This window comes from Pyrgilauda ruficollis, unplaced genomic scaffold (assembly GCF_017590135.1).
Source record: "Pyrgilauda ruficollis isolate IOZ18807 unplaced genomic scaffold, ASM1759013v1 scaffold15, whole genome shotgun sequence".
NCBI classification, from domain to species: domain Eukaryota; kingdom Metazoa; phylum Chordata; class Aves; order Passeriformes; family Passeridae; genus Pyrgilauda; species Pyrgilauda ruficollis.
The window spans coordinates 15487170-15609065 of record NW_024513654.1 but is presented as its reverse complement, the minus strand read 5'-3'; the positions used below and the strand labels follow the sequence as shown (position 1 = coordinate 15609065).

Genomic DNA, 121896 nt, shown 5'->3' with positions numbered 1-121896 from the left:
CTTTTTGCTCCAGGACCAAAGCACAGCACCTTCTAAGTTGTGTGTGATTTTTCGAAGAGAGACCTGGTCAAACATTTTCCTTTTAAATAACAGGCTAACCAAGAGAAGGAATATGAAATACCCTTCCTTCTGTCTCGGTGCAGCACCCCAGCACAAACCATGCTCATGTGGGGAGCTGGAATGAGGACCCGGTCTGCCCAAAAAGCAATCAGTTTTTTGATAGGTAATTTTTCAATAAAATCAGTTTCTGGACCCAGCATAACAAGAGAGGTGGGAGCAGGGGGTGCAGCACCTAACCAGCGACCACGGCCTCAGCATGTGCCCACCCCAGGCTCTGCTGAGCAGGCAAAGCTGCGCTCACAGCAGAGCTCACCTGAACCTGGTCTGCAGCCAGCACCCAAGCTGTCAAAATACAGCTGCAACAGGAGATTAGCAGGGGTTGTAAAACCTGCTCAAGAAGCTGGGCAAATATTTTAGCAATTAACCCACACTGAGCTCCGTTTTACTGTAGCTGCGCTGCTACCATTTCTCAGGTTGGCTTGTTTAAAGCTGGCTCCAGGATGCCTAAACTGCACAGCAGTGACAGACTGCTTAGCTACAGAGATAAATTATTACAGGGGCAGTACCTAACATAGGTTATGTTGTCATGATTTACAGCAGCTGAGGATGTGCCCCCAGATGTCCAGACAAAATCAAATTAAGTATATGATATTTTTTCTTCTTCTCACGTAAAAGCCATGCAAACTTGACTCAAAACCAAAATGAAAGACTTGCATGTATGACCTTAGACTTACACTGTGAAAGTGTTTGCATTCTCCAGACAGCACTTAGGTTCCCATTCTTTATAAAAATAAAATATAAACTAAAATAATATGAAGACGATGCAAAAAGTTCCCACATATAAAAGATTTTAATTAAAACCAAATAAAACATTTAAAGAATATCAACATCTATTTGGATTTGGAGAATCCAGAAGAAAATGTTAGTAAAGAATACCAAGACAAGAGTCCTGCTGCACCTCCAAATCAGGATCAAGGTTTGCAATTTTCCACTACTGTAGTGGTAATAAAGAGTTCTTAAACTGAGGTTATTCGTCAAGTCCCTGAGAAACATAACAGTACAAGAAGTTTGCACAGGAAAAAATATTTAAGATTTTAAACATTGTCAAGAAGACTCAGGTACAATTTAAAATTAATGTATTTTGGGGCTACAAAAAATTGAATACAGAAAATTTTTGATAGTTATGCTCATATGTAGGCTGTATCTAAAGCCTTATGTTAGAAGCTCCTGTGTTTAAAATGCTAGCTGGAAACATATCAAATGTGTTATAGAAACACCCCTTTAAAAAATTCCAAACCTCATAGATGCTATTAAGCACCTGTAGCTATTTTGGGCAACTTAGCTTTGTCCTTAATTTTGATCTTGGAAGAACATAATAAAAAAGTGACGGTTTCCCAGAAGTAAACAAAAAAATGTAATTATTCTATATGGTGCTACAAGTGCTCATGACACTGAATTACATTGGTTTACTTTGTAGATGTTTATAGAGCCAGCCTATGTTGTTTGACTTTTGAGGGAAGACTAATAGGTGTAGTAAGCTGGGGTGGCCACAAAACCCCTTATGGTTTAGCCAAAATAGGGGTCATGCCTAGGGCATTTTATCTGCCCTGCTTACACACCCCCGGGGAATTGCATCTCAGCAGTTGATTCTCTGTTAATCAATTCACATTAGTGCCTGCCTTTTAGTTTTCACTTTGCTGAATTCCAGGAAAGAAGTTCTTAAACCAAATGCATGCGCTATCTCTCACCTAGTCAGAGCTGTTGCATTTCAAGGAGAAATAAGCAGATTTTATTTGCTCTACCAGCTGATAAGAGACACCTTCCTAAGTAAAGATTCATAGCCAGCAAGCTCAACACAGAACAAGATTCAGTGGTGTGTTTACACAGGTCAGCACTAATATGGGAGGAGAGGACATTTATGGATTTTTTTCCTCAACTAGCTCCAGAGAAAGACTTATGTGACATGATTCTGCTTTTCTTTTCTTTCTTATTTACTGTGGCTCAACATGATGTGCTTGATAAGGAGACCTGTGGCACTTGCCATCACTCCATGCAGTTTTCGAGCATGTAGTTTTGTACTGTTCTTGCATTTACAAACTAAAATTTGTAACAATTAACTACTCACCAGCAACTACACATGAAGGAGGGAAGAGTTACGAACACAAAAATAGCAAATGCCTCATTCACAGAAGCAGATCTGGCTTTACATCCAAACCCTAGAGCCACATACATTAAGTTACTCTCTAGCATACACACAGATCTTCATACAGAGGATCATCAAAAATAAACTTTATTATCAAACTTAAAATTCACACATTAAACATACAATCTAGACACAAGTAATACTGAAAACATTCTCAGACAATAACCACTTCAGGTAATTTGGATGAGTAGCTAGTTACCATTGTTTTGAATGCTTTTCGGATATTTCTTATACATACACCATCCTGAAATGTCTTCAAATGCTTAGCTGGCCAGCTCGCAATGATATTTTTAAATAGGGGAAAACTTATTTCTATAGAAATAACATTATCTAATTATGAATCAGAGACCCATAATTGTAGTGCTTGGGGGGAAAAATATCATAGCCTCTTGAAATACTTAGAAGACATAAATAACTATTGTACATTTACAAGTTTTAAATATTTAAAGGCCTTTGTTACTATAAAAAGTTACTATGTACATATTAAATGCTATATAGAAATCCATTTGGAGGCAAGTGTTGAGCTCTCAGATTTGACCGCTGAAACCTATGAATTTGGCAGGCAGATTGTCCACAGGGTACACTATGGGGCCTGTTTTCATTGTAGGAGGTCCATTCAGCAGCTGCCAGTCACAGCTCCGAGCCAACTCCACTGTAAATATTTTTAGAAGGACTTTTGCAAACTCTTTGCCCACGCAGCTCCTCAAGCCCCCACCAAAAGGAATGAAACTGAACCTAGAGGAATCCTCTGGAGATGGAGACATGAAGCGATCTGGGTTAAATTCTTCCTTGTTGGTAAAGAGATCTGCCACATCATGTGTATCACAGATGCTGTAAATAACATTCCAGCCTTTAGGGATTTGGTAACCCTATAAAAAAGAACAGAAAGGAGATGTGGAACACCTTGCTGTGTTAAATAATGTGAAGTGACAGAACAGGACACATCAGTGCACCCCACCTCCCCTCCTGGCTTCCTGCGGGTCACCCTAAGGCAGACAGGCTGCATGAACACAAAATACTTTGCAGCTGCTCTGAGGAGTTGTACCCAAACCTTGCTTACATTTAGCTCAAGGGTCTTGAGTGCAATCCGAAATCCTCCAGGAACAGGCGGACTCAGCCTGAGGGTCTCTTTGATGACACAGCCTGTGTACTTCAGCTGCTCCAAGACCTCCATGTCCAGCTGCTTCTCTTGGTTGGAACTGCAAAGTAACCCCTAGAAAGGAAAATGCTGCCATGACATTCTGAACCATGCAGCCAGAGCTCCTGGCACTGCAAAGCAGCTGCCCCTCAGCTATAAGCAGTATTTTCCTGCCACCCCTAAAAGTAGGGCACCACTGGGTCAAAGGGAGCCCTGTCTGGGATACCTGTCCTGGAGGTGCCTTCCTCCCACCGCCCCCTCCTGTGAAATGCCTCTGGGGAGGACACACCTTGACCTGCAGCTCTTTCCTCACTTTCTGCAGGACTTCATGGTGGAGCCCTAGGAAGGCGATCAGCGATGTGGCAGCACTAGCAGTGGTTTCATGGCCCCCAAACAGCAGCTCTGTGGCAGATTCCTTCAGCTCCTTACACAAGGGATAGAAGAGGCATAAACCAGGCCTTGAACACAGTATCTCTACCAGGCCCACTCAACCACTGCTATGCTGTACATCATTCCCAAACTGGAACAGACACTCAGGGGCCTAGATGGCAGTGGCTGGTGGTGCTTATGCTCCCTGTGGACGTCTCCCCATCCAACAGCCTGACTGTAGCCTCTGCACTCTAGTGCTCAACAGCAGCTGGTTTATTTCATGGGGAGAGAGAGCATCTCCTGCTCTTCCCTCTTGTCCCCACAAGGCAAGTGTGATGTTCTTAGAGGGCCTGAGGGAAAGAGATTGATCTGGTCCTGAGGACCCTTACCTGCATGTTGAGCTGCTCGCCGTTCCCCTGTGTGTGTTCAATCAGCAGCTGCAGCGCATCCTTGTAGCCCCCCTCAGTCTCCTTGCGGGCCATCTTGGCACGGATGTTCTCCTCAATCTTGGCATGGATGATGTTGCGTGCCCGCAAGCCCTGACCAAGCAGGAGGGAGAGCAGTTTGGGTCTTGGACAGTACTGCCATCCCTCCCCCCTGATCCCCCCGTGCCCCGGCTGCAGGGGCACCTCTTTCCTCCTGGCCCGCCGAGAGCCTTACCCGGTAGAGCCCACTGAACGGCACATCGATGGGCAGGGAGAAGAGGTTGCGGATCATCTCCTCGAAGGCCTCGACCAGCTGCTGCTCGCCGTCGGGGCTGGCCTGGCGGGGCTGGAAGCCCAGCAGGATTCTCATGGCAATGCGAAACATGAGGCGCTTCACCTCGGGGTACACGAGCAGGCAGGGCCCGGCGGCGCCCAGCCACCGTGCCAGGCAGGCGCTCACCTCCTCCTGGATGACGGGCACGTAGTGCTGCAGGGCGTCCCGGGAGAAGGCACGCATGATCACCTGCCCGGGGGGACGAGGAGGAACGGGACAGAGGCTCAGCCGCCGCGCCCGAGGCGACCCCGCCCGCTCCCCGCCCGCCGTCGGCCCGTACCTTTTTGCGGTGCTTGTGCTGCCCGTTGTGGAGGTTGGAGAGGCAGCCCGAGCCCAGGATGGTCCGCACCGAGGCGGGCCACTGCACGGAGACGAGCCGGTGCTCGCCCAGCAGGATGTGCCGCACGTTCTCGGCGCCCATCACCCGTACCGTGGGCCGCCCAAAGAGGTGAGTCTTGTAGATGAAGCCGTATTTCCTGCGTTTCATCTGCAGGAATTTCCGCCTCTAGACAGGGGATGAGAGGGAGGAAATGATAAAATAAATTTTAGAAAGCATAAGAGGAAGAGGCAGGGAGAGCAGCTCTTTCCCACCTGGGCGCGCTGGGCAGGGGAGCCTGTCAAAGTTGCCGCTCATCTCCCTCCCCTGCAGCCCGAGGAGCTCTGGCTCCAGAGGGGCGCCTCTCCGCTCCCCGCGCCATCGCCTGGCCTTACCTGCAGCACCAGCTGCAGCGTCTCCCCGAAGAAGGGGAGCCCCATGGTGCCCGGGGGCAGCGGGAGCGGGCAGCTGGGGTCGCGGCTGCTCACGCAGTACAGGTCCCAGAGCTTGACGGCAGCCAGAAAGAGTAGCAGGGGCAGCAGAAAGGTGCACAGGGCGCTGGCGATTAGGGCGGAGAAGCCCATGACTGGGGAGCGACTCCCGCCCAGCCCCCCGGGAGCTCTGAGTGCGCGGGCTGGGCTCGCCGCGGGCCGCCTTTTATACCCTTCCCAGGTTGCTGCCCACCCCTACCTTGGTCCGATAAATTAGTTCACCCAAAGTTCATCTTTAATTGCGGATTGCTGCCTGGCTCCTCCCCTCGAAATCTTTAACTATTTGCTTTGCGTAGTGCATCCTACGCTCCGCAGACCGCTGCCGGGGAAGGAAAGGTGCTCTCGGGGGCGGCGGCAGCGGCTCTGGGCTCGCTGACCCTGCACCGCTCTCGGCGAGTGAGCTGCGGGACGCCGCCGACAGCTGACAGCCGGTGATCGGCCACCAGCGCCTCTTCGTCCTCGGATTTATCGCCGATGCTCGTTCGAGAAGAGCGGCTGCACCCAGAAATTCCCGCGCCGGTACCCGGCGGCCCGGCTGTCCGGAGTCACCTACCCCCGCGGCGCTGCCGCCCGGCGCCGATGCGCTCTGCGGAGCTTCTTCGTCCGCCACCGTTGTCGGCTGGGAACGGCGAGGTAGCGGCCGGACACGGGAGACACCGGGCCGGGACCGTGGGGCGGCCGGAGCGGACGGTCCCCCGTGCTGGGGCAGCCCGGAGACCCCCATGAGCAGAGCCGCAGCTGTGCCGGCGCATCGGCGGAGGAGCCTCCGCTGGCCCCTGGTTCACCTCGAAAGACACGGCTTGTATTTCTGCCGGCCGTGGAGGAAGGAGCCGCCGGCAGCAGTCCGTCTCACCTCCCGAAGCAGGTTCAAGCGCGGGTCACCGAGGGAAGAGAAGGTGAGCGCGGAAAGGAAACACCAAACTCGCCATTCCCAGCTCCTCTCCCCCGGATCCACTGCCCACCCTCGCCTGAGGCTCTCCGGCATTCCGTCGGGGCTGCCGCGGCCGGGAAGAGGCGCTCGGCACGGCCGGGCACCCCGCCTGCAGCCGCGGCGCGGAGGGACCGGCGCTGGCGGGCGGGCACCGGCGCTGCTCTCCGGACGGGAGCGGCGGCTCCGGGCAGGAGGAGCGCGGCGGGAGCGGGGCTGCGGGAGGGCTGCGCTGGCTGTGGGTGCTGCTGGTGCCGGCGCAGGAGCCGCCGGCCGCTGGGGAAGGGGCGCCCGGCGCGGACCGCGGCTGCGGGGCGCGGAGCTCTCCGCCGACCACGGCTGCTGCCAACTTTTTTTTTCCTTTGCGGTTTTTATCTTTTCCCTCCCTGCTGCTTTTGCTTTCTTGTTCCCAGACAAGCTCAATAAACGCTGGAAGTTTTGTGTGTGTGTCTGTGTAGGGGAGAGGGAGATGTCACTTTTAATTATTATTTTTCTAACAATCAACTCATCACACGAGACCCGCCCTCCTCTTACGATGCCTTGTCGGAGCGGGGCTGCCCGCCTCCGCAGCCCCTTGCCCAGGAGGGAACCCCCCGGAGGGTGCTCCCCCGGCCCCGGGCCGGTAGCCCCTCGGGGTTCGCCTCGGCTCCGCGGGGCCCGGCCGGCGCTGGCCGGGAGCGGCGGCCGCGCCCTGACCCGGCGCTCTCCCCTTGCCGGGCGCTGACCTGCTTGTGACCTACAACACGGACCGTGACATCTGCGTGAACCCGGCCGGCAACCGCGCCAAGTTCACTGTCTATCAAAATAACGAGATACGGTGGCCTGAGCACCGATAATTGCCACAGGAAGGCTTTATTATCTTCCCAGCTGTGTATTCCCCAGCCATCGGCTTGAAAAGAATCAAATGGTAAAGAGTGAAAGGGATAATTAAAAACATCTTGGAAGGGGGTCAAGAAATTAACAGCCTAATATGAACAAACTTTGATTACAAGTAACAATTATTACACTTCATTTGTAAATGCTTGTGTTTATCCGCAAACAAAATCAGTTTATCAGTTTCTTTTTGTTTCTTTTTTTTTTTTTTTCTTTTAAACTGGATTTATGTTACATTTTTCAGCGGGTTTGTTGGCGCACAGGGTAATTTTTAAGTGCACTACTGGAGGAGCCCTGACCTTCCTGCACAGGGTGCTGGACGCTGCAGGCCCAGCCCTGCCCGAGCCCTGCCCACGGTGAGACCCTGAATCGCCTGTGGTCTCAGCCAGCCAGTAGCTCCTGCTAATTAAAGTTAGTCATTGCCACTTGCAGCCACCATCTACTGATTTCACCTCTGATAGGCAAAAAAATTCACCTTTCAGGACAAGGTCAGGAGGGCCAGAGGCTCTGGTTCACTACAGGGTCGACTTGCCAATAGCACTTAACTCAGCCCTGCAGTTCAACCTCTTCCAGATTTGACCTGTCACGTTTGGGAGCCAGGTTTCTGCCCGGGGTAGCGTGGTGGTCGCTGCACAGCCCTCCGACAGTTAATGCCAGCACACACCCTGCTGCAGTCCCCCAGCAAGGGGGATTGGCCAGGGCAAGGCCATCTCTAGCACCGAAGCAGGATGATGATAAGAGTTTCAGGAGACTGGAGACAGGGACACTGTCTTCGTGCCATGTTTTGGCCCTCACAGGTCAAGCTGGTTCTTCCCACAGAGCACACGACACCACCAGGCATGGGATGCTCTGGAGGGACAAGGAGGATTATTTTCCCACTGCATTCACACAGAATCCATGACAGTGGGGAGTAGAAGTGAAGCTGAAAGAAACATATAAACACGTTGTGGATCAAGGACCTGAGCCCAGCTCTGTTCTCAGTACACAAACAACAGGACTCAATTTTATTTTACATGGGAGAGAAATACCCTGTAGGGGTACTCAAAAGCCATCAAAAAGGGTGCGCTCAGCACCCACATTTAGCCTCAGGTACCACCCCCTGGATGGACGCATGGAACTGCTGTCCTGACACTTTCCCTGGCAGAACTGAGCTGACAGAGGTGACAGTCAGTCTGGCCAGCCAGCCAGCTACCACAGGGCCTGTGTCACCTTGCAAATGTCCCCTCTGCTATGTGAACAGCATAATCAGGAATAAGGGACTTTCTACCACAAATCAGACATATTCAGAAATGTCTGTTTTCTAAACATTTGCTCCCCAAAGCCCCCCCTCCCTGCTTCAGTCCAGTCTCATGGGCAGGCTGTGACTGGGGAGAATATCCTTGCGGGACTTCAGAGATGGCTTCATGGCAGACTCCAAGCAGCATCACAGTGCAAAAGCACAACATACACAGCTACTACTAGTGGGTGAATATATCCTCTTTGTGCCAGCTCTAATGGGAAGTGCATTAAGGAGATTAAATATTTACAATAAAAACCACTTTACACCCTATTATTCTAGCTAGAGTTGATGCTGGGATTGGGCAACTCTGGCTTGTGTTTTCCTGCAGAGCCCCTACCTTCCTTCTTTTTCCATCTAAAAAGCTACAGTGTGCAGGATGTTTGTCCTGCCTCTCCTATAACACACCTACAGGAGATAACCCTGGGAGTCTTAGCTGTGGGTCTGGGAGTTTTGCTCCCCATCCCTGGTAGCTGGGGGCCTGTATAGGGCAGGGGCTGACTGAGCCCCCATGGCATATGCAGCCTGCCAGCAGCTTCAGCAGGTTTTGTCCCAGTGCTCAGGAGTGCTCTGTAGGACACCGTACTGCAGCAGCCTGCACACCCTACCAGCCTGTACACCAGGAGAGGAAAAGCAGAAAGACCTTTAAGGTTTTGTTCGGCAGTGAGCCAGTAGCATTCCCAGCCTGGGGAGCAGAGACCTGCTCTGGCAGCTGTGGAGGGGCATCGGCCCCAGGGCAGAGGGGAGCAGTGCACCCCTCACTGGCTCAGGCCTCATGGCCCTGGCTGGGCTGCAAGGGGTGGAAGTAGAGCCGCAGCCCATCATCGACAGGGTGCACGATGGGCACGGTCTGCATGCTGGGGTAGCCAGGGGTGGCCAGCTCCCAGCGGGCCGTGCTGACCAGCTCAATGGCCAGCAGCTTGAGGATGGCCTGTGCCAGCTCCTTCCCGAGGCAGCTCCGTGCCCCTCCACCGAAGGGGATGTAGTGGAAGCGGCCTGCAGCCTCTGGCCGGCCGGCACCAAAGCGCTCTGGGTCAAAGCTGCTGGGGGGGCTCTGGTAGACAGCAGCTGTCTCATGAGTGTCACGGATGCTGTACATGACGCTCCAGCCTTTGGGGATCTGGTAGCCCTGGAGAAGGGAGAGAAGAGGGAGGAGAGGACTGTTACATACCTGTGCTACTGGAGAGTGAGCAGAGGGTGCCCGCAGACAGCCCCACTGCGCTGCCCACTGGCTCTACAGTTCCTTTTCTCCCCAGCCCAGCTGGGACCCACAGAGGTTGCTGGGTGACACTTCCCCTTGAGCCACACTGCCAAGCACCACCACTGTGTGGGACACGGGGTGCTTGCTCACAATGGCAGGCAGCAGCTCTTTAGCAGCCTGCCAGAGTGTGAGGCACTTACATCGAGCTCAAAAGTCTGCAGTGCCGTCCTGTAGCCTCCTGAGACTGGGGGCAGCACTCGCAGCACCTCCTTAATCACGCAGTCCAGGTAGCGCAGGCGGCTCAGCTTCTCCAGGCTGATGTCTGCGGTGCAGTGACAGCTTTGCCCTGGTGGTGCCGGGAGCTGGGGGCCAGGGCACGGGTTGCTCCTGGGGACAGTGGCCTCCATCAGGGCACTGGGCTGGAGGGAATCTTCCTCCACTGGGGCTGGGGACTGGCTCTGGTCCTTGTGAATGTCTTGGGCCATGGGGTGGGAAAGTGTTTTCTCTCTGTCCCTGTTCTGAATGGTCAGAGTGTCCAGGCAGGGTCCTGCAGTGCAGCACTCACTCTGCTGGTACAACTCATGGGACATCAGCTCCTGCCTTATTTTTTCAATCACTGACGGGTGTTTCAATAGCAGGAGGATCAGAGAGGTGCTAGCACTAGCCGTGGTGAAAAAAGCAGCAAATATGAGCTCAATTGCTGATTCCTGGGAGAGGAATGAAAATGACAAGTTTGAATAACATTTCAAAGTGATTGTGTCTCAGACTGTTCTCACCTTTTGCGGGTTTTGCTCCTGTGCAGGGGGCCCTGGCCCCCACTCTGCTCTCCCCAAGCCTGCACCCATCCTGAGTTGGCAGGGACCAAAGCATTTTTGTATGAGCTGGACTTGCCAATGACTGTTCCAGAACCACGACTGGAATGAGTACACATTACCTCCAATCCAGCTCTTCTGAGCTTTCCTCACAAGATTTACCAGTTTTAAGGCAGCACTTTAGTATGCATTATAGCACCTTGAGTGAAGTCCATTTCAAGTATTATGCTCTTTATCATCATCTGCCAATTTGCCTCTGCACCCAGCTTTTACTTTTCTGTCCAGGCAGTGGATATGGGCAGTGGTTTATGCACAAATTCTAGATGTGCTGGCAGCTAAAATGGGTTGCATTTGAGCCATCTCCGGTTGTGATTGATCTTACCTGGGAGGGGACTCAAGGCAAGAGTCAAAAGCATGAAGGCCTCTCTGCTAGAGCAGGTCAGCCTGGGAAGTGCTATAGCCAGCAGGGAGCACACACCAGGCAAAGGACTTGCTTGCTTTTCAAGCTGTACAGTCTGAAGCACAGCAGAGTTCCCAATAGCTCCACAGCAGATGTATCCATAAGAAGTTAGGAAGTTAATCAGCTCAGATACACGGAGCACAGCACAGTCAAATCTGTAATATGTGCCTTGTCCAAGGTCCCCTCACAGCCTCCCAGCCTTTGTGGGACTGTCTGCAGGGTCTACATGGAACAGCACATGTCAGGTTGCTGGGGGCTGTTTGCAGCACCCTCTGACCAACTTTTGCAAATGGTTTCCCAAAAGTTAAGGGTTGCCCATGGCATGACACATCTCTGACAGCAAACACAATGCTCAAACCTACAGCACCACCTGAAGATGCCAGTGGCTCCACAGGACAGGGCTGGGAGGGCTGAGGCCAGAGGCCAGAGACAAAAATCCCAGGAGAAGCCAAAGGGAGGAGTACCAGGAACTGCCCCCCTCGAAGGCCTGGGACCTGACTGGTATTACAGAGCACTAATTGCTCCAGCACAGAGGCAAAGAGGAGCAAAATCCCACAGGGACACAGAGCGGTTTCCTTTCACATGACTGTGTCTGGACTTTAAATTGTTCTGACACAACCGGTTCTAGAGAGGTGAAGCCACAAACACAGAGAAGAACACTTGAAGAATGAAGGTACTTGGATTCAAATCTGATAAAGTTAAGGATAATGTAAAATTTAAGGATAATGTAACAAAGATGACTCTTTGCTACCATCCCTAGTGCCATATATTGGCTGGTCTAGATGCTTTTGCCAAAGTGCAGCTCTCAAGGGCATCTTTCAGCTGAAATAAAACCCCTGGAACAACAGATCCCTGTCAGCCCCTATCACACCTCCTGCAGGCATTAGCAGGAATTTTTACATTCACAAGGTAGCAGACACAGATGAAAAGAAACCTCTCAGTTCCACCACATGCAATTAAATCCCAAGACATTTCAATAGCATGCAAGGAATTTAGGGCAAGCTCTTGGGTTTGAAATAACAGCCCTTATGCTCTTTGCATCAACCTCTGACAGTGCTGCTGCAGAACTTGTGTCACAGCTGCTATCACAACTTTCCCTCCCTGCTTCTACAAGACCAGCAGAACCAGTGACTGGAAGGCAGGATATTCCCAAGCTTCTTCATCAGTACTGCCCCTGTTCTGGGAGGCAGAATGGGCAGCATTACACCGAGCCAGTGACAGCATTATTATGCAAGATGGGTTTTTTAAATCTTCCCAAGGTTTAAAATATTTTAAAACAGTATTGTTGGCAAAGCAACATCTTTTCAATGACCTTTACATTTCAAGGGCCGTGGTGAGTTCATGGCAGCAGTACAAATCACAGTGTATTTAGGAAAATTTCTGGGAAAACTGTCTTTCCAGATCATTTGAACAAGAAACAAATTAGTGATTAGTTTATGCCACTGTCTGGAGTGTCTCTCAAAGACAGATATATCCACAACTCTGAGACAGCTTTGGGCTTTTTATCCAATTGCACTGTTCCATTAAATGAGACCTCTACTACTGTTTTATTAGAGTGAAGAATATTGCCATAATTGCAAGCATGGGCAGTTCAGTTTGAAAGTAATTTTGTTAAATACAGAAATTTTCTAACCATAAAGGTACCGAACAACATATTATAATTTGGATCAGCTGGCCCAAGGTTGCTGCCATGTCACTCAATCTATGTTACATTTAATATCTCCTTATTCCATTTGCAGTCAGAGCCAGGGATATGATGAGAGATTGTGCAATTATTCTTGCATAATATTCATGTGAATACTAACAGAGACTAATTAATCTTAATCAATCCCATTTGGAATCTGTCAATTATTTTCAAAAATCACATTATAATAAAATAACTAAATAATATAATAAATTAAATAATGTAATAATTATAATAAAATTTATTTAGTAATATATACTGGTTCTAGTTATATCTAATAGTTGCTCAAAGTTTTTCAAATATTTTAGATTTAGAGATTGCATTTTTACAAAATATTTATAAAACATTAGTCTTTGGATAGTTATCCTGAAATACTTAAATAAATAGTAAAACTACCTTTAAACTATATTCAAATACTTTAAAACCATATCCAGCTGCTGTACCCATGCAAAACTGCTTTGAAACTTGTTATATAAATACAATGTCATCTATCATTCACTGATACCAAGTGACCTGGAACTATGAATGATGCAGTCCTAATAACAATTTTCTTCCCAAGATCTTTGGCAAAATACTCGTCACATTCACTTGGTGGTTTTGGCTCAGTAAGGACTACAGAGTTCATCCCTATGTCACAGCCATACATCACATTTCATCAAAGCAATCCACAAGCTACATAATCTGATGAATGAGGAGGTGATAGGGAATGACCTGGAATCCACCGCTGCATCCCTGGACCCATTCTGGTTTATAATCTCAGAAATTTCTGGGCTCACAGCCCCTGAGGAGTCCAGTGATGTGATCTACACCCTGCCCTAGGCTGGGTGCTGGGCTGTGTTTGAGAAGCACACAAGTAGCTCTGAATATTTCCAAGAGAGCATCCTGGAGGTTACTGAGTGCACAGATGGGCCAAGCCTTAACACAGCCACATAACCCTACCAGCATGCTACATCAGGCTGAAGGCTGGTGGCCATGAAGAGGAAAGGTAGAAGGGACATTCATTCCCTTTTAAAAGGGTCCCTTCTGTGGCAAAGAGACACAAGACTACAAAGGCAGTGCAGGAGCTGGTGTCCTCACGGCAGGTAGGAGGGGGGCAGGAGCCAGCAGCTGGGAGTGGTCCCCAGCTCCCCACAAGCCTCCTCCTGGCCCTCAGCCCACGTGTCTCAAACAGCCACTGAGTCAGGAGTGGCACTGCAAGGCAGAGGCTCTCCTTACCTTTAGCTCCTGCATGGTGAATTCTTTGCCATGCTCCTTGGCACTGTTCATTAGGAAATCCAGAGCATCGCTGTGGTCTTCTGGGCTGTTTCTCTGCAGTTTTTCCTGTATAGCCTTCTCCATAAACTTATGTAGCATGTCCCGTGCTTTGATTCCCTATGAGAGGCACACACAGTTCAGGAGAACCTTAGGAACTGTCCCCCTCTCTAGAGAGACCAGAGGAACCCAAGTGTAGCAATCCTTAATCCCAGGACCTGTAACAGCAAGAACTGTTTAGTCTCCTGCCCAGCTCCAGAGCCTTGGAGGGAGCAGTCTGGGGGAAATGCTGCACCTTCTGTTGCCTTGCTGTTGTGAATCAAACGCAACAAGTCCCAAGAAACACCCTGGGAGGAAAATATAACAGTAAACCCATGCTACCAAGTTCAGAGGCATGTGCACTGAGCAAATCTACAGTTATGTCAGGTCCAAAATAAGCTTATTCCAAGGCACAAGAAAAGGTAACAAGAAAACTGAGTCCAGACAGCAAGGCACAAATGGTTTTACAAGGGAATAGTGGATAAAGACACATTAATCATAGCTCATCTTCAGGTGTGTTGCACTCCAGTGCAGCAAAACATTCAGATAAGATCTCAGCAAGTCAAGTGATCAGCATTGCCTTTGCAAAGTGGGATGGAGTCACAGAGTGTACGAATCTCTATAAAAATGTCTCCTGCAAAAGCCAAAAAGACCAGAAATTTGAAATTAAAAATGGTCATGGCCAGATATTGGGAAGATACAAAGGCTTAGATTTGAGGTGAGAAGGATTGGACAAAGTAAACCGGGCAGGGAGCAAGAAGAAAGACAAGGGGACCTAAAGGCAAGTTGAAGATGTTGGTCTGAGGCCAGACAGGCCTTTGGTTGACCTGAAAGAGGGCAGGGGGGATGAAAACTCATACTGGTGACAACCTGTAAAAGGAAACTGGACAGGGAAAACAAGAGCTTTGATGAAGAGTAGCAGGGATGCTGGGGGAGAACTGGGACTGGCTGGGTAAGGTGATCCAACAGGGCAGAGCTCACAGTGGAAATACAAGATGAGGGAAGACCTGGCTAAAGTGGACATGAGACTTCAGCTGTGGTAAGGGTGGAGAGCCCAAAGCCAGAGGAGGGAGGAATATGGGAGGAAGAATGGTACACAGGACCTATACCTAGAGCAGGAGTGTGGAGAGGCAGGCAAAGAGGGGCAGAGCAGAAGGGAAGAAACTGCAGACTGAAAGAGGCAGAAGAGACTGTCCCTCTCCCTGGGTTGTATCTGGGCTGATGGACTACAAGGGACCGAGGACCATAAGAGGGTCCGTAAGTTCTCAGCCTGCCTGAGTTTCAGAGGAAGTGCTAAGGTGAGGTGTGCTGTGCCCACCTGTCTTTATGCTTATGGCCACAGATGCCTCTGCTATGGGCTGACATGAGTTCAGATGGGATAGGGTCAGACATGATGGACTCACCAGAGGCAACATATGGGATGAGGGAGAAGAGGAGCCCTATGCTGTACAATGAGCTGCAGCCAGTGCCCAGAGATGTTGGAAGCCAGCCAGAAGCAGGTGAGAAGTGCAGAGAGAAGGGGAAATGGCTGGGGTAGGTAAGACACTAAGCCCTCAGACCTAGAATGGGGTGTTGCAGATGTCCTGGCCCATCAGAAACGTCCTTTGGTGGGCCTAGGGACAGGGGGTCTGTGCTGCCAGGGCCCAGGCCCTGCCCCCGGGCAGAGGGAGCAGTGCAGGCGGCAGTACCTTGCGCAGCCCACTGAAGGGTATGTTGAGGGGCAGGGAGAAGAGGTTCTCCACCAGCTGTTCAAAAGTTTTGGCCAGATCCTTGAACTGCTTTTCCTCCAGGCGGAGCCCCAGCAGAATCCGAGCTGCAATGCGGAAAGTTAAGGTTTTAGCGGAGGAATAAACTGCGATAGAGCCTGGCTCCGTGCACCAGCCCCGCAGCTCCCAGCTCACAACCTTCTGGATCCGCGGCAGGTAGCTCTCCAGGGCAGCACGGCTGAAGACTCTGGCCAGGATCTAGGAGGAGAAGGGGGAAGAGAGGCAGGTAGTTAAAGCAGGGGGAGCACACATGCCACCGAGGCCCAGGCCTGGGTGCCCCCTGGGCTGTGTGCCCTGTCGGGGTGGCTGTGAGGCTCACCTTGCGGCGCTGGCGGTGCAGGTCACCAGTGGAGCTGAGCAGAGTATGGGAGCCCAGGATGATCTGGGTGCTTTGGGGCCACTGTGTGCTGACCAGCGTGTGCTCACCCAGCAGGATCTTGCGGATGTTCTCAGCGCCTGTCACCCGCACGACAGGCCGGCCCAGGAGATGGGTCTTGAAGACATTTCCGTACCTCTCCCGCCGAGAACTGTGGAAGCGGGAGCCCTGGGGACGAGCTGCGGGTCAGCTCGTGGCTCCCGCCAGCCCCTTCCCACCCCGCCCCGTCCCCCGGCGCCTCACCTGGAGCAGCCAGTGCAGAGTCTCCCCGAAGAAGGGCCAGCCCATGGAGCCCTTGGGCAGGGGCAAGGGGCTGGCGCGGTCCCGGCTGAGGCTCCAGCGCAGCGCCCACAGGTGCCGGCACAGGGTGACCAGCAGAACCAGGGCCAGCAGCACCAGCGCCGCCGCCTCGGGCCAAGAGGGCCCGGCCGGCATCCTCCTCCGGCGGCGGGGACGGGGCGGGCGGTGCGGCTGTCAGGCACGGCGGGCTGGCGTCCCGCGACTCGGCTCCGGGCGCTGCGCGACGGGCCCCACCGGCTGCTGCCCGCCCGGCCCCGCTCGCCTCCTGCTGCCGGTTCGCCCCTCGGCCACATTTATATAGATATTGGCCACTTACGCCCGATCCACCTTCGGAGATGACGTATCCGCTGCATATTTAAGCAGCGCGGCCAAGTGCGGTGATTGGCGCGGGAGGGCCGGGGACAGCGGCCGAGGGGCGCGGGGCAGCCCCCGGGGCTGGGGGCCCGGCGCCCCCTCCCGCCCCCGCCCAGCCCCGAGGGGCGCCCCAAGCCGGAGGCGGGATGGCCGCTCCTGGGAGCGGGGTACCCTCTCCGCCCCGCCGGCAGCTCCCGGCGTCCCCTCGGGCCAGCTTGCCCAGGTAGCGAGTCCCGTCCCGGGCTCCCCCGACCAGGGAGCGTCCCAGCCCTGCTCCGCAGGTCCCACCGCCCCGGCTGCCCGGCGGTCCTGCAGCGCTCCCGGCCCGCACCCCGCCGTCGGGGCCGCGCGGATCCCCGGCCGCCTTCCCCGCGGGTAAATCACCAATGAGCCGGGACCTGCACAGGTCCCGCGAAACCAGCTCCGAGGTGTGTTCCGGTGTGTGAAATTAAACAGGAATACGGGTGAGGTTTATATTACTGTATTTAGACCGTCAATAACTTAAAAATACAGCGAAAATGTACATTATTTTTACACGTTCCATTTGGTTTGTATTTGTTAGACATTCTCTTACTGTCTGAAATAGCCAGGAGGGGACAGTGCAAAGAGACCGGTAGTGGGACAAAATGCCAATCGCTGGGATGGGGCTGGCAGGAGAAAGCGCAAACTAACAAACAGATGCAGCACAAAACCAACAGCGGCAAACCTATTCCTTACTGCAACCTGGGATAAAGACCCCGAGATCTTACAAAAGTACAGTTAGAAATAGTAACCCTGAGGAAAAAAACCAAACCGAAACAACATGTCACATTATAAAGAAATCAAATGGTTATTTACACTCACAACCTCAAGATTAAACCCTTTTGGAGAACAAAGCCTGTAAATCCTAATGCTAAACAGATATCAAGTCTAGTTCTCGGGTAGTTTTTAAAGGTAGTAAAAATCAGAACACCTTTTCATACCTTCAGACTACAAAACCTGGTATACAAAATTATGTCCAATCACTTTAGGGCTAATATACATTTAATGCAGGAAAACAATAAGCGGTATCTGAAACACAAGTATCTCAAGCTTAAAAGCTTTAAATTAGGATTCAACCAGAAAACAGCAACTAAGGGATCATTTCTCAAATAATTCCTACTCAGAGCAAAATTTTGGACACCATATCTGCAGATATTTAAATAACATATTTACAGTTCAGCAGTTCCATGTACAATATGACTGCGCTGGTTTTTATTGTACAACCTCATTTTTCACCATTTGTTTACAATATACAAAATAGTATTTAACCCATTAAAAATACGTACAAAGAATTGTTTGTTGAAGACTACAGGTACAATCTATCTACTGCATTTTTCCTTTTCTCTGTCAAACAAAAGTCCTAACTGGTATCACCATTTGCTTAGCAGAAATAGCGGATAAGAAACACCTCTTGGTGTGATGAGATACTGTTGATTTAAGAGGCCTATGTGTGCTGGGACATACCATTCACTAAACTCCTAAGTTGCTTTACTACAGTCTCTATTAGCTTCTGTTTGTCACGGTCATTCTTCCTGAACTGAGCAAAAATGTTGTTCTTTTTGCTGGAGTCTTTCATTCTAGAGAAATAAAAAAGCAAATGACAAACACATTAGAAACATAAATTGAAAAGGAAAAATCTGACTATTTAGATCGGTTTACTACTGTTCTTCTTTTGATCTTTCTGCTAATAAGAACTGAAAGATTACAAAACCTGTTCACTATGCATTCTTAAATTAAACTAATTAAACTTCTGCAATGCAGAAGTGCAGAATGTGTTCGTTTCAACAAATACGACTTCACAAATAACCTGTAAGTATTAAGCAAATACCCCTTCAGCAGAACCCTGATCCTACCAATTGCCTTAGGAGAGAAGCAAGTCAAAAAACCCATTAGTATCATCTGCTTCCATGGTAAACTGAGACTCAGTGAATGGGTGAATTTTGTTCACCATCAATAACGGGCATCTATATTGCTGATTTCCCGTACCAACGGATATAAAAACGAAATTCGGGAAATTAAGTAAATTATATAAACAATATTTTTAACAATATAGGCCATACATACCCTCTGTGAACTCTGCAAAAGACATTTTCATCGCAGACAGGAGAGGAGAGAAAACACTGTTAGAAAGCGTATTTAAACGGCAACGTGTTTTGTTTGATGCGGTTTTTACAAGCAGGTTGGTACCGGGCTGCCGGTAACGTGCCCTGCTCACCCTGCCCTCCCGAAACGCTCGCACCGGCTTCACCGCGGCCAAAGCTCAGCGTGTCCCTTCCCTGGAGCGGCAATTCGGGCAGCCGCCGGCTGCTCCCGCGGCCCGGCCCCGCCGCTCCCGGCAGGGCGGCTCCGGCGCCGCTTCGCATCCCCGCGCCCGCAGCTCCGGCCCCCGCACTTACTTCTCCAGGAGCGTGAGGGCCGTGCTGGGGTTGACCCGCAGGTACTTGGAGGTGGCCTGCCCGTAGTCAGCCAGGTAGGTGGACCAGTCCCACACCATGAAGAGGTCCAGGAGCTGCGGGGGGAGAGGAGGGTGAGGGAGTGCGGAAGGCTCTGCGGAGAGAGGCCGGGCGCAGCCTCCTGCCGAGCCCAGCCACCACCCCCCTTCACCTGCCCATTTCTTTCTTTATGTCTCTCACCTCCCTCAACGTGCAGGGAGGTGGCTGTGCAGGTTTGGCCCCAGGAGGGGATGCTGACGGCTTCACGCTTTAGTATTTAGGAACTTGCTTTACCGTGGGGAGCAAGACAGGGATGCTCGTGTCTGCTGCTTCTCACACTAATTTAAACGCGGTTCAGGTAGTCGAATTAAAGTGAATTAAACACCTCCTGGCTGCAGTCTCCATTATGTCTGATCCCTGAAACTCAGAACCAAGCCCTGGGCACACTTCTGGCCCAAACAAACCCAAACAATTCAGTGGAGGAACAAAAAGTCTCCAAGCACAGTACTACGCTTGGCTGCAGTTTCAAATCAGGTCTTGGACTCATGATCTGAGAGCCGCTGTTCAACAATAAACCAGCCTGCTTTTACAATCAGACACGATGCTGAACCTCCAGCACCCTGACGGCCCTCAAAGCCTAATTCCCCCTCCACCATCACGGGGTGCAGGCCAGGCACCGCTGGGCACCCTGCCCAGGCTGCCAGGGCACAGGCAGCCCCGCTCGGGGATGCCTTTCCCACGGCTACCTGCGGGCCAGTGGGCCCCACTGCCATTGACGTCAATGGTGGGGCGCCCCAGCTTCCCCCTGCGTCTGGTGCCTGGCCTTGTCCTGCTGCTGAGGGCTAACAAGGGCTTGTTCTCAGGCTGTCCCATGTTAGCCAAACCTACTGTTAAAAAAAGCCTTGGGAACTATTAACAACACTTCACTCCAGCACGCAGTGCCCGTGGCTGCTCTGCTGAGCTGGGTCCTCAGCGTAACCTAGAGCCCCGCTTGCCTGGAGACCTGCTGAATCAGTAATGCTGGAAAGGTGGGCTGGAATAGGATTTTGTGCAACAAAATCACTTGAAAAAATGTAACAGACTACAGCAAGTCACATCATTTTGCTATTTCAAGGAAGAACCGTTAACTTCAAACATTTGCTTCTGCTAAGCCTGACCAGAGCTAGCAGACCTGGGACACAACAGTAGCAGCCTCTGCTCCCACAGGCAGAGGTGCAGCAGGAGCCCACTCCTCTGACTTCTCAGGCTACACTAAGAGGAAGGCTGCACCCCAGAGAACTTTGCCTTACTCAAACTTCTCAGCCTGACAAACTGTCAGAGGAGTCCAGTAATGCTCATGCCCAAAATCATAACACCAATTCATTTACAGAATAAAAGCATACATCCAGTCTTCCCAGCTTAAAATTTCTATGCCTCTCTTCTGCAAATTTTTCCACTTCCAAACCACTTTCTTATGTTACTTTCAAATATAGTGTCTAATTTAAACATATAATTTTCTAATTAATTAGTCCTTCCTCATTTGCAGTGTAATCTTTCAGGACTAGGTAGCAACATTTCCTAGCATCATAATGGACCTCCAACACACCTACTGCTCTGTCATACCAAAGACCTTTAGGGACCCTTATAAACCTCAGCGACACTTACATTTTACATTTAACTATCTCACAGGGGTGAAAGGATCTAAAACCCAAGGAGACAATTTCACTCTCTGCTGACTAGATATCCATGATAACCACCAAGGTCAAATTCAAACAGTTCTTTCCCACAAAGCTCTTTCTCAAGATGGACCCCACCAATTTTACTGAGTTCCTGAGAACATGCCTTCAGTCACCACGCAAACAGACTTGGGAAGGCTTGATAACTCAGTTGGGAAACTCACAGCCTCAGTTGCTACTGCATGTTACTCATCACTTGTTATTACCTGTATTACACAGTTCATGGTGCCCAGTCCTCACAGAGGTGTTTTAAAGCACAACCAAAAGAGTGGAAAGATAGGACAGGCAGATGCACAAGACAAGAGGTGAGGATAAAGCTGACAGGAACACAAAGTATATAATCTGGTGATTAATAACTTACTGCTACTTACAGTGCTACTTGTCATGGGCTCCACATGGGACATGGTCCTTAAGGATAGACCAATGTTCCTGCAGTTGTATTCAGTGAGTAAGAAGTGCAAGATTTCATTTCTTATCCCTATTGTACCATTGAAATCGAGGATTCTGGATAAATCTTAAACAACCCTGAAGCTCATCTGGGTGAAAGGTATCTCAAGGTATCCTGCTAGCAATGTGCAGCCCAAAGCCATTGATGACTGACACAATTACAGTGCTGACACGTTCAAATAAACTTCCTTGACAATGCTGCATGAGTGAGTTTCATATTTCAATGGTTGACTCAACTGATTGTGCCATGGCTCTGGGAAATCTCAGTGATAGTGATGACTGGAAGATTACACCTCATTTGTCACCTGGCCAAATACAGGTAAGCATGTAGGGCTCTAAACTGACCATGAAGTCTGTTGTTTTTCAACACGATGTAAAAAAATGTCACACAGAACACGAAACATTCTGTGCACTCCAAGGCAGTCCTGGCACTAAAGAATGAACACCCAAAGAGACACTATCGACACGGGTGATGTACCCAGCACTCGTTCCCTGCTCCATGCATGGTTAAGGAGCTGCATGCAACCAACCTCATGCTAATACATCTCTTAAATTCAAGCAGCTGTCATGACATGTGGCATGTTGCTCAAAGGCCCAAACATGCAATCAAATGACACATGCCACTCAGTCACAGCCCCCTTCCCTCCTTCTGTGAACCTGTTCAGGGGCTGCAGTATAACAATCATGCCTTGGATCTGGATTAAATGTGGCAGGGAGCTGCAGACACTGCTGGAGACCAGACTGCTGCTGTGCACGATTATGCATTGTGCATTTTGTCCCACTCACGGCCACAGTTCTGCACCGTGGCATAGTGCTGTATGCAGTGGGCTTGGACAGCAAGTACTGCATGCTGTGGGGTGGGGAAGAGCTGCCTGGTGTGCAGCTCTTGGGATCTGTGTCCTGGTCATTCCTATCACCTGCATCTGCCCTGGCACCCAGGCTCAGTGGCTGCACAGCCCAGTGCAGGCGCTCTGTGAGGGGAGCAGGTTGGCCAGCAGCCAGTGGCAGAGAGGACAGTCTAGCAGAAATGACACACTGGCTCCAGGACCACCACATGGGTGGTGGGAAGTAACTTCAATCCATTCATGCAAAGTTTCACTTGAGCACAACACAACACCGAATTCACCTTCACTCCAGCAACAATGTAGAGGTGTTAGTTTCCCAATCTGTTTTCATTTCTGCTGCTCTGTTCCTTTCTGATTTACACCATCTTTTGCTACACAAATGTGTGCCCTATTTAAATTAATAATTTTAATTTTTCTTCCTGATATAGAAAAAGTGGGACTGTCTTGACCACAGACATAGGATGCACATGAAGCACAGGACAGCTTGCTGGTTCTGTGACAGTGGTTTTTACTGCAGCATCAAGGATCAAATCAAGGCCAAGTTAAAGCAACATTTCCCTACGACTATTTTATTTATTAAAGCTTTCACTATTACTGAGACAGTAATTGAAAATGAGAAGTATTGTCTAACAAGGAATGCCCCGCATTGGGGGCATACACTGTCAAAAGATAAATATGGGCAAACAGTAGGTCCTGGCAATAAGCATTTCCCAGCCTCAAAAATCAGTCAAAGGCCACAGAGTTTATCACATCATATCACACCAGTGATACTGGCTGCAACTCCTTTAAGGTTAGACTGTGCACAACTTGCCTGGAAATTACAATAGGAAACATGTTTATTTTACACATCCATCTTTCCTAAGTTAACATGTGTGGAAAAAACCTCAGAACTAAGAAACTCAGAAAGGCAGTCTCAGCCCCACATAAGGAGGCACCCAAGGCAGTCAGTGTCCAGTCAGAACCAGCTTATCTTGCAGCCAAAACACTGTGAAGCACTGAATAAACTAAATATATGTACTCTGCTACCCAAGAACAATGGCACTGCTGTGCTCTTCATCCCATAATAACCATGAAAAATAAGAATAAGCTCAGACAGGCAATACTATACCCGAGTATTTTATAATGAAGCAGAATATGCTTCCCGAGGAGCAAGGAGCAATTATTCCCTTCTGACTAGGAACAATTTGCAGAGATGTATGTGTGTCTGAGTCATTGTGAAAAAAAAATAAAAAAAATAAAAAAAAAAAAGGAACAAGGAAAAAAAAAGGAACAAGCTTTAGCTTTTCCTATACACCACACAGAATATATATTATATCCTATATATTGTCCACTTACTTACATTTACAAGATACAGTCTACACTTCCACCTTATTTAGAGCATTTTGCTTCTTCTAAAGGTGTGATATAAGGGGAACCTTCATCCAACATCTTGGAACCATCAGGACTGATGATCGGAGAGCAGCACGTTTGTTCTATTATACGTGCAACAGCGTTGCTTTCCCAAACCATTACATTATTAGTCACATATATACTTCTAACATTATAGGTAACTTAAGCCTCTGGTTGCTGTACTGCACTTTTATTTTGAACTATGCTCTACAATGCTTTGATTTTGTAATTTTCCCTTCATGTGTAGGTATTTTCTAGATGCCTTTTATGTCTAACATTAAGTCTCTTTGTAGAAATAAACATCACTTGGAAAAGAAAAGGTGTTTATGTGTACTTACGTAAAAGTTTATAGTAATTTCTCACATTATACAGGTAACACTGCTATTTTTAATTGGAAGACTTATTTTAAAAAATACTAAACTATGTTTTGGTTAAAAGAGCTCCTACTGTAAGACCTTGTTAGCTAACAGGATCAGTTATGACAAACATATTGATGCTATGAGAGGAAAAGATCTTAAACTTTTAGGGACAGAATTCTGATTTCAAATAGGGTACTTGCACCTATTCTTCAAAGTTAGTACTCTAGCATTTTCCCAGTATCTAGGTGATATGGCCATGTTTGAATAGAAATTACTCTTTATCATTGCTCACTAAAGCTTTGTATTGTATTACCTAAAGTTCAGAGCAGCTCAGCCATAGTCCTGTATTTAGGCCATCTTGTAATTACGTGAGAATTCTGTGCACTGGGAACTGCTGGAATCGACCATCCGGCCTTTCAATGACATTTGAGCCTCTTGTCACATCCTCAGATATCATACAGATGCCCTTTCCTTTTTACTTTTGGGCAACTGTCAGGAATAATCTTGGAAGAGAACGCAACTTTGGGAAATAGCTATGCACAGAGTGAGCACAGCAACAGACAGAAGGAGGAGACGTGAGCTTTGCAGATGGAAATGGGGGCAGTGTCCATTAGACCCTGTGCTAGTTATACTACAAAAATCCTAATTGCAAATTATAAAGGTAGCTTAATGCAAGTTGGAATGGGGCAAGCTGCAATATCTTCTGAAGCAGCATGAGCATCAGCAAACAGCTTTGGTTGTACAAATGGCACCAGTGATTCAGGAGCTGGAGATAAAACTTGAGTTGTACACTTAATTTCCTACTTACCTTTCAGTAAAGTCAAATATTCTATCCAATGAAAAGTAATTCTTTTAATATATCACTGTCAGTTATGTCAGTTCTGGCCTACTCTCCTTGCTCACAAGTTGAATATTTCTTATGCTAAACAGTTTATTAACCCCTAATCACCCAGTTACTTCTGGACTTGATTGCATGTGTAATTACCTTTTGTCAGGTACAATTTGCCTGATAAACATGTCAGAACACTTGCTGCTTAGTCTGTTGAAACAGATAAATGCTGTCTTTCCACAGCCTTGGGGCATAATTAACAGGGAAAAAAAAGGCAGTTATAAAAACACACAGAAGCTGATTCAGTGAGGCAGGAGTTCACAGCGTGCAGCCCGCCAAGGCCCATTGCCCGGCCCGCTACGCTTGCCTGAGCTCTTATTGAGTTCCAGCCTGCTGTGACAGGGCAAAGGGGGCAGCCCTCAAAAACTGAGATTTAAAGTAGGTTTCCACGTGAACTTCAAAAAAGAGTGGGATGATGCCTGTTTGGGAAAAAAAAAAAAAAAGGAAAAACCAACACAGTGAAGCAGCAGATAATGAAATTGGTAGAGTCCCTGTCATCATTATGTGTTATATGCTCAAACCGACTCTCTGGGATAGGACCGAGAACGTAAAAACTAAAAGAAGGCAGAAGGGAAAAAAAAAAATCAGGAAAAGCAAACAGGTCCGGATTAACTAAAAATGCTTTGTGGCATCCTTGGGTTCAATTGCTTCTGATTTCTGCCCTGTAGTGTTTGCAGGTTATGTACCCATGCGCTACAGGGAGTGCGAAAAAAGAAATCCTTACCTGACCTCTGGATAACCCAAACAGGAGATTAGCCCATTTCCAAGCAAAGCAGGTTGTCACACTGTTAGGCCAATTGCTTCTATTGACACTTTGCATAAACATCTTACACAGGGTGATCAGAAAGGACTGTTACGCCATTAATGCTCTTTTTATTTTTTTATACCTAAGTCTTACAGAATAAAGGCCTTTCTGAGTAAGGGATAACAAAAGGGTCAAAAGGTCACAAACATTCTTTTAAGTAGGCAAAAATCGGGGAAGTTTAGATTCATTGAAAAGTGCAAATTGGAATTTTTTTGCATCTTAAACATTCCAGCACACTCAGCTTTTTCTAATTTCACTTCTAGTAAATTAATTATCTACTTAATTGTGCAGTCTTACTTTTCCTTTCAAATAAGAAAAACGCTAAAGTCTTCATTTTAGGAAATAGCAAGCTGTCTGACCTTCTCAGCTAATCAGTAAACTAAACAGACTTAGACATTACAATTGAAATCCTCGTGAGGACCAGCGTGAAAATATACAGAACCTTTTCTTGAAGTGGGATGACTGAACAGTCTCTCATGTACAGTTTTCACATAATTTACACAGCATGTGGTTTGCACTGTGTACAGAAAAATATTCTATATTTTCTTTTGTTTTGCTTTCGCTTTGATCAGAGATGGAAACAATCTCCCTTTAATAGTATAAAAGCCACCTGCTGGGCATCACAGACTACAGCTAATTGGCAAATTCTTTGAAATTTTGATATAATGGATTTTGACCTCTTTAATTAAAAAAACCCAAAGCCTAGAATACGTGAACTCTTCTGGGAAATGAATAGTGCCAAGCATATACAACTGCAAGCTACACCAAATCTTTTCTTAGGAAAGAATACAGAAGAAACATTACATTTTTTTCCTTGAGGATGCATGGCTTTTGGCCTAGGGAAAAAAAAAAAAGACTATTGCTATCTATGTATCATTTCAGTCCCTAAGATAAAGACAGAATAAACACATTAATATTTCAATTATTTCTATGTTTATTGGGCTTTGGAGCTAACAAGCACCAAACATGAAGGCGAGTTTTTCATTTTAAACACAGTAAACTCACAAAAGCCACTCGCAAATGTTCCAGCTCTCAACATTTCCTACTCCAAGGAGCTCACACTGTACAATCCACCCCGCCTTGTTTTAAGAAGGACAAATGGGTTTCAGGACCCAAAAGGAAGCCTGTCAACCAGAATTGCTGCTGTTTCATAATCTCTGACATAACGTTAACCTTTCAGTGGAGCTATAATCTCATTGCTTTGGGAACTCTGAGGCAGCACTGTCTTTCTTTTGTTAAAACACTTATTTATATTCTGCCCAGCATAATGGGGCCATGGTCCATGACTGGGACTCGTAGGCACTGCAGTAACACAGCTACACAACAACAACACTTTTTTAATCTTTGCTTAGGTTTCATGCACAAGTATACATGAACATATTTTACACAGGTATACGCTTATTTCCAACAAAAACTGTCAGCATGACCATGGGGATAATATCATAATTATTCACCAAGTTATGCTCCTGTTAATTAAAGCATGCACACCATGAGAGCACTTACTAAACTGGAAAACAAAACATAAAGGACCAGGATCAGAATCAAAACTGGACAAAGACAAGTCTTGTTTACTCTGAACATTTCTCAGTTGCAAAGGAACAACAGAGCTATTTAAAACGTAGATACCTAAGTCCAGCTTGAAAGAAAAAAAAGAGAGTTTGCTAACTGTAGAATAACACCATACCAACCAAACACAATTATCACTTAATCAGTAGGTGTTCATTACTGATGACAAACATCTTGTTAGCCTGGTTAGCAAGTCTGCCTGCCACATGCCAAAATATTTTGTTTTATTTAGACCTGGTGACTTATTTTGTGAATGTGGTGAATTTCAGAATCCCCTCTACTGATCACATAACTGGAATAACGCACATCCGTCTTGTATTTCAAAGTGTACATTGCTCTCTTGATCTGTGAATGTCTCCCTGTAGTTTATGCTATTTTTCTGAATTGGTACAACAAATGGATTTTCAAAGTGATGTTATGGGGGCTTAGCTATGCAATTCCCATTAGTGTCAATGGGGGTCGCAGGCTAAATTCCTAGACAATGCTTTGAAAACTGAGCCCTGGATTTTCAAAGGAAGGATAGACTGTGTTAGAAAGGCAGGGTCTTTCAGTTTTTAAGCCACTGCATTAAAACCTGCCTTTTTCTTTTAAGCACCATACATTTAGAAATTGTGTCTAAATTTGGGACATTTAAATGTTCACAAGAATGAAATAATTTTGTATTTAAATGCTACCATCTGTTTCAAATTTTTAAGTGAAATTGTATCTGTCACTGTCTTGAATGTTGGGATACAATCTTCAACACATTCATAAATGTACAATGTATAATGTTATGACAGCTGAACCATTGGGATTTGTTGCTATGCTAAGAGAAAACAGAAGTTATTTGTGTTCATATATCTTTTATTTAAAAAAAAAATCCTTGCAAAGGACAGAATTCTTTCCTAAAAATCTGGACCTTGTGGTATACTTTGAGAAATGCCTGGTCTTGTTATAGTCATGATTTTTTTTTATTCTTTGGCACTTCAAATGAACTTAGGCCTGCCTACAAAATAGAATACTTGCTGTTGAAGCCACGTGAACAAGCTTGTTGCTGTTACCATAACCAGAAAAACACTCATAACGTATAATTTTTACAAATCCCATTAAAACTTCAAGCAGCCCAAGATGTAACATCTGAAGACACAGAAAAGTAGTTTCTGAGACATATACAAATAGCTGGGCCCTATGAAACACCCAGTACAGTAACAAGTAATACCTCTTCAAAGAAGATTTGTTTAATTACAGAGAAAATGTTTATTATAAAGTGTGTTGTTCTTCATCATTAAAGAATAAGCTGGACTAGTAGCAAAAGAACCATCTTGTGAGTCTAGAAGCAGAGGAGAGTTTGAAAAGCAGGAGCCTGGCAGACAGTCAGGCTCCAGAGGGCACGGGCTCTGGCCAAATTGCTCCTGTCAAGCGTGTTAGTCCGTACACAAAGTCCCTTCAGACAAAGCATAAAACTATGTCAATGGCAAAATTTGTGTGGATTAAAAATTTTGTATTATGCAATGGTCAGGTCATTCACCATTTCTTCTGGTTTTGAGCTCCTGACGCAGAGGTGTACACGCCCAAACAGCACACAGGGGTGACAAGTGCAGCCCCCCAAAACAGGCCATCTGCCTCTCACCTGAACGAGACTTTGAAAACACAATTTCAACTGTTCAAATTATGAAACATTTAATACAGCAGAGACAAATCTCAGCTGGCATTTTCACGTGGCTTCTGGTTGTTTTTTTAAATACAGGTTTGCCAGTAGTACTTAAATATTGACATCTACCAAAAAGAAGTTTTATAGTTTAGTTTATTTGATCGTTAATTTTCTATAGGCACTTCTTTTTTAATTGCACTAGACTCACAACAGGTTTGCTTTAAACTATTCACTTGTATACGAAATAATGCCATAAATAGCATATGATGAGGCACACTGTCCTAAAGTAAGCTTCTCAGGGATTAAAACTGTATCATTTGTCTCAATCCTTCCTGTAAAAATGTTGCTAAAAAGTTCAAAATCTAAAATTAAATTTTAACCACCTTGCTGGTTTAGAGGTGGGTCTAATTTAAATTAATCTAATTTGGTGAAACTAAATAAAATTCAAACACAAAACACATTCACTTCCACTTCCATACTGTGTTCTGGAATTGAACACTCTTGTCCCATCTGCCACATTTAATATTTACCACTATCCATAAGAGTAACTGCAGATGCCTGCAGTCTTACAAGTATACCACACCACAAGAAGTCATTATCTGACAAATGCTGGTTTTAGCTACCCGAAAACTGTCCTTGTATACACACACACATCTAACCTATTCAGTCCAGCTGCTGCACCCTAGAACTAATCATCTGCAGTGGTCTGCCCAAGTATACAACTTAAACTTCAGTCCAGTTCCTTCTAGGATTGAAGGATGGAGCTTTAGATACACAGCCCTGGCGTGCAAATGCAAACTGATGCCTACGGGAAGACAAGTGAGCATGGTACAGCTCCATGGCATCAGCTTTGTGCTCACCGAGGAAGGGAAGACTTCAGCTCTTTGAGTGAAGCTGCAGCTCAAGAACAGACTCAGGACACCACCAATGCAGGCACTGCTGGGAACTAGGGATTCAGTGAACGGAGTATTTCCCCTCTCCCAACTTTCTAGTCATTTCTTGTCATATTCTGACTTGGAAAAAACACCAGAGAAAAATCTATGAAACATGCTGAAATTACATTGCTACACAGACTGATTCAACTTAACAGGAGGATATGCAACAGGTCTATAAGGTTTATGAGCACTCTTGAATCTGCAGCAATTAGTCTCCACAGAAGTCCATGATCTACAGTGTGTACTATGAATCACATAATTTCCACTGAGATAACCTGAGGTTTTACAGCAGGTAAGGGGAAACAGTTTGGCTCAACACAACAGAGTAATTATTTTTTAATTAACAGCTTTCTTTTGGTTGAGTTTCTTTTAGCATCTGTGCATTTCTCAAAAGCTGCACATCTAAGTAGAACCTTACAGCCACAGTGTGCCAGATTCTTCTCTCAGGCAGCCATTAAAACACTTAGCATTTTATATACAAGGCATCTCTCTGAAACGTTTCTGCAGGAAGCAGATACAAATACAGCAACTGCTCAATAAAGTATCTCAGCTGATCTTGAGTGCTGAGCTAGAATAAGTGAAAAGCCACTGGAATTCAAGACATAACAGGCCACAAAACAGCATAATTTTGTTTGCATCCAGAAGCAAAAATCCAGTGCAATCCATAAGACACAGATACTTACAGATGTGGCTATCATAAGTTTACTGTAAACAGATAGGTATTTCTTCCAAAGTAGCTCACTCAGGGTATGGCTGCATAACCACCCTTTATACCAGATGAAGTTACATCCCTTAGGGAAAGCTATGCTAGACCTGAGAACCTCTGGACAAGGAATTCAGCAGTCAGTAGCTCAGGAATGTAAATACAGACAAGTTAAAAGGAAAGCCAAAATCACTAGGAAAAAATTCTCATATTCTTTCACAGACAACCTTCACTTTCCTCTTCAGCTACAAGAAAACATTTACTTCCCTATTTATATCTATCAAATAACTCTCAAAACATTTTAGCAAATACTATAACCCGTATAAGATCCTGGTTTTGTTTTGTTAACTTGTCTAGATATCTTGGTTTAACAAAGGCTTCCAAGCCAGCCAGCTGCAACCTGGATACCGCAAAATTTCCTTTTTTAAATTGGGTTTTTGCAAAAGATCTTTCTCCTCTGCCTGTTGTTTGCAAACATATTAGGAAAAACCCCATTTTGCTTAAAGGCAATAATCAAATACAATTTATTATCTAAGAAATACATCTTCAAGAAATTATACTCTTTAGAACATGGGTTTTTTCTCCTTTAGATTATGCATTTTCTCCTCAATCCTACAGACAGTATTTTCTTTAAATGTTTTATCTAAAAATTTTTTTTTATGATTTCCCTGGAAGACTGAGTAATTACAAATTATTTTATATGTCATTTGCAATAATTCTCTTCATATTTTAGTTCCAACATATCCCAGTACACATAGAACTTCTGCTGAGCAATGATGTCAGAATTCAGCCTCTAATGCCTCCTGCAATTTGAAAACACCTTCCCCTGATTTTACTTGCCACTTTGAAATGTTATCCCTTTCTAGGGAGTAATCCTGTGCTAGATTCTTTTGCTTCTTAAACGAACATTATTCTCACCCTTTATTGACTGACCAGATCTATTATCACATGTAAGCAGTGTTAATCCTCTAGTAATTAACACCCTTATTAAAGTAATTTTAACTCAAAGAAGTTTAAATCGCATTATTGGTTTTATTTAATTAAGCTATGAGGGCTGTTTTACAGTGTCACTCCAGTTTTCAGTTTGTGCCTTTTCTATCAGTTACACAGCCACAACACCCTGATACACACAAACCACCACCAAACGACCACCACCATCCCACCCCACACAGGTACCAGGGCATTTCTGTCTAGGAGTTATTCAACGTTATTCCATTTCACTGTGAACTTCATCAACTATTCTGCATGTCAGTGGATGCAAGACATAGACACTACACTAAATATTTTACCATTCCCAGAACTATCATTTGGATGTGCATTGGAATGACAGTATCACATTCACCCTTCCAGAGGACTCAATATCTTGTTAGTGCCTAAAGTGAAAGAGCCACTTCTGTCCTTTTCATACATCCTAAGCAAGGGCAAACATTTTTCTTTAAACTTCAGACTGGCAAAAAGAAACATAATCTCAACGCATTGAGTTCTGCCACTTAGAATGGTCACTTTTACTGTTACTTTGAAAATAAGTAAGTTTTAAAAGTTTAACAAGTAAGTTTTTAAATTGTGGTTTTGTGTGTGTCCTACTGCATGTTCCTTTCTATGGGAAAATATCTGATGGCCTATGTTGTCTTACAGATCTCAGGTAAGCTACTCAACTGACACATTTGGCACAGGGTCAAAAGATGAAAACTGTCTTCTGGTTTAACTGCATCAAGTTACACTGTGCACCCTGGAAGAGTGTGGGCTAATTATGTGTCCTTCTGAAGGATTTCCTGGAGGCACACTACTGAAACTGGGAAAGCTTGAGTACTCCTGGGAATAAGGCAAGCCCATGGTTTTAGGGACTTTAAACACCATAAACTGTGTACTGAAAGTCCTTTCTTTTCTTAGGATAAAAACATCTCTTCAAATTTCTACTGTTTAAAAAAGAAATGTTCTTACTGAGTCTCAGCATAAAGCATGGAAAATTATAAACACAGAAAGGTAAGAATAATAAAGTACATTTACAGACATAAATTGACTTATTTTTTTTTACCTCACCCCATATTTTTATGTTCTTCTTTTTTTCCCCATCATCTAGTGCTTACATCTATTCATATTTTGATTTATTTCTGTATTTCTGTTACTATTCACTCTTTATTCACACTTTCTGTAATTGCAGAGTCTTTTAAGTTGCACTGTTCCTTTGTTACTATTGCTCTAGATAAAGTCCTCTGCAAGGAGGATACAATCTATATGTGAATCTTCCATGTGAAGTTTGTTATTCCACTATTCATTAAAATAGCACAATTTGTGAAAGAACGAATTACTCCAAACCTGACACAGCGGTAAGAGCCATAAATGTTAACATATATGATAAGCTGTGCCTAAGAACGTGCTGGTTCAGTTATATTGCTTACAGTACAACTAGTGCGCTTCATTCAGAAACCAATTATAACAAACCAGGATGAAATTCAATTATTTCTTTTGCCAGCTATTGGTATCTTTGTATTAACTTCAGTTCCCAAATTTCACTGCCTGACTGAAGGCAGTCTAGCTAGACAGAGTAATATTTTTTTTAATTTGTATTTCTGCAGGTCTAAGACAGCCAACTGCAAAACAGTGTCACATTATGGTACATCCTACATAAACACTTTTGAACATATGATCTTTCTTCCTAAGATACTATGATCCAAATGAATAAACATTAATTAACTACATTTCACCAATTCAAGTCATTGCCTTACTTATGTCCATGAAATTCCTTCATTGTGCTGTTACTGTTCTGAAGCAGAGAAGAAGTCTTGTTTTCCTGATGTAAAAGACTCCTTTGATTTTACTAGATTTTATATTTGCACTGCAGTGACTTCCAAAGATGAGGTGGACTTTCTTTTTCACAGAAGAAACTAGCAAAAGGAAAAAAATGGGGTATTCTGTCTGCTGCATGTGATTGACAGATAATTTAGAAAAGGAATGAAACCTAAGTATGTTGATTGATGCAACTGAAAAAAATACTGAAGTCAAATCTGTAGGGTTAAAGGGTTAGTAGAGCTGCCCAGTACATACCACATACCAGTGGTACCTCCAGTTTATATAAGGCTGGAGAATGTAAGTGATTTTGGAGCAGAAATTACTTAATACACTGACACAGCTACCAGTTCCATGGCTCCCCGATGGGAGAGTAGGACTTAGAAACATTAAGAGAATACAAATAACATGCAACTTGAAGGAAACCAATAGTTTTGTGCTGCTCAATTAACAATGCTTATTCATTACTCATAGGAACCACATACTGCTCACAGAATTCAGAGGAAATACTGGGGACATGGGGTTCCAAAACGAACTCCATCCATCAATTCAGGGCTACAGAAGGGCTCAGACACAATGGTGGAGATCTTGCACCAACTGCATGTCAGCAGGAATATAACGTATTCACAAACTTTGGAAAGTTGTGCACCCAAATCTTTCTTCCTTGCACATACAGAATTTCTTACATGACAATGGCAAGGACTGTATGGGAGCAAAACTGCTAGGAGAAGAATAACTAAAGAGAATCTTCATTTCATTGAATAAGTCTCTCTGAATAGAATATATATCAGTGATTCGAAAGGTAAGCAGGATTTTACAAATATAACAGGCACACAGATCAGCTTTTAATTTAAGGAAGATATTTGTTAATTGAGAAATTATCTAGAAGTGAACCTTCTGAAACTTTTCTACCAACAGGTCCTTCTGCAAAAGAATAAAACCTTCTCCAGATAAAGTTTATTTAGTGCCTTCTCTCATAATGTCATTGGAAATGGCTGCTTCACAAAGTGTTCCACAGCATGCCAGTTATTAAAGAAATTAAGTGTCATGCCCAAGGAAAGAGAAGCCTTTGGGTTCTAATATTACATGCAGAGTATTCCTGGGATTTCATGTCAACTACCAAGGACAAAATTTAGTTCCATTTACATCTCAGTCTTATAGGAATTTCCTCTGTAACGATGGGATGAGCTTTCTTGAATGGAAAGGTTTTCCAGATATATGAAGTTTTCATAACAACAGCTCTTTAGGTTTTGAATTAATTGATTAACTATTTCTAAACTGGGTCTTGCAAAAGTAATGATGACCAAGAAGAGCTTAAAGCTGATTGAATGTGACAGTTGGTAGTATTCAGACAGGGATTCAGATATGTCCATCTAAATAGACTTGACAGCAGCTTTTGCCAACTTTTTATTTTCTTTTTTTTTTTTTTCCCTTCATATCTGCTTTGATCAACCTCTCCAGTGAAACCTCTCCAGAGAGATTTCCATGATGGTACCATTTAGAAGATGAAACTGCTCTGCACAGTTCTAAGTCAAGTGTTTCACCTGCACAAACGAGATCAATAAATGTGACTTCCTGTCTCAGTTCCCAAAATTATAAATTCACCTAACAACAAAATAAAATACTCTAAGTGAGGCTTATGTTCTTATTCAAAGACTGGTATCTGCAGGTCTCCAAATCAAGCCGAATCAGTGCTTCCCAAATTCTGTGTAGTTTCTAAATATATAGTACAGATTTCTTGTCAGCTCATTTAGTTCTTGTGTGTATCTTGTTAATTAAGAGGAGAATTCAAAAAATTGTAACCCTCAAATTAATTAGCTTAAAGAAACAATAAGGAATTTTCTTATTTTTTTATAACTTCCATTATTTAGGTACCTATGCCACTCCTTACTGTTGATGAAGAGATGACATTCTGTTTATGCATCACACCTTTACACCTCACAGCCTTTTGTGCACAATATACTATACTTTCCTTTGGAGAAACTACTAAGGTTTTTGCCATAGATGGAATGGGGTATTTTGTAGTTAAATAGCCATATGTATATAATTTTTGTTAAGTGAGGTATTGATAGAGCTAGTGAAGTGACAGCATTTGTACACTGAGGTTTTCAAACTTGTTTTCAAGTATGGCCCCTCCTAATTAGTACACCATGATCTAGAGCAAAAACCTAATACATGATCAGCATGTTATTTACAGTTCTCGGCTGGAAAAGGGGCATTTACATGAACTGGATACAATCTGCTTTGCACTGAATTTGACGAATGATTTAATGTCCCAAAGAATACACAGGCACCTAACACCCAGCATGTGTGCTTTTAGTTTCTGGCACTTACAGGGCAGGAATACTTACTACCAGGAAATTACTAACTTGCCATTCTGTTTTGATTCTGAAAATCCTTATCAAGATAGTGAATCCAAAGCCATGCTTGTTTTTGACCCCCTGCTGCTAATTTCTGTGCATTTATTTCCCAAGCTTCCTAATTCTTACCAGCTGGCAGGTATAAATCCCATCCCAGTGATGAGCCAGCTTGCTTCTGTGTACAGAACACTGATTGAGATCTTCCTCACAAATATCTATACACACAGCTTGTGATCTGAGCCCACTGTGATTAACTACAGGCTTTGCAGAACATAGCTGAGAAGGAGAAATCAAAAGTAAGAGATTCCATTGGGGAATATAAGTACTCACAAACAAGTTGTCACACTTGTGCGAAGAATTCCTGTTTACTTGGAAGAATATAGTACTCTGTAGAAATATTGTGTCTTTCCTGCAAGCCAGGTAATGCACATTTTGCTTGCAGTCATACTCAAATAACTGGGTAATTTTTAACCCAGAGATGCATATGCATGCCACCACTGTATGATGCAAATACATGAGATATTGAACCTTGACCTGTGCCTGTTCTGCTCACAGTGTGCCTTGAGCCCTCCTGCCTTAGTGCCAAGTCAATTTATGGAGAAGGGAAAGTCCAGGAAGAATTGCCTTCCTCCTCCAGCAAAGTGAGGATCTATGCTCTGAAATTCAGGGAGATGCAACCCCTGCTTTGTTGCTGTCTGAAACCTGAGCTCCTTCCTTTAGCTAAATAAGCAGCATTGCACTGAAAACTGGAGAAGCACAAATCCCATTACATAGTACCCTGAGGCTGGGCTTCATGTTACAGATGTAACATGCTCTTCTGCTTGTTCAGAGAAGCTGGGGAGTGCATAACAGGGGGAAAGGGATCAGTAAGCATTGTGAAAGAGCCTCTGTGAAGATGAAAGTCTCAGCAACCACTTCCCTCAGGAAGCAAAAGATGAAATGTTCTACACTACTTTCTAACCGTTGCCTTATGAAAAAAAGTCTTACTTTTATCTTCAAACTCTGAGGTTTTTAAGACTTACTCCTAAACATACTGTTGGGGATTTCTCCCTCCTGAAAACTCCTGATGTTTTTTCAGTTCAAGACTCTTTCTCGGGACAGAGGTCAGGGTGGGTGTACCCCACTGATTTCAAAGCCTAGGCACTCTGTGGGCTGGCAGCTTGTAAAGGAAGCCAGAGCACACCTTTAGAGCCCTCAGCCTCCAAGAGTCATGGCCAACAGGTTTGGCAACAGGCTGCAATTTATTCTCTGAGGCCTACTGAAGGGCTCAAGAGCATTCTCCACAGGGAACACAGATGGCAAGAGCTTTGGCAGGCTGCATGTTTGGGAATCGGAGACAAGCCAGAGCTGAAACGTAGTTACTGCCACAGGAAATTAATTCAAATTAAACACTGCAAGCATAACAGTAGGGAGGGAAGACTGAACTGTCACCCTGCCTTTAGTGTCAGAAAATCCTGTGCCTGGGACTGAAGCCCAGTGGTCTGTTATACAGCTCCTACCTACAAGGAGTTACTTCTGAGTTTATCAGAATGACAATGCTATGTCTCAGTAATGAATGGGAAGAAAGAGAAGGGCTATATTAAGTAGTAATAACAATTTCCTCTTTTAAATAAATTTACATTACATTGTTTGCATGGAACACTACAATTCACAAGGTTAGCAATATTTCTCACCAGAAAACACATTCCAGTATAAATGGACAAGCAACCAAATAAACTACCAATTATTCAGAATTAGAATAAAATGTATTATACTTCTAAATATCAGGTGTCGATTTGCAGATGGAGTACATGTTGTGTACTACCAGTAACTTCAGCTCACAGAAGTGACAGATGCTTATGTACACACATCATAAACAAAAGTCTGACAAAAATCTATCTTCTAATGTTTCTATGATAAATTACTCTCTATATGAATCATATTGATTGTGTCATGAGTTTGTGTCCAGTTTATCTCTAACATTGAGAAAATACAAATAGAAACTGCTGAAAATCTTCTAAAATTCCTCCCCATGCTTAAGCAGAGCTTATGGACATTGTTGATCACAGCCCTTGGTCTTCCATCTGAGGGACACCACTATCAGATTGGAAACTCCATTTGCCATGTGGGTGGAGATACTGCTACTGTGGCTGCTTAGCTCTGCAGTTACCAACAGCATATGATTATTTTAACTTGAGACTGCTGCCCGATGCAAGACCAACAGTGACAGCAGCTGGAAGGTGTTAACAACATGTACTTAAGTGCCAAAAGAACACAGATAAGACACAGTTCTCCTCAACCCAGCAAAACAAGGAAATTTCACAAATCATCAAGCTAGATGAGTACTTGTTTGAGATGAGACAGTAGAGGAAGTAGCCCTAAGCAGTGCTGATGGTGGACAGAAACACCAGGAACAACTTGTCAAGTCAAAAGTGAAACAAAGTCAAGTTATGTTGGCAGCTTAGTTATATCTCGAATAATAATTTGATTTCAAGAATATGTATTTGTTAGCACCCACTTGGTTAAGAATCAGGACATTGAGTCTAGGACAGCAACTGCTGAACTCTCATCCTATCACAAGGTTATTGTTCTTGTCCACTACATAGTACCCTGGCTCTCCAAAGAATAACACACAAATTACAATATTCATGTATTATCCTCACAGTATTTAAGTGTACAGGACATACAAGAAACTGCTTCACATTCCAGAACTGTAACCCTAGTCTTTAGGTACTAAAGAACAGAGCATAACCAGGAAAAAACTAATTCATGTCAGAGTCCGTGCTTCCTCCTCAGAGACAATTCAAGTAAGACAAACGAAGACTTGTTTACTTTAGAAGGTTAATTCCAATTGACCTAGGATCTGAATTGGTAGCAAAATCCCTGAAGTTTATTCCCCCTCACTTTGGGGAATAAATTGCACTATTTACCCAGGTTCCTTGTACAGAAGCAAGAAATGATTGTCAGAGAGCAGTGCAAGTTGCAGGAGAGCTGGTCATCTCCACAAGATGCCAGAGACCAGTCTCTGTAAAGCAGCACATGCCACTTTGATAATTGCCTTGCTGAGATGGCCCCTCAATGGCTTTAAGTGGGGTCAAAGGGTGCACGTAGGTGTGACCTCAGGTCATATGCTAAGACAAGTGGCATAAGGCATGACACAATTACTGCAGCTGCATAGATCCGTGAATCTGCCCCAATTTTCTACCTGCTAAACTAGCTGGAACTGCTAGTTTCTTTCTAGACAATCAAGTGGGATCAGCTAACCCCACCAAGTCACTTGTGTAAGATGCTGAGATACTGTGGTGATGAAAATAGCACAACAATCTTTATTGACTAGGGTTTCTTCAGATTACAGAGACTTTAAAGAGCATGGTAAGTACGACAAAAGCCTAAGAGGACAACAGCATAAAGAGACAGAGGTGGCTCAAACAGGACATTGGTGCTTGCTCCTTTGTAATTTCTGTCCTCTTAGAGCTTCCTGCTACTAACTACTCTTGTCTTCTTAGACACAACTCTTTCTCGTGCCAGCTGTTTCTGTTTATGTTTGCTTTTCTATGTTTGTGGAAGGAAGAAGGAAAGTGGGCATGCTGGATGCAAGATGCTGCCTACACATTGTCTTAGGGGAAAGACAGAGGATCAAGAACTGTTAGGTTGAAAATATCTATGGCAATTCTTCTCAAAGCTGCTCTTCCCTACATGGTAATCATTCAGGTGCAGCTCCTCTCTCTGTTTTCCAAGCTGGCTCCCTGTAAGTGACTTTACTTCGTTAGTAAAACGTGCTATAATATCCTACTGCCCAATCCTCATTACTCTTACACACTGCACTAGTACAGCACAGAGTGAGTAGCTGTTGTTGAGATAACTGGCTTCCATTAGCAACCATGTGATTGGCAGGACGATAAAGTCTTTTCCCTTGCAGGTCAGCTGCTCTTTAAGAAGAGGGCAATCCTGCTGATCCATCTTTTAGCTACAGTCTCTCACTAAGTCCCAAATCTCCTGCCTTTTAGCTTTGATACGGTTCAAGCTTTCCCCCTTGTATCAGCCCCTACCTGTCATCAGCTCCTCTGTACCAAACAGCCAATATCAGGGGTTTGACCTCAGGGCACAGTCCGGGTGGGCAGGTAAAACCTGACCACTGGACCTACTTCCTTATCTTTCATATCCTGCAATTCATGAAGAAGTATCAAATTCAAACTAAAAAACAGAAGCATGACCTTTCATAAGAACCTTCTGAAAAAGGCTCTGTTGCCTTTCTAAGTATTCTTGAAAAGAACTGTCATCTACCCTATTAAGACCGAAATGCATCACAAATAAGGAGAAGAGGGAAAGCACTGAAAATCCTTACTAAATGGTAGAAGTTTTTGATGTGTGCTTGAAATACCTTTTGGTGATGCACACAAAAATATAGTAAAAACCAAACCAAACAAGCTAGAACTGTTCTATCTGCAGGCTCCAGTTGCAACCCAATAGAGTTGCTCAAGCTTTTCCTGTTTATAAAGTATATTAATTCAATCAAATTCACAAGACCTACAGAGCATCCTCTGTAAAGTGCTTGAGAGAATTCTAAATATAATTGCTAACATAAATTAAGAGCTATCATAAACAACATAATACCTATTTAAGTGACATACTCCTCAGTTAGTGCTTAAAACATATGAAAATCTTTATTTCCTGTAGCACACCCTGCCCTCTTGCATATATGGAAATCACGTTTTCCCTTGAAACAAACGTAGGCTCTGAAAGGACTTCACTTAGGTGGATGATAGAAATGGTGCCAAAATCTCAACATCCTTTCCCTTCAAAGGAAATTATCTAAGTACAAACTGGAAGATGTTTAGTCTCTGTTAACACTTACAGTAAAAAGAGAGTTAAAAATAATCCAGAAGAGGAAGGTTGCTAGTCAAGGCAAGACTTGTGGCATGAACAAGCCTTGTAGCCATAATCCTCTATCCTTCTCACATAGTACACACTTATCCCACTGTAGATATTGTTCATTATTATATTATTGTGAGAACATAACAGAGAACCCTACCTTTTAACTTTTTCATTTAAAAAGACACTTTATTAATTCCTTTCTAACTACCAGGAGAAGTCTGAATAGTTTTGCCACAAGAATCTTCCCTTCTGAAATGCCCTTTAATAATCTTGTTGTGAAAAACCTACTAAATTATTAAAAGCAGAAATATTCTTACTATATAGATAATTTGGTATAGAATTCTTTCTACTTTCTCTTATTTTTTAATGACCTTTATAGGCTCATAATGGCCTAAAAAATATCACCAACATCTGCAGAAGTGTTCCAGTACATCTCCATGTGCTGTAAATGATTAATTTCACTATTTAAATTATACACTTACAATTTTGTAAGATAATAAATCCTTTGTAAAAGGATTCAAGTATGAAAAGGTTTTCAAGATCCTTTATTATGGTAGTTATAATGCCCAAATTTACAAAGACTTTAGTACATCTGAGTTTGGGAAAACTTTCCTTTTGGCAAGATCTGTGGAAAAGTGCTTCCAAAATTACATCATTTAAAATATAATTAAATTTTATGTAGAATAAAGATCATCCAGTTGGAATAAAGCTGCTTTCCAACAATTTAGAAGAATTCTATGTAACAAATTCAGGAAAGGAAATGTTAAATAATACGATGCCTGATTCTGCTATCCAGAGAGTAGTTTTGTAGACAGGAGCAAATGCTCAGAATGGAATCAGACCAGGATGACACATACACTTTTGCAAAAAGGCATCACAGGATCTTCACAAAATTGTCAGGACCAAAATTCAATCCAATATTCCTGTAACAGTACTACCAGTAGCACAGTGCCCCCTAACCACACACCGGAGAAACAGTTTTATACTAAATTACAGGGAATAGTGCCACTAACAGCACTTCAAATAACTGCTTTTCACAACTAATTACATGGGAATGCAAAACCATGAAAGGTTCTTGAATTTAATAACTTCAGCATTGGTCAGAAGGGGAAATTAGAAAGATAAAAAACACCAACTAGTGTCTTACTTGTCTGAGGTCGATGAAAGCTAACTGCAGGGTGTCTCCCTGGAATCCTGGCACAGGCTCAGAACTAGCAAACACTGCAAAAAAAGGTTAAAATATTACATGTAGATTTGTTTTTTGTTTTTTTTTTTTTTTTGATTTAACAGAAAAATCAAGCTCTATGCAATATAAATGCTAGGTAGCATAGTTTCACAGGAATAGTTTAATAACTCACAGTGATTAAAACCAAACAAACCAACAAACAACCTTTCAACAGTTTTTCCAATAATCCTAAAGAATAATATTTTTAGGAGTATTCTTAGAATTTTTTTTTAAATTCTAACCCAGTAGTAATGCTAAGACCACAGAAACCAAGATATTTTTTAGCCTGAGGTGCATGATTACTGAAGAATTTGAAAATAATACCAATTCCATGGCTGTCAATGTATTTTCAGACATCTGCCTTTGTTACAGCAAGCCTTCACCTCCAGCCAAACATCATTAAAGGACAAACACTAAGGTGGGAGTTGGTTTCATGTGTAGAAAACAGGTAGAACACCCTAGATGCCATGGTCAGTGCAGAACTGAAATGCCTGCTCATGCCTTTTAGCCTGCATAAGCAGTAATGAACTTCTGCTCATTGTGAACCCAAAACTGGCTGTCAAAATTGGCAAGCAAAAATATATTCATAATACAAAAAATGGCAACACGGTAAGTGAAAGAAAGTCAACTACTTGTATAAATAAGGAAAAGATCAATAGTTGTTAAACTTAAAAATAAATACACTTTTTGTTGTTATTATCCCAGCCACAAGTTAATAACAAAGATAAACAACCACTGCCTCACATTGTCACTCAGGTTAGATATCTTATTTCAAAAGAACTTGAGAGTATTTTTCTTATGCCCTTCAGGTAGAACTCTCAACAAAACAAAGTAGATACTACAGCAACAGCTTTAGAGAAGCATCATGCAAGGCAGTGAAAGGTATTTTTTCCAAGTTTGAGAAACAGGTCATTCAATGGTAGAGGAAACAAAACATATGTATCCAATTTCCAGACCCAGTGCTAAACTCTACTGCTCTTAATACTAGCATTTAGAAGTCATGAAATCCTTAATATATTTTTTTAAATGGCTAGGTAGAAAACATGGATTATGTTGGAGGTAAAATCCAGAAAACCACTGCTGTCAGCTAACATGATGGTAAAATAATGGCCTCGAACATTTACTTCTGAATGTATGGTTCCAACCTAAAGCAGACTAATGAATTCAGATAGACTATTTCACAAGTCTAAAAGTGACTATATGGAACACAATTTTATACAAAGACTCTTACTTAAATGGTACAAGAAACTACTAGGACCATCTCAGAATACTTAAAAATAGCTAAGTAATAGATGGATCTGGTAGTAGAGTAGCAGCTTTACCAGTAGAAGCAGAATTTATTACTTGTATTACACTAGTGCAAAAGTTATTTTATGAGAGTCATGTAATAGGAGAATGAATTCAACTGCAATACAACTTTATTCTTTATCAACTAAAGAAATAAAAAATAACAATCAAATGCCTTAGGGAGACCACTGTAATGTCACAGACAAGTACTGGTAACATTGGCAAATGCTCACTGATTACTTTAATCAAGTGTGAATTTTAAATTGTATGGTCTTCCTACTTTATAAGTAACACCAACTTTCTAGAGGCATTTTCATGGAATTTTAATTGATGACAAACATGCCTTAAAAAAAAAAAAAAAAAAAAAAAAAAAAAGAAAGCTAAAAATCAGTAGAAAAAACATACCTTTTTTCTCAGTATTTTATAGGGAGAGTTTTCTCATAATAAACTCTTTAAATCAGCAAAGACAAAACAGCTTGTACAATCACCAACCTGCAGAATTACAAAGATGCCTAAGCCTAGGAGCCTTAGGCACCCTACTGAACAACCTAGGCTGAAGGCCTTTGTGTCCTCTGCAGGTATTTCATGGCCACTAGGAACACCCTTTCTTAAAGACAGCAAAGGTGGGCTCTGAGGTCAGCCAAACCCAGAGTTTCAAATGGAACACCACACTCCAGCAGGGAATCCTAAGCAAAGCTCCAAAGCCAACAGATGAGAAGAGATACATGAGCTGTGAGCTATGGCAGCACATTAATAAGGAGGAAATGCATGATGGTCAGAAGGGGTCTTTTCTACACCCCTTAAACCAGAAAGGTAAGGCCCACCAGATCATCTGATCTGATCCTAATTTTCTGTTCATACACAGTACGCTGCCACCAGCCTCCCCCACCAGAATCTCAGCTCTTCCAGCCACTCCACAATTATAGCAGCACTGGGAGAAAGAAGATCAATGGCAAAAAAGGGTTACAGAACTGAAAAGTAAATATAAGTGAAAACTGTGACCTTCAGAAAGTCTTTTCAGCTAGCTTTTGGCACTTTATACTTCGGGTGATATCTTCCTACAGCAGAATACTCTTGCATGCCACAGGGCAAATATTTGCATCTTTTATGTGCTCATCAGGCTATGAGAGTTTGGAATTTATCCAAATGCATTAAATAACACAGAATAATTTTGTTTTTCAACGTAATACCTACTAGCATTGCAGCTGTAGAACAAGTAGTACATAATGCACCAAACCTAACTGTTGTACAAGCTTTGCTCTCTTAAATTACAATTTCATACTATGAATGCATTTACAACATTAGGGACACCCATTATAGCACAAGCATTTATTCTCACATTTGGAACACTCTGACAGGTGACTACAATAGAATTTGTTTCATTATTATAATTTCATGAGTTCAGAGGGCAAAAAGATAATCTACTTATGGTAACAGTCAGACAGTTCCCCCTCCTCCCTCAGCGCAGGGCTTTTAACTTTTGCTAACAGTTTTACAAAGCTAATTAAATATTTTCTACTGCACAGCATATTAGGAAGATATAAGAACAGGATTAACATTCTTAATGTCTTTGTCCTAAGGGCCCTTTTCTAGATAGTAATGAAACACTGTCATATATACATCTTTTAAAATATTCACCCCCTACAATCATTCTAGGCTTAAAAAGGATTTGCAGGGGTAGGGGGCTGGTTGGTTGTTTGGCTTAATGTGCATAAAAACATTCTGGAATTTTATAATATAGGAGAATGAAATGCAAAGGTCACTATTAAACTGCCACTCTTAGGGGCAAACAACTGGCTGTCTGGCAGTTTGAATCAAAAACTCAAATATTTGGGAAAAATTAGTTGAAAATATACATTATATGAATTTGGTATTCACAAGGTTTTTGTTAACATCTTCTCTTCCTCTGCTTTGCTGATACTGTGTATTTAGAACAAGAACAATGTGGTTCCTCAGTATGTACAATCCCAACATACTTCCTTGTAACAGACAGTTTAGAAATATAAAGAAGATAGGATCAAATGAAACAAATATACAAAAACAGCCTGGGAGGTAACACATAAATTATAATGATGAATATAAATGTTGCAAAGATTACTTCAGTCCATTTACTTTTTAATATTTTGCTTTGATCTCATAATTACATTTTGTATACAGGACATATGAGAATTGACATTTATATAAGTAAGTATTAACGGAGATATTAAGATAAAGCCTGTATCTACTAAATGTAATTTAAGACATCTTTAACTGTAAATTGCACTGAATTTCTACACAATTCTAGATTTATTAACAGGTCTCTTAATTTTATTGGCTCAAAATCCCATCTTTTAGACATCATCTGGTTCTGCCTCTCTGTTGGTCTTGGAATTCAGAACCTAATTCTTGACAAATAGTTTTGCTGCTCGGTGGATGAAAAACCTGAGTCCAGACTTTGAATCAAAAGCTAAATGAGGACAGTCTAAGTCCAGTCTCATAGCATTGATTCACAGGCGGGACAGCAAAGCTACAGAAGTATTTTTAAAGGAAGTGCAAAGAATCAGGTGACTATCTCAGCTGCCTGAGCCACTTTGCAGCCCTGTTGGATGCTCCAGCTGTTCAAACAGGCCTGGAGGAGCCTTGCTGAGGGAGCTGCCAGCTGGCCAGGCAGCAGCCCCCAGCGCCAGCAAGGTCTCGCTGCTTCCTGTCCCGGCCGCGCTGCCATATGCCAGCGGCAGATGAAGGATGGCTCCAGCCAGTGAAGTTAACCTGACTGCCCAGATGGCAGAGGAGGCAGGTAAAAAAAGGGGCCTCCAGAGAAGAATATGGTGCCTTTTCAAGGAAATACAGGATCTGGGTTCCTCAGCTTCTGGCATGCCCACCTGGAGACCACTTTTGTGTGTGCTCAGTAGAGAACACTTTGGTCAGGAAGTCACTTGGTCTTGGATACTGCTGCTCTCCACACAGTGGGGGAAAGGAGGGACTGCCAGGAAGCCATACAGATGACTGATCAGGAGAACACAGAGCACCCAGCTTTGCACTAACTGTCCACTAAGCCTTGCTTGCTTATAGGCAAGACCCTTCCACCCTTTCACATGTGGGTGAAGATGGATGCCCACTCACCTATATTTCGTTCTGTTAACTAATCCTGCCTCACAATTCATCTATGTTAAAACACATAAATAAAAAAAAAACCATTTAGCTCTTCCAACAATTACAACTTCAGACAAATTCAAATTCCTTAATAAGAAGCTGATGTAAGCTAAGTAGATCTGGATGGTGTCTCTGAAAAGCTTATTTTTTATTATGCACCCTTTTCTTCCTGTAAAGTGAAATACTGTAACCCACATTTGATTTTCATCTTCAAGAAATAGCAAACACCCCCTTCCCTACCCATTTCCTTTCTTGGGGAAGCAAAACGTAATATTCAAGCAAAAGACTACTCTTTGGATTTTATTCAATGGGACTTAGTATGTTCTATTTTCTGAACAGCGCTTCAGGAATCTCAATCATCCCAGTGAAAATAACCACTGAGAAAGAATGGTACAAAATACAGGGGTAAAACACTGCTCTAGGTTATAAAATTTGCAGAGGAAATAGAGAAATACTTTAATTAGAACAGGACAAACTGAAATCTTTTTGGAATGTTTGGAAGGAAACAAAAAACATGCTAGAAGAAGAGTGAGATGATGAAGACATTTTATTCTGAGAAGAGCACTTACTGACTTTAACGGATTGCTGGATTGTTGTTTGGACTGTTGATTGTTTTTAAATAGAAAAGGAAAAAACGAACAAATTATCACATTTAGATCTCTCCAGCTCATATTAGAAAGAATAAAATGATAATGTTAAAGATCAGAAAAAACATCTACATTATTGGCAAGGCTTTTTAAAAGTTTGCCTTCAGATATTAATAATTTTCTACATGCCATCTAAATTCTTAGTTCAAAATTCATCTGACTATACCCCATTGTAAGTAAAATGTCAAACCCATTAATACAATACAGTAGAAAACTCCCAACAGTTGTGAATTATTCGCACACTCTAAGCACTAATTGAAATGTCACTGTCGTATCCATTAATCCCAAAGCATCAAAGAATAAAGCTGGGGGAGGGTGATGAGCAAGAACATAAATCACAGGCATCACAGTGAGGCCTGGAATGTGCCTGTGATGGACCTTATGAATGAAACCACATCAGCAAAGCAGTCTGAGTAAAATCTTGTGTCACTCCTTTATTCCACAGACTGCAAAATGTGGTTTGTTGCAACACACTATTCTGACAAGCTTCCATAATTGTATTTAAACAACTCAAATTATTTCTGTGCAAAACCATTTTTTCTTCTAACAAGCTTTAAAAGCTTTTCACATGGGAAGAAATGAAGTTCATTCTATTAACACTTGTACAGCCCATGTTAGAAATTACACCGTGGTGGAAGAATGTATTTTTCAGTTTTTAAGTTACTAGCTTCCTGAAACTTTCTTATTTTGGCTGAAGTTTTGGTATGTCCTGTCCATGCCATATACTCAGAATAACAGCTATGTACAAAAAACCATGCAATCTTACAATTATATTACTTTTTTAATTTTAAAATAATGAAATGTTATCATTTTAGACTAAAAAAAACTCTACTAAGATTTCTTCATTGATTAAAGTTTCTGCTGTGCATCAACCAAAGATGGCAGACAGAATGGTAATAGAAATTACCATTATTTAATCAGGGCACATATCAGCCTTTGCCTGAGAAGAAAAAGGTCTGAAAACAACCCAAAGAGCAGATGACAGCTGGAAACAGTGGAACTTCTCCCTTCTTTGCTGTGAATATACTGTTCATACTGTGAAAGTCACCTGCAAGACATGCATTTTATCCTCTGTAGTGCTAGAAATCCCAGAGTGAAACAGGGCATGGTCATCTACAGAGAGTAGTGAAGTACTGCACTGTTCACAGCTGATATTTTAAATATGAGAAACAGAATAATACTGTAATGGACAAGTTTTCTTCACTGTTACACCATTTGATCAGAAGGCACATGATGGTTCAGTGCTAGCATTAATTCAGCTTGTTAAGGTGAATGATTATGATGTCAGTATTATGAATACTGTATAATTTCTCTTTTAACAACTGGTATCTTTTTTACATCTAGGAAACTACACAAATGCACAAACACATTCCTATGTACCTACCTGAAAAGTACACTAATAAATCTGCAACATCAAGCATACTAAAAGTAAGAAAAGTCAAACGATGATCTGTTTGTTAACTCGTACAATCATGGAATTGTAATGTCACAATCACAAATACTCTATCAATTTGACCCTGATAGTCCTGTTAGAAGGAAGGCCTTAAGGTTGGACAGTGAGGGACTGTCAGAAAGATGCCTGCTCTACCTGTTACTGAGTTCAGCTGGAATGTAACAAATAAGGCAGGAGAAGGAAAGACAAGTATATGGTTAAAATGTCAAAAATGCCCCTAAGTCTGTCCCATAAGAACCTTTTGTGATGCTAACCAAATTGCTTGAAATTAAATTTTCAGTTTCCCATAGGTGGCCTCTAATGGAGTAGTCACCAATTTTTTTAATGTATCCAAACTAAAAGCCTCGGGATATGACTTGCATAACTGCCCCATTTTACAGCTGTCACCAAAATCATTGAGATCTATGCTTCAAATACATAACAGGAAAGATACATTGGGGAAAAAAAAAAACCACAAAAAAACCCCAAAAAAACAAAAAAAAAACCAAAAAAACCCCCCAAAAAAAAAAAAAAAAAAAGGAAAAAAAAATTGGGGAAAAAAAAAAACACAAAAAAAACCCAAAAAAACCCCCCAAAAAAAAAAAAAAAACCAACAAAAAAACCCCCAAAAAACAGAGCAGAAGAATCTGAAAATACACATAAAAAAAAAAAAAAAAAAAAAAAAAAAAAAAAAGAGCAGAAGAATCTGAAAATACACATAAAAAAAATCTAGTGAGCCTTTCCACTGTATCTCAGTCATCCAGTATACAACCAGTCCTAACACCTCTTCAAGGAACTTCCTTCCTACAGATTAACAGCTCACCCTGAGCAAGGAGCTCCATGCAAAACACAAAGTAATTAATCCCGCCTTCAGCAGCGATTCTAGGAGTGAGGAAACCCTACATAACAGCACATTTAAATATCTGTATCATGATAGATGAACTCAAGAGGAAACATTAGAATTTCATAGACATTTGACTTTTTTTCCTTAACCATTAAAACTTAATATTTATGTAGTAGTTTTGGGCAATTTTGTACTAAACTAAATCTTTACTGGATATAGTGATTACGATCCCATTAGGACTAACAACAATGTATGTTTTAATTCAGATATTTTAGTTAAAAGAAAAGTTTCATTAAAAAATTTCCCAGGAATGCCAACATACTTTACAAGAAGATACTGTAATATTACCTTCAATAAAAGACAAAGTTTTAGTAGATTATGGAAAAGGATACTACACAGCTTACACTGAATAACTTTTTTCAATGTTAAGACAAATACAGATGGGAATATATACTTACATTCACACTGTATCACATCTAAATTAAACTGCTGAATTGCTCCCATGCTTATTTGTTTTAATTCACTGTCCAGTAGCATCTGCATTAGGGACATTGAAAGATGCTGGCAGGCTGACATGCAAGCTGTCTGGGCCACTTTTCCCTAGTAGGAAAAACAACAAGTTTTACAACAGAAACAAATGATACATCACTAAAGAACTGCTCATCTGATTTGATTTTAATATACATTCTAAGTCTTAATGATACAAAACTTAGATTAGAAGGAGAGAGATCACACTTCCTGTTATTTCTTTGACCTATTAGATTTGTTTCTATTAGCTCAAACAGACAACTAGATTAAATAGATGTTAAAGCAATTATTGATATTTCTTCCAGCAATCCAACAGTCTTCATGAATACACGGACATTTCCAAAACAATGACAATTAAAGTTGCTGAAGCATATGAATAGCTTTGTGGATTTATTTAAATATTTTTAACCCAAACAGAATGAAAGCAAGAATGTAATGAAATTCAACATGCAGCATATTTTTAACAATAGCAAATTAAATAAACCCCCCAACTTTAATGATTGCAATTGGTTGGGGCATTTCTTGTAAGAGCTTTTGGTAATTGTTGGTAGTTTAACTGCTCAGATTCCATCTCAAAGTTTGCTGCTAAAATATTTTAAAAATTTGTGCTTCTCCATCATCTCAGGTGCTTAATAAATCAGTGCTGTCAGTGATCAACTACTTACAAAATCAAATGTAGCCCTCTGCTGTACAAAATAGAAATAATTTCCCAATCACAGTCTAGCTGGCAATATTGCTCTCCCCATCATCTACATGTAATTGAGACAATTTTCTCAACATGAGATCAAAAAACAAAACACAAAGTCAGACATTAACCTGAATAAATTATTTAGAATTTAGTACATAAAAATTTAAAGATAACAAAATTCCACCTTCAAGTTAAAAAAAACAGTTGAGACCAGATACCAAACCAGATGGCATTATTCTATTCACAGCACTGCCATCTCTTAAAACAGAGTGATCTTGGGTGTCAAATGCAACTCTATGAATCTCTAGTTTAATGTACTGAAACCACTCTTTTCAACTGATGTGTGCATTACAACGATATTGAAACAAAGGTAACAACACATTTACACAAAGAAATCATAATAACGGAGTAACTGGAGCACACAGCACTACTGTTTTACTTCTATCCATTAGTACAGTGATGTCACCTGTTTCTCTAAAGTAATGGTTCCCCAGCTGTTTTCTGCAAAATCAGGTTGATCCTGTTGACTCCCAGAAACACATATAAATAATGAACAATTATAATGGACAGGTCACTGTTCCAAAAAGTTTGGAAAGTTCTGCTCCAGCATCCGAAGAGCCAGATCTTGTCCTTAATGTGTCAACTTGCTAAGACGATTGAATTTTCATGTGCAGAAAATTTTCATAACAGAAAGCAAATTTGGCCCCAAATATTTCACGCTTTAAAAATCCATTATTTGTTAAAATGAAATTAAAGTATAGCGAATACAACAGAAAGCCTTCAACCCTCCTCACATTCAAACTGAAACATTAAATGGCTGTTGCTAATTCTGTTCTAGCATTAGGACACCTTGAACTGTAAGGAGCTTTTTATCTAAAATGACATGTCAGTTTCTTAATTGAAAATCTCAGAAAAGCAAATAACATATTTGAGGAAAATAGATGAACTGACAACAAAGAATGTAGGAAACAATACAAGAACAGCATGCTTAAAAGTCTCCCAAACCCAACAGCAATTATACTGGGAGACATGCAGCTCTATTCCCCAAGCAGAACAATATCAATATGAATGGGGGGGGGAAAGAAGAAAAAAAGAATATACAAGAAGAAAGGAAACAGAGAGGTGAGAAGGGGACTAAATGGGCCACAGTTCATGTAATTACAGTGTAGTGCATTTGAAATACTTAATGGAAATGTCATTTTGATTTAATGGAACAACTAGTGCATCTTTGTTTAATGTACTGCTCCATCAAATCAGCTCCATGTCCTATTTATGCTGCCACTATAATGTAATAGAAGTTCAACCAGATTAATAGGTTGTCATGAAAAATTTTAACATTCAGTTTATTTCATACGGAAACAATGCGTACTCCTCTGTTATCTTAAATAAATGACAGAATTTTATATTTCTAAAAAGCATGTGTAGTTAATTGTTATATTCTGGCAAATATCAATAGTACTGGAGCACAAGACAATGGTTACAATACAGAAATGACACAGCTAAAGCCACTTGGACTTTAAATAACTATCAATACATGTACATTTCATGTTGGTTTTGAAGTTTCATAAAATGGAAATATCCTAACATATAAAGTATTTCCAACTATGTAACTTGAACTACAGGCTTATTGTTCAAATGACACATCAACAAAACTACAAGTTTACTATATACAGTAGATACTTACTAAAAATCATTTCATATTCTCAAATTTAGAGAAAAAATAAAGCTACATATATTTATCAAAATGCTGAATTTTAACTAAGAGAAATGTGAACTGTATTATGTTATCCTCTTCAAAATTCAGTGCTTCCCAGTTCAAATTACACTGGACGTATGATACCCAGAAAATAATAAAATTAACATTTGTGTTTGAAAAATAGGATCTAGTTTAAAATTCATTTCCAAATTTCCAACATTCCTTGCCAATTTTTCATAAAGCATTTTGAAGAGGAAATGTAAGGATTTCTGAACATAGCAATAACATTTATTTTTCAGGATTGACCCAATATCAGTTAATTTTAAAACAGTCTTGATGTTTGGTTTTTTTTGCTTTTTTAGATTACTATTATTATTTAAGGGGGTGGGGGTGGCCATGGTTATCTAGCAATTAAATACCTATATTCAACAGCATGCAGAGATTCAGCAGGCTTCTCACATTTGCCCCAGTTGCCTCCCATTTGGAGACACTACTATTGTCTCCGCTGTGTCTATGCTAATTGCTCCTATCTACAAAACCTATTCTTCCACTCAATCAGTGTAAAGTTTAGGAAACAAGGACCCTATTCTATACTCAAAAACACCTGCTAACAGTGTTAAAGGCAACTGTTTTTTCACCCAGCCTCCACATTTTGCTGAAATACAAGTTTGTAAAAAGAGAAAACCCTTAGACAAACTTCTTATATTTCAAAGGAGCTTGTAAAGAGAATCTGCTGACATATTAAATCCTTTTTTATAGGACCCAAAAGCTTTTCTCCTAAGAACAATTGTAGTAAAGAGACATTTGGCTCCTAGGAAATTCCCAAAGGGTCAGCCATATGCATCCTTCCACGGCACCTTCGCGGTGCTGCTTTCTAAAGCCCATGCTAGCTGTCTCAAAAGCAGCTTTCATCATTCACTATGGTGTCAGTCAATATGATTTATGGACTGCATTCAACAAAGTCAAAGCATATAGAATGAGAAATATGACTACAATCTGCTAATTTGTTTTGTATTGAGCCACTTAGGAGTCAAAGACCTGATGTCAGGCTGAGACCAGCAACACAATTAACCAGCCAGTGACAGATTCATCCATCCTCCCTGCCAGGCTGTGCCAATCAAAGACAGCATGAAGCAGCAGTTGGAGAAGTCAGTAAGAAAACCCATTCTCTAAGTAGCCTGTGGAGGCTGTTGATTGACAGTTTTTGAATATAGCTGCAGAAAACCACCACCCCTTCACCCTCACTGCAAGCTGTGAAATTAGGCTTTTGCTGCCAATCACAGAAACAATAAAATAACACAAACTGCCATCCTCAGCATAAAAAGAAAATAAAAAACTTAGCCATTAATTCTAAGAATGTTATTCTTTCTGAAAATGCAAATAAATTAAACATACAAATCTTGTAAGGTTAAAAACCCCAACTTTTGAACTATTGGTAGAATACAAGTATACTAAAAACATGAATGGAATTTTTAAGAATCAATTTTTACTTCCAGTCTCTGCCCCGAATGCTACCGAAACAATTAAAAATACCCAACAGAAACTAATTTGCAACTGTCTCTTTTCAACAGCCCCTGTTTTCCAACTTTGTATTGACAGAGCACACATCTAGAATAAAAATTCAGCTAATTCTAAACTTAGATTAAAACCAATTACACATAGACTCACAAAATTTCAAGTTAACTCATCTGGTAATACAAGGAAACATTTTTCCCTAACTCTTCAAAATAAAACAAAAAAGGGTGGTTCCTTAACAACAAATTTGATCATCCAATTTATGCTTTCATGAGATCAATGGCTGTATCATGAAACTTTAAATAGCTTTTTGATTCAAATCATCTAATGGCACTATAAACTGCAAGGCTAACTTAAAATGGGACATAAACATAATCCCAAAAGACGAAATTCTTGTGAATTCAGAAAACAGAACCATTAAAAACGGCATGACTTTCCAATTATAGCCTTCCCAAAGCCACACAGCTTCTGTGTTCTACATTGCTGAAATTCTGCCAGCCCTCGATCATGAAATAACCAGCAGCCTGAGACCTATGCAATACTAACAGGAAACATTTCTACACAAAATACACGGCTCATGACACCTATTAGCTTGACAGTTCACCAGCATGCTGAGTATTCAGATGATGAAAGTGTTGATTGGAATGAACCACCACTGTCATCTAGTCCAACCTTCTACCTGGAGCACTGTTGCCAATACAACTTCAGGTCCATAGACCTTTTTTCCTCTGGACCCTTCAAAGTAACAGGGGATGGGAATTCAGCAGCCTCCTTGTGCAATCTCCTTCAAAACTGCACTACTCTCTTTAAGCACACCTTCCACACCTATCAAATCTCCACCTCCCAAGCTTCAACCTGTGACCACAGCTATGTCTCAATTTGTCAGTCCAACCAAGAAGTTTGGCTCCACCAATTTTGTATTTGTTCTTCAAGAAGTTGTAGGCTGCCAGTGGATCTCTCTTCAGCCTTCTCTTTAACAGACTAAATACTCCACCTCCCTACACCTCAACCAGGCTCTGAACAACTTGGGAGCCCACTGCTAGTTTCATTCTCCAGGTTTTAATGATTTAGTAATATTAACCTCATCACTTTTATTATCATGACAATGTTTATGCCATATGAAAAAAATTTACAACATGAAAATAACCAGGGAATAGGAGAATTCTTAAATGCAATTCATCAGCTTCTTAAAAATAATTGAAAAAGCAAATAAAGAACACCAGTACACACATTCCCTTGGCCCCAGACAAATGCAGCAGAGGAATGATGGAACTTTCACTGATTCTTTATTCAGCTATATCACTCTATCCTAATTCTGTATGCATGTCTTATAGCTGTATTTTGATACCTGACCTCTCTTTCAAGAGGTCTCAGTCTCTAAATTACCTTATTTGGGATGCAAGGCACACCCCATCAACCTTCTGCAAGGTTTTTAGGACTCCTGCTGTCTGTCCCAGTGTATGAAAGCCCAATGTTAGTCATTAACCTGATCCCTGCATGCATCCACACAAGGTACACAGCAAGTTATCAGCAAAACATAAAGGGTATTTTTATTAAATGATTAAAAATTGAAGCAATAAGCCTGCAGGCAGTTCATAGTTTTTCTGTTCACATGCTTTTTCTTCATCTTGCATCTACTTACCGACATAGCTGCATGGTCATTGTTGTTATGCTGAGAAGGAAACCAGTAAGGCAGTCAAAACAAAAAAATTAAGATGTACTGTCAACTTCAAAAAAAAAAAAGAATAAAAAATTGGTAGCAATAAAAGATAAGAAAAAGTGTACAAAAAGAACAATTATAGCTACATAATAGTGGTTTTTTAGACCTCTGAACTTATATAGTATTTTGTTGAAGTGTAACAAAGAGATTACAACTTAAATAATACTAATTTGGCAATAATATTTTTTCTGTAATAAGGAACTATATGCCAAAATATCAAAGTCATAAACTTCAAAGTGTCTGTTGAAATGCCTTTCCAGAACTTTTCATTACAAGAAAGAATACACTTCAAAAGTCTTAGGTTAAAAAAAAAAAAAAGCCATGTTTACCATTACGGCTTACAGAGGCTATCTGTATGTTATTAACATATTTTGTTCAAGCAAGATTTAAAATGGCTCAGCATAGTAAGAATCTAAATATAACATGACCCATTAATAAATTTTAACATTAAACTTATAGCTATATAACGGTAGGGTCGAAGAAAGCTGTTTTCTTTTCCAATATTGCTTCTTAAGTGCAGCAAACAAACACAGAGGAGAAAACTAACATGCAAAACTTCAGAGGGAAAAAAAGTTTTGGAGACACAAGACAATTCCAGTGATTCAACAGAGACATCAGACCCCAACTACCTTATGTCACTTTGTGTGCAGATTCAGTACAGTTCATGATCTACCTGATTCAGAGTTCTAATATTCCAATGAAAATAATACAAATTGCAAAAATATAAGATATACAACATAAGATGTATTTTTGAAAAGTTTTGTCTACATGGCCACAGAAATACTTTAGTACAGCCCCACATAGAAGCACAAAGAGAGACACATCCCTGTGCATTTACACAGATTATACACACAGCGAAAATAAAACAAGATTCTAATGAGAGGAACCCACTGACTGCAACAACAACAACAAAAAAAAAAGTTAAAGAACGTATTATAACACTTCTACAGGCAGACTAGTGCTTGAAACAATACCAAAGAGGAAGTCAGTGACCCTGGAGTGTGACAACAAAGAACTGCTGTGGCCAGCTAGGGTCCCTAGCCCTAGCCCAATACCCTCTAACAGAATTAGGTATGTAAAGGTAGAAGACAAGATACCTCTCTACTCGTTCCTCTCTTTTCTTTACTAGAATTATGGCCAGTATGCTAGGTATTTGTTCTTTGACTGCTAATTACAGAAAAAATTCTGATCAACTATTTTGAGCAGTGGAATGTTTCTGCCAGCCATACAAAAATTATTATGGAAATGACACTGTGACATTATTGGGAGAATTCATTAATGAAAATTAATTCTAAAACTATTCCAAACCTTAATTACAGCATGTGAAAAATCTAGCTCAGTTTATCACTCCAAAGCACTAATTATTTCAGCGAGTTATAGAACCTGGTTCTGGGCTAATCTTGGAAAATACTTTTACTATAAATTTCTCTTAATGGAAATAACTTACTAGTACAAATCTAACTAGACTCCCCATAGTGTGCGCACATTTTCATGTAAACTCCACAGCTCACACACAACATTTACAGGACTGTATGTTTCTACCACTGGCCAAGATAGAACAGGGAACGAGATGCAGGATAAGTAAAAAATGACAAGAAACCTCTTGCCACAGCAGACTACTTGTCCATACAGTTCTACATCCTGCCTGTTACCTGAGCAGTCTGAAATTACAGAATAACCTCTCTACAGAAACTAGCTTTCTCCAAACGCTGACTTGTACCCCCAGGCACATAATTCTATGCCTTCCACACTTCTTAAGTCCTAATGCCACAGCTGCTTCTTTGCATTCCTCTTAACACATTACTTCATTTTGTCTGTGGCTTATTTCTGAACAGCCATTTAACAACACACATTCCTGACAGACTTCTGCACATCCTGCTCTACAAATTTCCCATCCCTTAACTGCCACATGCATATGGCCACTGAGGAGCAGTGCCATTTGTTCACACTGCTTTGTATACCAAGTTACAATGAATTACACTATCTAACAAACTTTCTATTCTTTATCAAAAAACGCTCCACTGATCTGGCACAGAAGCACATGCCTCACATGACACATTCACATCAGTATCACATGATACAGTTGGAGTGGCCTTTGTCTTTGAGTCAGTTAAAAGAACAGGAGACAGAAGAATCACAGCCTCTGTGTAGTATCTGGAAGACAAGATCAGCCTGCTATGCCAGCAAATTCAACATCATAAAGAAATTCTTTTCTTTCAGTCTGAAGCCTCAAAACATTCTATGCATTGAGGACTTATTCTTTATAAGCATTGCAGGTGGGCAAAGCACTCAGACATCAGTGTGACTGTAACAACCAAGGACAAGCTGATAAAAAGCAGATGTAGCTTGAATTACTTACTGAAGTTACTCCAGAACTAGAAAGCAACAAACCATTATGATGGTAAGTCAAACTAGAAATAGTCTTTTTTATCCGAAAGCAAGGGGAAATCAGACCACAGAACGTAACAATTCATACATAAGACAGGTTAAACAGTACCCCTTTTCCTGGGACAAAATAACACAGGATATTTGAATATGAACAAGGAAGCTCTGCTAACTAGAATCAAATAACTTTTTATGATGAAAAATATTTAGCTAAAAACCTTGGAGAACACAAGAGCTCCACAATCTTATGCACAAATGTAGGATTTACACCAATTCTGCATTTTTTGAACCAATGCATGTGCACAAAAAACCAACATGGTACACCAAAAAGTCTCTAGAAAACTGTATGAGTTCTTACACTATTTGTAAATTAGTTGCTGGTAACAATATTTAGACTGGTAATTGAAAGCATTTTCTAAGTATTCTGGATGGGTAAGCTACACCAACATACTGATATACATTTGACAATATTTCTGTGCTGAGAAAAACTTAAAAATACATCTGTCACCACGTGCACAAATAAAAATCCAGAACCTTTTGTTCAAACCTTACTGTTTTAAAATAAAATTATGACCAAATAGTTTGAAATTAAACTTAATTTTGAACACTTACAGGTAAATGAGTAAAAACTTGAAACGTGCTTCTTAAAAAGTTGATTAGGTCCATTAAGTATCCACTGGCTCTTCCATCTGACTCAGACATTGTCCAATCATAATCAGCAATCTGAATAAATTCATCTATTTTTTGGTTAAGTTTTGTATATATTTCTCCTTCTGCAGCATGTCTTGCATCCTGAAAAAAAAAAAAAGTGTGCAATTCTTGCCAGAATTATAAAATATTATTAAATGCAGATAAAATTATATCCATCAACAAAACTGCAGTCTTGTATTTTTCTTATATTAAAAAATATTTCATTGAATTTGGTACTTTAATGTACTTTAAAAACCACCTTAAATTCTGCCTTACAAATTTATCAACCCTGACACAAAGTTGATTTTTCTTTTAAAAAGAAAATAATAAAAGAACCTAATAATTTTGTCTTTTATGGACAGAGGTGAAGCAATCATATGATTTTTATGCAATTACTGTCTTTAAGCTGCACATATGAAGAATATTCATAATTTTTCATCCTCCTTTAAATATCCTGATCATCACATACCGTGATGCAGAGCACTCCTCTACTTGCTCTTACTTTTGTTCTGCCACACTCTGGATTGTACTTTTTGGAACAGCAAAGTCCTGCATTTACTGTGAGCTGAGTTTACCACATTGTCCCTGCCTCATTTGTACAGGGGACATCCTCAGAAATCCAGCGGGATCTAGGAGCAGGTGCTTGGGTGTGTGCTGCTGGAAAGTTGAGCTTTTGCCAGCCTGGAGTTTGAAGATATTGAGATCTTTCTAATTTGGGCTTGACATAAAATTATCTTAACTGATATGGAGAAATAATTCAAGTAAGACATCTGATTTAAACCAAATGGATCAGTTGTTTAAGGTTTTTAGAGAGTAAAAATAGCCTGGATACACTGAAGTAATAAAAAAGCAGATGAAACTCCCATCACTACTTTCCTCTAGAAGAAAGCAATCCAAAAAACATGGCATTTGAGAAAAGCATAAATAAGAACTGCAAAAAGAAAAAAAATAAAAATATTCACATTTATCTGTGCTTTAAGGTGTCCTCACATTGAGTGTGCCAAATTTAGTCTTCAATCAGCCCTAGGCTGAAAGGCACTCTAGGAGTAAGCAAGAAAGTATGTGGTCCTGCCATAAATAAGTATCAAAGTATGATTCCCTAAAAATAGCATTTTTACTGTCAAACCAACTTGAGAAAGGCTCCACTGAACAGCTCTCCAAATCCAACATGCAAGAATCAGGCAACCTGTCATCATGTCAAAGGAGTATGTGGATATCCACAATTTTGTAGATGGCAATGACTAAGAAAGTTTCAATTAAATTCAAGTCTACATATAAAGTTTCTAATTAACAATGAAACCTCAGTCACAACAATTTATAATGATGGGACTTGCAAATGTATCTGCCTAGGCTTAGAGAAAAATGTCTTAAATTTTTTTTGCTTTGTTTTTAATCCAAGTCATTCATGGAGTGGTTGTATTACCTTTGACAATTAAAATTATTTTCTGGCAATGGCAAGACTAGTCCTTCTGGTTTTGTCTTGCATTAAAAAAATACTGTGTAGATGTAAAAGCTCATCTCATGGAATGTAAACGTGACCAATGCTGCTAATAAAAGGAGATTTTGGACCACTCTGAAAGAATGGAGGTGACACAATTTGCCACTAGGAGATGAATTTAATAACAGTTGAACATACCAAACTCTGTGAGGGCCCAGCTGGGGAACTGTGAGCAGTTTTTCATTACAATAGAAAGGGAAAAAAAGAGGGATTAAGAAGAAATTAACAAGAAAAGAATTTTCCACTATAATTGGAGAACGTTGTGCTAACAAGTTTTCCAGGCAAGTAGACAGGAGAGAAGCCACACACACAAAAAGCCCTTCTGTTTGTCAGCATTTATCCCGCATTTTTCCGAAATGCAAACTTGCTAAGAACAGACAGTATTGAATCCCTCCAACAGAACTTAGTTTGTAGGAGTATTAAACATAACTGCTAAACAGCATAAGCAATCTACAAAAAATATAATGCAACTTGCAAATGCACTTATTAACAAATTTTAAGGATAAAGAGTATCTCACCTCTTACTGAAATCAAAGACTATGGCTGTGTTAAGTGGTTTTGAATGCATGTTTGATTGGTAAAAAGATAATGAATTGCCCTTAGAGGAAAATAGCTACAGATACACAAATTCCAAGACACACATGCACTACTGGTACACAGCAAGCACACTAGGCACCCTAGACCAAAATCAGTAAAACTGCTGGAAGGGCAATGGTAACCAAAAACAGTTGCCAGGCCACAACCTTTCTGTCCTGCCTTATGCACTACTCCTTAGCAAAACAAGCAACAGCTAATGGGAGAATTGTTAGCTATCAACTGGAAATATGAAGTGTCTTGCAATTATCCCACCTCACCCACCTTTTAACATCTATGCCAGAGGGTATATTACAGTAGGATAGGCTACATATTGCAACAAGAGATAAAACGAATTGCAGAAAAGAGAACTCTCTTAATAGGATTAATTCTCTTTATCCCATACATACAAGAAATCATTCTCCTTTGTTTCAGTTTGAACACCAAACACCTAACACCAAATACCTAAAGTTCAAGTTGCAGATGCTGTAGAATCCCTGATGACTTTTACTTTTGTTTTGTGGTTTAAATTTCAAAAAAATCCTAGAATAATTTTAGTTCGAGTGCTAGTTGCTAATACTTCTTTTCTACTAATACTTACACCCTTTGAAAATACATCACAAAATAATTCTATTGTAGAATAAAAGATAGACACAAACATTTCAGATTAAGGTAGCTGTTTTGCTTGATTCCATTCAGAAAAAGGGAGAAGTTACACAAACTGGAACTTGATCTAGTAAAAGCTTCTGGTGAAGTACTGCCATTTTACAACTTAATAAAAAATGCACTTGAAAGATAATATTGAGGTTTCTCACACACTGACATATTCCAAATCATACTAATAACACAAAAATCCACTGTTCATCTACTCAGTGTTACAACTGAATGCTTAAGAGTTCAGAATTATTTTAGAGCCAACGATGAGAAGACAAGCAGCTTTGCTCTCACCCTTCGTGTTTTAAAATCCTTCATTTACGTAACTTTTCAGACATAGTCATATAATGGATGAGATATACCATACCTTAAATGTAGAAAGTCCATAAAGTCTTGCAGTGTGAACAGTCAATTGTGAAATATTTGTAATGTTAGATATAAAATCCTCAAGGTATTTACAGGCTTGCTCCAAGTGTGTTGTGTTTATGATGATTTGAACAAGCTACAAGAGACAAAACATTCTTGTAAAAATCTTTTTATATCACCCATTGTCATTTAATTTTGTAGATGGTTACTTCTTCCAGGAACAATGCTACTAGAAATTAATTTCAATATTTCAGGTTACCACCTATTTCCTGTTAGTTTTCACATTTGCTTTCAAATACCACTAAGGAGTAATAATGTAGCTTAAATACAAATTACGCCATTTCAAAAACAAATATTTGAGACACCTACCTAATGAAATAAATCCAGCTGATATTTTAGAATTAAAAAAGGGAAAAGAAAGGAAAATATATTGCTGAAATAAAAAATAAAATGGCACTAATTTGTGCCATTTGATTTTTTTTTAAATTTACTGCTCTTAAAAAGTCACAACACTGTCTGCAGAATGATGCATTCAAGAATATCTTATATTCCATTCCACTTTATTTTTTATAGAAAGAAACTCAACATTAGTGGTACTAACTGCTAGACAGAACACACAAATCATGCTCTGCATGTAAACAAAAGTGTAACTGTCTTTGGCTTATTTCCTGCAACTCTGTCTATCATAAAAACCACAAAACTCTTTCACTCTTTCATGTCTCTCTCAAAAGGCATCCCTGGTCCCAGCTAGACCCAAGACTGTATTGTTCTTATGTATGTAACAGATATTGATGCTCTTTAAACTTATTTTCATTTTTAATTGTTAAACAAACACTACTTGATTTGCTCATACTGTGGTATCAATTTCTGTGTATCTACATTTACAAAAATAGTTTTAGCATGGATTGTTTTAAAACCCATAGTTCTGAATATGTGTTTCAACACTTACCTCTGTTAAACCTATATGAGGTTTTTTAATTAGGTTCTGTAAACAACTACTTAGAGTTCTTGTAAGCAGCAAATTTGTAGATTTTCTGAGCATATCGTCTATTTCTGTTGAACTGGAAAAAAAAAGTTTCTTTTTATAATTATGCTGTACTTAGGAATACTTCAACAACAACACTTAATAATTTTAATTTCTTCCTGTTAGGAGAACTTTCAACACTAAGAATTCTCTATGTGCATTTAAATTCCGATTGCTCCAAGTTTTCTGTGGTCTAGCAGGTAAAACACTCTTTCACCTACCAAATTATCCATTAACTGCATTTCAACACTGAAGCAAAATCTGTTATTTTTAGATTTTGGACATGTTTATTGACACAGATGTTAGTAAAGAGTAATTTGTGGGTTTTAATGAGTTACTAAGGAGGTCAACATGTGCTCATTAGTACGTGTAAATTATAAACAGTATCAATTAAGAATGTGTGAAAGGGAGTAATTTACATCTTGAACAGTGCAGAAGTGGGTGACAAGGCCACAAATACCTTCCAGATTTCAGATCTCTGAATTCTATTTTATCCAATTAAAACTAAGCTTTTGAAGGCCAAGAGAGGAAAGGAAATGGTGAATTGTGATGTTTTCCATCAGAAAAAGGTGGCATAGGAGAGGGAATGAAAATGCAGAGAGCACGTTTTGTTGCAGGAGAAATCATTGCTAAGGAAACTCAAAGCACTGAGTAATGAAACAATAAGAAGTAATCACGGATGCTAAACAATTACTTCTGAAATGGTCAGTATCAAAGTATTCTTCTCAATCTACACATGTTTTATTAAATAAATAAATTCTCCAGATAATTCAAATCAGTCAATACTGTTTAAAGAACCCTAGCAGCGTTTTAAACTGTTTACCCCATCAAGCTACGCTCACCAATGCACATTATACAGTATATACATATCCACATATGGATAAATACATGCTACAGCATTGGGAATCATAGATTAAACAGACATGAAGAATTACATATGCGAATTACGAAACAAGCACAGCAAACAAGCACACAAGAAAGTGTACCTTCATTTTAGTATATATATTTTTAGGTCACCTGAAAGTTACAAGCTACTTTACAGCCACATTCCTGACAGTTCAAGCTTACCTGCGGTGAAGTGACTCTGAAAACTTAAGGCTTGCATAAATAAATTCCTTCACTTGCATATAAATTTGAGGCACTGACTGAGACATCGGAAGCTTCTTTGGAAAGGATTGCTGAGGAAATAAAAGATCATACTGATTCCAACAAGAACTTGGTACTAAACACAATAACTAGAAAGCCACTTAACATTATCAACATTTTAATCTATCTAAACCTTTTCTTATTTCCATCAAATACAAAGCTGCACATGTTGAGATGTGCTCTTTGAAGAGCACATCTGTTTGAAGAGCTTATAAGCAGAATAGAATTTTATCACTTATTTAAATTACAATAAAGTTTGGAGATTTTATGTAATTCAAGATGCCCCGGCAGAAAGCAATTTACAAACATACATTAAAAAACAGGTCTCAAACTGCTTTTAATCTGAATGAATAATATAGATGTAAGTGGGATAAGAGGTTCCAAAATACAAACTTTTTTTTCCCAAATGAAACAGTGCAAAAAAAAAAAGTTTGATAATTTCAGTGCTTCTGGGATTTTCCAAGTACCTTGAGAATGCTTAGACTATGTTTTAAGGTTCACAAAACCAAGGCAGTTTGAATTATTTTCAGAAATTTGGATTAACATATAGGAAATAGTAGTAAGTTTATAATAATAACATCATGCTTCTTACTTCAATTTTAAGCTGATACTGTATTTGAGAGAAAAAAGTGAATAAATTCTATTAAATCTACACAGCCTAAATAGGTATTTCTGCACTGAACACAATTTTTGCAAAAAATTATTTTTCTGTTTATGACTAATGCATGAGAAAAATAATCAATAACTGGTATCATCCATGAACAATTCAATTTCTCTTTAGGAAAAAAGCATCCATCAACAACAGCGAAAGCTTTGTATACATATATGTATAGCAGATGAAACGATTTAGTAGAAAATAAAAATTTTTGCATTTTATTAGCAAAATATGCCATGCTAAACAGTACCCAGGGTATAGTATATTTCCAATACTGTAAGAGATTTCCATTCTATTTAACTTATTTTAGTACTATAATGGCTAAGTAATTTAATTTGATGGAGGAATGCATCCAGAAAGCACTCAGCAATCTCATTCAAAAATCAGCATAAAAACCTCCTTTAATTTTTCATCTTCATTGCAACACTGTGTTAATGACATGCAGCTGTTACAATTACTGGCAAATCCCTGCAACCACATAATGAAAATAGCTTTTCGCTTTTGCAGGTATCTGTAGCAATGGATCTTGTATAAAACAGCTTCCCCCTACAGCAGTTACTCCCACTCTCATGTGGTTCTTAGACTTAGTGCCCCTCTACAGACTCCATCATGAGCCTTTTATTTCTTCACTGGTATTTCTAAAATCATACTTGATTAGCAGAACAGGTTAATTACGTTTCTGTGAAGGTCATTTCTACAGAATCTGTAGTGAAAGAATGGCCAAGGCTACAAAAGGACATCCTACTGCAGTACTATTACAGCAGAATTATTCACAGTCCCTTCATGTTTATTTTGCCCCACATGCTCAAACACAAATACTTAAATTAAAAGTGAAATACAGAAATCATTGTCTCTAACCAATCTCTATTTTATATGTGTTTTTTCAATACAACAGCATATACTGAGTAATAAAACACAAGTTGCAACAAAATTTAGCTAAAGACAGATTGCATTATAATTACATAAGGACGTTATCAATTAAATCCTATTATTAATTTGTTTACAAAACAATGGGTTTCATTATTCACTCAAACATCTGAGCAAATGACTCAACCTTTCATTTTCATATTTACTTATGACTAGATAATTACACACAGAGGAGGTGATTAAGCCTCTTAATCGACCTAGCTTTTCAAATTTTAATTGGTTTTTAATCATAGAAATCATTACTGTCCCCAGTGTCTTCAACTGCATTTCAACAACCTTTAATAACATAAAAGTTTCCCCTACCTTATCAAGTTCTGGATCTTGAAAAGGAAATTTGCTTATAACAATTCTGTATTCCTCTTCATTTGCTACAGGGATAGGGCTGTAGTTGTCTGCTTCAAAAATATCCCTGGTGAGTAAGTGAAGTGACAAAAATTTGAACATGTAATTTATAGTATTTTTTAGTGTTAAAATGTGTAAATAAATATAAATTTTACCACCACACTTAGGTCTGCATCTTCAAAAAGTTTTAGGAACTTTACACATCCCAAGTATTTCTGATTACTTTGGAAATACTTCATATATCTTAACTCTTTACAGTACGTCTAATCACAGAGGAAAAAAATACCCAGAAGTGTTTTCATATGTGCTTAATACAGTAAAGGAACCTTAGAGCAACTAATCTACTCCAGAATAAACCATAACATACCTACTGATTAAGAAAACCTGCCTTTTCCTACACTAAAGCTGATATTCAGTGTCTCACTCTGGCACCAGAGCTACATACGGTCAACAGAGATGACAGAGAACTTCAAGCAGGATATGGCCATGGCATTGTTTGGGCACCCTCTGCACTTCTGTACTAGTCAAATGTCTATAACAGAAGCACAGAGAACTTGATGTCTCTTCTTCTAATTAGTAGTCACATGTGATGAATATCTTTGTCCTAACCAACCTGAAATTCATACACAACACCTGAGTTCACAAATTTTTTCTGAATTACATCATAAAAACTTGAGCTCAAACAAGAACAATAGATGCAATACAAAAGGCACAACTACTCTGATATACTAACCTGAACAATCCAGACCACTTTTTAAGAAGTGTTTCATTGTATTGGTCTCTAATTTCAAATAAAAGATCAAATAGTCGGTTCACAGGAAAACCATAGCCCTAAAGGATGAAAATGAAGAGGGGATAGTTCAAGAACCAATACACTCAATTCCTATCACAACAATTCAGAAGTCTGAGGTAAGACTTAGATTCAATCTTATCACCTCTATAGCACAAATTATAGTACTTTTAGCATGCTAGTACATGTTGATTTATTAAAATTTTACCAAAGTATTTTTCCTGTGCATTGGAAAATGCGCCCCATTTCTCCTTGTTTGTTAAAAACTGCAAGAATACTTTCCAATGAAAGTCTTTCAGCTAAAGAGTTAATGACAACTAGAATGCTATTCTTTTTTATGATGAGAAGTAAAGCATTTTTGAAAGAAAAGAGTGTACACAAATTACAAAACTAGCACTAATTTTGCACAGATATGAATAATTGATGCTTGCTGGATAGCCCAGAACACATACGTTCAGTTCATAATACTGAAAATGAGGACCTAAGGCAAGAAATACATTTTTTTTTAATATTACTGTGCAATTTTGGGTTTGATTTGTATATATGATTCATGAAAACACAAACATTTCATTCTGCTAAAGTTAAAATCTGACTACAAGAATTACAGGTAAATTAACAATACAGTATGTACCTGCAAAGTATCAGCAAATACTACAATGAGATTCTTCAGTTCCAGAACAAGGTCAGGATCACTGCAATATGACTGAAAGTGACAAATTCTGGTTTTATTAAGAGGATTTAAAATATGGAACATACATTTTCAAAGAACAGTATCAAATGTTAAACTCTCCAGCCTTAGTGAAAAACAATTTAGACTTGTCTGTCTTTACTTAGTCCAGCTACATTAAATTTAAATTGGATGATAAAAAGGTCAAGACATGAAGTTATTTACTAGACGACTGAAACAGAAACTTGATTTTTAGAGGAGTAGAGTCATACAACTAAGGCATTCACCTCAGCTTCACTATTTGAAATACTGGATAAAGTAAAAAAAAATTCTATTAAAATAATTTAGAGCTGCATGAGAATACAGTATTGGTGGAAGACAATATACACCTGTTTCACCTTTCTTGAAGTTTCGCTCTTAGCATACTTTATTAAAAGGAAGGGTATGGTTTATTTATCTAAACATTTGTCTTCAGTAGGATGATGTTATAGAGATTCTGATTGAATTGGGTTTGATGGGAGTTATGCACACAGAGAAGAAATAGTGACCAGGAACACAACAAGACTTCCAAGAGTTCTTTAGAGGTTACATTACTTTCAACCTTTAAATTATCATATTCTTATATAGGTGTATAAATCCACATGGAGACAATTAAATAGCAAAGTATTTAGCTTTAAAAAAAGCTGGACGAATGCATCTCAATAATCCTCCCAAAAGAAGTAAAAAAGCATCTCACGTACCACTAATGCTAATAAAGGTCCCATGATAACTATGGCTGCAATCTCAACTTTTTCCCCATTTTTCCCCAGGATATATGAAATATAAAATACTTCTTGAATTAAAGATGAATTTTAATAAAAACAAAAAACAACATTGCATAAAGGAAATGCTGCTAGCAAACATTCAAAAGGGAAAGATAAAGTTCTTGTATTTTTTCTGACAGTAAAAGTTACACCAACAGTAAACTCTGAAGCAATTTATTATCAGTCAGTCTGAGTGAACAATGTGTATTCCACTGGTTTTCCACAGAGGAATAAGAGCGAGCATCCAGCATTACTGCAGCAAAGGTAGGAATATAACTTTAGGAGACACACTTGAATGCACTGAAATACCCAAGTGATACAGAATTTTTCTAATACCTTTACTTCAACATAAACATAACATGACTATAGCATTGAAGAGAGAGCTGCAAGGGTTTTGCTGGTGGAGTTTATTTTGGAAACACAGCATTTGGAATGATAATTAGGAACTATTTCCTGGTGGTGCTTTCAGTGCTGAACTATTCAATCTGATCTAATGAAGAGGTCAGTTGAGACTAATGAGGAAGGATTGCAATAATAACAGCAGATTAACTCTGCATATTCTAAACTGCTGGACTAAGAGAAGGTTTGGAAGACCCAGTGAGTTGTAAATCAGTGGAGGATTATGCAAATAGCCCATGGCTGCGGATCACAGCCTGATACTGTTGGGAAAAACAAAAGCTTGGCAGGCTCCCTCCCAAATCTGAGCAATTTTTAATCACGAGAAGAAGAAAACATGAGGTGTAATTTTTCACTTTGTTGCTATCCCAGCTTTAAATACACAGAGCTCTGAAGTAAGAGGATTTTAACTGTAATACTGATAAGGCTTCTCACTTACTGAATGTGTTCTAAGGACAGCAATGATCTTGGAAAGGGCCATGTTCCAGAGTTCATCAGTGTATGTCCTGGTTACCAGTCCTTGGGTTACATGTAAAATGTGGTCTTCTACTACAAAGAAACTAGAACAAAATAATACTTAAATTATTAAGCTGTTTCTAATATTAGAGCAAATACTACTTTTCACACCCAAGCATAGCTAAAACCCTCCCCACTGGAACAGAGTACACTTCAGTAGGTTTGGTGTTGTGCTCCACCAATAATGAAGTAAAAATGTAAAGTTTGTTTTGTGCCATCTGGAGCCCAGGTTGCTGGAGGGTCCTTGTAGGGCACAGTGCTGGTAGGATCTGGATGTTCCTTCCTGCTCAGATCCTGCAATAACCACCCACATGATTTTTGCAGAAACTGAGTCTTGCAGAAGAAAGTTCTTGGACAATAGGAGAATACAGGTTGAATTAAGAACCAACACAGTAAAACTGAAACAAATTTTCGTTCAGAAAACTTACCCCACAATTTGACTGAAGTATCTTCTATAGCCTTCTACTGTTTCATGCTTTCAATGAAAAAGAAAACAAGTTCAGGAACAAAAATACCACTAGGCATTAGCTTCAACTCAGATCAATGTAAAACTGAAAGTATTGATTACCATGCTTGACTGTGGCTGCAGAACTAATCTTGCTTGTTTCCTCCTTTGTTTTCTGTAGTAATTTTCAAATATTTCTCCATCACCCTAAAAAAGACATAAGAAGTCAAAAAAAGAATATTGTCTCAGTGTGAAAAAGGCCCTTCTTAATTTAATGGTAGAGTTGTCTTAAACTAAGCACATATTTTGCATTTATTCCACATGTAAACCTCCAGCTGACACCAGCAAAGTTTTGCATGCATGAAATACACAGAAATTACCTTTTTCTGTAGAGACGCTTACAGCCTGTACTGTAAATAGGAATTTTGCTCACATGCCTAGATTTTGCCAAGCAACACCATGCATTTAAACAGTATGTCCATTTTTAAACTACAACTTTCACAGTATATTAATATTCATAGACGAGGCATATTGCCTTTTACTGTATAATTGAAACTCATTGTCTCCTAAAACATTTCTCTAGGTTATTCAAGAAAGTAACTGCATTATAAAGTCATTACAAAAATACTTCTGTGAATATATGACACATCTGAACACTTAACTGCATTAGCTTTGCCTGAGGAAAGACACACATGAGACTTACTGAATATTTGCTTATTCTCTTTGGATTTATAACGGGTGTGGATTTAGATTTTTTTTCCTATCACAATCCTCAAAAATACAATATCTTCTGTGCCTAAAGATGAATTCTGTCCTGTGTGAAATTAGAATATTTTCTGCAATTTTGTAGCAGAGACAGAATTCATTAAGAACATAACACTTGCTGCAAGATCCTTATTATAGAAATGAAAAGCCATCTGGTATCAACTCCCCTTCTTTGCCATCATCAAGTTCTCTAAACTCAACACAAGGTAAATGAGAAGGACTCCCAAAAGTTGCTAATGCACAACTCTAGATTATGCTATCACTGCTTATTAAGGAAATTATGCTGGCAGGAAATACAGAAGTCTACATCAACAACCCTTTTTGATATCAAGGAGCACTCCAAGTTGTTTTCTGTCTCCAGTAAATTTAGTGCAGATACCAGTATTAAGGCAAACATGCATATTTTACATATACACTTAAAAACAGCTAGGTAATAAATGAGTTCTGGAGTGTCCTTTATTATGCATACAAAAGAAAACATGAGCTCATGCCCTGAGTACCCACATCCATCTCAGCTGGTTCATCCAGAACTACTAACACAAGAAGCAATACACATTTGCCTGTTTGGGAACTATTAAGAGTATTAAAAATGTGAAAATGAATATGTCACTTCAAAAATTTAAATCTCTTTTTAAGGTCACTTTAACACATACCAGAACAGAGTAGATGTGCAAACACCTGTAGACTGGAGAAAAGTCTACAAGATCTTGGGCAGTTAAAACCTGAAGAAGGATAGGAAAAAGAAGAGTATATAAAACATATAAGCATATAATCTGCAAAATGGGATATATAACCAACAGAACTTGTCTACGTAATGACTCAAAAATGGATGCCTTCTATTGGAAAACAATAAAACAATTGCTCCAATCTCTCCTCCTTTTGCATTACAGTCATAAATTTTATTTCTGTTACAATACCACACTCCTTTCTCTGTGTTTCCAGAGCATCAGATTTAAAGGTCTAAATACTCACTGTTTTATTCAATTTAGGAATACTGAGTATTTGACAGATGAAAGAGTTCTTACCTAAGCTGATGTCCTCAACACCAAAATGCAGGATTTCGCAACACCAGAACATTCTAGTGGGCCAAGTAACACTAACAGTAAGCAGGTAATGTACGACATAAGGTGCAACTGAATTCCAGAATAACTCAAAGTGCTGTGCAACTGAATGTCCTCAAACATAATGCAACTAATACTTTAGCACTAATTTTTCACCCTAAAACGCTGATCTGGACTGGTACACCTTGAAGGTGTTCTGTACATTTTTATAACCAATGTTAACCATCTAAAGAAAGTGTAAAGACAGTGTGTTTTGTTCAATAAACCCACAAAATTCACTTTAAATAAGATGAACTGATTTAGTACAAAGTTACCTCTTCTTCATGTTCATCCTCATCTTCAAATGTTCGCTTCAATGTGATTTCATTCTTGGATTCCAAAATCCTGTTTCTACCTAAATGCATATTCCGACCATAGTTCACATTATTCTGCTTCTGAAGAGCAGTACTAAAGGTTTTCTGCTGCTGTGCCTGTTTTAAGAGTAGAATCAATTAAGAGGCATGCAATTCAAATTTCATATTGATGAGTATATGCTAGAACATGAAAAACAGGTGGTGCAATTGAATTCACATCAGTATAACTGCAAGGTGCACGCATACCCTCAGCCTACAGCAGTGATTTTGTCTTTAGTCAGTTTGGAATGATAAAGGAATTCAATAGTGAATCCTGCATAACTTTTCCCTAATCCCCAGAATAACATTTTAAGGGCAGAAATTTTTTTTTAAATCGATCTGTAATTTTCCCGATCATAAATTGCAGAGTCAATATTTAAATTAAGTACAGGTATCTGAGTTCCCAGATACTTTTTTGCTGTCTTCAGTTAAGTCTAAGCAAGCAGTCAGCTGCAGAAGTCAAAGACACTATATTGCCCTTACTATTGAAGGCAGCACAGCATAACACTGCAATTAAGTTTCACTTATAATAATCAATGCTGCATTTTACAAGAACCTTAGATGACAAAATGGCAACCCAACCCGAATTTTGTCGACAAGAAGTGAAATGAAAACCTTGTTTGCTCTCTGAATAAATGTTACCAGCATTAACTGTTTTAAAGCTTGCCTAGCAGTAGTGCTCTCAAGTGGCAGACTATTTTGTGATGGAGCAAGGCCTCCAGCTGTCTCAGTCTCCTTCTGGCTCTTACCTCAGTCCTCTGTATGAGTAGCACTTTAGAGAGAACTAGGCAGTTATCTCAACACTTCTTTTGTCTAATTCATCCAGGCAGCTGGCCAGATAGGCTGCTCTTTGTTTTGGTGCAGTAGCTACTGAGATACAGACTGCACAGGAGCTGACTACTCAAAGTACTTCATAATTTCTTGAAACCTGAGATATACATCAAGCATCTCTCCTTCCTTTCTCAGGGAGGAAACTACTTCTTGTCTAGGGCACTGATAGAAACCACACAACATGTTTGTATTTCACAGCTCACCACCTTTACTCAGAGGTGGGATGTAATTTGAGACTAATGAAACTGAAATGTTCAGTAAACAAGAGGACTGAAGTCATTCTGTTTGGCTGGCTTACCTGTTTCATGGCAGTTTCCCCAATTCTGTCAGAATGCTTTCGAATACTCTCTAAAAAATCCTTCAGATCTGACATGGATATTTCTTTTATTTCTTCACGCAGCTTTGGAAGATTTTCCATCATTATCTGGCAAAAGCGGTATTGGCTAACTCTAGGAAGATACAGATTTTCCAGCTGCTCCATTGTTTTCAAAGCAGAATAGTATCTACAAAGATATTAAAATAAAATTATGTAGCTTCTTATAAAAAGTTGGTAAAATAATTTATCAAATATATATATCAGTATCACACATGGAATCAATATGCATCTAATTCATTTACTCTATTTTTAGAAAAAGGTCATCCATATAATGCTTTAGTTTGAAAGAAAACCAGAGTGGCTCAGCCCAGTCAAAACTGTAAGTTGGCTCCTACAGTATTAACTGTTCTGATCAATAGTCTAACTATCCTGGACTAGCAATCTGCATCCTGCAGAATGGAGACACTGAAGCCATAGCCATTATCTTCCCTTCTAGATTGGACTGATTCGGGGTTTTTTTTATGATTTGGGTTTTTTTCTGAAACCAATCACCCAACACTGCAGTATACACACCAGACAATGAAAAAAATCTTGAAAAAGCATGCCTGCAGGTATCTGCTATCTTCAGGTAAATGTGAGCACATGCACACATCTACACCCAGCCTCTTTACACCACCCTTAGTCAGAAAAGAAATGTACACACCTATCCTGACCAAGGCTTTTTTCCAGAAGATTATCATATTTTGCTGTAAACCACAAACCTATTAACTCTTCTGACAAAATACAATCTATCCCACCTAGAAAACAATTGCACTGAATTAACAAAGTACCATTATCAACAAATCTGTGATCTCAACCACAGTTTAAAGAGAGGCACAGGAACCAGGCTAAACATGAGTAGGACAGCAGCTAATTGCAGATGTGACAATAATTTCCCTTTATGTAGTGTTCTTACCAGCTACTCAGCCCTGGAGGGAGTTGGGAAAATGAATTTAGTTTGTCCAATTAAAACAGAATAAGGTAAACGAATGCCTTCTTCCTTGGTCTTAAGTGAGAAAAGCAGAAACACTCAGATCAGATGGAGTTAACTTGCTGCTAGTTCCAACCCTTTCTTTTTCACAAATATGGAGTAATATCCTTCACCCATTTTCAACTTTTATTCCATAATTTTAATTCCTTTTTCTTCCTTAAAGTCTGACATCATCTGTTTTGAAAAATTACCAAATTATTTTGAGGGAAAAAGCTGACTATGAGGGAAATCCCTTCAAATGAGAAAACCTAGACATGTCCTTTATGGTTCTCTAGTTTCTAGACATTAATTTGTACATACAGTAAGTAAACACTTTCAAAAAATGTAATTCAAGCTTCTGGTTTCCTTCAGTAGACAAGCAATAACAAATCACTAACAGCAGAACCATGATTCAATTCTGAAATTAAGACAGTGTTTTGAATCTTCTTAATCAAGACATTTCTAAGTTAACATATCAGCATAGCTGGAGGATGGGAAAAATCTTCTCTTTTATTCCAGAACAGAGCTGCTTTCAGAAGACTGCAAAATAAAGAGGTTTCAAGTGTAAATTAGGAGCTTTTGTTTGTTATATGCTTGGTTTATATAAAATATACATAAGGTGGCGGGAATGTTGCACATAAGAAAAGGTCTGGGGGGTTTATGTGTGTGGGTTTTGTTTTTCTAAATAGAAAATGGCCACGAGTGCCACATGGTGAGACTTCTGGGGAATAAAACCATAATAGCATCAAAATCTTATAAAAGGTTTTTATTTAAATTATACAGATCAGCTTATCAGAACACTGTTAGTTCATCTGGAAGGCTTTTTGACTGCTGGCTCTAAGATCAGAATTAACATAATCCATTCTAAATCCATTCTAGAGTCCCTTACTAATTACACATATATGGAGCTCAGACCTTGCCCTTTTAACATCTGCTCTGATAAAGCACTGAAGTCTTATTAATTTGAACGTCATCTGCAGGTCAGGATTTAAACCAAAAAGTTTTGCATATCATTTCACAGAATGATGTATTTACGTATTTAGATTTTAAAACTTTCCATAGATTTAGCTCAATACTGAAGGTTTTGACAATATTATTAGTTCCCACCATGCATTATCAATCACATAAGGTGAAGATTGCCCATTTGACTACAAATGAGTTAAAGAAGTATCTTCAAAGTTATTTTTAATATAAATACAGCATTTTTCTGTCTATTCTTCTCCGCTGATCTTACGACAATATGCTCCTCAATGCAAAATTTGTAATTTTTTTCAAATTGAAGACACAAGTTTGAAACTCCAATATGGGTCAAATAATAAGACTGTGCAAAACTGATCCATTTCAACATCAGAACAAGAAAATTGTACAATGGCTCTTACTAAAATCTCCAAACTATAAAACTGGAACCTTGTAATACCAGCAAGAACCAGGAAAAAAAAAAACCAACAACACACAACACAAAAGTAAATTAAAAAAAACCCTCACAACAAAGAAACAACCACCACCCCCCCAAACTCCCCAAAGATTAGTATCAGTCTTTTGCATTGTCTTAATCTTTGCAAAATGTCCCAGGCACAGAACAGTCAGGTGTGTATAGGATATAAAACATCAACACACAAAAACCCCAAAATTAAAAGATTATTACCATTATTTTAGTGTACATGAAGTATTCCTTTATGCTTTAAATGATAAAGTGAACTTTTAAGATTTTTTTTATCAGCAGAGTATTGTTTGGAGGCAGTAAACAGAAATACCATAACTGACTAAAAAAAGACTACAGCAGCAAACAAATTACACAAACCAGGAGCAAGATGAACTCAAAGACTGAATTTTACTGAGAATACTTTATCTGCACACAAGCTTATTAAGTAAAAAAATAGGTAGTTATATCTCAACATTTCCTGCTGAAAAGAAAGGAGAGATAAAATCCTCATTTTATTTTAATTAAGGAAACAAACCTAGTTTACAAAGAAAAAATACTAATATTCTCCAGTTTTAGCACTTCCCTTGGAGAAAATACTGTATATTCTTGTTTACTACATTTCCACTGAGTAAATACCTAAAACTTTGCTACCAAACACATTTAAGGGAGTTCCTTGGAATTTTTCGATAATGCTACAGAAAAAACATATTCAGAGACATCCTGAAGGTGACATGTTGAAATTGCAATTGAAATCCTTTTACCACAAGTATTTATTTTGTTTTTATATCTAGTTGCCTCACCAACTTTAAACCTAAGTTTTAAACTTTCCCAGCATACAAATTTTGTCAGTTGCCCAAATGACTGTGAACGGAGATAGAGGCACTAATAACTCTGAAACTTCTGTAAAGTAAATCAAAGGCTCAGTATTTCTGAAAATCAGATTAAAGAGCTCCTGTGTGGAAAAAAACATGATATGTGGAATACCCTTTTTGTCAATAATGATGTGTTAGGAAATTTTTTTAGAAAGTGAAATTCTCAAACTAATAATGCTTGAGAATGGTGACAAAGAAAGCAGCTGACATTTCAGTATCGAATAACCCCATTATATATATTCTGATGGGGTTATTTGCCAGATCCATGGTACCTCTGGGAAGCGTTGATTTGCTGCTGGTAAAATCCAGTGCTTCATTCTGACACTCTTCCAAAACAATGCAGAAAAACAAAATCAAATTACCATAATTTTATCTTTTCTGATATCTTCCATACCAACATGGCTAGAACTAAATTATACAAATTATGAATTTTTCCTATTTGCATCCTTTAAGTATTAAGGTTTATTTGGATGCTTGGAAGTTTTATGCAGAGAAAGGATGTGTAACTGTCTCAGTGAGTTTTAGTAACCTAAATAACTAATCAACTCTGCCTTTCCCACAGTTTGGAAAAAAAGCTTGTAACAATGTCAAAAAAAAAAATCCAAGTCTTTCAGGGCAAAAAGCTCACCTGAAACACTATACTCATTCTTCAGTCCATCTCACAGAAAATTTGAGAAGATTCAGCAACAACCTTAGCAGATTGACTTACTGATATATTTCCACTGTATGATGGGTTTGGGTTTTTTGTAATATTTACTGTGGAAAAAGACTTGCAAAACCACCAGTTCTAACTATTCCCAATTAGACCACAACCACTTGAAGCAGCTGGGGCCTGCCCTCCCAAGAAACATATCAAAATCCAAACACTAAGGCCATGGTAACAGAGCTGTATGAAACGTGTGATGACCTTATCTCTGACTTAAAATTCAAGCTTGAATTGTGTAAGTGCATAGCCCCCACTAGGCGGTTGGGAGAGCAGCAAAGAAACCACTCTTCTCCTTTGTGCTTCCTCCGCTAAGACTTTAAACCCTCTGTAGCTCTCTCCAGCCAACTGTGTCTGCTTAGAGCAGATTCTGCAGTTACTTCCTCTCACTACTACAGTTCTTGTCAACTTGTGTTATCCATGGCTCAGGAGACAGATAAATAGGATACAGAGCCTTTCACCTCTAGGTCATCAGTTCAAACATTACCCTTGCTGGTAAAGGACCAAAAGTTGCTATCAATAGATGGTTTTTTGGACTTCTCTGTAAACACCCATTCACCTGCACAAACCAGTATGTATCCCAGATCCAAAATCCTGCATTATCTTAAAAGAGGTCTGCCACGGAAAAGGAAATGAAATTCCGATCTTTTTCCTGTAACAACTATCCCACAAATATATATAATATCCATACTTTTGCTTTCCCTTCCTTTAAACATTAGAATTGAGTTTTATTCATGGTGCAAGACTGTAAGACAAAGGAATAATGAAAATATGTTCTAAAAGACCACGAGCAGAGAAAGTCAAGATATCTTTTTATTAAAAAAAAAGTTCAGTGAAAGCTTTGCTGCATTAACAAATCTCAATAAAGGTTTATGAGAAATTATCTTTGCCTAAAATAAACAGTCCTCATAGCTTTGTTATGTCTCAGATTGTGACTGCTACTCTGACTCTTCCATGAAAAAGCTTCACAGCAAAACTTAAGAAGATCAATTTTGAAATCCCTTTTATGTGCACACATCAGCTGTCAGGTCTTTGCACTGACACTATGATGTTCTTGCAGTTGCTCAATCTTTTAGTAATGATAAAAGCCAGAATACATGCACTCTGCTGAGCCACAAGGAAATTACCAGTTTAATTACCTCAAGTTCCAAGGAATAGCCACCTGTAGGCTGTATTATAGGGAATTGGAAAGTCACAGGCAAAATAGTAACTGTAGCATAGCTAATGAAAGAGTTATCTGAGCTGCAGCAGTAGCCTGCAGCAGATTCTAAGCCTTCTGCACTCCAAGTGATTTCAAGGCATGGTACATCAAAGCTATGGCATCTCCCCTCTCCTTTAGATCTCTTTATGGTATGACAATAACATGTCCAAACCCCTCAATTCAGGAGTCCTTTGACTTTTAAGACTTCCTGTCTGGCAACAACTTCCAGAGGAAAATTATCAGATAGAAGTCTTTAAGACTTGAAAAGTACTGATGGCTTCTTGGAAAGCACATCAACCATCAAGTGGACTCTACAGAAGCACTAGCAAACAGAGAGTCAAAATGCTAAAAACCATCAGCAATTTTATCTCACCTAAATGATCTTTACATGATGACATTAGGAACTACAACTTTCCCTGCAATTCTAAAACCAGGATAATGCTTGCCTGCCCTGATGGAGCAGGGGTAGGGCAGAATGCAGGCACTGAACCCATTGTTTTCAGTATTTTCAGGACACTAATGTAGCATTGTCCACAGGAGAGCTTGCAGAGGGAAGTGGTGTGATTCAGACAGCACGCTCTTCAGTCTGGTCTCTGACTACTCCGGAGTAGCAAGGGGACTGTTTACATCTTTCTGCAGAGCTGCTCCAAGCAGCTGCAACAACATGCTGCTACTACTACTACTATGTGCCAGCTACTCGAAGCACATGCTGAAGAAGTGTCCTGTTCAGAGGTAACAGTGCATAGCAATCAAGCTGATGAGATCTACCACACTGGTTCACATATAGCAAGTTTTAATTGTAATAAGAGACACCATAGTGCCATGGCTGTAAGGTCATTCTTAAAGCTTTTGTATTTCTGCAGAAGATCTCCTGGAGAGCAAACATGCATAGATACCGTATAACACATATATCACTGTCAAAGATGCATCAGATCTGCTGCAATGTCCTGATTGCAGATCTGATGTGTAAAGTTAATCTGAAGCATTTTGGACATGTCTGCACACAGGCTTTAGAGCTGATTGTTCACACAGTGGCTGCTGTTGAGGGTTTTCAGATGTCCAACAGTATGGAGGTGTTGGCTACTCAGAAACCAAAATCCAGACAAACAGTGCAAAAGTAAATCTGTATTACATAGCAGCCCTGCAGACAATTGACAGTGCACAGCTAGTTCCAAATAGAAACAGTCCTGTCCAGACAGACCTGTCAGCAGGAGCTTCCTGCAGTGGTGCCAAGAGCACAAAGAGGCACCACCAGCAGCCAGGAGCCCAGAAAGGGTAGGCACAGCATCGGCGTGACTGAGGCGCTGTGAAAAGCAGGCAGGGATCACGGTGGCAGTGATGATATGGAAATCATGAAGAACAAAACAGCAGCAGTGGTATTGCTGGGGTGGTGTGTGAGGTGCAGCCACAGTGGAACAGGATGCAGCTAAAGCAGGGGGCAGGGGCAGCCAAGCTGCCACGGAGGGAGGGAGAACTGGGGACACTGGGACTACAGCACCAGTGAGTGGCTCCCTGAGAAAATGAAAAGTGGGGGCACAATAGGAAGGAACAGCTGATCACGCACCAGTTATAAACTATTACCCTAGAAATTAATTTTTAATTATAGTTTTAATTCTTTTAACAAGTCAATTTGTCAAAGAGGGAAAACCCCCAAACAACACATTATCTTCACTTCATTTGCATAGTCCCATTTACACAAAAAGCACAGAGAAACCAGACAGGTCTAAAGAAAGGCATAAGGAGTAAAATGTCCTTTCTTCTGGTATTATGTGTTTAATTTAAATATATCATGATATATTAATGCACTCTAAAAGACCTTCAGTCCCTAAGGATCTTATTTTTCTTGCTTCTTAAACTGCTTTAAGTAATAAAAACCAGTAAATTTTATTTCATATTTTATAATCATAATTTCACTACATGCTATACCCATTTAAGTAAGCATTATTTTCTCATGGCAATCACGAAGGTCCTAGAAGCTCTTTAATACAACATTTTCAAATATTCTTAAAATACAGACAAGTGTTAGGAAATAAAGACTACACATATACCAAGCTACAGACTAAGAACACTTACTTGTCTGCATAAGTGTTTGCTATTCGGTCGATTTACTTACAAATGTTACACTTTTTCTCATAGAAATAAGTTTACTCACCTTTTTACACTCATCTGTTCTTTTAGTTTGCTGTACATTTCCAGCACTGCATAAAAGCAAGCAGATTAATTTGTGAGTCTTATTGTGGCATTAGTTAATAAAAGAGGAAAATATGTACTGTAAAGGACAAAATTAGAAATAGAAAAGGATGTGCTATATTTACCTTATTTAAATCCTACTGTAGCATAAATGTGATAAACCTAGCAAAAAATATTCTAGAATGCAGCGAAAAGAGAAAACAATAACTGAACTCTTAACAGCTTTTAAATTAAAAAGAATTAAGATTAACAAAACAGTCAACACTATACATATCAAGCATATTCATTCACTCACTACATGCCACCACCTGATCTGCATTACCAGTCCATGGCCCATCTCCATAAAAAGGCAACAGTACCACCTACTGTACTCAGAACATGTCAACAAGAAGACTGCACAAAGAAAAATTCTCAAATCTACTGGACACCAATATGACAAACAGGATAAAACCCTTATGGAGCTGTGTGCAATCCTACATATTTACTTCCCTGAAACAACATTTAGACCCCTTTTGCTTATTTCAAAACACCTGTAGTGACACAGAGCTAAAAATACAATGTTGAAAGAGCATCATTAGTATTTTCCCCAGTATTCAAACACTAAAACCCAACCTCTCAAGCAACAAATTAATTTTTTACCACACTAAAAATATTACTTCATTCAAAGCTGTATATGGCTACGTGGTTTGCACCATTGAAATGTCTCACTGTCTTCTGACATTGTTGCAATTTCTCTGTGTCAAATATTGCAAAAGACATGGAACCTTCATGTTGACATCTTTTAAAGATCTGTGAATTTTTTCATTACACTGTATGTTACAGGACCAGAACTTAGAAAAAATAGAAGACTTTTCCTTTTGGCTATTGTACTTACTTTATTTCATTTGCCATCATATTTCACTGTAGGTCACTCACCTGGAAGACACAACTGTAGTTTTTCCACAACTGTTGTAATATTCCGCTGTTGAACTCTGCATCGGATGATTTCCTCTGTTTGGGCTATCACCTTAAAGGTTTTTTTTTTTAAAAAATGAAAGAAAAACCACACTTAAATTATGCAAATAAATTTATTTTGCTACAAATATTCATAATGTCCATACAGGGAGCATCATTTTCTCACCTCTTTCCCAGCATCCTGAAGCCTTCGGTTGGTATCAGTAACTTGGACCTTAAAAATAATTTCACCTTTGTTAGACAAATATGCATATATTGCCCTGATGTGACTGCTCACCCTTGTAATCAGATCATGCTTCCTGAGAAACTTAGAACAAAGAAATGCAAATTCAAATTAACTCTACAGCTTGAACTTGAACTTTTGATCGCAAAGGGCTTTTGTTAAATTCAATTACTTATGACAGTTCTTTCTAACAGATTCTGTGGCAAACTTCTCAAATTTACTTGGGATTTTTGAACTTTCCTTGTTTCTGTAGGTCTGTCAAACAATTCAAATCATTGACCCAATTGACCACTGGTCCCTTTTTGATAACCTCAATGAGCTCTATGGGCCATTCATTGTCTGTAAGAAATGGTGATTGCATTTTATGGTAATTAAACATTCATACTTTGCTGAATGCAAACACTGGGTGGTTGATTAACATCAAACGTGGAAATCTCCAAACCACAGCAACATTTTAATGCTGCAGGTGCAGGCAAAGCTCAACCTCAGATTTTCCCACATAGTAAGTGACTCATTAGGTCATCATAATAAGGAAGCACATTCTAGTTTATTAAAAATCTCATTAATTTCTGAACAAAGATGCTCAATGACCTCATTGATGCTGTATTTGGTCTCTTGTTATCTGAATATCCTTTATATAATGGTCTTCTAATCATAACCTCTGATGAACTATGCTCATTCTGTCTGGTGTGCATATTTTGCTCTCAAAAGTGTAAGGAGAGCTAAAAGGGACGGATCTCATAATTCACTATTCTGCATTCTGACCTGTGAGGAAATCTTGGTTCTCATATCTCATGAAAACTACTAACGTATCACCTACTCTCCTGCTCATTACCAAGTAAAGAACAGGGCTTTTTTCCACACATAATTGTGGTATTTTTTGTTTTCTAATAAGAACTTTCAATTCTTCTAAGGTCTTACATATAAAAACATGATTAGGAAAAGACCTATTTAAGAAATATTGTATTTAGCATTTGTTGTCCTTCATCTTCTGAGAAAGCCTTTAAAAAAAGGCAAAATAATTTGGTAGCATTTTCTGAAAACATTAAAAAAATCAAAATGAGATCTAATAAAATATTCAGCTTTGTAAATATAAATTACTGTATCAGGCAACATGGCTCTAATCACAAATCCTGTTCAATTCACTTGTAAAAAATCGCTGCAAACATCAGAGTGCATGTGATGAACACTAAATTAATATTCAGTAGAAGAGTCCAGTTCTTTCTTTTAGATTCAAAGTTCTTTCTTTTAGATTCAAAGACAATGACATATGAAACTCTGAAAAACTTGTTCCTTACCTTTAGTTTTTCTGCATCAGCCCTAACTTTAAGAAGTTCTGTAATAGCATCCACAAAGCCCTGATGGTGAAAATTGCACATCTTTTCTATCTCCCTGTCATGGTTACGTATGCAGGCATCAAGTTTTTCCATGAACTTCTGATGTGCATTTGGTTGGTCATCGTATACAGACCTATTAAATACAAATAAGAAAATAAAAGTTTAATTTTTCCCCAGCTGAAAATAGCATGTATGCAACCATCTTTATTGAAACCTATCTCTCTTAACAAGAAAATAAAAGCAAACAAACTTGATGTTAGTGGCATCTTCTGGTGGATCCACTCCATCAAAATCAGCATTAAAGAGAAGATGGCACAAAACTGAGAACTGATGGCGCAAAACCCAGCCCTTATGGCATTAATCCAGGTGCTTAACCAGTTACATCATGGTTGACCTGAGCCTCACTGGTCTGTTATTTATGCCCTAATGCTCAAATATGGGTACAAAAGAATCAGTTTCTCCAACCACCTCAAATAGCATGGATCGCTTTTCCATCAAATTCCACTCTTTGCTAAATATAAAGAAGTGCAAACATACAAATTTGCTTTCCTGGTATTCCTGACAGCAGAGATATCCAACTAAATCAGGCTCAGATGCCTCCAGCCGGAATGACCAGACCCTGGCAAAGGCAATCCCCAAGGCTCCGTCCCTGCCTGCCCATGCCCAACAGCTCCCAAGGCAAAACCATGACATGCACACACCTAAGGCTGCCCCCTCCACAGCACCTGTCAGGAAGGGCTAGAATCAGGTCTTCTGGATTACTTTACTAATTCTCAAATAGTTCACTTATAAATCTCCAGCAGGAAATATGACTCGGGAGAAATTACTGGTGTAGTTTGTTAAGCAGCATCAGACACAGAAATCTGCATGGAAAAATGCTTGAGCATGAGAAGGAGCAAAGGAGGCAGAGGGCAATTTAAAGCTTTAGACTTTGGCAGAGTAAGCAAGAGAAGAGATTTTACATAGAACTGCACCAAAATCAAAGGTACGGAGTCTCCCAAAAAAGGCAAGGTATAGACAGTTTCAAGAATTTATTAATAATTTGATACAGCAACAACAACAAAGTCTGGTAGTTTTGAAGTAGCTTTCTACATAGAATGAGAGCAGCAATATGAGGATGATTTAATCATACATATACAAACACATTTGTACTGCAAACTACAAGTGTTAAAAAAAAAGTATTAAAAATCTTTAAATTGCTTTTTCAGCCTCTAATTTCCTTCACAATTATAAAGTTTTCTCAAGATATTTACAAGGAGAAGTTGATTAAGAAAAAAAAATTAAAAATATTAACATGACAAAAAGAAAAGGCTGAAATTCCACACGTTTCAGTGTTAGCTGCAGAAGCACAGTGTTAAATTCAAAACCCAGGTAACCACGAAGCCTCTAAAACCCTTAAGTAGTAAGAAACTACTTCCCTCCTAGCCTTCTTGGAGAAGTGTGGTTTCCCATATTCTTCAAGATTCTCTTTTCTAACCAGACGTCTGGTCTTTGCTGAGATCTGCATCATGATGCAGATGATGCTGCTCATCATCAGCACAACAAACCTACAGCTGAGTGTCTGACAGGAACACGACCTTTCAATGAAGAAAAGGATGCAGAAGAGATTGAAAAGACTCTTGTAATATGATTCTTTATACTTTTGGAGTTCCTTTTGACCTTGTACAATATATTCAGAGAAGCAGCTGAACTTAAGTGACAGAAGAAAGGCAATATGCTGTCCTACATGTTGAAGGAAGAAAGTCAATTCCTTATATTCTGCTTGCTACAGATACTTCTTCAGGGGAAAAGTCTATTGAATAAAATTTTCCAAGAATAGCCCCTTTTGCTTATGATAGGAAAATAAGGCTATGGTACTGAAAGTAGGTTCTTGCCTCCAAAGTGCACGAGAGGAAAAATAAGATTGTTCACCCATAAAGTTTACCCCTCACCCTTTCTCCCATTTTCACAGTATGAAATGACAGCTGGAAGGAGCAAATGTGTGCCCATAAAGGTCTCCTCCTGAGGCTCCTGCCAGACTGCCTGAAAGGGCTCCCTCCAGGCTGCCCAGGATGACTGAGCTTTAAGGGGCTGTGGTGAATGGTCCTACCTGACCAGCATCACCAGGGGGAAATACCCACATGCAGAACCCAGGGCTGGCTGGGAGAAGCAGCATCCTGGCCCGGGAGGAAAGAAAGGTGCAGGACACAGTGGGCACTGAGTGAGGCCTCATTAGGCAGCCTGATGTTCTGCATGAGAATGCACAGGGACAAGCACGTGGACCACAGCACTGTCACCTGTACAGAAATGGGGAAGGGAAAAGGTTCAATGACTGATGTGGCAGCACTCCAAAATACACATTACAGCTATGTGAATGCTGCTCCATTAAGAAAAGGGTCAGAGATTCTGGAAGCTACAGGGTGGACACAGAGGGCCATCCAACTGTCTTCAGAGTTTTTGGAGAAGAAAAAAAGATTAGGAGGACCAGATGCATCAAAGTGTCCTCACAGATAAGGCAAGCATGAGCCTCCTCAAATTGGGCTGGACTGACTACCTATACTGCACTGTATGCTAAAGGAAAAAAGCAAAACAAACAAAAAAACCTTCACAGAAAAAGTTCCATTTATTACTGCTTTTTAAGCCTATTAAGGATGAAAGAAGCCTCCAAATTTAGGTCTCCCTCCAGTGTTCTCAAAGAGAAATGAGAAAGGACCGTCATTATCACAAAGACAAAGGACATCCATCCATCTATGTATCTATCTACCTATCTTCTTCTATCTTCTATCACCATGTGCCCAAACTGTAAATTGCGTCATGTAAGCATAAATGAAAACAGCAGTAAAACTCAGTAAAGAAAATATAACTAAAATGAGAATGAGACTACAAAAAGATGGTACAAGAGGAACACCATATTTGAGTTTGTACCACCAGACTTTCTTTGATGGTAGCAATGCTCTCTGTTTTTGGACGTAGTTATTGCCTGATGATTTGGGGGTATCCAATTGCTGTCTTGTTAACTTTTTATCCATTTCACATCTGTGCCAAGACTTTCAGACATATTCTTACAATACTGACAGAAGGCAATCCTTTGCAATCAGAAGATTTCTCTTTAAAATGTTATCAACAATTCCAGAAAACACAGAAGCCAGAAGTTGGGGAAGTACATACAATGTAGTACAGGCAATACAGTTTCCACTGTTATAAAAATATGTATTGATTATGTTTTCCTCAATATTAAGGCTGCTTATGCTTAAATTTAATTATAATAAAGTACTGGTTTTGAATCTCATGGGTTTTATCACAATATTTAATTGAAAATAATACAGGGAATAAATGTTCAAAATAAGGGGGAAGAAAGCAATGCTGTGTACCTCCCAATACCTTAATCACAAGATTACCCTACCTTCTTAAAATAATAGTTACTGTTTTGTATTGTACATTGCACCCTTTTCTATAAGGATACTAAGAAAATTGTGACCTGTGATTTAAACCAGTATTTTGACAGACCCCCTAAAATGCACTAGTGTATAAATTCCATGTTAATTACGTATGTAAACAGCTCCATCTTGTGGGAACAACAAATCAACGCTCGTCAGCACAAGTGAAAAAACCCCTGAGACAGAACTGCTTGCATTTACAGAAATAAATCATCAGTGTATTTTAAAAAAATTCACACTTCGTATCCCAACTTTCTCATCTAGGTGAGAAGAGGATGAATAAACACGTTTATTGACTCCCTTAGGACACTGTACTCTGAGGACATTTCACACATGCAGTTTCAGGGGCTTCAGAACAACGTCTGGCCTAAAACACCACCCTTTTTGCAAATGTAAGTGCACACTGGAGAGCCAGACCATCTTTGGCCACAGATAGAAATCAGGCTTTTTCTCAAATCTGCAAATACAACTGAGACAATACACACCTGATTTACCTGTTAGGGAACATCACACATCATAGTTTACTTCTGATGCTGAAGTTCATTTTCCATACATACACTTATTTCAAAGACTACCTACAGTTATCTAAATAAATTAATTGTTACCTCTTAATAATTATCTGAAAGTGTACATTTCAACAGAAAATGACACACCAAAACATGCTGATAACAATTCTCCACTTTTAAGAGCAAAATTATCAGCCAGACAAATCCCTAATACTGCAGTATTTTGGAGAGACATGAAGTCCTAAAAGCATCTTAGAGATAATTCTTTAAAATTACAAGACAAAATTAACTGAATTTACAACACACAGAGAGTTCTGTTGGAAAACAAGTGAGGAAGGAGCAACCCTTCCAGCTCCATTTCTTCAGGAGATGACAAATACATGCAATTATGTCTACCCTAAAAATCTCTCTCTCACTGCAAACTGCTTCACATCCAGCAGTAGGAAGTGTCATAAAAAGGGGCAAATGTGTCTAGGATACCAAAGGAATTTTTACGTGTGTAATACACAGTTCTTTCAGTTTTTGTTTGCATTTCTACACCTCTGAATGAAGAGTCCCAAGGATCCTCTTCAGCTTTATGGGCCCCTGAAGTGGATGCTGATGGTCTGAAATATAGCACAAATGTGAACTGTGTCAAACGGAAAGACGTTACCAGTTTTTATTAAAACTGCTTTCAACCTCTGATCTGCACAACTATAGACTACTAGTGGTTGATTCATACCATGAAACTTTGACAGGAAAGTTTTTTTCTTGGTATGAGTCTTCAAATTGGATTTTTAAAAAAAGGAGGAAATCACTAATGTTAGAGACAGAAGTTTTTATTTGTTTTTGGCACCCAAAAACCCTTAACCAACAAAACGTTATCAATTTTCAATCTGGAATGAGTCACTTGAGTGACTACTTAGCCACCAGTACAGCAATCAGGTACTGATTTCTCTCCTAATTGACAGGGCAAGCAGGGAACCCATGAAGAGCAGCAGCAGAGCTGAGCAACTTTCCTGGTAATGTGTAGCAGATAGCTGTCTATATTCCCAGAACTTGTATATGAACCGAGACTTTTGTTTTTTGACTCATTCCAACAATTGGATGAGTCATATTAATGCCAGTCTAGGTAAAAAGAAGATAGTGTACAAAGTGCTTGAAAAAGGCAAAAAAATAAATAGAAGGAGTCAGAGAGTGACCTAAAGGAGAAAAATGTCTGAGTTCACTGGATACACTTTATTGCAATGGGGATACTTTTACCTTGATCTTTCTTACCAGGTAGGCTGAAGGGAGAATGACAAGCATAAACAGATTTGAATTCAGGTCTCAAGAAATGATGAAGGAAGATTTGCAGATATGCAACCATTCTCCAATTGAAAACAATAAAATAAGTTTCCTTTATACTGTGAAAAACTTCTACTTTCAAAACTGAAACACAATATGAAAAATGTGTATTTAATAGGTCTTACTGATTACTTTTTGTGTTTACATGCAAAAATATACAGAAGCAGCAGAGGGCACCATCCTATGCACAAAAATACCAATGGTTAAGTAATCAAAAAATCTCCAGAGAACTAAAACTTAACATGCCAAGAATTCCACACAACTCTTCAAAAAAATTAATTTAAAAAATAAATTATCCTGAAATCATCCATTTATTCCATAATGACAACTCTATACATTATCACCCTATGTGAGCATCATAAATGTCTTCACAAATGGTTACTGGCTCACTTCAAAAATATATTTCTGCTATCATTTCACACAAATATTTCTGCTCATGCAATCAGGATATATGTCCTTAAATGCCTGAGAGTAGGTGGGAGTAAAAGAGGATGAGAATTTCACCAACAAGGAGGGAAATAAAAAGTTAGAAGGAAAAAATAAAAATCATAAGTTCAAAAAATTAATTTAATACATTGACTGGACTACTGGAAGGGCAGACAATGGAAGTGCATATAGACTATTAATAGTAAAAGGAGAGGAGCCCAAAATTATTTTTGGAAAGTTCAGCAAATACCCCAAATTTTCTTTCCCCTCTTCATCTCCAGTCTAGCTCCACATCTATGGCCTCTAGACCAGAAAATTACAATAACTAGACCTAAGTACAACTTCTACTGTAGCCTTCTTGTTTTAGCATAGAAAAATAGATTTCAAGAATAATCAGAATTGCAACTAAAGTAATTTTGTGTCATATCTATAGCAATAGCTGTAACTTTTCAAAGGGGAAAGCTGCTCAGGAACTCAGGCTTCAGGCCAAAGAAAATGAACACTTTATTTTATTAAAAATAAAATCTCAATACTTTCATTAAAAAATAGTAACTCAGAAGATAATACGAATTCCTGGTTGGTGATAACTCTCACTTAAAAATCATTACTAGAACAGTCTACTAAATAAAGAAAAAAGTAATATTTAACAAATCCTACTGGAGTTTTTAAAAAAATAGTATTTCTTAAAGGTTTTGGGATTGTTTTGTGTGTTCTTTTAAATGGGTAATGATTCAACTTTTAATTGCAATCCATATTCAGGAAAGACAAACCTGAGCTTATGGAGCATTACTGTAAACTTTTTGAGAAAACAATTCTTCTAGTAATCATTTATGAGAGGTTCTAGCAGCAGCAGAGACTTTTAAAACAGATCACGTATTTTAAAATAGCCAAAAAACACGTCAGAATAAAACCCAACTCAGTAATCTTTTTACAGGACAAAGAAACTCTTTATTAATGACTTGCCACCTTTCACCATTTTCACACCTCCCCCAAACCATCCTGTTCTGTCCCATTTCTAGGATGAACTGTAGGTTTCCCCACCCCTGCCTATATTGCCACAAAGTCTTTCATTTCCTGATTGCACAAGACACATGAAGCAATTAAAAACTGTATGTACACATTCTTTTCAGGATACTGATAACCACTCAGTAAGTGCCAATCAGTTACAGCTCCATGAATGCTGTGACAATGACAGGAATTACACGTATCTGTACAACAGCTGCATGAGTTTGACATGGAATGTAAGTCTGACCACGCAACTTCTGACCTTCAACAGAAGCAAGAGAAAAAAATTCATTTGTAGAGCTTCAAATTAAGCATCATGGGGGGAAAAATTACTAATTACTTTTGATCAATTAAATGAAAAAAAAAACAAATAAAAAAAAAAAAAAACCCCCCCAAAAAAAAAAAAAAAAAAAAAAAAAATTCCCCCAAACATGAACTTTTTATTCAATTTTTCAAAGGAAGACTTTCAACAAAACACACACACAAATATACCAGCTCTCAAATGAAGAAACTGTGCTTATGGATAATCATGTTTTTAGAATTCATATCTTGCTACCAATGCCGATTTTGTCCTGATGCTAGAGATGCTCCCAACTAGTTCCAATACACACATTGCAAGAAGCAACCCCCTAGATGTTCCCCCTATTTTCCCTTTCATTGAAATAAAATCCCAAAATGAAACAACACCAAGCTATACTAAATAAAATTCAAAAACAAAGTAATATTTATAATTCAAATATGCATGATGAGTTTAGTGGGATCAGTGCAAGCAGAAAACACTGACATTGCAAATTAAGATTCTGCCCTTAAAACAGCCCTGTCACACTGTGACTATAACCATGGCATCCCTAACCATGGTACTGTATCACACACTCCATTAGAGCTGCAATTTCACAGGAAACACTGCAGAAACTTCCTTTGTCCTACAATATACAAAGATATTTTCTGTTTACACAAGCTGCAAACTTTGTAGGGATTTTTCCACGGAGTAATTTCATATAGGTGGCTGCATACACCCTAAAAAGCTTTATAAAATAATGTCCAGGTGTTTCCTGTAATTCAATTGCAGTTATGGTAATAAGCACATTTCTTAAAACCTAAGCAGCCTTTCAGTGCCAGATGCTACCTATGTTCCAGTTCTGCCATTCTTACTCATAATTACATCTCACCACTCTATTTAAAAGCTCACATTACATGCCAGAACAACACAGAACTCAGCCACAGCCTATTCAGAGAAAAGATTTTATTAATCTTAGTTCAACTGTTATGCTTTGCTTGCCTGGTTTTCCTGGATGTGCAATTTCTGTCAATTGTTCTCACTAATAGTATCCTGTTTCTATGAGCAGGAAAGGGCCGAGTACAGTTTGTTAGTTAGCATTACTTCCTATAAGCAGGGTCCTTACTCTGTAGTAGCAGCACTAGAGCACTCATTGTTCATGCTGGATAAGCAATGGATCACGCTGCTGGCTGTTAATGGACATCCTCTGCAGCGAAACCCCGACTGATAATCAGTACACCCAGATTTGCAATAGACTTCCTCCTTCCTGTTTTTACACTGCTGACCAAGGAGATGCCTCTTCCTGCTGAGCCTTTGTGCGACTTACTGATGTATGAAGTACGAAACTGAAAAACAAGTGCTGTGCTACCACTTTTTTTCCTAATTTTGTGTTGTAATAGTAGATAAAAAGGCAGCAAAGGAAAAGGCAGCTTCGCTCGCTTTGGTACTGGCTATCACCATGGAATGAAGTGCCAAGTTTGGCCATCTGTTTCTTATACCCAAATGGATACAAGTGGATGGAGTTGAAATCTATGTTATTTCATAGAATATAAAGTAGGAAAGTGAAGTCTATATAGCAATATTTTTATCTTCCTTTATTTCCAGAAACTGTTTGTTACATAAATTGTTATATTTTAGGAGCAATGGATTAATCTGTAAACCAAATAGTGAGCTTCTAAGTTCTTTTCAAAAATTTGATGAGATTTCTATTACACATGTACAAGAAATAATCAGGCCTCTATTACAACCTCTAATCTAGGTAGTAATAGCTAATCTGTCACCTTTGTCTAGAGCACTTGAGATATAATCTTCGAGATAAATACCAATTTTTTGGGAAGAAAATAAATTTCATATTTCAACAATCTCATATGTCTGTTCCCAAGACATACTAAATAGAACAGAACATTTAATGTCAGAAATGTGTAGGTTACTTATTTCAATAGGCTTTGAATATCAACACTACACAGATGTAAATACATTATTTCAGAAATTTAAGAAGTTTCAGATGAAATAAAATATTCAGTAATTAAGAAGTTTCAAAACCAATTGGATTAAGAATGTATTCTATTCAATACAGATCAAATCAGACAATCTTTTCCTGCATCATACTCCTCTGCAAACATATAACCGAAGCATGTATTTTACAATAATTTTATGTTATTCATTTTTGTTAACTCTATGAGCTCACATAGCCTATACATAAAAAATTGTCATGCATTTAATTCATGTAAAACAACAGCCTGTGCTGTACATTCTTTGCATATCTCCCAGGATTGCTGAAGAAAGTAAAACATGACTTCTAAAAAAAGTCTGTTTTCAATTCAGAAGCTGAACTGAAACCCAGTGCTTCTCCCAGTTAGGAAGCCATTAAGAGAGTCGATGCAACTGACTAACTCCAGTTCTCTACCTGCTTGATGAACAAACTAAGAAAATCTGTTCATTTCTTTGCAGCTTCCTAAGTTTATGAAACATACCAGAACAAATACACTGTATAAAACAGTATCTGCTATGTTACTTTTATATTGAAATTAACTGAAAACAAAACTTGTAAGAAAACATTGCTTCTATGAACAAAATGGGGTAGAAATCCTTCAAAGCCACTCTGTGCCTAAGGAAGTGTGCAAACTGTGGAAGTCCCAAAACTCGATAGGTTAAACATTTCCTTTTGAAGCTGAAATGTCTCAAAAGTATCCCCCAGGTACATATATGACAGTATATGCTTTATTAATTTTGTATTACTCTGATTCCCAGGAGAATTGCAAGTTACACTCACTGCAATTTTGCAAGCAAATTACTTTCCCTGAGACACAGTGAAAATCCCACTCACAGTATTAGAACAGAACACTTTTCTCATGCTGTATTAAAAATAAAAATCCCCGGTGTCTTTTAGGTCTTCTCTGTCCAATCCCATGTCTTTCCATCAAGCTGATGCACTCTAAAATCTGTTTCCTTCCTTCTTAATACCTCTGTCAGTGATTAAGTTCCCTACTAGTTTGCTATTACTGGCAAAGGTTGAGGGACGGGAAGGGCTTCAGCCAGGCTCCAGGAGAGATCATTAACTCCTTCCTGCACAGGAAGGACCCAGTTTTTCAGGAGTACAGATAGTTCTGTACTAGATATGTACAAGATGAGGAAGGGAAGCATTGTTGAAAATACTTCATCAAGATGAGCCTCAAATTGAACTGTTATTGTTATATCAAGCTCTGTGGTGACAAACATCACCAGAAAGTAGCCAGAAAGACTAGCCACAGCTAGGTTTTACAACTAGCCACAGCAAGCCCTTCAGAAAGATAAAATCTCATTTGATTACCTGATGCTGATGCAAAGCCAGGACTGTATTTTTGAATTACACAAAGAAAGCTGGAGCACAGGCTATGGTGTTGGCTTTCCCAAAAAATCCACAAGGAAGTAAGCACCCGTGTGACTGGCATTTGAGAAGGATGTAAAATTACGCACTTCCTATGCACATGGCAGGTCCAAAATCTGGGTCACTAGACCCTGAATAAAATCAGCTCGACAAACAAGTCAATGAAGACATTACAGGAATAAGAACTGGCTTTTTTGAATTTAACTGACGTAAGAGTGCACAAGCATAAGCCGTTCATATGAAGAGAAAGTTGAATTTAAATGAAACAATGACACAAACTGCATGAAACATCTATTAAGTACACTATTCTGATGATGATGTATCAGATGATTCCCCTATTTTAAAAGCTTTAATGTATTTTGAAATTTGTTTCCTAAACACTGGGAGAATTTCAAGCTCTTTGGTAATGCCTGTGAAATTGGAGAGAGCTGTTTCAGAACAACTCACACAGGTTACTAGCTAGGTTAAAGCTTCACTTGGCAGTTGCCCATTTGAAAGACACTGCAAGAACTGAGTCAGAAGCTGAAGTGTGAACAGTTAAAAGATCAAGATAACCTGATTTGCAGACACATATCTCATGACAAACTTAATCAGCATTGAACCTAAAGATTTTTTCAAAACAAAAAAAAAATGCAGTGCAGATATGATTACCTGCAAACAGTTTCAGGCTTTATAAAATCTTGAAAAGTAATATGTTGAAACTTGCAGCAATGCAAGTGATTCCTTATAAAACACTTCTGCTACCAATGGCAAATCTGACCAGGCTACAGAAAAATCAGAACTGCAGTTCTGCAGCTGTATACTAGATTAGTCAGTCTGCAGCACACTCTTCATATGCCCTTTTGACTCTACATAATGGACTAGCAATAAAAAAAATTGCTCCTTCATAGCAACATACATCACATAGACAGTTGCTTCATCTGACTGTTGTCTTTTAACTTAAGTATTTGGAATACCATCAAATCCTACACCAAGTAATAAAATCTGCAACTGACACTACAAGCAATCTTCTATTTTTTTAGGATACACTGGTTCACAGCAAGCAGGTCATTCTCCTTACTCCATAACAATCCAGTTACAAAACAGAAATTAGCTATTATAATAAAGATAAACTGATACATCAATATATGTGCTGGTTTAGGCTGTGTAGAGTTACTTTTCTTCACAGTGGCTGGTATGGGGCTGTGTTTTGGATTTGTGCTGCACACAGGGCTGATAATACAGACATGTTGTCGTCATTGCTGAGCAGGGCTCACACAGAGCCAAGGCCTTTTTGTGCTGCCATGCTGCCGAGGAGGCTGGGGGGAGACACAGCCAGGACAGGTGACCCCAGCAACTGACCAAAGGGCTGTTCCAGACCAGATGGCATCGTGTTCAGTACATAAAGTGGGGGAACAAGGAGGAAGAGAGGAGACATTTTAGAGTGATTGACATTTTGTCACAACAACCTCCTGCAGCACAGGCTGGGAACAGAGTGGCTGGACAGTGCCCAGGCAGAAAGGGACCTGGGGGTGCTGGTGACAGCCAAGTGAACACGCGCCAGCAGTGTGCCCCGGCGGCCAAGAAGGCCAAGGGCATCCTGGCCTGTATCAGGAACAGTGTGGCCAGCAGCAGCAGGGAGGTCATCCTGCCCCTGTACTTGGCACTGGGAAGGCCACACCTTGAGTGCTGTGTCCAGATCTGGCCTCTCAGTTTGGAAAGGACATTGAGACGCTTGAGAGCATCCAGACGAGAGCAATGAGGCTGGTGAGGGGCTTGGAACACAAACCCTGAGGGAGCTGGGGGTGTTTAACCTCAAGAAAAGGAGGCTTGGGAGAGACTTTATCACTCTCTACAACTCCCTAAAAAGTGCTTGTAGTCAGGTGGGGGTTGGTCTCTTTCTCCTCAGCAGCTGACAGAATGAGAGGACACAGTCTTAAGCTGCACCAGGGGAAGTTTAGGTTAGAGATCAGGAAAAAATTCTACACTGAAAGAGAGACTGGGCACTGGAATCATCTGTCCAGAGAGGTGGGGGAGTCACTGTCCCTGGATGTGTTTAAAAAAGAGATTGGATATATGGCACTTAGTGCCATGGTTTAGTTAATGAGGAGGTGTTAGGTCATAGGGTGGACTCAACGATCTCAAAGGTCTTTTCCAACCTAGTGCAGTCTGTGATGCTGTGTTCCAGAGTAACCAGTACTTGCAACGGGGTCCTGCTGTTGTGGACATGACTGAACACCTCTCCCCCCATGGGATGCAGTGAATTCAGTCCTTGCTTTGCTTGTGTGTGCAGCCTTTGCTTCCCCTAGCAAACTGTTTTTACCCCAACCCACAAGTTTTCCAGCTTCTGTGCTTCTGATTCTCTCCCCCATGCTGCAGGTGGGGGAGTGAATGAGCAGCTAGGTGGGCTTGGCTGCTAGCTGGGGTTAAACCAAAACAGTACAGTCCTGATCCAAAAGAGACCACAGCTATCACACAAGGAATTTCTAGTTCTTTGGAACTACTTTGTAACTTCTGTCTGAAAGGGAACCAGGAATGAAACACATTAACTTGAAAACTGAGAAGGGCTTGAAGACAGACCATGAATAAAGATAGGGTCTACCGATTTTCAAACCAATAGCTTACAATTCTAATAATAGAAGATTAACATACTATTTGAAATCAAAATATATTATCAAACCATTAAAATTCTCATCTAAAGCACTGGCTGATGATCTCAGAGTACTCTTATGTCTGCTCTATATTTAAAACAAGACTAAGCTATAGACAAAAATGCGAATTGCTGGGTCATGCTCCAAAACCAAAATAATGAAAACACAGAAAAATTACTTTAGACAATCCTACCAGACAAGTAAGACCACAGGAGAAAAATTAAGGCAACCACAGTTTGTAATTGGATAACCGCATCACAAATCCCAACAGATCATAGGCAAAAAAGTATTTCCCTGCCTGCAGTAGTGCTAATGCTGTAAAATCTTCCCACATTTTCAGATTTCATTCATACTGCCTACTTACTGTTACTGCTTACTAACTGTTGTGCTGAAGACACAGAATCGCATACCTAAACCATGCCTGCTGGTAACTGTAATGTACACTTTCAGTAAAACTGAAGTTACATAACATTTAGGCACTTATCTCATTTTGCTCTGGACAGGCCCCCTCAATGAACACAAGAATATCTCCAAAATACAAATTACAGACCCCAGTCTGGGCAAACCACCTGCAGTTGCAAAGTGTACCCCAACAGAGTAAAAGCAGCAGAATTAGACTCTCACTCCATATCTCTAACTCTGAATTTTCTTAGGACCTTGATCAGTAAAGGACAAAATAGTCTTGCTTATTTTTCTAATGATGCCTTACTAAAGTGTAGCTTTTACTTTTGGCTTTTCTGCACCACCAGGACAGAAGTTCAGAATGAACAGCTATCAATTTGTTTTGACACTTCAGCCAAACTTATTTATGATGTCCGACCTCCAAACTCTGATTAACCTAAATGAGAAAAATGCAGCACTATACAGGAATTATTTTGCTTTGCAGTCTCAGCTCAGTGCTGCTTTTACCAGTTCAATGCCATTCTAGATCAGTGGAAGGTGACTGCAGCATACTGCAGCATCAGACAGAAATGCATCAACTGAACGGTGCTTGTGGGTGTGATTTCTTCAGCCAGAGACAACAGGACAGCGAAATGTCTTCACAGGAGGCTCTCTAAGAACTCTTCAAAGACGTTGCAAGCCAACACAACTTAGAGCAACCTACAAGATGCTCTAACATCTACCAGGCAACGGCTTCGTAATGACAGATTTCAGGTCGAGAGAATTGAATTAAAAGCATTTTTACACTGACTTTTGAGGAGCACTTTAGAAAGCTGTGATTGTCAGTTAAAGCTACAGAGTACATTCTGCTTACAGACAGATACATCAATAGACACAGCACCTCCTTATCAACTTATCACCTTAGCAACAGAATTTCCATTATCAATCCCCCACAGTTTTTATATTTAATTTTACTTTTGTGTTTTTGTTCAGTCAACGGATTGTGGGCATGGAGGTACTCCCCTGACAGGCTGTGTATGGGAACCACAGAACACTGCAGACTTAGTGATGCAAAGCTCACAAGACGAAGTATTTAGAGACAGTCTACCATATGCTTATGAAACATTTTGCCAAGCTGGAGTTTAAGAGTTAATTCATCTATTAAAAAAAAAAAAAAAGCTTTGAAATACTACACACTACTACAGACTCAAAGAAACTCATATCTATAGTACACAGGGCACTGGCAGAACAACTTCTACTCTGTCGAGTTTCACTTTGACCTTTTTCAACCAACCATAAACTAACCATCAAATAAGGTCAATTATTTTCTTCTGAAGAGAATTTGTCTTACTAGCTACCACAGCATGTCCAACTGACTATTCAAGAAGTGTTAAAACACAGAGTTCAGTGAGGGCCTTAAGTTTTTTGTTAAGTTTCTGATTTTTCTATTGTTGTTGTTGAGAGGATTATGGCAATTGCCTTTCTTCCACTTCCTTTCTAAAGATTAGAAATGAGATAGCTCTCCCTGAGAGAAGCTCAAAAGTATGTATTCAACATGAATTATACGATATTAACATGTCCTATAAAAAGGTGAGAGTGATGAGCCTTTAACAAGTTTTGTCATTAATCTCATTTTGTTAGCCATTAAAGCCAAAAAGATGCTGATAAAAGCTTCACAGAGTCTGATGAAAAAAAAATAATCCTGGCTTGCTATAGACACAGTCTGCCTATTTAATGAAAGGCATGTTGGCTTAGGTCTCATTTATAATGATTCAGCATGTGTTACTGAATTTAGAGATGCAAGTGAAATAGCAGCAAATTTAAATCAATAAATTCATCCAGTTAAAATCTAACAAGAAAATTAATTTAATCCAATACAATTTCTTCCTCTCTTGAGATGCAGAGCAGTCTTTAGGAGCTAACTCTCCTAAACAGTAAATAAACCCAATTGCATTAGCTGCATGCTGATTCCTCCTATAAAGGACCTGCATTTCACATTCTTCTTTATAGGTAGATCTCAGAGTAGAAAATCACCTGCAGGATCAATTTGTATGCTGTTCCTTACCAGTAAATTACACACAAAGACATTATATATCAAGAAATGCTATTATTTTTTATATCATAAAAACAAGTGCTGCCACTCTTGTAGCAGGGTAGGAAACAGCACCCAGGCAGGGACAGCCATACCCAACCAGCAAGCAAAACACTGAAGAAAAACAGCAGCAAAAATGTGTTTCCATGGAATCTACATACAGCCCACAAGAAAAACGTACACTTCCTTTGTGAAGCATGGATGCACTACGAAGACATTAACATCTTGATGTTAACAATTAAGGATAAGTCAGATCTTGCATATCCTACAATCTTCAGCATTTCATATTACCTCATGCTGCTTATCCAAACCACTCACCTCAAGTCCCTTCTTTTGTTCTGCTATTTAAGTAGTATGTTGGTTGGCTTTATTTGATGTGGCAATGCTATAAATATTCTCCCAGCATTACAACCCAGAGATTACAAAAATATTCCATTTCACATAATGAAATTAATGTAATCTCAGTCATTACATGAGACAACTGGCCTCAATAGCTTCTGTGACTGGAAATCAATGGATCACTTCATGTTGTAGCCTTATGCAACTGCACGTAGAATTACTCAACTGATTTCTTTGATTCACATTGTTTAGCAAGTAAAACCTAGATCTCATGCAGAAAATAATGCTCCAGTTTACATTTATGCTTCTTTCATTGAAATAGATCTTGTAATTTGATGTGGGATTTCAGACTTTTCAGTTTCACACAGCAATTCACAAATTGCAACAGACAGCTGAGCAGACAGCTCAAGTTTTGATTTTAAATATTGCTGGTTTTAGGGAGTAGAAGCACACTTCTGTGGTGTTTGCTGGACTTCTTTCAAAACACTCAGCCAGGTGTAACCACTCTTTCACCTAATTTTTTTTATTTGCAATTGAACACTAGGGTTCAATCAGACCAACATCCACTTTTTTCCCTAAAAATCCTGAAAGTCGGCAATGCAAAATTCCATTACTGGAAAATCAGTGATAGGATAGAAACATGCAAAAAATAAGAAATTAAATTTTAGTATTTATAAAGACATCAGCACATTTTAAATGCTTAATATGGATAAGAGATTCATATGGTGGTCCCTTCCCCCTCCACACCTGCGGATGCCGTCTGCTAATTAGCGTAGCCTAATACTCTGTTTGTCCTTTCTACAGGTTACTCTGATATAAGCTCTATACTGAAGATGGTGGCGAAACTGCAATTATATTTAATATTTTGTTGTGGTTTTTTGCAGGCATCAGCTTCAACCTGCCTGGGCTTAAGTGAAACATGGTGAAACTGCCTCCAGGGACAACTCAAGTCTAAAAGCATCCCAGCTACTTTCCATCAGCCTAAGCCCATGGACTCTCACAGGTGAGGCTCCCTGGATGCTCAGCTTCAGCATCTCCACACTCTATTCCCAACAGCAGCTGTGCTTCAGGAACATGAGGGGAGATCAGAGCACAGTTTGCTCCAAGATGACCTCTAAGACCAGACTGAGCCAGCACGCAGTCCCCATGTGATGTCTAGACGAGCCCACCACACTCCCCCATGGGAGCTCTCAGAGGATTGATTAGCCCCAGCCTCTCACTAATGCCCAGACTGCGACCTCCCACACAGCTGTGGAGGATCCACTGTAGAAACACGTAGCTCACCTCAGAATCAACTGCTATGATGTGCAAAATGACCCACTTGGCATGCAACTTCTCTTCCACCAGTTCTCAGGACTGTGTTCTCACCCATGTAGCCTGCGTTCATCCTTCCCCAGCAGGCACCATTCCCACTGCAGGAAAAGCCAGCAGCAGCATGCTCATTGCTTTGCAGCACGCTGCCACACAAACTGCCTTTTCCAGTTTTCTGCACACAGGCTCACTGTATCTTTTCAAAGAGATAACATTCAAATTCACAGTTCTCTCTCCCCTGTCTGGCTAGTGCCTATGCTTTTTTTTACTTCTTTCAGACATCTTTAATCGGAGAAGCACCAGCAAAGCTCCATGACAAAGATCCTCTTTCCCCTGTTTCCTCTATAACCCAATTGACTCTCCACAGGCCCTGCCCTTATCTCCCCAGCTCTAAGTGAAAGGTACTTCCACATTCGCCTCCAACAGGAAAGGTTATGCAAAACATTTTTTTTTTTTTCCAAAATGCAGGCTAAGCCATTTGGCAGTATGTGGAATTGGAGGAAAAAGACAGAAAACCAAACCATTGCAGTCATGGCACACCAGAAATGCTCTAAACACTGTCACATTTCCAAGGAAACTGACCAGGGTAGTAGGTTTCAGACCGCATCACTAGAGGTTGCATAGTGGAGCACTGAAACACCCACCCCGATACGGTTTCGGCCCCGTTCTCAGCACAGAACCGGCGGTACCGGCACACCCAGGGAGCTGACTCGTGTCCAGGTGCGGGCAGCAAAGCCCGGCACTGGGTTACGGCCGGGGCCCCAAGCCCGGCCACCCGCACCGGGCCCAGGGCCGCCCCGTCCCGAGGCCGCACTCCAGCCCCGCCGGAGCCGGGCTGTGCCCGGCTGCTTCTCCTGCAGACAATACCAGGGAGCGGCCAGCCTGGAGCCGGGCCACGGCCGCCGTCTTCACTCGGTCCCCGGTCCCTGTCAGCGCGCCGGCACGGCTTGACAGCCCCGCTCCCTGCCCGCGCCGCACCGGCCCCTTCCCTCGGCCCCTCAGCGCCCGGGACGGGGGGCGGCGGTCGGGCCCCCACGGAGCGCCAGCGGGGGCTGCGCGTCCCCTCCGCACCCGGCGCGGCCGCTCCCGCCTGCGGCGCTTCGGGCGGCCCCGCGCTGTCCCTGGGGAGCAGCTGTCAGAAAGCGCGGCCGGGCCGCGCCGCGGCTCCCGGGCCGGCGGGCGGGCAGGGCCTGGGAGCTTCACCCGCTGGCGGCGCCACGAGCCCAGCGCCCCGCACCTCAGGGTCGGTCCCACGCAGGCCGTGTCGGTGCTCTCGATCTCCTGCAGGATGCGATCATGCTCGGGGAGACTCTCCGCCATCTTGGATGGGAGGGACCCACCGCCCGCGCCGCTGCGGGAGGCGCTGAGGGAGGAGCGGCCGCGGAGCCAGGCGGGGGACGGCAGGAGCCGCTGGGGAGGGTTCGGCGGTGCGCGCGGGGTGGCGGGGAGGAGGGAGCGGCTGGGGCAGGTGAGGGGGCGCCGGTCGCGCCAGGCCGCGCGCTTCGGGTTCGCGCAAGGTCGGCGGTGCTCTGCTGCCCTTGTCAGGGGCAGGGCTAGGCCGGGGCCGCCCGGGGAGCCCGGCAAAGCCCCTCCGTCCCCGTGGCATCTCCGGGCGCTGGTGTCCGGCAGAGACCGCGGGCAGCTGCGTCTGCCCGGCGCCAGCCGCTGCCACCCGCTCAGGGCACTGTGACAAACAAGGGACGCGCAAAGTGCGGCCCCTGTCCCGGACGGACCGGCTTGTAGGGTTCAACGCGACCTTTTCTACTGAGGTAGTTCTGCTTTAGTCTTGTGGCTAGTTCATGGTGTGGTCTTGATGGTATTATTATTAATTATTATTATTATTATTGTGTGTTTGTTTGTTTTGATTCGACCGCTCCCGCTCAGGCGGGCCGTGCCCGTCCCGGCGGGGAGGGAAGCACCGACCCCTGAGGCGGAGGCTCTGCATTCAGGTTATGTCAGTTTTCATTCCTTCCATTCTTTACGTGACAGAAACTTGGGGGTCTGGGTAAAAATAGAACAAAGCCACGACAAAACAAAAAAAGTGCACCTTTATGTGCAGTGGCGTGCTGTGTTTCACGAGAAACTGACATAATGTTTCCTAGTGCTTTGTACAGCGAAGCTTCGTGTGTCAATGAAGGAGGAATAACCTATTTTCTGTTTAAATTTTACACTTTGTGGCCTGTGGCCAGGGATTAACTAATCCTTGGGTTTTGAATGCTCAGGAGACAGGATGCACCTGCTTTCTGGGCAAAGTTATCTGCACACAAGTGGGAAGTTCTTGTAAAGAAATAGGCCAGATATGTAAAACTTCAGGGTGATGTGTAGCTACTTTTTCCAGTAAGGAACTGACAGCATTTGACAAATGTGAATGCATCAAGGTCTACAATTGCATTTGGCATCCTTCCAGCTACTATTATCAACCTCATCATCTGTCCTGCCCTGGTGCAACTACACCTGTACACGAGTTAATAAATGGCACCGAAGACGGTGCACATCTTGTCTGTGCTTGTGTCTTTATCATATTCATTGTTGATTCAGATTGTTGATTCACCTACTAAATCAACAAGGACTATTCTGAATGTAGACAAGTGCTTACAAAGTGCATAACAAAAAAAAAAAAAAAAAAAAGGGAAAAATCCTACCACTTGTAGTATTTCCTTCAAGAAATCACTCAAATACAGTAACAATTTTCCCACATTCCTTTTTTTCCCTTCACCAAAATACTGAAGTTATAGACTGACACATTTTTCAGGGTGAATTTAATTTTCTTTTTTTAGCCTGATCATTTCTGCAACCTGATGCCTACAGTGCCAGGCAGGCTATTTTTAAAACTCTTCTACAAATACTGACAATATACCTAGACAAATTACATTGCAATCATATATATTACTTTTTTAAAGGAAAAATATGCTGAGGAATTTTTTTCAGTTGCACTTTTACTATTAAACAGTTTCCATAAGCTACAAATAAAAAAAATAAATAAATCTTCAGACACTTAGAAATATCAACAGTTAAACCTTAAGTAGTTCTGTCTTTGGTGATTAAAACAAAAGTTGTATTTATTAAAAATTTAAGAATAAGAAGCAGTTAATTCTTTAAAAATGTAGCTGTTGACTTTAAACTAAAAACACTTCTACACAAAAGAGAACATTTCCCCTTGTTTTCATTTTTAAGAGCACTTTCTTTTTTCACAAATCTGCAGCCAACCATCAGAAACAGATTGCTTTGCCCAGGTGAAAAGAAAGAGCAGAGTAGGTGACCTTGGTTTGTATTTCACTGAGGGCCAGTCACATTGAAATTAAACTCAACTTTCTTGTGGGCTTCAGGGTCAGGAAAACAAAGTTTCTAATATATTTTTCTGACTGAAAGAGCAGCTATAGAAGGAACACATCCATCATGAAGAGTATAATACCATTAAAAAGAAGCATACCTTAGGGTGGTTCCAAGAGGCAGCTCAAAGGACTGGATCTCAGCAAGGGCATTTTCATATATCTGATCTTTATTTTCTTCTAGATACAATTCTGAGAGATTTGACTTGCTTTTCCTTGCCATAGAGTAGCATAAAACTAATCTAACTTTAGGAGAGAACTTTTATTCTGATTATTATAGTTGACTAAGTGACTCTGTAGTCAGCAAAACCAAGCATAAAAAAAAAGGATCCTGTGCTAACCTCGTGACTTCTGAGGACTTTGTGTCCAAGAATGGTGCACAGCTGCTCTTTTCCTGTCTGCTGGTATCATTTGCCTCGTATGCACTACCCAGGCCTGCACAGTCTTTTGTGTGTGCGTTTGTCTAGTATATATTAGTCTTAACAACAAATTTCCTGCCAAAATAATATTTTTATATCCTTGAAATAAATATTAAACCTGAAATTTAGTCATTGTGAAAATTTAAAGGAATTTCAGGCACTAGACATCAATGCTTAATTTCTCTGTTAAGTTTTATGAGATTAAAATTATTATTTTTTAAAATTATGTTTTCCTTTTGCTATATAAAAAGCTTGTACACAAGGACTTGGCTGGATTTATGAAAAAGATTTATGGATCTCCTAAAGCAGATTAGAAAAACAGAGAAATATTTATGTTCTCATCATTTTCCTTTTCAGCATTAGTAGTTGCTACTTCTAATAACCAATTGCAGAAAATGCTCTGTGATAACTGTGGGTTTTATGTGTATGAGCAAAAAAAAACCTGTTACTAATTTATTACCTGCATGGAAAAAAAATGGATAGCAAATGTTGAGAGCAGTGCTGCTGTCACTATCGTTTTCATGATGATGGCAAAGAAAACACTTTGCACAACTGCCATGAATTACTTTAATTTCAGGCAGTTATTTCAAACATGAGACTGGAGTTGTAGATCTTTACGTTTAAACTACTGTTTAGAATCCTAATTCAATATCATTTGGATAATCAATATATTTTAGTTTTTAAAATATTTCTAGGGGTTTAATCAAAATTTGGCTCCTAATCACAGTACTGCTCCTGATGAAATTGATTAGTCCAGACACTCGTGATGCAGTCAACAGTTAAGTGCAGAGAAACAGAGATTACTCATTTTGGAGCAGGGGATAAACAGTTTATTCACTTTTCTGTGCCCAGTGGGAGCACTGAGGAGATGAGTTCACATCAGTAGCAGTGGGAAAGAGCACTAAAGGCTGCAGTGAGTTAAGGCTACGTACAAATTTGCAATGTGTTTCCTTGAACAAGCTGCTTTAATCACCGGTTTATTTTTAAATCAAAATTAAGTAATTGCTCTGTTAGCATTATTATGCAATACATTTCCTGCTTTCATGCTCTATATGGAGTTATGAGTAATTTTTACACTTTTCACCACAAATGGGAGCCTGTGATTGACCCATTCAGCCACTGGATGTCACACAAACGCAGATGAAAGGATGGATGTTGAAACTACTAATTTCTAATCTTAACAGTGACTGGATTCAGAATTAATTTAGCAATTTTGAGGTGACAGTGTGAAAGTAAACTGCAAATATTATAACAAGATTAAGCTTATTCATGTGATAGAAGAAAGTACATCTACTGCCACTGAGGAAGAGCAGAGGCAGGGCAGGTAAATGAGAGATGCCTCAGGCATCTACACCCAGCCAGCACACACTGTGGCTGGCAATAAAAATAGAATGCAGTGATGGAAGCATGACGATTTATACAAAATGCTTTATGAATATATTTGTGTGATTATAAATTAGTTAGATTCTTACAGAAGCTTTGGATAAAATTTCTTCTTCCTCCTCTCCCAAAAATTTAAACAGTAGCTTTCTTTAGGAAATCAGCTAACCAAAATAAACAGGACTCTGTATCTGTTGTGCAAATGTTCTTGTCGGTATCGCAGCTGCCTGGAAATAAATATGTTTAATAACAAAGCAAAACAATGTAAGAAGAAGCAAACAAATACAAAGGTGAATGACGAAGAAACAGGCAGATGTTACAGTCTCTTCAGTTGTGGCAGTGAGTGTTGAAGTACCTTGATTCTCTGGACAGGATCAGACCAAACTGCATCAGGCCTGGCTGCTCAGCTCTCCAGAGTGTTTTACACCCCCACTGAACCTAAGACCATGACATCCAGAGGATGATCCTAGGTGCAGTGGTGGATCTGTATCTGACCTCAGATCCATGGGCAGGAGTACATTAACACCTGCCCAAAGCCCTTTATGCTGCAGATGACCCTGCTTCTACCCTGTGCTGTCTGTCCAGCCTGTGCTCCCTTCCCCACCTCTGTCATCTGCTCCTCTCTACCGTAATTCCAGTGCTGGTTAGATGTGCCCAACATCTACATCTTTCAGTCACACAGGAGCTTTTCCTGTTTCCAGCTGAGCTCAGGGCCACTCTCAAAAGGCTTTAGGGAACTGCCTTCTTCAAGGAAATAAAGTATTTTTGTAAAATGACAAAGGAACAAATTCTGTATAAGCACTTGACATCAGCTTCTGGCTAAACAATGTATCTTTGCTTCACAACTATACATAACATACTTGGAGGCTGCAACTAAATAGTTTGTCACCAAAGACAATGCTAAGTTTTGGGTTTTTTTTTTAATTTATGGTACTCTCCATGCAGAAAAGGACAGTAGACGTTATCATTTCTGAGGTATCATACTTGTACCAGTTCAGATTTAACCAGGTCAAGAAGCCTGAGAAGGTATTAATCTTCTAGAAGTCCACGGCAGAAAATCAGAAGGTATTTTCTGTGCTGGTTAAATTCACACTGTTTCTGTGAAGGGCATATTCATTACCTGGACAGGCAGAAACCTCAGGCCTTGTAAGATATGGAGCTGTTGCCATCTTTCCAATCATCCTGAGACTTTTCTTTGAAAAAATTATCCAAAGCAACTATTTCTTGCTGAAGGTGTAAAAACGGTTCACAGCTCAGAAGAGAGCAAGAGGGGAAATTGAGGCAAATTATCAACAATATTGTGAAACAGGATGCAGAGGCTTATCTAAAGCAAAACCACTTTCACCACGTCCTTTCTCCCCTTCCTCCCCTAATTCCTACTCTTCCCCAACCCTAATGGGATAGCAGAGGGCCAAGAACTGCTGGTTTAAAGGTTGCCTGCCTGTGTTGATACTTTAAAAATACATTTTACCCACATGACCATTACAAAAAGTGTAATGTGCTGCAGAGTAGGGTCCTTACTGTGTATGCAATTCCAGTGTAGATTACTTCCTTTTTTTACAATTGCCAGGGCACGATTAGCAGCTTTGAGTCTGTTTCATTTTCTTTCCCAGTTGGATTGGAATCCATTTTGAATAAATCATGGAATAGAGAGAAGGGGGAAAATGTCCACCCTCAAATGGAATTACTATAGATAATTTTCACAAGCAATGCCATCCATAACAAATTACTTCATTGGTCATTGCCCAGATATCTCCTCTTTACATCCCTCCACAAGGACAACAATGCCATTAGTCATTTCTCTGGCATCTCCTGCTCTGCTACTGCCTTCTTTCCTGGGCTCATCCCCAAACTGGACCCTTGCAAACCAGCTCATTCTCCCTAGAAACTGAACTGACTTCTCCCGTTCCCCTTGTGCCTGTTTTTTCTGATAGCCAGACCCATTTCTGCCTCTCAGATGAAGCATGGTAGCAACAACCCTATCAAATGGTTCTTGGGAAAAACAGGCAGATGAGGAGATGATGGAATTACCACTGCCATTTTTTGCTTTTTACCTTTTTGTCTAATATACAGCCAGTACCTTAGGTATCAGCAGGGAGATTACATTTTTTTTATTTCAGAGCATTTAAGTGAATTATGTTTTCTGAATAGTAGTCAAAATCATAAATACATTTGTTTTTTGTTTTAATTACACTAGATTTAAGAATTGGACAGTGTATATAACAATGTGACCAAAATACCGAATGAACAATGTTCTATTTCACATGGGGGTTTTTTATGGTAAATTGTCAGAACAGCACACATCTCTCCCGTTAGGAGGGCAGTGCATCACTAACTGCTTTTGACATTTCACTGACATCTAACAAGTGCCTAAAAATATCTGGATAGATTCTCAGCTGGTGCTGATGTTATCTTTGTAAGAGTCAATAAAGGCATTGAAACTACTGGTTGAACAGAGGCACTTCAGTCTGACTGCAGTGGGAAGGAGAGGAGAGTCTGTCATTACGTGTGTTTGTATAATGCAAGGTGCCATTGAAGAACAAGTACTATTTCATTTTCATTGCAATATACAAACCATATTTTTTTAGCATAGCATTTGAATGATGCTACAAAATAGCATCTTTATCATTCTACAGAACAAAACACTGATGTGTAAAATTTTTTCTCTCTGCTTACCAGTGCTTTTAAGAAACAGGCATTGACGAAAACCCTGAGTCGAGGACATGCCCTGGGAGCCTGAGGGCTTTGCTTCTTTATAGGCAGTGAGGAGCTCTCTTATAGATTTTCTTCTGGAGGACATTTACTTTCCTTGAAGGGTTGTTTTTTTTCTCCACACTTTCAAGAGCATCCACTCTTAGATAGCCACAGCATTTGTATTCCTTATGTAACTTAGGAGAAAAACAGCCCCTGTTCTAGTTTGGGGTATGAATGAGTCAGAAATTAAAACTACTTTTGATGTTAGGATGCGTGCATGACAGACATCTGACTGGTGATGGCCAAGTGGTCCCAGCTTGATGAGTTGCTGTCAGCTGAGCCACAGTGAGTGACAGACACAGTGCCCACTGAGTCTATTCTCACTGCAATCTGAAATGCTCTAATTGAAACTACTATGAACAACCCACTCAGAAGTTTGATCATTTTTATCATGGCCTTTATTCTTTTAATACTTCAGGAAGAAAAAAAACAACCTTGTCTGAATATAGGCTTGAATCGCTTTAGCTAATAATTAATTAAACCAAATATCTCCATAGGCATTTTCAGTCTCTCAGGTTCTTATTTCAGTTTAGTTAAAACTCCACCTAATTGATTTAAGTGAAATAATTCTGCCTTAGAAAGGAATATTATCAGATAGTTTTTGCACCTGTTCTGTGCGGGTCAGGTTTGTCATTCTGCTACATTCTCCACTCATGCTTCCCTGAAGTTTGAAAGAGGGAACAGTTAGCATTAGGTTACTACTGCATGATGGTTGGTGTCTAATTGTTCTTCTAGTCAGATCTGGCCAGAGGAAATCTTCAGTATTCATTTTGCTGAAGAGCCCATGCCTATTCAGTAGTGGTAACAGCAATCAGGAAATTTAAAGGAAGTACCTTGACTATCTGCTGCTTAGATAGCTGGGTCTTATTACTATGAAAAAAAAAGAAAAACCAACAAAGCAAAAAACATTGCCAAATAATACTATACTTCAAGAGAAAATCTCTTTTCCAGTAAATGAGTGTCCTGGGAGGGGCAATTAAATCTACTTTTGTAAAAAAGCCCCTTTAAAAATTATCTCCCAAACTTACCCTAAACCAAAACAAATACAGTTAGTACAAGAATCATTGTTTAAAGTGTCACACCACACTAACTGCTTTTTTGTCATACTTCCTAGCTATATTCAATTAACATGGCACGTTAGACCTCGTAAATCAACACTATTAGCTTTGAAAGGAACTGCTTGTTTTTTGAGAACATTCCAGGCCACAAACACTTTTTCCAGTGAAAACTGAACAATTACAATAAGACTCTGTTTTGGTATGAAAATAGGAAATGATGCTAAACAAAAGGGAATGTTTGTTTAGAAATTCCAAGGCCATTAATTTATATTAAGAAACTGTTTGTGCTCAGAGACTGTAATCAAAAGGTGATGTGAATCATTGATCTCAAAAGGACTTCATAGATAAGGAGCAAGTGCAGTGCTGGGTGATTGTATTATATATTAACAACTTTCACGAGCAGCTTTTGCTGATTCATTTGACAGGAAGTGAGCTGCCAAGAGAGATTTCTAGAGGAGGAACAATCAACAATATTTTCATATGAAATAACCTCCAGTTACTGTATTGTTCTTACAACATTTGATAATTAATGTTTTCCTGTTCAAGAAAAAAATGCATAAATCACAAAAACAAAGGCAAATCTGGTTTAGTGTTACACTGCTATAAATACACACACAGGCAAAGTAAGGGCACTGATCATTTAAAAAATTGGAAAACTGGTAAGTACTCCTTGTGAAATTGCTGCACTGTTTGGAATTAAAGATATGGTAAATGCTATTCTTTTTTGGAGGAAAAAAAAATCACACCTTTGTCTTTCTTCTTGGTTTGGAAGCTCACTGGCCATGACACACCTGGGATTTTATCCAGAAAGCAATACTTGGTTTCCATTCAGGAGAGCAGGACCTCCACAGACACCAGTTCTGAGCCACACTGAGGGCTAACACCATGCTGGGAGGCTGCTACGAATGAGAGGAGAGCTCCATGCTCTAGAAATTGAAAGTGAATCACTGCAGGCAGACTCAACACAGCAGCACACCCTCAGCCCAGGACACCAATGTCACCAGGCCAGCCCCAGGAGCACGTTCCAGAGCACCCCATGGCACAGGGACAGCTTGGCCCTCCGAGCAAGCAGCCCTGAGCAGCACAGCCAGCCAAGGAGGGGGTCCCTACTGCTCCACCACGGTGAGGAGAGCTGGGGGCCTGTGTTACACAAAGTGCACCAGGGACAGTCCACAGCAAGGGGACACCGTGAGGCTGGGGGTCCTCTGCCATCCAGCCCATGCCAAGGATGTTTGTCCACAATGCCAGCAGGCATCATTCAGCTTTCTTAAACACTGTCATTGCTACCACCCACAAATAGAGGGGAAAAAATACAAATGCCTTCAACTAATCTTAGTTATAACTTGATGTGCTATTGCAATGCCCAAATGCAGTGAATTTGGGAACTCATGGTGGAGGAAAGAGAACAGGAGAGAAAGCACAGACCAAGGAGCTTCTGAGAATAAAAGTTGCTGCAGTATATCTTACAGACACTTGTAGGTTCTGCTCCAGTTGGATCTTGGTTAGATGTTATTCACAACCAGTGCATAGTTCTTTAACACGAATTTTCCTATTTTAAAATTTTCTACAGTATTTGTCCTTAAATGCATGGTAACAAATCAGGGGCAGATTTAGGAAGCAATCTATTAGAATGACTAAGAAAAGTTTTAAAGAAATTAAGAAGAAAAAAAAATAGAAGCCAAATACTTTGGCAGTTGTGGATTTTCATTCAGCACAGACCTGGCAGAGCTCTGGTTCTTTATCTTCTTTTTTTTCATTATGAAGCATGTAGCTATTCTCTGATTCAGGAAATACTAATTAGACAACCATGGAAAGGAAAGGCAACTCTTGCTAAGGAAAAGTGCCATGTAATAGGCTGTCATGAAATTCCACTAATTCCACCATAAATGATCACCAGAGAAAGTACTGATTATCAAAAACCTGCCATCCAAACATAAAATATAAAAAATATTCTAAAGTAAGGATTTGGAGAGTTTTTAAAATTAGAATATCTTGAAATGTTGTGTTCAGTAAGGAAGTCTATTAGCATAACTGGAGTCTGAAATCAAGATAGAGTTTGTATACTGTTAATGTAAATTCAGACTTTAGAAAATGGTTTAAAATATCACACATTGCTGCAAAATAAATACTCACACTCTCACTTCTGCTGGTTGATCTCATCCTGAGAATACAGATAACAATCCATTGTAAGATTAAGGCTGTCCTAATAATGTAGCTCCTCTGAGTGACAACTCAGCAACAAGAAGCTATAGTCTGCTCATCAAGCACTGCAGGAAAGACAAGATTAAATAATTAATCTTGGCAAAACCCAGCTAGTGGGAATATCAGAAATTCCTGACTTAAGAATCATTGTTAATAACATAAAATATTTGAAACCATTTGCATACTGAAATTTACCAAGGCAATGAGAATACTATAAAACAAAATGGCAAAACTGTAGAACAACAAACTGCATTCTATAATGTAAGCAGATTTTGGTAATTAAAAAATTTAAAGTCCAAATGATTATTTAAATTGTATTTCCCCCTTCGCATACAGCAATCTACCCGAGATACTAATATTTGAGGAAATATTGTCTACTCTGTGGAATTAATTAATAACAAATTCAGATATTTAACATATCCTATCTCCAATAAGCCAGGAAAGACATTGAAGATATCTAGGTCACATTAAGAATAAAACAAAAACATTTTTTACATCAAGTTTTACATTAGGAAGCAAGAGGGATGCACTGAAAAAGTTAGAACAGATTAATTCCTCTTTTCATTATCCAGAGAGGTACATTTATAAGACAAACTAACAAAAGGCACAGACAAGATGCATTTAATGGAAAACAGGGTAATAATGAACCTTCAGCAGTACTGGGAGGATCCAGATTTGCACTGCAAATAGGGATTCTAATAATGTTAGAAAGCAAACAATTATCTCAGAAGAATTGCTAATGATAATTTAAAATATATTTTTATTTTTTCTTCTCTTACTTTATTACTACTGGATGAAACTATCCTACAGTTGGATGGTCCTATTTATTTCAAAATTTTAAAAGCTGAAATAAAGGGTGATTTAATATATTTATATGCTCATATATACACCACTCGTCTGTTAGCCATTACCTGCCACCCTCCTCCCCCACCTCTCAGTGTAACTAACATAAGCTTTACATTTACAGTTTCCTTTTCCTCTTAAAGGCAATGTATCATTTTCAGAGGTTATGAGCCCAACAGTGTAAATTTTGCAACTTGAAATGTAGCATATAGCATTGTCTCTCATGCCTGCTTCAAAACCTTAGAGAAAATTTTGCCTGATTGAGACAAAAAGTAGTTAAGTCTTCAGTTTTGAGGGGTTTTTTCAATGCTTTGACTACAAACTTTCAAAAGGTATTTTCCTGGCCCAAGACAAGCAACCGACAGACTTGGAGTCCACCACAGACCACTGCCCAGGCACAATGGGAAGGAAAATCAGCCTTACCTCTGAATTTTCCTGTGTGTTTAAATCAGACACTTAATGATTTTTGTTTAATGTAGGGTTTGAGTTTGAATAGTACTTTAAGCACTGAACTGTCTCCTTAATGTTTGGAGGGGATTAAGTTCAGAGTTCATTGTGTTGTCTATCATTTTAAAAAGATTAGATAGTTTAGTTCGGCTCCTACTGGCTGTGTAAAAGTCTCTGTATTTATTGACTGTCTGGAGTCATTATCAAAGCTTCTAAAACCAATCGACACCTTGTCAACAAAAGTCCCATTATTTTAGTGATCCTGATAAGATTTACATGATATCCACATTTTTGTTATGATCGATTTAACTGTTAGAGATATTCATACTGTAAGAGATTGTGTGATACATGATTACCAGTTCAATTAGCAAATTAGGCTTTATATTGGTTTGGAAAACACAAACGAATGTAGCCCATCCTAGCCTGTGTCAGATATACCTTGTAGTTTTAGGTTTGGATCAGGAAAATTCTGAAAGGTCTCAAATATTCTTCCAAGAGAAAAAGATCCTTTTGAAGGGAGGAAATTATATTTTAAACTTGGGGATCATTCTGGTGACTATTAATAAACTGAGAAACAATATCATGTGGAAGAGTCTGATGGCATAAAATAGTAGATTTTCTTTCATGTAGTAAGAAAGGTGTGCACCATTAGACTACTACTGTATAATTGTTAAACTATATGAATTATTTATTTTTCAAATAGCTGTACAAAAATCAAGTTGAATTAGAGACTTTAGAGTCATTCTCAATAAATGACTGAAGGGTTTTGGTTGGTTTATAAAGGAGCAAAGCTAAATTACAGGGCTGTCAATTGAACAATCACATTGTAAATATCATTGACAACCAGTCCTACTTCTGATGCCCCAGGACTTCCATTTGTGTGTCAGATGTTCCAAACACAGCAATGGATTGCAGTCTTTCTGAAAGAGAATGATGCATTTCACTGTATTTATTTGATACAAGATGGGTTATAAAATCATAAAGCATAATTGACAGACTAAGCAAGTTCCATTGGATTTGAAAAATTTAGCATAATTTTTACAACCATGCTGTCATGGCAATGTTTTTTTCACCATTCATGTAAGGAGGTAAGTAAAGGTACTCCAGGAGAGGTATCAGCATTTTTTTTGGCCTGATGATATAGTTAGTTTAAAAAAAAAACAAAACAGTTTTTCAACACCCAGCTTATGCTGTGCATATCACGGTAGGGCTCTCACATAAACCGATTTTACAGAAAGCCTTTTCCTAGTGAACTTCAGCTTACATTGTGCAACAAGGCATTTTTTTTTGTGCTGATCCATCTGCTGAACATTTGTTTGCTGACATTTGATAAATACTTGCTACTTCAGATGTTAATCAAAGGTGTTAATAAATCAAATCAGTTTGTTAAAACCTGGTGTGTTGACAGTGCCAAGGTATCCTGTAATCTGTGTCAAAAGGATCAATAGAAGCACATGAAAACATTACCACTGTGGGACAATATTGATTTTTGTCTTAGAAATACTTACTTGGCTCCTGAACTAAATCATTAAAATCAATGAAAAATCTTCCATTGACTTCACTGGGCATTGGGTCAGGTATTTAGACTGACAATTTTTGGTTCAGGTACTGGTTTTAAGTTTGCAGATGCAGAGCAGAATGGAGGCCTGATCCTTGATGGCAAATTCCAGCCATGTGGGTGATGCAAATTACAAGAAGCAGCTCTGGGAACAGATCCATTTCAGTTTCTCAGGAAATACAAATTTAGGAGGTTTGCATGATAGGCTAAAGTTTAATCTCCCTCCATTATTACTACTTTAGTTTGTGTGACTTGGTTTTTCAAACTTAAATCATCTTTTTCATCATTTTGAAACACAATGTTTAAGTAATGCACCTTTCCATTAGAATTATTTCTCAAAGAATTTATGACCTTCAAGGTAAAGGTCTGTGTAATGGGATAACAACCATAACAACTACACAATAGCATCATTAAGGGTACTTCAGTTGCATTTACTTTCCCAGTGCTTGAATTTATTGCTATTCTGTAAAGTCTCTATTCAGAAAAAAAATATGTTTAGTTCCATTTACAGAGCTGACTTTGCCTGAAAGAGATTAGAAGTAAAATTATTTGAGATAGAATCAAAGAATTCCATCTTTTTAATTAGTCTGTTAAAGGCAGGAGCACCTAAAACAAATATTTAACTCTGTTGTTGAACACTACTGCCAAAGTCATGAAGAGGAAATTTATAGGGAGCTCTAAAGTCACTTGACAATTATTTCCTTGGGTTATGACTTCTCAAATTGCTGTTTATTGCCAATAGCACTACATTTCAACATAAATAGGATTCATGGGATTAGTGCACTGTCCTGGTAAAGATGTTTAATCTTCACTTTAAATGAAATATGGTAATTGAACCCCTTTCTTCTTGTGTAAGAAGTGCCTTTAAACAAGGCTAGCTGTTTTTGTACACACTAGTGAATATCTAGCTAAAATACCTTTTTGGTCAGAAGCCAGGCTTGCCTCATTACCTGATGTTCTCTGTAAATATAAAGCATGAGGTGAAGAGGGGTAGAAGAAGGGAAATGTTCTAATAAGAAAGAAGAATTAACCAATGCTACTTAAAGTACTTCATCATCAATAGGATTAAAAATGAGAGATGGCCAATAAATAGCTAGTTCAAATCCAGAGAGTTACATGTTTTTAAAAAAAGTAATTGGAACATTTTATTTTGTTTTAACAAGTCAAATAAACTCCTCCCTCTCTTTTTTCCCCCCTTTTTTCCTTTTTAGCAGCTGGACTGAAGCCCAGTTTAGTTTAGCAGAGAGACAGAGACAGGATTACCTCCCAGTTTCAGGATGACCCCTTGCAAGCAGAGTTAAAAGAAAACTCATCATTCACAATAGGATTTGCTTTGTCAGAGCTGAAACAGTTCCAAAACATACAGAAAAATAAGGGACCCCATCTCCCTGCCTGCTACTTCAACATTTCTACTGGTTGCAAGATAGCAAGCACTTTAAGATCGCTTGAAATAACTGAGTGCTTCACTGAGATGTTTATTGTTGGGGCCTCTTAGAGTCCCATGCCAATGGCAGCCAACATCTTCCAGAGTCTCAGAACACTTTGTCCTGAGCCCTTCAATTCTTCCTTAGCTACAGGGGTCATTGCAGCAGTGTTCCAGGAGCAACATCTGTCACCTGGGCATCCCCAACACAATCTTCTCACCCAGACAGGCGCTCATTTGGGGAGGCTCTGTGGGCACAGCACAGCTCACTCCACACCTCCAGTCTCCTGCTGTACTGTGTGCCTCATTCCTCCTGACCCCTGGGACCCAGCACGGCTTCTGCCATGCCCTGAAGCATGCCCCGGTTTTGCCTGCTTGTTACGGGTGACAACTGCCCATACAACAAAACAGACATTGCAAGTCTGTGCCCTGTGCTGGTGCTCACCCCGCATGGATGCAGCCAGGTAGATTATCATGAGCTCAGACCCAGCTGCACACAGGATACTGGAGTGATCACTGTCACCCACAAGTACCAATTTTCAAAGGATCACAAAGTCAGAAATCCACCAACAGGCACCATTTCCCCAAGAGTGTACTAGGAAGGATTTGCTGAAAATCCACCCTTGTAATCCCGGTCCCTAGATATCCCACCAGGTCAACAACCTTCCCAGGGTCTCAGAAGAAATTAACCAGGCTCTCCTCCCTCAAAAACTTTGCTGAGTCAAGTCATGGAAAAAAAAGAAAATATTTTCTCAGTATTTAAAATCCCCACATCCAGCTGTGGGATATACCTATGAGGAAGGTAAGGAAAGAATCAGGAGAAGCACAGGCTTCCCTTTGCTTCCTAGGGAAGCCAAACCTCCAAGCTGGCCACCACATGCTGCTCCAGCCTGGGCCAGGTGTGTCTTGAAGCTGGATTTGGGAACTGTGTGGGTTTCCCAGGCTGAAGGACTCAGCAATAGAGGAAGGGCTCTCCCTGCTGTGTCTCTTCCTAGAAATTCCCATTTTGTACATTAGGACAAGCTGTTATCTTACAGAAAAAATGAATTTTTTGTCACTTCTGTTTTCTATCATGAGGACAAGGATATAAAGCCTTCTGATTTTGTGTGATTACCAGGAGGCTGCTAAGTGACTTTGAACATCTGATGTTCCCAAAAGTTAACATGCAAATTTGTTGATTTATTAGGACACTGACTGCAAAGAATCATATTCATCTTGTGTCCTTTCTTTCAGAAAATTATCCCATCTACTTTTCCCTTATTTTACCTTACAGATTTTGAGACAGTGGAGTTCATTTATAGGCCACTGGCTTGTTCTGGTTAATTATTTTTAATATTAATTCTTAAGTTTCTTAGGAGAGCAGCATGAAAGCACTTTGTTGAATTCAGAAATGCCTGGTTAAGAAAGCAGAAACCTTGCATTTCTCCTCTCCACTCCCTGTATGATCCCTTGTGAGACCCCCAATTATATTTTTACCTTTTGATAATGGTACTGTACAGCAGACCTGGTGAGATATTCCTCACTGCACTTGCTTGCTCGTTAATTGAAGAGTAAATCACTCATTGACTAGTGCCAAAATTCAGAGTTAAGGATTGAGATGGCATTTATGCAGTTAACCAAGTCTATACACACACTCAGCCATCAGTTGTTTAAGTGCTGGACACTCCCAATTTCTAGAGGTCTAGACAGGCTGTAAAAAAGGGAGTGTTTAGCAGAGTCCTGGTTTTTATAGGCTTAGAAGCACCATACTCACAAACTGGAAGCAGAGAGATCTACACAAACAGGAGAACCCTCAAAAACCAAGCCAACCCCCAAACTCAATTCCTCAAAACAGCTTTACAAGAAGATTTTGAAACAACAATTGGTGTGAAGAATGTTTGTCACCCACAAAAACTCTTTTCTAGCGTAAACCACCACATTTTCATAAATCAGACTGTTCATAACCATACAGGCATAGGTCTTCTATATACAGTTCACCAGATGTGAACTTACTGCTACAAGGACTACAGTCAAATGCTTAAAAATTGTGGAGCTAACTTTGAACTTCTTAATGTTGGTTTATATTCAATATCAAATCCAATCTTAGGATCTCACCCCCTACTTCTGTACTGCAATGCAACTGTTCAGAAACAGATGTGGCCTATGAATCATATCCAGTGATAACCCAAACACATTTGCTTAGGTTTTCAAAGGTCTTCTGTCAATTATATGTTACAACACCTCAGTAACCGATAATTTTTATTTTTTTTTTTTGCAAACGTTCATCTAAGGATGGTAAGTGTGCCAGGTACTGAAAGCTACATCATCTTTCTCCAGCTTACTCAGCTGCTGGTTTTCTTAGTGCTTCTGAAGTAGCTAGCAACAATTCCAGTTTCCACGTTTGGCATCTACAACAAAAATACTTAGGTTGGATGTCCAGTTGTCTTCAAGTTCAAAGTAATCCTTCATTTGTCATTAGAACTCACTGCAATGAAAATGCCTTTGACCTCAACTTCAGTCTTTTTAAACTCACATGTGCATACAGATATTCTTTCTTGTTTTATATTATGTGGTGTTTTTCAAACACCACATAATATAAAAGTGGACAATACTATGAAAATTTAAAAATAGAATAATACAGTAATTGTGCAATGGTAATATATTTATACAGGTACATAGCTAAGATTCAAAAGATAGCTTAGTCATTGTCTAATGATGAAGGCAAATGACTCAGTGAGTACAATTGCACTTTATAAAGAGCTTAGTCATTTGCTTAAGAATAATTTTTAAATTATTCTTCTTAAGCACAATGGAGAAATATGTAAACCATTACACAGCAATGTTATAATAAACTTTGATACTTGTCTTTTTAACTGCCGAGGCAGCTGTGATTAAATTTTTTCTGGGAATCTAATTACTTGTGAGGCTTTCTTTTGCAATGTGCTTTGCTGAGTAATTTGCTGTAATTAGTTTTGTTTGTATTGTTTGAATTTCTAATGAATGGCATATCCAGGATTAAATGTTTTAATTTTTGTATTTATTTAGCCCTTTCAAAAATTTGACTCATGAAATCTTGCAGGATATATTCAAAGTGCTAACTCATGAAAAGAGGTAATGTGTTAACAATTTGTTATTCATACCTGTAATAAATTACACCCTTGCCTCCTAGTATCTTTTGATTTTTGAAAGACCATGGAATTTGATGTGGTCTTAATGTAATAGCTGGGGATTCTTGTAGTGCTAAAAAATCCTTGTCAGCACCTGGGTCTGTGCTACACTTCTATTAATTTTTGTAAATACAATCTCTAAAGAGCAAAACTTTCATTAAAACTGGCAGGTGAATTGATTCACCATTCCCCAAGATAACAAGCACATTCTTCAGATGATTAACTGGAGTCAAGGTTGATGAGAAGCTGTGGCTACCCTTCAAACATTCATTTATGTCCCACCTTTCAAAGGCACCATTCTCCTGTGCATCTGGGAACACAGCTCTCCATGTGCAGAGCACTCAGACTGGGCCACCAGGAACTGACTATGTGAGATGACAAGTTGATCTACAGAGCCAAGATCTCCAATCTTAGGGTCAGATCATCGCTTCCCTGCTTGAATTCAGAGCCAGACATGTAGCTTATAGATGCATAACCCAGCAAGTCACACTGCTGAATACAGACATGACTATACTCATTGCTCAAGACTTGCTAACTTTTAGATCTTAAAGAAAAAAAAAAAATCACAAATGTCTTACTGAAGACAGTACATCTTCAGTGAGTCTCTGTAAAAGCCCCACTGAAGATGGGCACATCCCACTCCATGTCACCTGGCCAGGAGTGACACTGTCACAACACACACAGAGCTGCTTAGGATTGGGATAATATTTCTCTAGAAACAAACACTACAGCTTGTTCTCCAGCAGGTTGAAACAAGGCAAAAATAATTATTTGGGAAACAAAACCTAATCCCATGTTTATTTAAATGTGACAGCATTTTGTTGTTCTTAAAGAGCCTCTCTGTGCTCACAAACAGCTCCGATCACCACAGCAATGTGGAACCACAGAGTAACTACTGGGATTCACAGAATATTCTGGGTTGGAAGGGGCCCACAAGGATCACTGAGTCCAACTCTTTAGTGAATGGCCTGTACATGGATTGAAGCTGTGATCTCCCTGCTCCAACCAACTTACTGCTCCTTCGAGGGCAGGAGATATCAGCTGTTTCACAGGTGAGTGCCTGAAGCACAGACTGATTGTATCAAATACCTTATCCAATATCAAACTCCAAATGAGTGGCAAGGCAGAAAATTGAACCCAGATTTCCCAAGTCCCAGCCCAGGATTCTCAGAACAAGGAGACCTATGCTTTGCAGAATTGGATGTCTCTGATTTATTTCTGGTACTTTCAGGTTCTGATGGGGCTGGAAATATTCCAGCAAAAGAAGGAAGTGGAGAGGAGTATGAAAAATGAAACAAACACACATGTAACCAAACTTCTTTGGCAACTTTAAGTTTGGTTTAAACTTAGAAAGTTTTTTTCCAGGACAAATTAATCTCTAAATAAAAGTCAATGACTTGTGATATGAATTTCCTTTTTAAAGCATGTTAATAAATGTACCTAAAAATATGAAATAGAAGAAAGCAATTTAGGAAGTCAGACATTCGAGGTTCAATCTTAACTTACTGCTGAGCATAATCTTATAGAGCACTGTTGCCCAAAATGTTGGATCTGTTGCCTAGGGCAAAAATTTCCTGACCTCTCCATAAACTGGATCAAGGAATGAGAGCAGCAGAAAATACATGGGATACAATTGCTTCTCTTTTGTTTGTCCCTCTCTTAGCTAACTGGCTGCTGGGTCAGACAGCCATTGTTCCTGGTGCACAAAAAGCAGCAGAAAATTGTGGCACAAAGATTGAAAGGGGACTCTGCTTTGTCATACCATGTAGCTGCCACAAGCAGCTAGTCTAACATCAAACTCCATTAAGTGGGAAAAATTTGTCCCAGGTTAAGGTGGCCATTTCTTTTGGACTGAGATGAGAAGGGTTTCTCTCCTTGGCTCTTACGTGCCTGAAGTATTTTTCCAGACTGGTACCACCATGACTGTGCAAATGTTGTGATCTTCTGAGCAGCTACAACTTCTGTGGGATAGGGAAATCCATCTCTGACAGAGTCACTGAGTAAAACCAGACACAAACTGAGGTTGTGGGTCCACCATTAGGCTGTGTTGTAGGATAAGTTCAGACCTGATCAGGCGTGATGGTTTACCATGATCACATAAATCTTGGTAAATCTGTTACATTTAATCTTTTAAAAATAATAAAATAAAAAGAACTTTAACATTTACAGAAAGACTGTGTGCTGTGCTTTATGTTATGGATCCTACATTTATTACATTACCATGTAATCAGGTACAAGGTTCCAGGAACTCAAATTATCTATTGGAACCACAGACAGAAATTTACACACATTGTATAGAAGCTTGTCTGCATACTCCACTGTAATTGCTTCAGCTTCCAGAAGGCAGCAAATTGCTAAGATAGGTGTTTCTCAGTTTAGCACCACGCTCCCAACAAGATGAAAACAGCTTGTGGTAAATATAATAGCTAGCAGCCAGAACAATGGCAATTAGGACAACAGCCTAAATCCTGTGGTGGCTCTGGAAAATGTGTGAACGGTCTTACTAGTGTAGTGATAAGAAGTTCAAATTAACATTCATTAGCATCTCCGGGAGTCCTACAACAGCCCCAAGCCAAGAAATCATTAAGTTGGCGCTTCTTCCTCCTGGCTAACCTTGCTTGGATTTAAGCAAAGCTGACATCACCTTACGTGCATGTAAGTGGAGATATGGGGCTCTGAATCAGGACCGAAAAACCCCAAACTGGATAACACTAACCCCTCGCCCAAACTACCCCTCTAAAAATGAAAATAAACAACTTTTAAAAGAACCACCAAAGGACTTCTATTTAAAGGCATTGGCTTAATTAGAAAGATTGATTAGTAATTCAGTGTTTCAGACCTTTCATGTCGACTGGAATCCATGAGTCCACAAGCCATAGACTCTCTAGAGACGTGGACCTGCTGTACATCCTCAGTGACACATAGGGTACCATCATCTATTTAAACATTTAAGACTTTATGAATACAAAAAAAAAAAAAAATCAAGAAAGGGGCAGTTGAGTTGTAGAGTGCAGTTGTAGAGTAGTGTGAGGTTCCACAAAGCAGAACTACACAAAACTTCCAGTTTTCACTGTGCAACTGTGTGTATGTGAAAAACTATATGGCTGATTAGTAGCTGCAAAGTCTTTTTCGCAGCACTGATTATCCATATTGACTAACAAAAGCAGGGCTTCCCTCACCGCAGTGAAAACTGACATATTCTTCATGAGGCAACATTTACTTCCTGCAAAATACTGCTATTTTCGAAGTAAAACTATTTTGAAGAGCAGGACAAAATTTTTTGGGGTAGGTTCCTAACTTTCACTTTTGCTATATAATCTAACTGAAAGAAAAGTGGGGGGGAAAGTTCAACTTCTTTAAAAAAAGTCTTGATTTTATGCACTTTCCTGTTTTCTGGCCAGAAGTGAGAGTTCATTCCTCACGAAGGACCGACAAGGCTCAAAGTTACAGCACACAGCAGCATGTCCTGCATTTTTCAAAAATTCCCTTAGCTGTACTGAGTGCTAAGCCCACACCACCCCTCCTGTGCAAAAAGTGGTAGGAGGCAGCAACCAAAGGCAGGAAGACAAAATGAAGTGCCTCTCAGGGTTTCCTTGGCATAGCAAGCCAGAGTGGAAACCAGCGGAATTGGAAAACTCGATTATTTCCCAGCTTGCATTTAAGATTGACAGCATCTATCAGCATCTGCCAGGAGATCGAGTCATCCCTGCAGGTTTGGGCTTTGGGGCCCCTTTGTTCAGATGGCTCTGCTCAGGTCACATTGCTGGCTGGCTCCCCCAGCAGTTGCTTGATGGGATTTGGAGTAATCTCTTGATCATGTTAATCAACTAATACACAGCTAAAATAATTGGAAAAAGGAGAAGAAAAAAGCCCTCAATCAGTTTCTGTGTCCACCTTCTAATGATTACAATTTTTTTTTCTTTCACGGGTAAAAAAAGAGACACGAACAGAAGAGAGACTTTTACTTTGTCTTCTACTGCTGAGTAATTTAAATTTTTTT

General features: G+C 39.9%; 3 protein-coding genes across 7 annotated transcripts; all 3 read right to left on the bottom strand.

The window, feature by feature from the left end:
• Window positions 1-2660: 2660 nt before the first annotated feature.
• On the bottom strand, window positions 2661-5439 carry LOC121350215 (cytochrome P450 26A1). Its single transcript, XM_041461376.1, has 7 exons — window positions 5241-5439; window positions 4810-5034; window positions 4431-4718; window positions 4160-4309; window positions 3691-3825; window positions 3324-3476; window positions 2661-3132 (listed from the first exon to the last, which is right to left on the bottom strand). The coding sequence occupies exons 1-7, from the start codon at window positions 5427-5429 to the stop codon at window positions 2791-2793; spliced, it is 1482 nt and encodes a 493-aa protein (XP_041317310.1). The 5' UTR covers window positions 5430-5439; the 3' UTR covers window positions 2661-2790.
• Window positions 5440-9179: 3740 nt separating this feature from the next.
• On the bottom strand, window positions 9180-16437 carry LOC121350259 (cytochrome P450 26C1). Its single transcript, XM_041461439.1, has 6 exons — window positions 16246-16437; window positions 15946-16170; window positions 15549-15824; window positions 13786-13941; window positions 9815-10321; window positions 9180-9542 (listed from the first exon to the last, which is right to left on the bottom strand). Exons 1-6 carry the CDS (start codon window positions 16435-16437, stop codon window positions 9180-9182), a joined length of 1719 nt encoding a protein of 572 aa, XP_041317373.1.
• A 684-nt stretch (window positions 16438-17121) lies between these two features.
• EXOC6 (exocyst complex component 6) lies at window positions 17122-102979 on the bottom strand. 5 transcript variants are annotated; one of them, XM_041461100.1, is made up of 24 exons: window positions 102768-102975; window positions 82223-82394; window positions 80868-80915; window positions 80663-80753; window positions 79710-79755; window positions 72332-72536; window positions 71125-71280; window positions 70403-70471; window positions 69108-69191; window positions 68968-69014; window positions 68463-68583; window positions 66789-66860; window positions 66101-66198; window positions 65329-65434; window positions 63366-63475; window positions 62223-62334; window positions 61275-61409; window positions 58105-58284; window positions 55030-55059; window positions 49419-49560; window positions 41541-41614; window positions 19074-19186; window positions 18742-18753; window positions 17122-18254 (listed from the first exon to the last, which is right to left on the bottom strand). In XM_041461100.1, the coding sequence occupies exons 1-24, from the start codon at window positions 102887-102889 to the stop codon at window positions 18122-18124; spliced, it is 2478 nt and encodes an 825-aa protein (XP_041317034.1). In that variant the 5' UTR covers window positions 102890-102975; the 3' UTR covers window positions 17122-18121. The 5 variants fall into 5 exon arrangements, with proteins under 5 accessions (XP_041317034.1, XP_041317036.1, XP_041317035.1 ...); XM_041461102.1 differs by lacking the exon at window positions 102768-102975 and adding an exon at window positions 100575-100671; XM_041461101.1 differs by lacking the exon at window positions 55030-55059 and having other exon boundaries at window positions 102768-102976.
• Between the last annotated feature and the right edge of the window lie 18917 nt (window positions 102980-121896).

Coding starts and splice junctions, on each gene's coding strand:
- LOC121350215 (XM_041461376.1), bottom strand. CDS start 5,429: ATGGGCTTCTCCGCCCTAATCGCCAGCGCCCTGTGCACCTTTCTGCTG. Junction 4,310..4,430: donor CGTTCAGTGGGCTCTACCGG/GTAAGGCTCTCG, acceptor CTGCTTGGTCAG/GGCTTGCGGGCACGCAACAT. Junction 3,477..3,690: donor GGAAAGAGCTGCAGGTCAAG/GTGTGTCCTCCC, acceptor TTTCCTTTCTAG/GGGTTACTTTGCAGTTCCAA.
- LOC121350259 (XM_041461439.1), bottom strand. CDS start 16,437: ATGCCGGCCGGGCCCTCTTGGCCCGAGGCGGCGGCGCTGGTGCTGCTG. Junction 13,942..15,548: donor CCTTCAGTGGGCTGCGCAAG/GTACTGCCGCCT, acceptor TGCCTCTCATAG/GGAATCAAAGCACGGGACAT. Junction 9,543..9,814: donor TGCAGACTTTTGAGCTCGAT/GTAAGTGCCTCA, acceptor TCCCTTCTCCAG/GGCTACCAGATCCCCAAAGG.
- EXOC6 (XM_041461100.1), bottom strand. CDS start 102,889: ATGGCAAGGAAAAGCAAGTCAAATCTCTCAGAATTGTATCTAGAAGAA. Junction 82,395..102,767: donor CCTCTTGGAACCACCCTAAG/GTATGCTTCTTT, acceptor TGTATTTAATAG/GTCTGTATACGATGACCAAC. Junction 69,192..70,402: donor TGCACATCTACTCTGTTCTG/GTATGTGTTAAA, acceptor TGTCTTTTTTAG/GGTGATGGAGAAATATTTGA.